The sequence below is a fragment of the Neopelma chrysocephalum genome, unplaced genomic scaffold (assembly GCF_003984885.1).
Source record: "Neopelma chrysocephalum unplaced genomic scaffold, ASM398488v2 Primary Assembly neopelma1_65, whole genome shotgun sequence".
Taxonomy (NCBI): domain Eukaryota; kingdom Metazoa; phylum Chordata; class Aves; order Passeriformes; family Pipridae; genus Neopelma; species Neopelma chrysocephalum.
Genome location: NW_020897722.1, coordinates 5461388 through 5579832, shown reverse-complemented (window position 1 = coordinate 5579832; position 118445 = coordinate 5461388). Strand labels below are relative to the sequence as shown.

The following is a 118445-nucleotide window of genomic DNA, read 5'->3' as shown; positions in this document are numbered from 1 at the left end:
CCCAGCAATGACTGGCCTATTGTAGCTTAATGAATTTTTTAATTGTTGCTGGGGGTCTTGACATTTTTTGCCCACTATCTTCTTGTGTTAGAGATGCTGTTCATGCAAACAGGGTAATGCCAAAGGCACGACACCACCAGCTCCACAGGACAGGCAGATTTGTTATTATAGAGGTCTGATTTTAAAAGGACGGGAAATTCTGCTGCTGTAGGGCCAAATTATCTAAATACAAGGAGAGACAACACAGAGATCAGTCCACCTTAGGCAAATGCTACCCCTGTAGCAGCTAGGCTATTTAGCTGGCGTGGGGCTGTCTTTGATGTTCCCAAAGCTAACAAAAGTCTTACCATTTTTAGCTTTTAGTGAACTACTCCATGAGTTAAGCGTGAATCATACTGTCCTGAATGGTGGCATGGCCAGAAAGAAGTTAATTGAGGGCAGGCAGGGGTGGGATTGTGTTTGTCACTGGTAGAGGTCACAGATGAGGCTGGCTGGAGGAAGAGGATGGCAGGGCCCTGGGGAGCAGTCCCGGGAATAGACTCCACAGCCCACATTTACTCACAGATGCCAGGTAATGGAGATAGTTTTCCTCTCCTTTTTTATTTTGCACAAGACTCCTTGCATGCTGTTCCTTGCAAAGTGAGGCATCTCTTTATCCTTTCATGTTTTCAATGGCTGGCCCAACGTTGGTGCCTTTAACTGTGAAATCCCAGTTGTTGGCTCTTACCTGGGCACCCCTCCCCGCTGTTGACGTAACAGGTTGGGCAGATTTTCCTCTGAGCTCTGTGTTGGGACTCTTCCAGCTCCCCAATCCTAAGCATGTCCCAGAGGCAGCGGCCACTGAGTCAGGAACATGCAGGCACCTCCCTGGTTCGTCATGCCCTGCTCATGGGCCAAACTCACATGATATCCCTCATGGTTCCTGGGATGCACAACCTTGCCTAGAGCTGGGTCAAACAGCCACAACCCTGCAGCAGGGCATCAGCACCTGCAAGGGGCCACAATTCCAGCCACAGGGGTCTGGGAGGAATGTGGTATGGCCAGGTTAGAGATGCCCACTTGTGCCCAGCCAAGCAGTGAAGGTCTGTCATGTGCATGCTGGACAAGTGTCCATCTCCCTTCAAGGCTGCGACATCTGGGTCAAAACACCATGTTTTTATGACCACGGGTCATAAAAACATTTATCTCTGCAGCAGAGAGAAATAATTCACAGCAGGAAACCATCACAGAAAGTGCCTGGTGTTTGCAGGGGATTTGTGATCCCCTGATGCTTGCAGGGTGTGGAGGTGGGAGCTGGTCACCTCTGTGGGGAAGCAGCTGGGCTTTGGGAGCACCCAACCATGGGGCGAGGAGGTGTCATGTCCCACTTCTCCCAATCCTCATCTCTCCTGCTGCACTCTGCCTACACCATGCCACCACCTCCACCCAGGCATGCTGAGGCCTCTTCCCAGACTTGATTCAGCTATTCCTGCCCCATCCCTGACAGGCAGTGCTCAGGGAAAGGGCTCTGCAGTCCCTCAGCTGCTCCAGGGCTGCCCAGCTCCTCCTGGGCTCCCTTCACTCCCCAGCCCTGTACCACCTCTACCCAGTGCCAGCCATGCAGGTACCCAAGCAGGGCCAGCTGATGCACAAGGGTTGTGCCAGCCCTGCCCTGAGCTGGGTGCAGCTACAGGCTGGAGAACAAACCTGTGGCCAGTTTTCCCTTCACTTCATGCCTCCCCTGCAGCTGGAATGGGATTCCCAGTGTATCTGAGTAGACAAAAAGCCTCCCCACGAGCCAGTGTTAAGCACATTCCCCAGCCCCAGATGCCAGCCCTGGCAGCCCAGTTCTGCTAAGGAAGCTTCTTGACTACAGGAGATCATGGCAGAAAAGTGTCTAAGCAGGGATTTTGCACCATTTTGGGATGTGCTGCCTGAAAGGCAGATGGGAGCAGTGACTTGCACTGGGTGAGTCATGGGGGCCCCCAGGTTTGGCCAGGAATGACTCTGCAAACATCCTCACCGCTCCTCTTCTCAGCAAGGCACCAGCTCAAGACAGGGGAGATGGCCCCAGCCCCCAGGAGGAGCCCAGCAGACCTGTGAAGGGTGACACTGTCAGCTCAGCCAGGATGAGAGGAGAAGGTGCTCAGCCAGGCAGAGATGAAAGTTACAGAGCGCAGATTAAAAGACGGGTGAGTGTCAGGCCATCAGTGCCGCTGTCACCAACCATTTGAGAGCTGTCACGGCTGCCTTCCCCGACAGCAGCGATGGGCTCCTGCCCTGAGCTGTCTTTGCACAGCCAGGCACCCCCTGACAGCCCTGTTCTCAGCCCTGATCTGGTTTTGGTGACGTGCTTCAAGCCAGGGCAACCTGCTTAGCTCCACTGGGTCAAAGCAGAGGGTGGCAGCAGAGCAAATGCATCGTGGGAACCTTCAATACAGCAAAAAAGCAGAGAGATCAACAAATCACAGATGATGCTTTTTGTACTGGGAGATCTATGGGAAGGTTTAGCTCTGCAGAGTAACTTCCACCCTTGTTCTCTCCCTCTGAATTTGTTTAGTGATCTCCCAAAAGATGATTGCTGCTAAAGAGATCCTTCCACCTTCACAGGCACATCTCTTTCCACACTGCTCTGCAAAACCTGGCCGTTCTGGTCCGAAGGCTCATGAAGTTGTTCTGCCAACATCCAAGAGTGCCCTGCTCTTCTGAAATAGGCATCCCAGAGCAGGTCTGCTCACCACAGGCATTGCCAAACAGACACAGTCGAATTTGGGTCCTACCATGCTGTTTGGTTTTGCCTGCAAATATTTCCAGCTGCAGCCCTGAAGCAGGATTTCTGGAAAGCCCCAGTAGCAGGGAGGATCTTCCCCAAAGCACCACCACTGCATTTGACTCACTGTCTCTGTGCAGTAACAGTCTTGAGATATTTTCCTTGCTCCTTGATTCAAAGTCCTGTGAAAAGCCCTTTTCCAGCCAGTCCCACAAGTTCCCAGCTGCTTTAGGCCCACAGCAGCACCAGCTACCTCCCTGCTCTGACAAACTGAGCAGTGCCTTAATGATGTCTGATAAGGGACTAAGGTAAGGGTTCCCAGTGAGATTACTGGCTCCCCTTGGACAGGCGTTAATCCTGCTGTCACTGAGCCCCTCAGGAAACCCATTCCACTGACTTGATCTCCTTCAGCTGTTCCTCCACATAATTTATATGTGGCTAATTGCCACAGTAGTGGCTCCGGATGCGAAGCAGATGCTGCTGAGGAAAAGAGCATGTTGCATCCATAACTGATGACTCTAATCTCTGTTTAAAGGCAAGGCTACTTACAGTTGATGGGAGGTTAAGATCTCCCCCTTTTCTTCTCCGTCTCTCTGCAAAGCCAGCTGGACATTCATTCATGTTTTGACACACCAACAAAAGTGCTCAGCTGTGGTATTCCTCATGTGCAAGAACAGACAATATTTCTCCACCCTGCCACCCATGAGGTCACAACTGTCCCTGCTACCAGCAAGGAGATACGGACTTATTTACAGCTACCTATAAAATTCCCCCAGGATCTTTGTCATGAGACAGAGTTTCTCTGCTAACAAGTGGAGTGCCAGAGGAATAGAGACAAATGATGTGAGAACAAACTGGTGACTAGAATTAAGCGAGGCTGGAGAACAAACGTTCTCCAGCAATTCGTCTGGAGCAGGGGGAAGGAAGACGCCTCCTTTTCTGTCCTCAAATGACAGCTGGCAAATAAGCCATCACCCTTATCAGCAGGCAAGGAGCAGACAGGAGCGGTCAGAAGAGTCACAGGGAGGAACTGGCAGATCCCAAAGAGGAAACCCAGCTGTTTGTTCAAAGACTCCACTGTGACAGTGGCCAGCTGCTGGGATGTTTGCAGATCTACCAAGAAGTTTGTTTTACTTGTTTTTAAACAAGTTTTCCAAGGAACCTCTTAAAAGTTGTCCTGTCAGCAGTTGGTGCTGACCAATCTCATCCATGATACTCCACTGACCCTTCCAAACCTCCTCCATTTCCTGCATATCCTATAAAAGGGCAAGACAGTTCCATTAGCTCTTGGCCATGGAGACAGGTCTTCCAGAGATCCCTTGTCTAGAATAACCAGACTGAAGAATAGGGAGAGAGGGATGTCAAGCTACACCCAAGAGAGCAGAAAAAGGCATAATGGAAACAAAGAGAATTTTAATTATAAAATAAAAAAGTCCCCGAACACCCACTCCCAGAAACCAAAGTGGTCTCTCCCCTTGCACAGATCTGCATGTTCCCTCTAACACAGAGGGTGCAGACATTTCAAATGCAAGGGCCATCACTCCCTTCTGCTCTCCCAGCAGCTCTGCCTTCTTGGAGAGTCAAGAAAACCCAAAAAAACAAACTGACACCCACTGCTCCAAGGCCCTATGAAGGAAGTGGTCCCTGTTTGGCACAATGTTCAGGATATTTTTCTCCCACAATAATGGCATCTTAGCCAGGCAGGTTGATTGTTGCCCTTTTCTGATCTTCAGTCAGCACACTCTCCTTTTCCAGCACAGTCTGGCTGGCCACATCTTCTCTTTGATCCTCCAGCAGGTGGATTCCAATACACTGTCTTCTTACAGGGCTTTAATGCAGCTGATGAGTCCATTAAATTAACTCCTCTGGAAGTGGAACTCTCAGAACCACATCTTCATATCGTGGCCTCCATGTGCAGAATCTTCAAAGCCTCTGAAATCTGAGAGCTGGTGTCGATCTGGCCGTACATGCCCACCAGGAAGGCCCTGTGCAGTAACACTGCTGCGTGCTCTGTGGAAGGGAAGGACAGTGTGAGACTGCAAAGCAAGAGCAACCTGCCAACAGACACTGGGGTGAACGTTTGCAGCTGCACAAGAAATTCTCTCCTTCCACGAGAACATGGCATAATCCACTCTCTAACAGATCTGTGGGTATGTGATCATGTGAGGGATCACAACTCAAGAGAAAATTTGTAAGGGAGCAAATCTGCTCCAAGGAAGCCTCCCTTGGCTCTATGTCCCTGTGATGCTCAGACCAAAGCTACTATTGGTATAGGTGTCTGTTTGATGGCCTGGTCTAGGCAACACTGACCCTTGGCAACTTCCCACGGATGCTGTTCCCAGCACAGGATCCCAGCTTTGACCCTTGTGAGGCCAACCATGCCCCAAAGGCAGCAGATCTCAACCTACCCTGGCAAAGGAGGGTGTATTCAGGCAGGTTCCTCAGCGCTGTCTGCACCACCTCGAAGTCTCGGCTGCCAAGGCAGTACATGTAGGTGGGAAGGAAATCTGCAGCAATGCTGGGAGTAAAACATGGTAGTGTCAGTACAGCCCAGATCACCAGTCAGGACAGCCTAAGTTCCAGGGGTCCTCACCTGGGGTTGTTCTGAATGGAGCGCAGAGCCAGGCTAAAGGCCAGGTTTCGGCAGGAATCCTCTGATGAACTCATCAGCTTCTGGAGGTTTGTCTGAAAAGTGGACAAATCTGGATCAAGAGGCCATCCAAGGAGCACAAACTTCTCAGACTGGCAATACTACTCCTCCACACCAATACAGCCCAACAAAATCCAGCAGGTACTGGCTGACCCTGGAAATCCCTCTTTGTAAGAAGGATTATCCCAGTTTTGAGCACTTTGAAGTACCCTTCTGTAATCTTATTCCATGTGGGACAGCTGAGCTTTCCCCAGGTTCCAGTTTTTTCAACAGAGCTGTTCTGTTCTCTACTTGTCCCAATACTGGGAAGAAAACAGAGCATTAATTCTTTCTCTGACATAAAATGGATGATGACAGACCCAATGTGCAATGGAGGGAAATGCTGCCTACTCTCAGAAGGCCTAACTGAAGATACATTTCTCCTAAGATTCTGCAACAACCACCCAAAAAGCAGAGGAAGGGCAGTGCTTAAGCTGGCTGTGCAACACAGACTGGTGAAAAAAAAATCTCTTCCTTCCAAAGGTAGTTTGAGACACCAACACTCACAGCAAAAAAGGAGAGAATTTCTGGCCTCCGTCTGGACATTTCATCGATGTCTGTCAGCACTTCCAGGATGTCTGGGGGAAGACACAGGTTGAAAGGGTGACTGAAATTCACTGATCCAGCAAAGGATCTTTTCCTTTTTCCCTACAAATCCAATCTCCCAAGCAGTCAAGTTTTCCCACCTGCACACAGAGTTAGTGTAATTAAGGCAGTTCTTCAAAAAAAGAGAACAGAGATGTGCCAGATCAGCACATCCCAACCTGCCCAGGCAGAGGTGACCAGCACTTCATGCCATAGGCAGGGGAAAGAGTGGAGTGGGGTGTGAGGTTTCCATTCCAGAACACCCTCTTCTGCAACTGAAAGATCTTCACAGAGTGTCTTTTAAAACCAGTGTCCAGGCAGGACTCTTCCCTCATATTCTTCCTTGGAAGGAAAACGGTCACCCCAATACCACAACTTGGTTTTGAACACAACTAGGTTTGAACACTGGACACTTCTAATTTCAGAAAACCTTTGGAGAACATTATTGTTCCCATATGCCAGGTTAACATGATTTTCTTCCATGAAGGGGATTCCTAACAAAATCCTGCTTCTCATCAGTTTGGTATTTTTTTATCATTAAAAACATGGCATTTCTTTCAGCACTCCAGACCTGGCTTGACATGAACTGCAGCACTCCTTGAATTACTCATACCATCTCCCAAAACACAGATCCTTGAAGAGCCCCAAAGCAGAGGCAGTTGAAGTACTGCAGAGCTAAGTAGGAAGCCTCTGTCACAGAATCACAGAAGGTAATGGACAAGTTAATCCAAAAGTGGAACAACATCCTAACTGCTGGAGACTTCCAAACACAAGACTGAAACAGAAAACTAGCCTGTAGCTGACAGATAAGTAACAGGGTTGGAAAATGTCTTCATTTGCCCTGTGTCTTGGCACAGCTCTGCAGGTCCTCACTTACCCTCCACTGTTTGGCCTCTGGAGAGCCTCTTCATATACGGGGCCATTTCAGCTGGTGTGAGAGGAGTGAAGAGAGACACACTGACAAGAGGGAGAGAGCCAGCTGCTGCTTCATCTGGGGGGGAGAGAGAGAGCACACAAGAAGAATGAGCACAGCACACAGCCCATTGTAAGGACTTAGCTCCAAAACATACTGCAGGTTCACCAGCTGGAATAACTCTTCCCCCACACAGACTCACCATCTTTCTCTTCATCAGAGCCCCTGTCCAAGGTGCCACTCTTACTAGGCAGACTCAGCCCAGCCAGGAGGGATTTTAGCATTGCTAGGTCACTGTTGTCTGATGACAGGTCACTGAGGGAGAGAGGTGGCACGTTTGGCTTTCAAGAGCAATGACATGAGGACAAGTAACAGTACAGATATGTACACTAAACCAAACAATTCTTCAGAAGCAGAAAAAAGGTTTTTCCTTTCATCATAACTAGAACTCAAATGCATTTTCCCCACATATCTGCAAGCGGGACCCTGCAGCCATCACTCCAGGGAAAGACCCTCCAACTGCCTCTCTGGAAAAGGTTGCAGGGCATTATAACACCTCAACAGGACATTTTGGCCATTACATAAGTTAGAATCACTACCTGACTTCCTTGGGTTCAGTTTTCACCTATAAAAATGGGATATGCTGCTCATCTCAACAGAGAATTAAGGGAGCTAAGGGTGAAAAAGTGCCATATTAACAGCTATTTTGTCACATCCTCCTGCTGTCTCCTGTCTGATTAGCTCCTGGCAGTCTGACTGTGCATGGGTTAACCAGCATACGGAAACTTACTGGAGTGGATCTGAGTGCTTCTGCAAGAAAGAGACAGCTGCCTGGGCATTGCAAGTGATGTACTTGTGGATAAACTGGACAAACTTGCTGATGAAGGCAGCCAGGTGCCGTGAGGATTTTCTGTAGTTCTGGGAAAAGACCAACAAGATGAGAGTTAACCGAAAAAAAATGCAGCAATGCACTGCCCCGTTCTGCACCTCTGGGTACCAGGGAGCAGTTTCTTGATCTCCTGCCTCCTCTTCAAGCTCTCCAAGGTACTTAATACACTTTTTTGTTCTTAGGCATAGGAAGGTTTTCCCTTCAAATGGGAGAGCTGGGCTGGCCCTGTGTTACACGAGCTTCCCCATCTAGTGGCCAGACGATGGCATACAGAGGGAATCAGGGATTTTCCTACCAGCAGCAGACGGATGAAGGACAGGAGACAGTCCCAGAGTGCCGCCTGGTGCTCGTTCTGGAAGACCTGCGGCTGGAGCAACTCCAGGATCCCCAGGACGTGGATGAAGAAGGTCAAGTGGTTCTGCTGCCTGAACTCCTGGAAATTGAGGTGAACGCGGCCGTGCAGCAGCGCTGCAATCATTGGCAAGTGCCTGAAACACCAAACAAGAAAACCCAGATCTAGCCCCTTCCTAGAAACAGTTACATGTTGCTACACCTCAGGTGCTGGAAGGAAGCATCCCTTATCCTCACTCAGGGTTCTGGACTTGATCTCTGTATCTATAGACTCAGCAAGCCCCATTTCCCACCCATATTCTGTTCTCTAGTCTCCAGTTCCAAGAATATCATTTCCTGACAGACATGGAACCATGCTGCCTCATTGTAAGAGAGAAGACTTTGCTGCCCTTTCTCTTGACCTCTGTACATGAAGGTGAATTCCCTCACCATCATCATGATTGCTGCAAGTTTGTTCCCCTTCCAGGACAAGGGTGGATGCTTTGCAATGAACCCCAGCCACACAGAGGGAGAAAGGGGAGAGAGGTACCTAAGGAGGAGGATGGGATGAGCTACAGCCAGCTTCCTGCAGGCCATATTGGCATCCCACACGCGGCTTTCAGATGACTTGGAGTCACTGGTGTCTGCGAGGAGGTTAATGAATCTGTGAACAAGGGCATCAAGCTAGAAGAAAAATAATGAGTAAGAAGTTTAAATTACAATCCAGCCCGTGGCTCTTCAGCAGCGTTTCCCAATTCCTTTCCAGCTACAGAGGGGGGTTAACAGAAATTATTTTCAGGTAGAATCTGCGAGAAAATGCAACGTTCCAGCTGGCACAGGATCTGAAGCCCACAGTCCCCACAGACATCAAAGCAGGATCAGACATCTGCACACTTGTGTTTTACAGAAGCCTCTGGCACACAGAAGCTTGTGGAGCTTATACTATTTTATAGAAGGACATTGCAAAATAAACCACACCAAAACTCTCTGCTCCTCAGAGTGCAGGCAGGGAAGGGGTGACAGAAGAGCAAGGTAAAGAAACCAAAGTCATCCAGGAAGCTTTTGCCCATCCTCACCTTCTAAACTGGGCATCAAGGTAGCATCTGCTCTGCATACACAATTGGAAGGGGGCTTTCCTATGCCTCTAACTTTACCTTGCAAGTGCTGCTGTCTCTGGCTCCTTCACTGGTAAGAAGCATCTCAGGCATAGGCACAAGGAGCTCAGGTAGCTGCAGGTATATCTGCAGCAGAAGGTCCTGGCAACATTTTCCCACAGAGCTAAAGGAAAAAGGGAGAGGTCAGCCACTGGTTACTACATTAGTTCAACCAGCAAACATCCCAGACCCATCAGATTAGTAACAGCCTTCCTGCACATGGCAAACAGACCCTGTAAAAAGGGCAGCCACCACTAATCTCAACGAGTGTTTTCAAGTCTTTGCCTCCTTTGAACTACTCAGATGATTCACTTTCTACAGGGATCCATCCACAGTCTAGGGGGATCCATCATTACCCAAGTTAGGCCATTTGGAGTTAGAAAACTGCAGTTACAAAGGAGCACAGGACAAGAAAGCTCTGCTTACATCTCCAGTGAAGAGTCCTTGCACGTGGTACTCATGGTCATCCCCATCCCAGTCCAAACCACAACTATTCAGACTAGCCAACATGTTCTCTACACACCTGAAATCCCTGTAGATTCCTGACATAGTCTGTACAGGGAGGCAGGTCAATGCAATAGCAACTGAGATTACTCAGTATCACCACAAGCGAGGTTGGAATTAGGTCAGTTCCTTTCACTGCCACAAAAACATCATCTTCCTGTTCTTTCCACAGCACTAAAATAGCTGTTAGGAAACAATCTGGTCTCCATTCATCTTTGAGAGCAATCATAACAGTCAGAAGCAGGAAGTATTATGGACAGTGACTCAAGGGATGAGTAGACAAGAAATCCCACGTTAGGAACTAGTAATTAAAAATAAGCATTGCCTTAAAGAAAGAAAGAAAAAAAAAAGCATGGCAAGCACTTAATTCTGAAGTCCTAAAAGCAGAAGGGCCCTTCACTTCACTTCTGAAGTCACCTTCCTGGTCCAAGGACCCCTTAAAATGACCTATTATTCCCCCAAATCTCTGGGAGGACAGCATGCACTTTTTAGTACGGGCTCTAGAACATGATATTCTTAATGAAGACATGCTGGCAAGTCTCACCATTACCTGACTGCCCGTGCCCTAGAACTACAATTACAGCAGACAGTGCTCCCCATTTGCAGCCTCACCTGCTTCCCCACTGCTGGATGCAGCTGGTCAGATACTCCGTCACTTTTTTGATGTTCTCAAGGTCCCCATGAGAACAACTGAGCAACAAAGGCAGTCGAGACTGGATGAGTGTGCAGGAGGCCTCGTCAGTGTTCTGGTACCTGGTCTCTGCTTCAGCCAGGATTAGCTCCACCATGCTGATCAATTCTGATGCCTTCAGGTGGAGCACAAATTCCTCACGGCGCTTCTGTAATGCAAGAGAACACTCCAAATGATTCCACACCAAATCCCAAGACCCTTAGTTCCTTCTAGACACACCTTCCCCAGCTGGAATGGAACACCTCTAGACTTAACTAGGCTTAAGAACTGCCCCATATCTCGAGCTCTGAAAGCATCACACCCCCAAATGAAACCTCTTTACCCCTCCTCCACTTTCTGAATTCATTTACTACTATCCCAGCATGTGTGATGGGTCAAAAATCATAGTTCAGTCATCATAACAAAGCAATTCTGTGGAGAAGAGACACGATCACCTTTTCTTTGTAAAACGGGAATTATCCCACGCTGGGTTTTAGGTTGCTCACCACTCTAGCTTGTGCCTTTAACAGATATTGTGGCAATTGCTGCAGGGGAAATGCCAAGTGGGCAAACTTTGTGTGTTCCTATCAGCTTTTTGGACTCCAGACTGCCACTGCAATATGTAACATAGCAGAGCAGCTAAGTAACCAGCTGAGGTACAGGCAGCAAACGTGGCACGCTGCACCTGAATCAATCCAGCCACCTCTTGGCCATGGAAAGATCAGGCACTGTGAAAACGTTGCCTCTCACTCCATCTAGAGAGGAATCTTGGAAGAACTGAACCAGTACCTGAGGAGTTCTCTGGTCCCTTCCCTGCCAGATCCGAGGAATGTGAATACAGGCCCACAAGAAATCCAAGGATGCAGTTGGGTCAAACCTGCCAGAAGACAAAAGAAGACAGATTTGTAATTAGAGTCAAGGCAGCCCTGGGGCAGCACACAAACACATGGAATCATCACTAAACATGATGAGTGCTGCGAAGAAAGAAACATCTGCAAATGTAAAAATAGGATCCATTAAGTCCCGAGAAGGGGTTTGGTTCTGTTCCCAGATTATGACTAAATATTTGTTGCAATAAGCACAGCACAGGGTAGGCAGCAGAACAAATGGCATTCAGCAAGTGGAGGGGCTACATGGAGCCTTGAACCACAAGGCCAGGAGTTGGTCATCAACACAGACAGTTGGTACAATCAGACCAGTGACCTTACTGTTCCAGTGTATGGAACATTCTATCACAGCTGTTATCTTGGATTGCAGAAATTCATGTAATTTTGAGCAAGAGGTCAACAGTACAATAAAAAGCAAACTGAAATACTACCAGCTTTAGAAGTATTGCTGTTATTAGGTGTCAGCATTTCCTGGTCCATAAGTGTAACGAGTTTAAGCACAATACTACTACAGTGGCTCTTCATTATTTGAGAGCTATGTATAGAAGCTGAGAGCCAGGGCTGCTCCAGAGATCAGAACCTGGAGCCTGACGTCAGGAAGGAGCTAGAGAAAGACTGACAGTGGAGTTTAGTACAACCAAAAGATCCAGCAGAGCCTGCCTGGGTCCAGAGATAGCCCTCAGTTCACTGTCCAAGCCAACTTGCAAACCCTGTGTTCATAAAGATTATCAACAAGGGCAATGCAAGATGGATTATTCACTATTAGCACTTCCTGTTTAGAACACAGCCAAATCTTTATGTGCTGCTTCCATCAAACAGCAGGTAATATTTATATCCAGGTACAGAAAGCAGCAGGATTGAAATCAGCATCTTTCTCACAAAGCCTGTTTTTGGCTGAGTTACATCTCCTTGCAGATTCACCGTGGAACGTGGCAGCTCTTGTTCTCTCTCAGACATAACGAGTGGCCCAACTCAAAGCCCTTTGCTAGGCCTGAAAAACAAGACCCACCTTTGCTCCCTGTTTCTGCCAAGCAGAAGCCTGATGCACTGGTGCAGCGTGGTCCAGCTGGACTGGTGGGTCAGCAGAGCCAAGAGGTAGGGGCGGAAGGAGGGCACCTGGGACCCTGCCTGAAAGGACCAAATGAGCAAGAGGTGTAATAAAACAGATCCTTGCAACGAGGTGGATGTAGGAGTTACCGCGTGTACTGCATAAGGATGATGATCCAGGGAGGCAGACAACGCAGCAAACATTATTTTTAGGGTTTAGGATTTGAACTGAAGTACATTCTAAGAGAACATGGCATCAGCCATGAAATTCAGTCGCTGTCTTAGCTTTGGCACAGCACTTCTGGGCAAGCTATTGATCTGTCTGCAAAAATACCAAGGAAAACACAGCCGGTTGGGCTGTTATGGGACCGCGTTGTGTCTGTAATACACTTAAGTACTGAAAAGAACACAGTTGAGAAGATAAAAGATGAAATATTAACCTTGCACTGAGAAGAATGCACCAGAACTCCTCTCCTAGTCAGCCTGTACTGCTTTGGAACTCATACAGTAACATGTAGCAAAACATAAAACTAGCCCTTGCCCCATTTCCAGGTACAAGTCAGTACCCCTGAAAGGTGGTTTCAAGCACAGCAGTCCCTCTACCCAACAACTCTTACTTTGTTCCAGGAGAACAGTAGCTTCTGCTGGAGATCAGGGCAGCTGCTGATCACCTCTGGGTCTAACATCTCCAGCCAGTCATTGAGAAGGCCAGAGGCAGGCCCTGGCCAGGCTGATTCCGCACTGCGGAGGAAACAAAGCCAGTGTCACTGGTGGTATCAGGCACCCAGATGTACCAGTGAATTCCCATCATTCCCTGGGCTCACCTGCAACTGTCCACTTCCTTCTTCACCGGTGTTTCTTCTTTGTCCTGGAGCAACAAGGAGCTCACCACAGCAATTGGTTTCATGGCAGGACACCTGGCAGTGGTCTCAACAGTAGCTGAGAAGAGGACAGTCAGGAGTTCCTCCAGGTATGGAGAGTGAGTTTCAATCAGACCTTGAAGGACTAGCAGAGGGAGAAAGATTCACTCATCAACTTCAGGATGTGGTGAGAGGTACAGAACCTTACGAGTATTATTGCTGATAGCATGGCTCAGTGAGGAAGAGGGAAGCCATTTTTAGCTGGGATAGGAGGCTTCCATTTCCCTTTTTGTTAGTGGAAACCAACAGTATGCTGAGAGACCAGCCCCAGATCACAGTTTATAAACCCACATGCAGTGCAGGGGGGAAGGAGGTAATACAACACAGGACCAAGCTTACATCAGTTCACATTGTCTGATTCACAGAGAAGGCATATTCCCACAGCCTGCACAGTAGGCACTCCCTTGCTGGGCTGGAATTTCAACCAGCTGCTGCAAGGGGGAAGGAGAGCAGAAGGACATCCATACCTTTGCTGATGAGCTCTGGCTCCACGTTGCACTTCTCTCCTGATTTCAGGGTGGCAATGATGGCACGTACTGTGGAGCTGACCATGTCAGCGTCGTGATGGAAAGTCAGAGCTTCTGTCAGGTGCAAGAAGCCACCTCGAACTGCAAAGAAATCACAGCATTGGCATCACAGGAACAAGCCAGTCCCCACATCAGACTTCTCTTCTACAGATGCCCCATGTGGCTCCAGGACACAAATGCTCAAACACTGGATTCTGCTGCCATTTACTCCCACCAAAATCCTTGACAGCTTTTCTGCACGTTACAGGGACATGTGGCTAAGAGAAAGCTCTGTGATCACAAACCCATTTCCATGTCTAACCTCTGGATTACAGACTCTTCCTCCCAACAGATGGCAGATGATAAACAATTCTACAAGTCATGATGTGACCTGGTTCCAGAGACATTCCTTCATGCTCACCTACCAGGACTACAGCTAACACAGAACTTCTGGCCTGAGAAATTGGAAGATTTTCCTGAGAGATCTGCTGTACTTGCTACCAGGTGTCTACTGCAAAACCCCAGTGCCAAGTCACTTGTTCTCATCCTCGTGGAGTTTCTATAGCACAGTATGCTACTTCCGCTATTCCTCAGGACACCTCTCTAAAAGGCTGCCCACCACACCACCTGCTCTGGGTGTAGTTTTGTTTCTGTCCTCTTCTCAGCCCACTTTATCCCCTCTGAGTTCCATAAGCTGCCCAATGCCAGTACCATCATTGATCCTGTGCCTTGAGGAGTACTGCACAGCAAAGGCCTTCAGCTGAGCACGCAGGGGACCCTCTTCCACTGCGGGGTTCTCCAACCACTGCAGCATCTGCATGAGCACTTTGAAGAAGAGCGAGGAGAAGGCAGTGTCCTGTGGCATGCAGCGCTGGGGAGTGCAGTAAAAGAGACTTGCTTGTACACACATCAGTGATACAACAAAGATGTCAGGAAAGATGCAGACAGTGGTACACTCTGCCAAGAATAGACAGAGCACACCTACACCTGCCAGCCTGCATCCAGATGCCTATGGCCAGGCAACTTGAGCCCCTGTGTGTCATGCTCAGCATGACACAGATAGAGAAGGTCTGCACACAGCAGAGCAGATGCACTGGAGGTTTTCTGTTTCTTCCTCACCCCTCTCTGTTAAACACTTCAAAGATCACTGACCTGGTACTGGTAGAGCTGTCGCATCAGCGGGCAGGAGATGAAGTGGTGGCGGTGCATGGCCATGACCAGGGCACCGCTGTGGGGGGAGTTCAGCAGCGCAGCCACCGCCTGCAGCAGCCGTGCCGTGATCCCGGGAACCTGCGTGTTCCCCTGGCGGATCCGAGCCAGCTCCTGCCCCAGGGCCTGCTGCAACGCCAGGGCCAGCGGGCGCAGGTTTGAATTCTGCCACCGTGGGTCTGGGTTTAGTGGGAAAAGCTGGTGGGATACAAAAGGGAGTAAACTTATGACAGCAAATGAAAGGACTTGCTGTACCATAAACATCCTGAGGCAGAGGACTGATTTACCTTGTACAATTATAGTGACTGTGGGTTAATGGAAACCTTCTGATACATCTGTCTCAGTATTTTAATGCCTGGTACATGAACATAAGCAGCATCTCTGCAGCCCCAACATGACTATCAACACTGACACTGCAGGGGAACCATACTACCCAAACACAGACAACCAACTTGGCCAATTAATTCCCTGTAGGCTCCTTCTGGAGTCAATGGAGAGAGGGAGGCTCTGTAAGCAGACATGCCAGAGTACAAATGCTGTTTGCACACAGCTTTGCTGCCAAGGCCCTGTGAGCATTTCACAAATCCTCCTTCCACTGCTGAGAGGAAAGGCACTATACACAGAACAAACAAGGTGCAGAGACAGTAACATGCTAGTAGGCACTGACAGTACCAGGCACTATCAAAAGCCACATCATGTTCCAACTACAACAAAAAAATCCTGCCACTGTCAATTCCACCAGGCTGTAATGGCACAGCCTCATTGCATCAGGGCTTTCATACTTATGGCCTGCAAACACTGCAGGAGGAAGGGGTCACAAGATCCAAGTATAAGAGAAATGGGTTTTGTAAAGCTGCTGCAGGGAAGCAGCTAATCAGCTGGAGGTTATAACAGTACCTGCAGAAAGATGCCTGCCAGATCATCTTCTGGGCCCAGAACACGGACCTGGCTCAAGGCCCGGATCCGGCTCTGACTTTGAGAGTTCTCAGGACTAGATTTTGACCTTGCAGTCTCAGCACTGTCTGCAAAAGAAATAAAAGGAAAGAAAGGAAAATGCTGTTATGGTAGCTAGCACCTGGAGCCCCAACACTGGATCACCTTCTGCTTTACAGTCTCCAACTACTGAGGAAATCAGCAGCTAGTCTCTTGAGTCCAAGCAAGACCTATTTATTTTTCCATATCGCTCAGAAAAACTCATTGTAGTACACTCCAAAAATATTGGAATTTCTCCCTTTGCCAGGAGCAAAAAACTCTAGCAAGGCCTGGTGTCTAACTGTAGCTTGCTGGTATATTGCAGCATAGCCATTTTTGAAGACAGTTCCCCCCATCCCTCTCAACAGTAAAAAAGGAGGGAAGTTTGGAAGATGACTTAGAAATTTAGGCAGTACCTCGGCGGGCTGGTAAGGAGGCAGTGAGCAGGGAATGGAAAGTCTGGCCTCCTGTTGCCCCTCTCTCATGTTGAACCTCCACAAGATGAGCCATGTAGTCTGAAAAAAAAAAAAAGAATACATCATCATCTCACTCTCTTTAGTAAAGAAGGACAGAATTGGCTGTTTGTACAGCTCCCACAGATAAGAGAATCTGCTCTTCCTATGGACTATGTACACACGATGCCTTGAAAAGTTTGTTTCTTTTACAAAGTACCTTCCAAAGTAATTTTTAGACTCTGCACACTTCAATCTACAAAATCTTATCTCTATTTGAGAAAATACAGCCAAGGGCCATTTAGACAAGCACTAGGGAGGTGTCTACAGTGACAAGCTGCCAAAGCAGCCTGTGCACAGAGTTTGCTGAACTAGCTTGGATTTTTCCAAGGTAGATACAGGAGACAGTTATAAAAACTGTTCAAGTAAAAAGCCTAGTCAGCCTCATCTGAAGCTCTTACTCTTGTCCATGATGTTCTGCTCCAGCGTCTGTGGGTCATGAGACACTGCCTGATCCAGGTACTGCAGAAGTTTGCTCATGCTGGAAACTGGGATTCCAAAGGACTGAACAAAGAGAAGCAGCTGCTGTGGCTCCAGGTCCTGCAGGGCTGAAATACACCAACACTGAGTCCTCAGACCTCCAAATTGCCCACGGAGGGTCATCTTTATTACCTGATCTTTGTGCTTCTGGCTGGTCCAGCAGTGACACATTAATGACAGGGCTGCAGAGAGCCTAAAGCTAGAAGTCAGACAGCTGCCTACTATGTTTTCTTCCCTCTGCAAATCATTGCCACCTTATTGCATCTTCCAGTTAATTCACTCACTGGCTAATTTGATCCTTTGTTTAATTTTATTAGAACCTCAGTAACACAATCATTTGTATTAAAAAATAACTTCCACCCTATCTGTTGATGGCTGCAGGCAGGAATTACTGAATAATTCAATCACTGGCTATAGACAGCTGTCATTTAATTAGTAAAATGGGACAAAAGCTCTGAATACCAAGAAGAGAGCACAGACAAGCAGGCAAGGACCAAAGCAACTACAGGTCTAGCTTATATCCTTTAGACATGGATTTCCACACTGCAAGCACTGTATGCCCTATGGAAGCAGTGCTGTGCCTCCTGTCTGGTGACTGCATAGCTTAGTTCCATCTGAATTGTTGTAAAAGAGATGGGGCTTCAATTCAGAGTCCCCCATCTCCTTTAAAATACACAGAAAGCACAATATCCATATAGACTCATTCCCCTACTTTAGAAGTAACAGTGATTGATGGTCCCACTGAAAGGCATCCAAGTAGGATGGGCTGGGCACACTTGAGCACTCTCCCTATCCTTTCAGGAGGGTCTGAAACACCAGCAAACAAACAGGCCACAGGCTCACCTGCATCCACAAGCCGCGGGACTTCAGAGCGGATCATGCGCAGCTTCAGCCAGTCAGGGAGCAGCAGAGCCTCCTCTGAGGTGTCAACCAGGAAAGCAGTAGGAAGAGGCTTTTTCTCCGGGAACCATATGTCCAGTAAGGTATAAAAATCACCATCCCCTGCTTAAGAGTGGATATAAAATTATTTCCTATGTTCACGTTTGTGAACACAGACCTAGACCACCCTGCCCTTCTCTAGCAAATCAATACACAGAACACACCATCGTTTTAATATTTCCTGCTGTCTGCAGAAGGCAAAAAAAAAAATCAGCCTGCAAATCCTTCACTCTCCGCAGCAATATTCTGATAAGTCTTACAGCTGCAAACAAGTACTGCAAGGCACAAGCCTGTGAGTAGAAGGATTAACATCAGTCTGACCTGTTAGGAGATGGCAGATAAAGAAAAGGCTCTCTATATTGCCCATAAGCCCCTGAAAAAATCTGAGCATACTTCACTAACCTTGAGGTGGCCCCAGTGTCAGAAGAATAACCATTGCATGAACCACAAGGATGTGCATAGTGGCTGTTTCCCCACTAGTCCAACGAAGGAACACCTGATCCTGGGACTCTGACTGGAAAAAGGCAGAAAAAAACAGGATGAGCAAAGGTGGGGAGAGAAAAAAGAATGAAATCTTTGAGTTACAGATGAAAGGAGAACATAAGGACATGTTAACATGCCCAGTTTCTGTTACTTGCTCTAAGAGGGGCAGGGGCACTCACCCAGCTGTACACCTCCTCGCCCTCCTTGCTCTGCCGCATGCGCTTGATGTAGCGAGAGAAGATGGAGAGAAGAGCCACGAGCACTGCATCTGATTCAGCACTGTAGGAGAGCTTGGAGAAGAGGTGGGACATGATGGTGGAGCGCTCCACTATCAGTCGGGCTACATCCTGCAAGGGAAAACAACCCACAAGGTCTTTACTCCTGTTTCGTTGCATCACATTCTCTGGTTTCCACCACCAGCCCAGTTAACACCACTCTGGAGATCAACATGTGGAGTCAAGAGTAGAACTGACACAACAGGGAAAAGGCCAGGGCTTTGCATGCACCTTACAGTGCCCCCAGTTGAGCACAGCTGCATTCTGATGCATCCCGTTAAAAAGTAAGCATTTACATAGTAAAATTCTGCATTTCTCTGAAGAAAAAAAATCTACTGACTCTTATAGTTTAACCTTCTCCACGTGTCTAAACAGATCTATGGAGGGAGGACCAGTATATGAGCCTTAAAAGCAATGGAAAAAAGCACCCAGAGATAGAACAATGAAAGAAAAATCATTAAAAAAACCCAAACAAACTACCAAAAGCTTTTTAAAAAAAATAAAAAAACAAACCCAGAAATCTAGCTTTGGTTATAGGCAAGTGCATGTCCCACCACTAACATTCCTGACTTCCCATTCTCTCCCTAGATACATGTGACTGCAGCTTTAGCATCTGCTTGCTTATGAAACATTGCCAGGTGGCGGGATTTCCTTGAAACCACTGTTCACCCTTGCATTTCCCATTCCACCTCATGGCCTGCTGGATTGGAGGTTATTGCTCTGCTATCATTTCATTATATGACCCAAAGACACAGGTTGCCTTTCAACACATACACAGAGACACAAACATGCAGTTATCAGAGTCACATGCTCCCAAAAAACTCATCCTGCTGGTATAGCAAGTCCCATGCCTACCACTGTCCTGGGACATGCCACGTGTCCCCCACACAATCCCTCCTCTCACCAGAGCAAGGTCGTTGTGCTGTCCCTGCTCCTCCACTGGGGCGTGCTGGGAGAGGTACACCAGGTAAGCACTGATGGTCTGGGGATCTGTCTCCATGTGGATGGCCTAGAATAAGACTTCCTTTCATCAGAAATCCAGATTTAATGAAAACAAGCATCAGCATAAGAAAAATTCTTCTGCCAAATATATAAACACATTGATGTCACACCCAGATGGTTTGTTCAGATTTGTTTTAGCATGAGTAGAAAAAGAATAAGCTGGATGCTCATGCCTTCAGCTGCCAGCACCCACCTGCTGCAAAGCCAAAGCTGTCGTTGCTCTCACACTGTCGAACAGTGGCAGCCTCGGGAGGTCTCTCAGCAGCCACTGATATCCCTGCAGCAGCTCGGAATCACCAGAGTCTTCTTCCATGGGGTGATCTTTCTCCTCTCCATCACGCATTCCTCCTTCTGACAGCACCAAGGACAGGCCCTGCAGAAGTCACACAGACCCAGCTGTTGCATTTGAAGCCACTGCTGGACTGCTAGTTTCATACTAGTGAATATAACAGAAACAAGCTTCAAACTCCATGGAACGATCCAGATGCAGCACACAACAGGTTTCATCTCTCATATAATATGTTCTCTTGACAGATACTCTGCTTGAAGTTTCAGTCTTCTCTGAGTACAACCTTTCTGAGCTCCCTGCAATTCTCTTTGTCTTGACTATGCTCTAGAGCACCAGACACTCACTCATTTACACTCCCCACAGACAACAGCCTCTGCCAATTACTCCCCATAGCACACGATCTGCTGAGTCTACACCTGAACTTCACAGGAAACAGAGCAAAATCCAGCTCTATCTTGAGAAGAAGTAAAACTTGGCTGTTGAAAAAAACTTGTGAGCAGCGGGGAGCAGAAGTGCATTTGATGGGGTTTGGAGATTGAGACAAGTCACTGAAGGAGGATGACATGAAACAATTTCACTTTGCTGGCTCTGAACTCAGGATAATCCAGGGCTCTGCCCTTGGCTTCTGACACACCCCAGTCAAGAAGATTTTCATTCTGCTCACCTTCATGGCCAGGACTCGTGAGGCCACTTGGGAGGAACTCAGGCGTCGCAGGAAGTAGTCAAGCACCTCGCAGGTTGTCTGTTCATCTGCTTTGGGACCCAACAGCAAGTCTTGCAAGCGTCCAAGCAACTGCCTCTGTTTCTGTTGTCTCTGCGGAGAAAGAAGTTGGCCTGTTCAGTGAAATCAAATCTGGGACGCACAGAAAGTAGGTAACAGAAGGGATTCCCAAGAGACTACTCACCTGGCGTTTCTTGGCACGCTGGTCCTTACTCTCACCCTCCTCTTCTTCTTCACCTGAGGTTGATTCATCAGCAGCATCGTGAAGCAGGAACTCACAAAGGCACTGCACGGGTAGGACGTCCAAGGAGCCCTCGCTGGACTGAACCAGATCTGCCAGCCATGGCATTGACTGCGAGGAGGCCTAGGGAGAAGAAGAGTAACAATATCAGAACATGGATGCATCACACTGATCATTTAATTCCTGAGCAATATACCACCTTCCCCTGCATCTCTTTTGCCCCTCACTCAAGTTTCAGAGGCAGGGGATCAGATCCCAACACGGCCCACCTGTCTTTGAATGATGTTGAGGAGAAAGTCAGGATGACGACTGCGACAGAGAAGGTGGCCCAAGCGAAGTGACTGGTTCAGGCTTTTCACCTGCTCCAGGACATGTGGTGGAGGTCTGCGAGGGGGGCCCCTGCCAGAGAAACAAGAAGTTATCCACAGGCTGACAGACATTCACTCTGGTATGATGAGGATCAGTCAGTTCAGTAGTGCACAAGGGACACGTGCAGGTAGCAACAGAAGGACAAGAACCAAGTGTGACACATATCAACGTGTGCAAGGCCAGGTTGGACAGGGCCCCAAGAAACCTGGTCTAGTGGAAGGTGTCCCTGCCCATGGCAGGGAGGTTGGAACTTGACAATCTTTAAGGTCCTTTCCAACACAAACCATTCTGTGATTTTATGATCCCAAGGGCTACCAAACCTCAGAGTTCTTCTTGCCCACATCAACTACTCTGTAGAGCAGTAGGGTTTCCTGACTAGTGCTAACTAGAATTTTGTGATGGCATCAGAATGCAAAAGGTTACTTACTGAGGGTCCAGACTTGTCAGCTGGGACAGCAAGAGGCTGCTGCTCTCTGTAATTGTTTGTTTTGTGGATGCAGCAGCCAGATGGCCCTCAAATGCAAGAATCTCCTGTTTTTCTCTCTGGGAGATTTGAAGTTCACGATTAATCATCTCTGTGCGCGTCTCCTCATCCGTCAAGGTACATTGAGGATAGGAATAATTACTGAGAAAATAAGTGAAAAAAAGGAAATAGTTATCTTGTTCTATGCAAAAGTCATGAACCACAGTCAGAAAGAATCCAGGACCTTGGCTCTGACAGACAACATAGAAAAAACAAGGCAGTTTTCCAGTGGAGCCAGGAGACTGAGACCTTTTCTGCTAAGCACATCACAGTCAACCTCCCCTTTTTCTCAGTTTTATTCCCTTACTTATAATATTTCTGTTGAAAGAAGGCACTTTTCCCACTCCAACTGCAGTGCTGCTGCTTATTTTAAGCTTATTAAGACAGCTTATTTTACACCAGTCCCACTGGAAAGGAAGGAGCCACATGGCACAAACGTAAATCAGAAATACGTGTTTTCAGTGGTCTATTTGATTCATGTAGGGATTTAACCATACTAACTTGGTCATGACCATTTCCATGAGCATCTTTAGAGAGGGGTACTCCTCCCATGCAGCCAGACCTGCAGCAGAGAAGAGAAGGACAATCAGGAATACAGGAAAAAAATCAGGGCTTTTATATATATTCTAATGCATTCCAAGGTGGGGAGACACAAACTCAATTGAGAACAGCTCATAACATTTAGAACACAAACAAGGTAATTCCAGCCACGTGCTAGTCCAAATCCCACCTCTGTGTATTTTTGCACCCACAGGTAATACACAGTTATTTAACTGCAGTTACCTCACCAACCCAGCACAGGCCTTGCACACCAGCAACCGGAGTCCAGCAGAAAGCACCTGGGCCAAGTTTTGCAGCAGAACTAGTATCCTGAGAAATGTCTACACTCACCAATGTTTTCAGGATTGAATGCAGCCACTACAAGCAGGAGAGGCCAGGCTTTCCAGTAGAGAGTAGAAATAGCTAGATTTGGAGGCTGGTACCTGCAAAAGCCATCAACAGATAGAAGTGGTCAAATTTCGTTCCTTAAGCCCATCTCAAGTCTGCTTTTCTCCTTAATCATGCACTGTTTAGATTCTGTCATTTCAGTGGTTTTCCCAACAAACAAACACAAAAAAAAGACCCCCTCAAGAGGGACAGCAAGGTTCAGCTGAAGATTTCTAGAGCAGAAAGGTCAGAGTGCTCGCAGAGCAAAGTTCATTCCATAACTCAGGTCTTGATTGCACTAGAGAAATTCCCACCTGAACATGACCCTGAAAAAAGTCTCCTTATCATTTTGTTATTACAAGTTGTTGTAGAGAAAAGCATCTTAAAATCTATGAGCAGGGAGTGCTAGTCAAGGTGAAAATGAGCCAGATCACAGCAAGATTATCTGTGTGATGTCTTACCCTGGGGGTAGCTGGATATTCTCTGGATGGTGATAAGTGCACAGATTTAAGACTGCATCGATCAGCTGGATTCTTTCTACCCTCAGGACCTCGACATCTGGAGGAGAAGAAAAGACTGAACAAGTTATTGACCTGTCTACTTACCTGAAAGTCCTTCAAGAAAAGCATCACAGTATAAGAAAAATTTTACTTCAAGCAACTATATTATTGTGGGCTTGCTCAAGATATTACAGAAACAAAAAAACAACAACATTTAGAGAGCAACAACACTTAAAAAAAGCTCCAAGTCAATATATAAGGATATCAAGCTTTTCAGCTGCAATTCAGTTTAAATTCTTTAGGGTAGTTTTTTCCCCAAATGTATCCAATATACTTGTAACTTTTTCAGAACTTGAATACACTCCTTCAGCTGAGGAGCCAATCTGCTCAGAACTTCTGGGGCTCAGAGGAACTAAAAATGCATTTCAACTTTGTTGCAAGTTTTCAGACTCTCTTTAACTTAACTCTGAGTCTTCCAGCATTTGAAATGGTGCAGCATTTCCCCTCAACTCTACCACAAACATGCACAGCTCAGCTGAATGGACGTATTCCCCAGTGATGCAGGAATTTAGACAAATGCTAAATGGATTCATAAAAGCGTAAGAGTAAAGACTGCTTTTGTAACTGCTATTCTGTGTTTGAATTATGGACTTGGGAAGAGTACACAATATATTGGTTAATTAGTTTGACTTCCAACCATTCCATTTTTGCATAGCCTTAACATTTCATTTTACAGTATGTATAAAGGATTAAATTGAATTTAAAAACGCTGACTCAAAACTCTGGGTGGTTGTTCACAGCCCTCCATCCTCAACACAACCAATAATTTCCCAAACACTCCACGATACAAAATTAGTAACAGTGAGAAACAGTAAGAGCAAATAAGAAGCTTCTCTAGTGAGAAAGCAACAGCAGTACATGTCTGGCTTTGAGCCAAATGCTTGGCCATCATGACTAAAATATGCTTTAAGTGACGCAAAGGCTCTTGTAGGCGGTAGGAGCTGTCTCAGCCCTGGGTGGCAATAAGAGGACAGAGAGAGAAGGAACCACTCGTTGGCTGGAGCTTTGTGCAGCCTCACCATCTGCCTGCACAGCTGCAGCCCGCTTCACCAAGTGGTCAGCGAGCTCCATGGCATCTGCGGGGCCCAGGGGCAGGTCCCGTGACAAACCGATCACCAGGATCCGCATCAGTGTGTCCTCCAGGATGGGCACCTCGGAGCACAGGCGAAGGAAGAAGCTGCAGGAGACACGAGACACCAGTCACACTTCCCTGGACAGTAGTGTGAGGGCTCCTGAACCCTTCACAAACCCTAGAACCCTTCTGAGCACAAGATACATCACAGCTTAGTTTACAATATCTTCCCCGGTCTCCAGCTCCAAATGCAACTATGTGAAACAAATTATTATTGGAATATCAGTTGCATTGCCTTGTACCTCCACACTTCAGCTTGCTTGAGTCTGAGCTCCATAACGTTACCCCAGTAACCCACACAGCGCAGGGCTGTCCTCCTTACAACTACAGCATCAAGATACAGAACAGCTTGGCACGGGGAACAGGAATAAAGGAGGAAGAAGAACAGATGGAGAATGGAACAACACCCCTCAATTTCACAGCAATGTGACAGATGAAGAAAATCTAAGCACAGTTCCAAGCCTTTCCAACACAGAGCTATATAAGGATCACCAGAAAACACCCATTCCTCTGCCTCCAGCTACAGCAGCTCCCCGCCTGCACCCGCTACGGGAGGGGCACTCACTTGCGGTCACTCTCCGGGGGCCAGTTGTCCCATTTGTAGTAGGTTTCTGGCTGTTCTGTGAAGAGCACCTTGTGCAGGCTGTAGAGACGAAGAGGACAGTAAACACCATCTAAGTGAGGCTCAAGAACACATACAACAGTTCAGTCTCCCCAGACTCCTGCTAATGTTCCCACCCCACACATGAAGGAGCCTCCTCAGATAAGCGAGTCTAGCAAAGGTAACAACATGAATCAGAACAGAGAGGACTATACAGTATGGGCCCTGGGCTTTTATACCTTCAGTAACATATCCTGCTTACTATTAATTCTGGCTTAACCTGCCTCAGTAATGTCTTGTACCAAGACTCCAGGACACCATCTGTCCTCCAAGAGGCAGGCAGGGAAGACAGAACTATCTGTGGAGCCCTCAACCCTACAGCCTAAAAAAGGATGTCAGACAAAAAAACAACAAGGGGTCCACAGGGATTGTGTTTGGTCAGGTAATTAGAAATCCCCTATTGAGTGGACACAAATAATACAAATTGGAAAGATTTTCCATTATCATGTATTTCTGGTAAGAGGATGCATCTGAAGGAATTTCAGAGAGGGAGACAGTCTCAGCCTGAACCCTGCTAAAACTGTTTCCACTACTTGTCTGATAAGGGCAGAGAAATCTAACCAAGCCCTGTCATATGCCTGATTTTTCCTAATATATCACACTGTTGGGGAAGGGACAGAGATGACCAGGCTGACTCTCACCAGTGCACATAGTCCTTTGGAGCCAGCTTGCTGATAGATGGAACAACTGTATGAAGCCACCAGACAGCATCACGTTGGATTGCAGCAATTTGGTTTTGGAAAGAGCGCAGCACTTCCAGGTCTGAAAAACAGTCAGGTCACAAAGTACACACGTACCAAGAGCCCCATCAGCAGCCAAGCAGGAGGGTGGCAGTTTCAAGAGCAGACAAGTACCAGGGCTCTGAGGCATCACAGAATCACAGAATGGTTTGGGTTGGAAGGAACCTTAAAGACCATCTCATTTCAAGCCCTGCAACATAGGCAGGGATACCTTCCACAGAGAAGGGGAACCAAAGAAGGGGAGTAGTATATCAGAGAGCCTTGAGCACCCCAGCACTGACAGCACACGTATTTTGCTTTTTGACACATGCTGCAGCAAAACCCCCAACGTGTAGCATAGGTGAATTAGCTTTGTGAGGAGAAGGCATTGGGCAGTCACTTCAGTGCCATCCCAAAGGCCTGTGTTCTCAACCCCCAGGTACTTGATAATCCTTACGGCTGCCCCTTCAAGCTTAAGGCTCCCCCATACAGAGCTCCCTTTCCCCAGCCTCTCAACCACTGCTTCCATAGATACAAGAAACACCCAGCCACACAAATGCCACATCTCCAATCTCTGTCAGTCTCAGGATGATAGCAGGCTCTCCCATGCCTCTATTCAGAATGGAGGCTTACACCCCTTCCCAGCCCCAGCTGCAATGTTCCCCCAACATCAGAGGCAGATATCTGCCAAGCTGCCCATCTTTAGAAGGAACCTAGGTTCTTCTGCTTACTCTTTTTCTCTCCTTTATCCCAAGCAATTCCAGCCTCCTTCACCTGGGCTGTGATACCAAGCATCATGGAGACAGCCAGCAGATCAGTTATGTGGATGACAAAACGCTCCTTAAAATAGAAAAAGAAAAGTGAGTTGAATCAGCAATACCCAAAGCTGCCTTCTGGAAGTGTTTTCTCATAAAAAATGATGATCGCGGATGTTTGGAAATGAAATACGGGAGTGCTGCTATGAGACACACAAATAGTGACTCACTCAGATACCAAAGAGCAAAAGAAAGAACGGCCAGAAAAGCAGATACAAGAACAGCCCAAAAGATCATTGGCACATGCAGAAGCACAAGAGTCAAAGAGTGGTACCTTGAATTCCATTTCTGCATACAGGGCCTCCTTGCGTTCCTGCATAAGGCCCAGACAGAAGGCCTGGAAGTTGATCTCATGCTTTGTCTGTTTGATGATCTCTCGCAGCAGAGCCCGTGAGGCCCGCAGGTAATCGTCCTTGGTGGTCAAGAGGTCCTGGAACACCATTGCCAGATACTGGGGCCACACAGAAAGAGAAAACCTTCAGTGCACTGTAATGAATCTGCATGACCAAAATGAAGACACAAGGAAACCATGCTGGTGGTGTCCTGTCCTCCAAACTGTAATAAGTTTCTCTCACGAAACTGTATTACCACAAGATTGGTCACCCAGAATGTGGGAGTTAGAAAATGCCCATGTATGTTTATTTCTACCAAAAGTAATAATAATATAATAGTATGGTACAGATCAGACAGCTGTCTGTGAAAAGACTCATCTGAGCCTCAACTCAACTAAATCTGTCAAGTGGGGTTCTGGGGTCACCATCAGTCACACAGGACACTGCACCTACCTTTGGAGCTTGCTCTGAGCTGTGCTGAAGCACAGTATACAGGATCTGCATGTTGTTGGGATTTCTTGCATTTGATAGTTCATTGAAAATCACAAACTTAATGGTGGTGCCCAGGTTATCCCTGTGTGCATTCAGCAGTTCTCTGCAAGGGAAGACCAGAGATACCTGAACTGACATTTCATTGCAGCTGGACACACTGTTCTTACTTCTCTTTGAACTATTTAGCACACAAAAGTGAAAAGGATGGAACAGCACGTATGTCCAACAATATCAAAGGACTATTGAAAGACTTCCAGGACAATGAAATTCATATAAATGAACACAGGACACCCCTTAGTCCAAGCTGGTATTTAAAACCAGTCAAGGCTGGACACATCTTCCACAGTGTTTTCTCTTCCGATCACAGACCCAGTCACTCACCTGACACACAGCATGTAGTGGTTGAGAAGGACTTTTGGTTTGAGACGAATCTTGATCAGGTTGGAGATAACTTCCATGTCCTCTGAGCTGTGGGTGTTGCAGTTCATACAGACTGACATCAACAAGTCCTGAGCTGGCTTGGTCAACTGCAGAGGAAGAGCAGAAAGGCTCCAGTCACTTGCCATTACAGATCAGAAACTTAAGTGGGGTACAGTATGCAGCCCTCCTGCCTGGATTCCACACCAGAGTTGTGCTTCAACAGCTCCTATCCTTACCTTTGGGTTCTGCAGCCACATCTCCAGCCTCTGCACAGCCATCTGACGCACCTCTTTGTAGCCACAGGTTGCTGTCAGCAGCCGAAGGAGGTTCCTGGAGACATTGTCCATGGGCTGGCGCCGGTTGAGCTGGTCCCGCAGCATATCTAGGACATATTCCTCCACACTCTCTGCAAGGTCTTCATACCTGGACCACACAAACTGCACTTTATCCATTTCCACACAAGCCAGTGCAAAGATCAGCATTCTTTCTTGTTTGTGGTATATGAACAAATAAAATCTACTCTTTTCTCCTGGAACCAGTTTTATCTGATGCTCAACATCCCCCAGCAGGTGCCACAGGACAGGTAGTGCAGAGAGGGAGCTCTCTGCCACAGCTCTGCAGGGTGGGTGAGTGCAGAAACTTCTGCCACACGGCTGTGTCAGGAGAGGACGAGGCACTGTACCTGGGCATGAGCTGGCCCGCCTGCTCTGGGCTCATCTTCTCCTCTGCAATCAGCAGCTCACTCTGGCTGTCTTCCTCCTCTGTCATGGAAGGGTGTGGGCTACTCCCTGAGAGAGACCAGGACACAGCACACTTCATGAGACAACTCCTCTTTCCAGAGATCAATCACACTGAAGGAGGCCACAGTCAGTCACGTCCTCACACCGCATCACACATACAGGCCCACTTTTCACTACCCTCAAACATCCCCTGGACGTGAAAGAGCCCCAAAGAGAGGAAGTGCAATGGCTGGAACTCAAAGTCTGTCTACATGACTCCATCCAATAAAAAACCATTCTCACAAGTCACTAAGTGCAGCAGGCTCCATCCTCTCCCTAAACCTTTGTTCCTGGTTCCCAAACATCTTCTTACCAGCACTAAGGTCCCCTCCGCTACGTCCAACTTCTCCATGCAAGAGCATGGTCTTAGGAGGCATCTTTGTGTTAAAAGCTGTTTGGATGTTATCCACAAATGTCTTGCAGTGAGGGCTGTCCACCCAGATGCGCTCCCCAAGGGAGTCCTCAATGTACACCTGCAGAAGGGAACACAAATTCATGTTCGTGCTTCTTTTTTAACTGATAAATCAAGGGAATATTTGTGAGTTTTTATGGATTTCCAATATACAAATGCAAAGTAGGAAACTAGTATGACCACTGATGAAAAACAGACCAGATAACTGCAGGCAAGTCACATAAGAGCAAAAACCCACAGGACACTGGCTACCCCCTTCCCTATAGCAGGAATAAATCCACTGCTGTTCTCCTACCCCAACACACCCACATCTCCCAACCATGGCTGATTTCACCCAGACTGCCCACCACACAGAAGCCTCCTTGGTTCAACAACCTTGACAAAGATCTCTGGCCAGTTCTCATCCTCTTCATAAGCTGCCATGAGAAGGTTGCAGGCCAAGACTGACACGAGGCTATTCCCTTTGGCTTTGAAGTTGATGGAGGCATCTCTCCGGAGTAGGCTGCACAGCGCCTGGAATGTCATCCACAAAAAATAAAATAAACAAGTCATCTGGCAAGAAGGCATACAGAGAAGCTGTAGAAAGAGAAATACAAATTGCAGCAGTTTGCAACAGAGCTCTGGCATTTACAAAGATATCAGAGGTCTAGTATTTACAAAGCCATGCTCTGGCCTGAGAGAAACTGCAACTCACAAGCTGGCAGCAGGGATGCATCAGTAAGTTCACGAGTCCTCACCTCAATAACCCCTTCGGTGGCAAATATGTTTGGTTTGATTTTTGCCAGGTACATGAGGCTCAGGTATAGCGTGGTGTCAGGTTTGGCTCTGTTCATCTTCAGCTGCTTCACAGCTCCACACAGCACCCCCTCAATACGGTCATCGTTGCCTTCTGCTTCTGCTGCCTCAATCTCATCCAACAGCACCGTGGGGACAACTGCAAGCACCAACACACAGGCATCAGCATTAGCCTCATGTGAAACAACCTGCCCTGAGATGCTGCAGGACAGCAAAGCATGGACCAGCTCACCTACAGCCCCTGCCACAGCTTTTTCCTACTCAACTGCCACTAAAAGTTCTGGTTTACACCTGACAATGCCCCTTGATTATTTTTTCATGCTAGCAGACTCCTCTGCAAATGTATCAAACACCAGAAATGGAATGACAATTCAGAAGGCAACGTTCAGACCCAGAATCTGCTAAAGAAATATGTGAATAAAATACCACAATCCAGACTCAGAGATTTCCTCAGGGATTATTTCAGATGCTGCTATTAAACAGTTCTCAGACAGAATGATCACAACCCAGCACAAACAGAGGAGAAAACTGTGATTTCAGCCCTACATCCAGCAGAAGAAATACAGCGTATGGGCTTCAAGAAAGGCTCCTGCGAGGGCAGGAGCACAGCGAGACCTCACCTTCGATGGGGATGACAGACGGCTCCTTGATGGAGGGCGAGATGGCTCTTTTCTCCGCCACGGCCGCCTCTGCCAGGCGGCCCAAGGCGCTGAGGGGCGGCGTGGAGGAGAGCTTGGGGCGCTTGGTGAGCCCGGGCAGCCCCGCCGGGCCCGCCAGGGCAGCGGCCGCGTCCCGCTTGCGCTCCGAGGGCAGCCCGGGCGGCGCCGGCTTCAGCAGCGCCACGGCCGCCTTGCCCTCGCCGCTCTGCCCCTTGGAGCCCAGCGCGATGAAGTCTCCGGGCGGCGGGTGCGCTGCGAGGGGAGACACGGGGACAGTGAGGGACAGCGACAGTGACAGGGAGAGCAGCCCCCCGCCCGGCCCCGCGGGACTCACCGGAGGGTTTGGGCACGGCGCTGGGCCGCCGCACGGCCGCCGCCTTCGGCCGGTTCATGGCGCCGCAGAGCACCGGCCCCGGGACAGACCGAGAGACGGACACCCGGGACCGAGCGACGGACGGACGGACCGACGGCCGCTACACGGAAGCGGAAGCGCCGCCCCACGGCGGCACCGCCCGCCCCGCCCCGCCGCGCAGCGCCGTCTGCCGGGCCGGAGGGAGAACTGTACCCCCGGCGGGCGCGGTTGGGAGGGTCTTGGGGGGGATTTGGGGATGCTGAGGCCAGGGAGGGGCTGGGACCGGGGGGACTGAGACTGCGGGCTGTTTGGTGGTGCTGATTGCGGGGGTCTGGGGATCAGAAAAGGGAGTCAAGAGGCTGGGATGGGGCGCTGGAGTTAGGGGTTGAAATTAGGGGCTGTTGGGTGATGCTGGGGTGGGCCCCCTCTCACAGGCAAGAGGACAGAGCCTCAAGCTGCACCTAGGAGGTTTAGATTGGACATTAGGGGGAATTTCTTCACAGAAAGGGTGATTAAACATTGGAATTGGCTGCCCAGGGAAGTGAGGGAGTCACCAAAGAAATGACTGGATGTGGCACTTGGTGCCATGGTCTGGTTGACAAGGTGGTGATGGGTCACAGGTTGGACTTGATGCTCTCGGAGGTCTTTTCAAACCTAATCAATTCTGTGAATCTCTCACTGTGGAGTCAGAGAGTCAAAGGAGTGGGGTGGGGGCTGGAGTCAAGGGCTGAAATTGGGGAGCTGACAGTAGTGGCTGAAATTTGGGGTCTGGGATGTGGCGCTGGCATTAGAGGGGTTGGATTTGGGCTGAAACTGAACAGCCAGAATCAGGGGGATCAAATCAGGAGAACCGAGGTCAGGGACGTAAAATTTGGGGTTTCCACAGCAGCTGGCTGCCCACCCCCTCTCCCCCCATGCCACCCCTTCTGTCCCCACAGCATACGCCCACAACAAGCTCTCCACGTGCCTTTATTGCAGTGGGGACTGTGGGTGCCCACACCATCCACATGGGGCCATGTAGGGGGCACTCAGTGGCCAAGCCCCCATCCCACACCCCCTGTCCTCAGCCGTGCTGGAGGAGGACACACAGCAGCAGGTGACAGTCCCCGACACCTCCTCCACAGCAGCATCCCAGCTTCAGGGGCTGGAGCATCAAGCATCTCCTGGACGGGTGGTCTTGGCAAGGGTGGGTGACCCCACGGCCCCCTGCTCACAGCCACTGCAGGGAGAAGCCCTGGCTGAGGCTGATGCCGAGGTCACTCACAGTGAGAACCTGGGGGTGGAGAGGAGACATTTTGGCTGGAGGGAAGTGGAGAATGCCTTCCCCTACCCAGCTTGGCTGAGCTTCACTGCCCCTGAACCCTGCTGTGGCAGAAGAGCCACACGATGTCCTCACCCACCTCTTTGGTCACCAACCTTGTGACCCTTAGGGCTAGAGGAGGCAGGGTGGAGCCCCTCAAGATGGAGACTTCCACCCAGGACAGGGCACCCCAAGATGGGGCTGTACCTGGTTGTCCAGGTAGGAGAAGGGCTTCTCCTGGCCATTCAGAAGGACCTTGCTGGGCGGCTTCTGCACCCCAAAGATGCTCAGTGTGCCAATGGTGACATTGGTGGCCTCAGTGCTGGCATGGAGGACGGTGGAGGTGAAGATGTTCTGCAGGAGGGGACAGCATGAGCTCATGGTGGCCAGATGCCACGGGACCCCCCACTCCTGCCCTCCCCACCACATCCCACCTGCGTGACATTGAACACCAGGTAGGAGTAGCTGCCCCGCTCGAAGGTGTCCAGGCTCTCGCCATCGTCCCAGAAAAGGTCCCCCCAGGCAGTGGCACTCGAGGACAAAGCCACGATGAGGCGCAGGGGGTTCCCTCGAGTCGCCTCGCTGGTGGTCCCTGGTTTCTGGGGTTCAAAGACATGGGTTCTGTAGGGCTGTGAGCACTGGGCATGGGGGTCTGGGAGCTGAGGTGCTGGGACACACACATGCTGTGGACACCACTCAGGAAGGTGATGGGTGAGCACTCACCTGGGTGGGCAGGATGGAACCCTCCCGGACATGCAGGTTGAGGTGCTCCAGGGGGGCTGACATCTTCAACATCTCCCCACTGCTGTTCACCGAGGAGCCCTGGGCAGGTGGTGAGAGACATAGGTGTGAGGGAGTCAGGGGTGCTCAGGCATGGGTCTGGGGAGCAGCCATCCCCACCCCTTCCTCCATCAGGCCTTGCTAGGCTCAGCCATGGTTTCCCACCCGCAGTCCCGAGATGGTTAAGCAGGGATCACCCAGTCCCTGGCCAAGTGCCATGGTGTTCCTCACCGTGTAGAAGTCGTACCACGTGCCTTGGGGGACGTAGCCTGTGACCGAGTCCACCCCGGGCTCCAGCACCGGCGTCACCAGCAGGCTCCGGCCCCACAGGAACTGCCTGTCCAGCCCCAGGGTGGCCACATCCTGGGGGAACCTGTGGCAGGATGGAGACACCGTTCGATCAGCCACTTCTCTGTGATTCAGTCCAAACGTCTCCCCAGCTACTGGTGGGGATGGTCTTACTCAAAGAACAAGGGCCGAGCAACAGTGTCCCCTTGCAGGTGGGCATGGTGGAAAAGGGTGTAGAGGAAGGGCAGGAGGGAGTATCGGGTCAGCAGCACGTCCTTCATGGCCGTCCTGGCCGCAGGGCTGAACACCGTTGGGTCCTGGGCCTGGGGGAGATGCAGGGAGTCAGCAGCTGTCCCACCCCAACCCCACCTCCCACACCCCGCATCCCCCATCCTGCATCCTCCATCCCACGTCTCATATCCCGTATCCCACCCCTAGGATGCCTCCCACCAGGCGCACTGCCCTTGACCTTCTCGTTCTGGGTGTTGTGGTTGCGAGCGAAGGGGTAGAAGGCACCGAGCTGCATCCAGCGGGTGCAGAGCTCCTCCGAGGTGCTGCCGGAGAAGCCGCAGATGTCCGCCCCCACCAGTGGGATGCCGAAGAGGCTGAAGCTCAGCAGCCCTGAGGGCAGGTACAGTCAACAGGGTGCGGGGAGTTTCGGAGGTGTCTCCGAACAAGCAGAAAGCTCAGTGGAGCTGGGAGCACTGGTAGGGCACCTGAGTGCGTTCTGTGCCACCCACCTGGGATGGAGTAATACATGTCCTTCCACTGGCTCCGGTTGTCTCCCAGCCAGTGCCCTGAGTAGCGGCCCTGGCTGGGGAAGGTGGAGCGGGAGATGACGAAGGGACGCTTCCCCCGGATCTGGATCAAGGCACTGGAAAACAAGAGGGAGAGGAAGGGGCAGGAGGTGAGAGCAGCCCCCCAGGCATTTGCCTTATCCCACAACAGTTGAGGGAGAGGTCCAGGTCCAGCCCTGTGGCAGCCCTGCAGTGCTGGAGAGTTGGCCTGAGCAAAGGCTTGGCACCACGATCAGCCTCACCCAGAGCAGTGTCAGCTCCCCTCTTTTCCTGGGTCATTCTCACCCTGAAGGCTGCGAGCAGTCAGACTATGTTCCCTTGAAGTCAGGCACTCAAGCCCCCATCCCCATCTGAGCAGGATTTTGTCCCACCCCATCCCCAGGCTGTCAGGAAGCAGGATGCTCAGGTACCTTGCTGTGGCTTTGGCCTCCATCAGCCCGTAGAGGTTGTGGAGGTTGTAGTGCACCGAGGCTTTCTGCTTTGCCGAGGCACACACTGTCTTGGAGGAGAGGGAATCGCCCAGCACAGCTGCCAGCAGAGAGAGCCCAGTTGGCACCTGGTGGTGGTGGGGTGCAGGGCATGTGGACCCCCCACACTTGCTGGCTCTGGGTCAGCCCTCTCACAGGAGCCATCACTGCCAGCCCAGTGCCAAAAGCTCACACAGATGGTCCCATCCTGCACCCTGACATGGCCCCAACAAGTGTGTAAGGCTTAGACACCAATACTGGCACATGCAAGTAGAGATGGAGACATTCAGGGTGTAAAACAGACAGAATGTCTCTTAGAAATCATTTTCCCCCATCACACTCGGTTGGCAGAGATCTCAAAGCACACAGCACATGCCAGCACAGCCTTGTATCTCATCTTCCTCCTTACCTGGAGTGTAGGGTGGGCTGTCGAGCTCTCCTGGGGGGCAGCCATATTCAGACCCATCCATGAAGTTGGATGGCTCATTCATGTCCTAAATAAAGAAAATTGTGGAGCAATTTCAAGCATGTGGTTTTGGGGATCAGTGGATAGACCTGGAAAAGCTGCAGACAGTCCTGCCAGGACACACACTGGGTGTGAGCTGAGGTGCTGGCAGGAGGCGACCCAGGGGCAAGGAGGGACTTACGATCCAGAGGCCATCGAAGGGCACATGGGCATGGAAGTGCTGCAAGTTCTCCAGCCACCACTGGTGTGTGTCTGGGTTGGAGAAGTCTGCAAAGGCAGTGTCACCAGGCCAGACCTGCAGGGACACCACAAAACCACGGGTTCATCAAGCAGGTGATTTTTGGGGAGCTGCCACCGGGAACAGGGTACCACAGCATGGTGAAGAAACAGGGGTGAAACAGGCAATAACCCAGAAATTAAACCCAGGCCAATGCTTTGAGTCCTGGATGCTACATACACAGCATACCCCTTCTTCCTCCATGGTACCAGGAGTATCGTGGTGCTGAGGACTCCCCACAGTCCGTGGGCAGTGACAGCTGAAGGAGCGGCTGCTCTCCCTCCACTTGCACGAGCCCTGACACCACCTTGCCCAGGGCATGTCAGGGAAAAGCCATGATTTCTCCATGCTTTGTCTCATTTCAGGAATTTTAGCCAATTCATTTTCCCACATGTTTTCAGGCTGCAATAAAACCCCCTCCTTGGAGATGGCGAGGGAGAGACGGTGGGAGCAAACAGTCATAGGGGTCAAACTGGGAGGGAACCACTGCAGAGCAGATCTGGAGATGCACTGTTCATCCCAGGCAACCTCCCCTCACACCAGAAACAGGAAGGGAGAGAAATCAGATGACCAGCCTTGGGCAGCACTGCTGACTCTGTTAAGCTCATATGACTTCCACAGGCTCCTCTGCTGGACAGGGGCTGGCTCCTGGGGTTGGTGAAGACACCAGAAGGTGACACATGATTACAAGGGCTGAGCCAGGCTCTGGCAATTATCCCGGAGAAGTCTCTTGGTCACTTGTCTTTCCCTCCACGGTAAGGGATGAAATCCCAACCCTGCTATTGCATAACCCACAGGACTGGGATTTCCCCTTGGAGCTCCTCACCTTCCCGATTAGCGGCTGCCCTTGGGTGGTGTTGAGGAACAAGCCCCGTCTCAAGCCTTCATCAAAAGGCCAGTAGGAGCCGTGAGGGTTGGTGCTGCTGATGCCAGGATCCTAGGGACAGAGCAGAAGGTTAGTGCCATTCCAGGCAGACTGTGGCTCCTTCCCCTGGCCAGACCGGAGTGATTCACAGAAGACAACCCAGACAGGGTCAGCCAGAGCCCAGACACGGAGGCTGTTTGCCCCAAGGGGAACAGAAACTTGCTTGGACGCTTCCAGGCAAGTTTTCTAAAATGCCACTTCTGTAAGTCCCCAGGACACATTAGGACGTTTTGGGGAGGGGGCGGACAAATACATGAAATCTTGCGCTTATGCAAGAAATGTCAGGTCATGGACGGGCTTGGCTACTAAGGGGAGTTCAAAGGGGAGGAATCCAACCTTCCCCTGCAAGGACCTGAGCATCCCCATTGACCCCAGCAAGCAGAACCCGTGCCCCCATTCTTTGTAGAGGGAAGAAGGGAGATCCCAGCCAGGTCACAAGATCCCAGCACTCATGGGGATGTGGGAGCACCCGAGCTGAGCACCCACGAGTTAAACTGCCTGACCTACAGTTCCTCCATTCCTCCACCCACAGAGGTCAGAGGCACCCTTGTACCCCTGCAGGAGACAGGAGCACATCATGAGAACCTGGCCTGTGTGTCCGTGGTCCCTGCATTAGGGGGATTTTCAGTGGCAGTTTACAGCTGCCCATCCAGCACTGGGGAACAGCCTCCCATAAAAATTCTTGGGGCTGGGGTTGATCAGTTGGAATTGTGAGCATCCCTTATGCCTCTGTCTTACATCCCAGCTCTGCAACAAAGACAGCACAGGGGGAGAGGAAGGGGAGTACCAAGATCATAACGTAGCGCTGCCCATGTTTGTGGAGGTCTTCCACCAGCGAGGGGAGGGAGGCAAATTTCTGGGAATCGAAGGTGAAGTCCCGGTACCCATCCATGTAATCGATGTCATTCCACTGTGCATCCTGTGGGACAGAGGCTCAGGGATGAAGGATGGAGCCTGGACCCCCCACTCCATGGGTCTGAGGGATTACCTGGGGGATCTGGTAGTTCCTCATGGCTCTCACGGTCTGCCAGGTCCCATTGCTGGATCCGTAGCCCCAGCGGCAGAGATGGAAGCCGAGAGCCCAGAGGGGTGGCATGGCTGGGAAACCTGCAGTGGGAGAATGGAAGCATGGCTGGTGTGTCCTGAGATGACAGCAGCATCTCAAAAGGATAGGATGATAAAGGAAGAGGTGGGAAAAGGACATGATAACTGACCACTGATGTGCTGGGAGGGCTGGGGGAGGCTGATCCCTCCCTAGCTGGGAGGGCTGGAGATGTGGTGAAGCTGGGGTGAGACGGGGATGTGGGCATGGGGAAGGTGCCTGCAGATAGCCATGGTGGGGTGCGGGCACTTACCTATCACCTGCTGATACTGTTGGATGACCATGTTGGGATCGGGCCCCAGGAAGATGTAAAAATCCAGCACCCCTCCAATGGTCCTCCAGGTCAGGCCCGGAGCAGGCTGCAGGGCCACCTCTTTGAGGGGGAAGGAGAAGGGAAAAAGACAGTGACAACTGGGGAGCAACTTCCAGACCTCAGCCCCCATGATGGGGACCAGGCAGCTCCACAGGCAACGCTCAGGGGAATAGACAAATCCCTGCCTTGCATTCAGTGGATGCTAAATGGAAGCTTAAATCATCACAGCCCATGGGAGATCAGTGGTTTATGCTATCTTAAAAATCTGCTCTTTAAGCTCAAAGCTGCGCCAGCTTCCGCTGCTGGACCAAGTGCACGTGCAGTGCAGTGCTTTCCTTCATGTTCTCCCCCAAAGCCCCCTCCTAAGTGAATCTAGAGCTACTCGTACAAGAGAGTGTGTGGGAGCAAGGCCTTTCCCAGGAAGGGCTTTCCACATGAATGACCCCTCGAACCTCAGCTCGGGTGGCTGCATCTCACATGAGCTCCTCTTCAGCAGCACGGCTGCAACAGACCCCAGCGCAGCTGGAGCTGCCAGAGACCCGGTGTGCGCAGTATTGCCCCAGCTGGCTGCAAGCAGCAGCTGCTGGGAGGGTTGGGTGGTCACTGGTGCCGTCCCCGACACGGCAGGAGCCCGCAGGAGCTGCTGTGTTATCAGCTGGCACACACGGGCAGATCCCATGGCCGCAGCTGGCGTGGCACAGCTGGGGAAACACAGGCAGCAGACGGCATCCTCAGCTGCACCCCAGCCATGCCACCCCACCGGGCCTGGGGGCAAGGATGTTTCAGTGGAGGGGGGAATAGATGTGGACCTGCATGCAAGGGACTTGCTTTCCTGATGGCAGCTCAGCAGCTGGGCGTGTGGTTAAACTGCTCGGCAGTTGCTAAAGAGCCTCGCTGTAGCCAGGAAACAGATGGCTGCGCTCAATAACGGAGCCATCAAACCACATCTTTCCCTTTTATGGCTTCCTCTTACCCCAGGTTCCCAAACTGGCCACTCCAGTAGTTCCCATCTGTCCCCACCTGCCAGGTCCTCCACCAGGGACCAGCTGGCCTGGGGTCCCCTAACACACCTACCCATTGCGTTGCTGTTGAGAAGGAAAACCCCATGAGCATCTCCGCCCTCCTCCATCAGCAGGTAGAAGGGGTGAGCGCCGTAGAGGTTGAACGATTCCTGCAAGGAAGAGGTGCCAGGTAAGACAGCAGAGAGGGTAAAGCAGGAGAGCCCCCTGTCACTGGGGGTGAATAAAAGGCCTCGAGCTGCATATGCTTCCACCACCTAACCAGGAACCTGTCACCCCTGCGGAGGACTAGGCAAGGGATAAGGATGGTTTCAGGGCTGGTGCTGAAGGCCATGGGAGGCTGCTTCTTCCTTGTAGTTCAGGGGCTACTGAGCTGGGCTGGGTGAGAGGGAAACCTCCTGCCTCACCACAACACATTGCATGAGCAGCAGGGTGGAGCGGAAAACACCCGGTGCCCTCGGAGTGCCAAGAGCATTTTGCAATTGCTCTGAAATTCTCCCTGGCACATACCTGCCCGTCAGCCTTGATCATCCCCGGCCCCTCCCAGTGCTGCTGCCCACCCCTGCCATGTTTTCCCAGGGCTTGTCCAAAGCATGGGAGAGCAGCACCCCTGTCCTCACCCCCTGTACCCCCACGGGGACAGGACAGACGTACCGTGGGAGCGACGTCGCGTGCCCACAGCGTGAGGGTATTCCAGTCCAGGCTGTGCAGGAGGCTGCCACGGTGCTCCCCCAGCCCATAGAGGAATGTGGATGGGAGCGATGTGGATATCTGGAGAAACTGGTCCGCGAAGATCAAGGGGGCCACAGTGGTGTTGAGCCTGCCAGGGTTACATCGAGGAGAAGAAGGGGTCAAGAGGGGATGCTGGGACTCTCTGGGATCCATTTGCCCATCAAAAACTGATCCCTTCGCTCTCGAAACATCCCAAGGGCCAGTGAAGCAGCACATGTCCCACCCCACATCCCGCCCTAACACCATGGACCAGGAGTAAATTTGGGTCTGGCTGGAGGCAAGACCTAAACCAGCCTGACCCAGTGCGGCACAGCCTTCCCTTTGATACCAGAAGTTTCCACCCAGGTTATTATTAACCACCGAGGCGATACGGCAGTGGGGCTTCTCAGCCTGCTGTCACTGATAAGCAGCTCCCAGATACAGGACAGACCACAGTCACCAGCAAATGGGAAGGAGGAGGAAAAGATGGGATCCCAAAACACCCTGACCATACATCGCCCAGCTGTCGGTGCTTGTCAACAGCTTAGTGTGGGCAAAGCCATGGAGGTGACAGAGAGCAGTACAGCAAAGTCACCAGCAGTCCTTTTCCACAAAAAGCCTGGAACTGTGAATGTTTCTATAGCTTCAACAGCCAGGGAAACCTGAAAGAAGTGTGAAATGGGCAAAGCCACAACCCTTTGTTGGCCCTTTTCCTGAGCCACCATGTCGCTCATTGGTGATGTGCCGGGGACCTGCACAATGTTTGGCTGGTGTAGGACCTTGGGAGGAATCAGGGCACTGGGAGGTTTTTGGAGAGGTGCTGATCCCACCCAGTCCTGCCATGGCCATAGCAAGCACATGGCCAGCCCGTGGGGCCAGGAAGCCACGTGCTGCTGCATCCCCACGTGAGGTCTGCTAAAAAGATGCAAGACAAAAAGCAATAACTGGCTGGAGATCTTGCAAGCATGGGTTTTCCCTCTGAAAAACTACTAGAAAGTGTGCTGGAGCCTGCCTAGGGTTGGATAAGTTTCTCCCCACTGCCACAGGATGAAGAGGTGTGATCTTACAGCACTGTCCCCGTTGCTGTGCGCCGCAGCAGCACCCCAAAGGGATCCCAGGAGAAGTTCAGGCTGTAGATGGGGTTTTCTGCCCTCTTCGTCACCCGGGGAACATCAAGGGGAACCTCGTACCGTGGGTTGGCCGCATCCGTTATCTGCAAAAGGGAGAAAAAGTGCTTTAAAGACCAGCAAAGCAAGAAGGCAAAGAGCTGGAGATACTCATTGGCCCCACACAGCCATGCCTGGAGCACAGCAGCTTCCACGCTCGGTCACAGCAGGGGACAGTTGCCTGTGGGATGACAGGTGCAAGGGTCAGGAGGGCAGCCAACAGGAACCTCACCTTGATGTGCAGCCTCGTGTCTGTCTCAAACTCCACGTCCAGTCTCAGCATCTCGATGTCCCGGGGGTAATAGGCCTTCTCCCTTCGCACCAGCAACCCCACCATGCCCAGTGCTGTCTGGTTGAGACTCTCCAACGTATAGCTGGGGAAGTCGGGGGGATAGAAGCACCAGGGCACCCCCTGCTTGCCCTCTGCTGGCAGAGGGCTCTGGATGAAGCAGCACCCTCGGCTTTCACAGAGCTCCTGGGTCACCACCACGTGCCGCTCTGGGTAGCAGTCGAAGCGATGGCTTTCAGGCACCAGGAGACATTTGGGGGGTGGGGTGGGTCCGAGCCAGCCCCCCGACACTTGCCGCAGCACCCAGACGGTGATGGTGCTCAGCAGCACGGCGGCCACCAGCAGCCCGCTGCCCACCCACCACCGGGCCATCCTCCCACGGGTGGGGGGCATCGGGGCAGCCCCTTCCTCCTCCACCTGGCATCCTGCCAGCTGCGGCGTTGTCAGCTTCTGGTACGACTTCATCGTCCTGGTGCTGGATAGAAGGGGAGATGGAGGCAGGTGTGAAAGAGACAGAGGGGGAGAGCTCACCCAGGCCTCAAGGACAGCTTCACTCTCTCCTGATGCCTCTGGTTCAGGCAGAGCCTGCCCACCTGAGCACCCTGCATCATCACATCTGCACCTTCGGCTAAGATGCACATGGCAAACTCGGCAACGGAAGGCTTTGCCAAGGTCAGGTGGTCCTGATCCTGCTAAGTGCGGGGAGATGCTGACAAACAACTCTCCATCAACCCCAAGGGACAAAGCACCATCCACCTGAACCCCACCTGCTCTCAGGGAGTGGCAGAGCAGACCTTCAAGGAGTTTTCCCAGGTCTGAATTTATGGACTGCAGCATTTCTGGAAGCTGCAAGGAAAATCGAGCTTGTTCTGCCTAGGGGAACAGAGGTGGGAGCCACGGCTCCAAGGTAGGGAGCTTCCTCTGCTCAGGGCATTTTCTGCTCTGAGCATCCTCTTTGAGCATCCTCTTATCATCGCCCAAAGCCCTGAGTCAGAGGTTTTAGCTGCGGGCAGGGCTGGGCAAGGGATGGCTGGGAGTATACCATCAGTCCTTGCCTCCCGCTGATAAAACCTGATTCTAACAACCTCTCAGACAAACATCTCCTGGACTGTAAGCGAAGGAGACTCTCACGCTCCGGGTGAGTGCAGGGAGCAATCTCTGCACCTTAAATAAGAGACACAATAAGAGACACAACTTTCTTCTCTCCATCTCCTATCACAGGCGCTCAGACGCTGCCTTCCTCACCCTACGACCTGCAACGGCTCAGCAAACGGCTCCATCCCCACCACAAACAGGTTTATTCCCCGGCAGCCCTCCCCAAGCTCGGCCACCACCGCGGCACAACCCGCCGGGGCCCGGCTGCGAAACCCCCGCGAGCGGCAGCGCCTCCGCCCTGTGCAACCGCCCGCCGCTTCCCCACGCCTGGGTGGCGGCCCCGGGGTGGCAGCGCCCACCCGCCGCGGCCACACGAACCCCAGAAGTGGCACCTCGGCGTGCCACCAGCCCATGCTCCCCAGGCTCCTGCCCGGTCGCCCCGCAGCGGGGACACTGCGGGGGGACACACAGCGCCCAGCCGGGCACGGGGAGCGCCGCGCCCCGGGAGCCCCTGCCCGCCTGCGGGCCCCGCTCCGGCCGTGCCGGCGCTTACATACACGTGTCTCCTCTTGACATTGTGGCTGCGGGCGGGCAGCGGGCGGGCAGCGGGCAGCGGGCGGGCAGCGGGCAGCGGGCGGGCAGCGCTCCCGGCGCTGCAGCTCTGCCTGCTCCGCCGTAAACACCCGAGAAGCCGCCCCGCTCCTACCGCGCCTCTCTAGTAGCAGCGCATCGGCACACATACGCCTCTCCGCCGACTGATCGTCCGCTCGCTCCTCTCCTTTGTGCGCTTTGACTGTTTTTTTATTTTATTTTATTTTCAATTTATTTTTAATATTTGTATCTAAACGCAACGCTGCTCAAAAGCGACAAGGTGGGGAATATGGGGGATCAGCGGTTTGTTTTAGATTTTCCCCAGCCTGGATGCACGCAGGGTCTCTAAAACTAGAGTACAAATGCCTCTGTCACCCTTGTAGGTTGAGAGCACCTTACCCAAAGCAGAGTGAAAGAGGTCCCTGTGCTGAATCGTGTGTCATGGCTTCAGGGAATCACTGTGGCTTCAGGATGTGTTTTGAGCACACAGCGGGTGGGCCAGACCCACGAAACACCCACATTCCAGCATGAAACCCTTTCTCCATCCAGGTTTTCACCAGAGTTCCTGTCTCCCATGCACTTCTCTTCATCTGCTTAACAAATGTATAGAACTGCACAGGCTTTCCCACTTTTTGAGGGACTGGAGAGCTGCTCCTTGTTTACTATTGAAGGCCACTACAGTCTAAAGGTCAGTAGCAAAGGACAACACACCTTTGGAGCAGAGTTGCTTTCCCCAGGGAATGAAAAGAGAAGGTAACCTGTTGTGAACAGGACGATTCACCCAGAAACAGAATTTCAGGTGCCAAGGCCGCTTCCCTCCTGCCATAAGCAGTCTGCCAAAACCATGTTGTTGCGAAGACAGGGGAAAATACCCCAATTCTGGCGAGCCCCATGCGTGGGGCTGTCACCACAGAGGATAAGACCCCCCCACCCAGGATGCAGCCAGTCCATCCCTCCTGCCTCCTGCCTCCACCCTCTCGTGGATGTCTCAGGGAAAAACCTTGGATAATACAGGATGGCTCTGGCCACTCTTGGTTATCATCACTCAGAGAGAGCACAGGGGCAGGTGGCTGTGTTGGGGCCATCAGAGGCCCCTAGGCTCCCACCACCAGCACCCCTCTCCTTGCTTGTCTTGGCTCTCTGAGCCACCAGAACCCTCCTGGATGTAAAGGAGATCTGGAGACAAACCTCAAGGCATCAGTGGGGACCACAGGGATGGCTGAAATCTGCCTTCCAACCCTGAGCTCAACCCATCCCAGCACCCAGGGCAAGATTTCAGAGTCTGCAAATCGCGGAGAGGTGAAAGCCAACACTTCATGCCGCTGCCCAGGAGCTTTAGCCAACCTCATTAGTCAGTTCCAATAGTAAACAGGGATTTCTTAACATCAGGGTGGTGCATTCACCTAAATCTCACTCCAGCTGCCCAGATCTGTGGGGCTGTGCCGGAAATGGGGCTCTCTGTGTTTTCCAGCTCGTGTTGTTCAAAGGGAGCAGCAAAAGATGGGATCTTATTCAAAGCCTCAACTATGACCCTTAGAGCTGCTCCAATAAGGATATCTGGCCCTGAGGCTGGAAAGCATAAATTGCACAGACTTTCTAATATAGTTACGGACACAAAAAAAATCAAAAGGAGCCCAGTTGTGATGGAGGCAGTTGGGTTTGATCAACCACCCGTGTTATTACATGTTTTGATGCATTACCATCAATGTTGGATGCTCCTGGTGTCTGAAATGCCTCTCACACCCCAGGGGTCAGGATGCTGTGTTAGCAACTCACACAACCACACAAGGAAAGTGCAAGGATTGTGTTCAGCATCCTTGGGGGGCTCCGGGACAGGTAGTGCTGGGCGAAGGCTGGTCCACAGCTGGTGAAAGCCCTGCCAGCAGCTGTCTCAAGGAGCCCGGGGACCAAACCAGCCCCTGAGCACCCCTGAGAGCCTCACAGTGCCCGAGACATATTTCTCCACCTCCGTCTGTCCCACATCAAGGCCAAGTGCAAAGTGCTGCACTTGGGTTGGGGTCAATATAGGCTGGGGGATGAACCGATCGAGAGCAGCCCTGCCAAGGACTTGGGGGTGCTGGTGGATGAGAGGCTGGACATGACCCAACAAAAGCATTGTGGCCAGCAGGTTGAGGGGGGTGATTCTGCCCCTCTGGTCTGTTCTGGTGAGAACCCACCTGGAGTGCTGCGTCCAGCTCTGGGGTCCTCAGCACAGGAAGGACAGCGACCTGTTGCAGTGAGTCCAGAGGAGGCCACCAAGTTGATTAGAGGGATGGAACAGCTCTCCTATGATGAAAGGCTGAGATAATTGGAATTATTCAGCCTGGAGAAGAGAAGACTCCGGGGAGAACTTATTGCTTCCTTTCCCAACCTGAAGGGAGCCTGCCAGAAAGACATGGAGGGACTTTTGAAAAGGGCATGTGGTGACAGGACAAGGGGTAATGGCTTCACACTGACAGAGGGCAGGTTTAGATTAGATGTTAGGGAGAAATTCTTCCTTATGAGGATACTGGGGCACTGGTACAGGTTGCCCAGAGAAGCTGTCCCATTCATGGAAGTGTTCAAGGTCAGGTTGGACAGGGCTTGGTACACTCTGCTCTAGTGGAAGGTGCCCCTGCCCATGGAATATGATGAGCTTTAAGGTCCCTTCCAACCCAATCCATTCTATGACTCTATGAAATGTGTGAGGGTGCAAAACTCCACGGCTACACCGTGCCCCCTCCCTCGGGAATGATCCAAACAGGCTGGAGCTGTTAGAGAAGGGTGAGCCCTGTGGTAGGGTGGCGGTGTGGTGTTGGGTACTGCACACTGTGGAGGAGCCAGGGATGAGGATGTGAGGATGTGGATTGGGATGTGGATCGGAATGAGGGGGGGATGAGGATGGGGGTGAAGATGGGGATGGAGATGAGGATGGAGATGTGCATCAGGATGGGGGTGGGGAACGAGGATGGGAATGGGAATGAGAATGGAAATGAGGATGGGGATGAGGATGGAGATGTGGTTAGGGATGAGGATGGAGATGGGGTTGAGGATGGGATGAGGATGGAGATGTGGATGGGGATGAGGATGGGGACTTGGATCGGGATGAGGGGAGGATGAGGATGGGATGGGAATGAGGATGGGAACGAGGATGGAGACAGGGATGAGGATGGCGATGTACATCGAGACGAGGGTAGGGACGGGGACCGGCTACGTGCCGAAGGCAGCGCCGCGCCCCGCCCCGCGCCCTTCCCCATGAATGAACGGCGCGGGCGGTGCCGGCGGTGACGCGGCCGCGGGGCCGGGCCGGGCGGTGACGCGGCCGTGACGCGCCATGCCGGAAGCGGCGGGGGCGCTGGTTGGTCGGCGGCGCGGCGGGGGGGAGGCGGCCGCCCCGCGCTTGTTGTTGTCCGCGGGACTCGCTGGCAGCGAGGGAGGAGGGAGCCGCGCAGCGCCCCCGCCGCCGCCCCCGCGCCCCCCTCGCCCCCGCCGCCGCCCCCGCCACGGGGCGCTCCCGCCGGCACGCAGGTGAGGAGCCGCCCGGGGCGCGGCGCGGCGGGGGCGAGGCGGGTGGGTCGGAGTCGGGAGCGGGGGGGGGCCGGGGGGTGCCCGCCGGTCGGGGGGGGGGGGGGGGGAAGGGGCGGCTCGGCCCGGTCTGTCCCGGTCCCCGCTCGGTCCGGTCGGGTCCGGTTGGGCGCGGGCGGGCGGGGCGGGCGAGGTAAAAGTGCTGAGTCACCACCGCGCCGGGCACGTGGTGCCGCCGCCCCTCGCACCGGGCCGGGCCGGGCGCGCACGTGGGGCCCGGCGGGGGGCGAGGGGCGGCGGCCCCGCCGGGGGGGGGGCGGGGGGGGGGGGGGGGGGGGGGAAGCGCTGCCCGCGCCCCCCGAGTGGCCCCCGAAACCCCCGGGGGGGCGGGGGCGCGGCGGCCCCGCGGTCACACCTTCCCCGTCCCCTCGCACCGGCGCGGGGCCGGCAGCGCTCAGCGCCCGCGGGACGGGGCCGGCGGCACCCCCGCACCCCCGGGGACGCGGGGCCGGGGGTCCCCCGGGTGTGCGCCGGGGTGATGCTTTCCCGTCTCTTGTTGTTGTTTTTCTCCCCCCGCCGCCCCCCGAGGATGAGCGCGCTGCCTGCTTCTGCCTTTGAATGGCTCTTAAAATACATGTGAGGAAACCTGTTGTGACGCCGCGCGCTCCGCTGACTAAAAATAGCAGCTTTTGTAGTACGGAGGGAGCCGGGGCGCAGCCGGGGACGGGCAGCGTGGCCGCGGCGGTGGCCGGGCGTGGTGGCAGCTTCGGGAGCCGCTCTCTGTCCCCGGGTTATCGGGCAGGAGCAGCCGCCGGCGGGAAACGCCAGGCGGGAGCCTCGCTGCCCGTCGGATGGGCTGGGGGTCAGGGCTTATCTCTGCTGAGCACAGCTGCTTTTTGGGTCGAAAGAGCGAGAGGTGCGTGGTGTGTTCAGGCTGGTCCCGGAGCCTGCGGGGAGGGATGCGTGTGCATGGGGCCGCCCCGAAAACGGGGCGCTCTGCGGCCGCCCAGGGACCGGCAGTGGGAGGAAAGGGGACGGTGACACTCTGGGAGGGGGCATGGCCGCGTGACTCTCTGGTGGGTGCGGGACGGTTTGGGGATATAATCAGAAGTGGGGTGGGTGGGGGAACCTCTTCAAGCTCCCCGTGACGGCAGTGGCATGAGGTGGGAAAACATCCAGGCCACGAGTGAGGGGAACCGAAATCTCCAAATTCTCAGTGTGCGCCAGGATCTGTTTGCTTCCTCCTCTTCCTCAGGCTGAGAGCCCGCTCCCTTCCCTCGTGGGCTGCTCCTTGGAGGATTTATTTTACGGATTCTGCTGAAAGCAGGCCATGAGGTCTCAAATTAGGAACGAGCCCCCTTTGGGCAAAGTTGTTACAAAAAAGGGAAAGGCCTCCATTTTCGCTTTCACCTGGCCGCCCCCTCCTTTGCCAGCGCACCTAAAGCTGAGCTGGGACTGCGGAGGGCGGAGAGAGCCAGTGAGAGCAAAGTGTTTCCCTGAAAAGCTGCACGCCCTTTTCTTGCACTTTCAGTTTTTATAAGCCCTGTGGCGGATAAGCTCAGCCCTGCGCCCCAGCCCAGCGTGTCGTGCCGTGGTGCTGTCGGGGTTTTTAGCAGCGAATGAGTTTTACCTTGTGATTTTTTTTTTTCCCACTGATGAAAGGCGCGCGCGTCCCTCCGCTTTTCCCCCCTCTCCTTCCGTGTGTCCTCCCGGTGCTGCCTGTGGAGAACCCTTCCTCGAGCCTTCCTCGTGCAGTCACTTCCTAGGGGTGATGGACGCCGCGGCTGCCCAATGGCAGCGCGCAGGGCTGCGCGGCACCGGAGTTAACTCTGCTCCTGCCCGGCCGAGGTGCCGGACGTCGGGCTGGCGGCGACGGGGCTGCTGCCGCAGGGTTGGGCACACCGTGACTCCCGCCGTCAGGACACTCTGCAGGCTCTGAGCCTGTCAGGGCTTGGAACCTGAGCCCTCTTAAATGTTCCCCGGCTGTATTACGCCAGGCTCGTGCCTTGCCTCACAAGTGTTTCCGAACCAGAGACAGAAATTTGTTGGCAATTTGTTTTTTTTTTTTTTTTTTTTTTGCTTGCCTGTCAAGGACAGCGTGCTTTGTCATGTTTTATGTCATTTCTGCGCCGTCGCCCGTCTCGGCAATCTGTTGCGGCACAGAGTTCAGTACTGCTGTGTGCCTCCTGAAAGGGAAAAATACAGATCAGCTTGATACACTCTGATTTCCATCAGCATTGGGAGATGATTAATGGCGTGGAATGTGCTGCAGGACTTGGTATTGAAAATCTCTAGCTGTGTGAGATGTTTGGGAAGCGAAGAAAGGACAGCTGGGAGCGCTGGCCCCTGCGGCAGTCGGGGTTTGTGGGATAAGCTTGCTCGCTGATCATTTTTGTAAACATCCAGCTGTGAAATACTTGAGCGGTGCAAGCACTTTCAATTATCAGGAAGTTTCAGGCTCAGCACCCTGTAGAGATGAACATGCAGTTTCCACTTCTGTCTCAGCCATTGTTTGAGGCTATCTTCAAACTTCGGCAGAGAGTCTTCCAAGCATGAAGCAAGCACAAGCAATGCAATGCTCTGTGACCATCAACACAAGGACTGGGGGGGGGAAGGCAGTAATGAGAGCGATTACTCTGCCACTGTGCTCCCAAGCAGAGGGACAGTTTGCATCGTGGATGCCACTGCTTTGCAATATTGCAGGACGCCAAATAGTGATGCCACTATGTTCCATTATTAGCAGTCGGTGAAGGTGTCTGACTTGATGGCTGGCACGTGGGGTCAGGAGAAGCAAAGTCAGGAACCCCAGTCCCAACTGTGCCCCAGGATCTGGCTGTGCATCCGAGCAAGTTATTTGTTGCTTGGTGGCTCATCTTGTGTGGCTGGGGGAGATGCATCTCTGGGCTAGTGATTGCTGAGGTGTAATTCCAGTATATCTCTGTCACCGCATTTTATAAGTGTGTGATGGAAAAAGTGCTGTAAGCTTGTCAGTACCAGGGCTGGCTGTCGCATACCTTTCCCCTTCAGCCACCTCCTCCATGAAGTTTCAGAGGTGACACACAGGCGTACCCGCCTGGTAATCCATATCCCTGCTCCCTAACCACAGGCTCTCTGCAGCATCTGACTAGGTTGTTTACCAAACCACTGAAGACTATCTGATCCGTGTCCAGGCCTCCCCAGAGAGTGCCTCAGAGAGCTGTGTCCTGGCAGCTCTTAAATGTGCTCTGAAGGTTCCTGAATCTCCTCTTTGCTGCTGGATGCTGGTTCCGATCCATAAGGGAAATGGAAAGCTGGCCAGCTGGGCGAGGGCTGCGTGGAGCTCCTCTAGAACAGTAAACAGTGACTCACCCCCTCCTTGTGTCTTCTCTCTCTTCATGTCAAATATATTGCCTCGCATATGCTTCTCTACTCTCTGATTCACACCACCAGCCTGTCCCTCCCCGCTCTCATTACAAATGAGTGACAAGCGTCAGTCTGCCTTACAGGATGTGTGAAGGTTGTCAGAGCAGGAGAATGGATTTTTGAATGATGGGGAGAAGGATGGTGCTCTGCCTACCATGCTGCAATGTGCTGGAAATCCATGTTGTGCCTCCGAGTGGCAGAGGCATGACGATGAAGATTGAAGCATCTGTAGTTCCCTTCACCTATCATCTCAGATATCCTTGGTAGGCACGTCCGTTTGGCTGGTGCTCTGGAGCTGGGAATAACTTGCGGATAAACGAGAAATTTAAACAGCTGCCTAGGAATTAAATGGCTGCATTTGGGAATGAGTAGAGTATTCCCTGCATAGCTGTCGGTGCTGTATTGAGACGTGATGGCAGAGATCCCCGTCGCTGCTTGAACCTTGTGCTGTTTTTCTGCCCTCGGGAAGTTGTCGCTGGCTTGGCAGAAGGTGAGGGTTGCATGTTTTCAGTTTGCTGTATGTGTGTGAGAATGGAAGCTAAACACCAGCAGGGCTGTCTGCCAGGTGCTCATGTTCTGGCCAGAGTTGTCTTTCAGCGTAGAAAGAGTTTTAAAATTCAAGTTCATCCCCAGTTGTTGGGTGTCGGCAGCGACTTTATAGTAATTCCTTAATGTGTAACGCTCTTGGAAAGCCCTGTAGCGTGGAAAGTCTGAAATCTCACTCTGGCATGTTTTCTTTCTTAATTGCAAGCCTTGTGTGGAAAGCTGTGTCCTGCTTCTGCCTGAGTCAGGCTTTCTGCTGTCTTTCCCTTTCAAAGCAAAGGAACTGCAGATCTCTCGATGGTCTAAGCTGAGACCGCCAGGCTTAGAATGTCAGCTGGAGACCTCCAGGTTTTTGGGAGGATGCTGCAAGAGGCATAGGAGTCGTCTGAGAGAGGGAGAGGGCGTTGGCAAGGCTGTCAATGGGTAACTTTATTGCAGAATTACAAGGGCTCTTTATGTAACAGTCAAAACACTTGCTGTAAATACGAGCGTGAAGCTGCTCTGGAAAAGCCTTTTCCCCTCACAGTTGGTGTATTACTACTCACTGCTTTATTGATGTAGCGTTCGAAGTGTGTCGTACTGCTTACAGAGCAGGATGTAACACGGTCCTTGTTCCAAAAAGCTGAGCTCCTAATTTTAGATGTGATGCAGCAAACGCAATTAAGGAAAGAAGGGCAGGAGTAGGGTAAAGACTAAAAGGGTTCTAATAATCAAATTGCAGCCAGGTTCCCAGAAGACCCCTGTGCAGCATGTTTAGGGAATGTTGCTGAGTATGACATGTTTGTGGAATGGTTTATGATTTTGTTGTGGATTTTGCTTCCTATCTGTGGGAGATGCCATGCTGATTTTAGTAGCTTGTTAGTAGCTGAATAGTCCCAAATAGTTCTAATGGGAAGGAGTTAGTAGATGGGGAGATGGAGCCTGAGGCCCTGGAGGGCTGCTGGTGAGGGTTGTGAGTGTAGTTGTATTGGTTTCGAGCAGAGCCTGGACCACACCTGTGCCTTCACCTAGTGCAGAGATAAGACTCTTCCTGGCACTGGAGTCTTGAGTGTGAGGCTTGAGCCTGTTTGAGTGTTTCTACTTGTGCTGTGGAACCCTGCCCTTTGGGTCGGGGCAGCCCCCAGTCTCCACCCTTCAAGAAGGTCTGGTATCACTATTCCTTATGGTGCCCTGAACCTTCTCATCCATCTCTGTGCCAGCAGTGGCTCTGGCCCATCACCCCTGGTGCAGTAGGATGGATCCCCGCCTATCTTGGGGGGGTGCCTTGGTGTGCAGGGAGAGACAGGTGTGCAGCAGAAGACCCTGTACTTGAGCATCTGTGCTGTCTGTCCTCTGAGGAATGTGCAGGGTAAGGAGCTGTTGCTTTGGTGACATAGAGCAACAGGTGACCAGAAGGGGTTTCATCATGCAGAGCTGGAGCATTGCTTGGGGTGGCAGGTGAGCCCGCATGCTGACCCCCTCTGGAGGAAACCTCCCCCCTCGGCTCGTGTTTTCCATGGTACTTTACATTTCTTTCCATCTCTGCGCAGCCAAGTGGCCCCGTTCAGTTTTTCCATCGGCTGGCGTAGAAAACGCTTTGAAGACGCGCTGGGTGAGGATCAAAAGGCTTTTTGTGCAGTTGGTGGGTGTGACACGGGGCTGTCGTTGGCCTCCCCCTCCTTTTTGCCTTTCCTTTTCCGGCGTTAGCAGCGCGGCGTGCGGCCAGCGCGCCCAGCGTGCCCCTTCCCTTGTAGGGATGGGGGTGGCGAGGGAGGGGGGATGCCGCTGAGGGAAGGAAGAGTTTCTGATGCTGTGGGAATGTGAGCGCTCAAACTCTGTAAACAGCTGGTGACTCACTGCATAACTATGGCACCAACTGCCTGCGGCCCGGCGCTGCGCCTCTGCAGGGAGGGGGCTGCCGGCCCTTTCCTCTACGCACTGGCAGCGCCTCTGCGCTCCTCAACTCCGAGACGAGTCCTCCTGGCCAAGACAAGGAGCTTTTTCCTTCCTCCTGACTGCTAGGGCCTACGTCTGCGCCTCTGGCCGGGAGGTAGGGGTGGGCAGCAAATGCCTGGTGCGGCGGGGAAGCAATGGATGGACGGCAAAAGGGCAGTGCTGGGATCTGAAGAAGTGCCTGTGCTCGCAGGGGATCCTGCCCTTCTGAAGAGCACAAAGTGTGGCAGGTGCTCCCCCATCCTTTGGAGGCAGCTGCAGGGAGCTGAGACTTGCCCCTGTGACCAGCCCACTCCTGTGACCCCAGCGAGGCAGGGGCTGCAGTTTGAGGTCTGCCCGGGGTGGGGTTCGGTGCTGGAGGAGAGCAGGGAAGGACTCGGTGATGCTCTAGAAAATGCAGTGCACACCAGTTGCTGTAAGTGGTCCATTCATCATGGAGCATCTTGGCTTGTGCGCTGTGCGGCTGTCCTTGTCCCTCCTCCAGACATGGAGAGCTGTGCTGTCTCGGGCTTAAAAATAGAGGAGGCGCCTAAATACACTCCCTAATATCTAGGATAGTATCTTGCAGCTCTGCACTTACAGGATTATTTTTTTCCTCTCCTGCTCTTCATCTTGATCTTTACGTAAGTCGTGTGATGATGAGGTGTCTTGACTGATAAAATTCAAGTGACAGCAGCACGGGCTGAGCCAGCACCTTCACCCACCCAGCTCCCACCAGTCCTCATGCCCCACCTTTGCACCCCCCAAATCCCGCCACCCCTGTTTGCAGATATGAATGAGTTTGTTTACTCTCCGACGACCTCGTGATGTCTTTGCACAGACATGACCTGAAGTCATTATTGCTTTTGGGCTTCTCTGTTTCCATGGTGACTGTCTCCGGGTTGGCTACTTTCCCAAGGTCACCATGGCAACTATCAGAAGGGAATCATGCTTGGGATGCTTTGGCTGGATTTTTCATGAATGATTAGGATGTGTGACACGATGCAGACGTGGAAATGGGGAGGGTTTGGGCTGGGCTGGAGAAGGTGGGGGGAGAGAGAGGACTCCCGCCAGACAGGCTGCACTCTGCGGTGCTGCGGGTGTGCAGCCCTCGAAGCCGCCCTGCGTCGGGGGGGCCCGGCGCTCGCCCCCTCCCCGCTGGGGAGCCATAGGCAGAGGCTGTGATGGTGGCGCGGTTGTGGTCGCCTCACTCGCGGTAGGTACCCGTCGGAGCGTCGTGCTGCCGTCACCGCAGGGTGAAGGGTTTGGGTGGAGGTGCGGGCAGGTGGATTTTTGGCAAGGCGCTGGTCGAAGGGGTGTAGTCACCGGCTAAGGTGAGAGTGAAGGGCAGCGTCGCGGCAGGGGACGGTCTGCCTGTTGATGGACATGCCTCCACGTCACTAGATATATCAAGCAGGTCTGCTCTCACAGCCTGGGGCTGGAGGATCGGGAAGCAACAGTCTTGGTGTGTTGGGAGAGGCAAAGTTCTGCCTGGCTTTGTTATCGGGGGCTTTTGTTTCTGTTGTTCGGGTTTTCTGGTGGCGTCTCCTTTGGGTGGGGACAGCGCTGGAAGCAGGTTACAAACCAGGCAGCTTCTTTCTGGGTTGCTGGTTCAATTTCGAGCTGGGTTAATAATCATCAAAATAAGAATGAAGGGAGTTGTTGTCTTGTGGCTTTTCAGTGCCTTTTATGAGCGGAGGTAACTCTTAATTCAGTCCCTAATAGGCCATTTGGAGCGTCTGGGATTCCTCCGGAGGGAGGTGGCAGGGCCTCAGAGGCCACGCTCTGTGCTCCCCTTAGGAAGGGGTGGCACATGGCGAGGCGGTGTGTGGTGCTCAGTGTGACTGTTGTTTATGGGTGTCCTTCCCCCTCCTCCCTGCCCTGTCTTCCCTGCTGGATCTTAGTGTAGTTAATAGCAAAATATGAGGTCTTAGTGTTGGAAAGCAATGCGCTTGTCAACACAAATGTCTGAATCTATCACAGTGCTTCAAACCACTGTGTGGTTATTTCTTTCAGTGGTGGTTGAGTTGGGAGTTTTGGGCCACCGTGTTTGGTATCTTCTTCCTGCCTTCATCTCTGAGATTAACCTATAAATCTTGTTTTGTTTTCCCAGTTGCAATTTCTGAGCAGTTTTGTCCGGAAGACTGTGCTCAGGTTATGACGACTAATCCCAAACCGAACAAGGCATTAAAGGTAGGCAAGAAGGCTGGGTGGGTGGGGCTGGGTGACCAGGGAGGCTGTTGTGGAACTGTGCAATGTTGGGTCGTACATGACTGTTCTTTTTCATTCTAAGAGAGTCTTACAAATGAGTGCTGATACAATTTCACACTGTCTAAAGGAAAGGTTAGGGTGGAAGAATACCAGCGATACCCAGAAAGAGGTCTGAAGTCTCTGGGATGGCGTGGAGGCTGGTCTATCCCAGTTGCCTATCCAAGAAACTTCTGAGTATAGCAGGTATTGGCAGCATCCTGAAACCAGTGCTCCCAGGCTTGAAGTACTTTTACTCTCAGGACTGGGAGGCACTGGGGAAGGGATGTGTTCAGCTGGTGTCTCCGTTATCTATGAGACAGTAAATGCCTCGGACATGCCAGCATGATGGTGGTCTGTGCATGGGCTGTGGATACATTGTTGAAATTTCTTTCCAGTGTTTTAACTCTTCATTCCATATGTACTTCAGTCTCTGAAAAGACAAAAGGATGGTGTCCTAAAAGTTCAGGATTCAGTGATGTTAAAGGTCTTCTCGATTCTATTATTCTGAAAATAATGGTGGTGGCAAACCTGCTTGACAAAAGGCACAAGGCCTTAGTGTGGTTTTCTCATGTAACTGCACTCTGGCCTGTGCCCCAGCATAACCAAATCAGGCTGTGTCCTTGAAGCCAAGCAGGGTTGATTTTGTTCACTGCTCAAATGAGCGATCTTCAACGAAAAGCCATAAAACGCTGAATTAAGCCCTGCACACAAGCAGCTATTCTGCTTTTGGGATGCTGCACTAGTATCCCAGCATAATGCTGCAAAAAGGTGTCATCTTTAGCGTTCAGTATGAATTCTGGGTCCTGACCAAGGGCTTCACAAACAAAAGGCTTCATCTGGCTTTATGTTTATCTCCTTGAAAATCTTGCTGTTGGGTTCACACTGCTTTCTCTGACCTAAGAGGGTTACCCAAACCCAGATGACAGCAGCGCTCAGATCTCTACAATGTTTAACCCAGATGTTTTAGTGGAGCTTGTGCTCTTTACAGCGCTGCGGGGGTGTTTTCCAGGTAGGGCTGTCACGTTGCCAAGGGGTGGCCTTGTCTCCTTCTGCTGTCCAGAACATCCATTCGCGTAGGGTTGCTGCTACCCCTGTGCTGTTGGTATTTGCAGGTAAAGGAGGAGTCAGGAGAGAATGCCCCAGTGCTGAGTGATGATGAACTCGTGTCAATGTCCGTACGGGAGCTGAACCAGCACCTGAGGGGTCTCACCAAAGAGGAGGTCATCCGTCTGAAGCAGCGGAGACGCACGCTGAAGAACCGGGGCTACGCTGCCAGCTGCCGCATCAAGCGCGTGACTCAGAAAGAGGAGCTCGAGAGGCAGCGGGTTGAGCTGCAGCAAGAGGTGGAGAAGCTGGCCAGAGAAAACAGCAGCATGAAGCTAGAGCTGGATGCCTTGCGCTCCAAGTACGAAGCACTCCAGACCTTTGCTCGTACCGTGGCGCGAGGGCCTATTACCCCGACCAAAGTTGCCACCACCAGTGTCATCACCATCGTGAAATCAGCCGAAATCTCATCCAGTTCTGTGCCGTTTTCAGCAGCGTCCTAGTGCCCTCGGTGGGGGGAACTAGCAGCCTTTCAGAGGGGAGGGGATAAGGCTCTTATGCATTGTTCCGGAGTCCTTGGTCATGTCAAGAATTGGCATTTTAAGAATTCTCTTCCAAAAGTGCAAAAAATAGAAGAAAAAAAAAGAAAACGAGGAAAACAAACAAACCCAAAGGGTTCCTACAAAGGGAACTTAACTGGCTGCTTCTGTCTGGACTCAGTGGCTCCATCAACCTCTCGTGTCCAGGATTTGAGCTCTGTATGCAGTACAAATTGCTAGATCTGCTTCCTCCTTCCCCTTGTGTCCACAAACCCCTCTCAGCCGTGGGGAACCTCCCAGCTGGGAGAAGATACCTGAGGAGCCTCCGGAGTCTTCGTGAATGATGCTCAAGAGCCAGGAAACAGATGGACCATAGAAATCATCATGTGAGATGAATGTATGGGAAAAAGAGTTTCCTTTAGTGGCCTCCTACTCCTTGTAAGAGGGTCTCCCCTACCTTCCCCACTTCCATCTGATATTACGAGGGCAGGGATATAGGCTTTTTGGATTTGATTTCATCGTGGTATGAGTGGATGGGAGTGGGAGGACAATGGAGATTAATACTTGGGTCTGACCACACCCATTAGGAATAACCTTTTGTTTTTGATCCATGCTGTTAAATTATGGAAAAATATATATTTTACATATTTTAATATGCCCCATTACCTGTGTGGCCTGTAAAAGCTACATCGCAGCCTCCTTTATTCCAAGCCCAAGTTTCCCAATAGCTCCTTCCCAAAGGTGTGCCTGTGAATTGGGTATATTTATGCAGTTTATTTCTTCCAAATGATCCACAGTCTTGAAGTAGCAGCTTTTTTTTCCTGGATTCCCTGAAGCTTAGGGGAGGGAGGCACAGTAAATGCTGTGAATGAAGAGCAGTGTGATGGGGAGGAGAAGGGGAGATGAGGAGGAAAAATGCTGCAAGAATTACTGGTGGAGGCAGAACTGGCTGTGAGAGAAGGTGGGACAGTTCTGCTGGGATCAGCACTATGAGAAGGGGTTTGTGCAGCACATTTCGGAAGGATGTTTTTAAAGCACTGAAGTGTAACTAGAGGGCAATAGTGTTCAGACAGGAGGAGAGAAGTTTTAGAGTCTCCTCTTTGACAAAAGCGTTGGTAGGTTAGCAACGAGCATCCCAGCTGGAGAGCTGCGCTCGCCAGTCCTTGATGACCAGAGAAGGGCTATGGGGAGGTCAGATGGGAGCTGGAAGGGTCTTTTCCTCTCCATAGCACATCGGATGCTGAATTTGGGATCCAAAGAGTACAGTGAACAACCCTCAGTGTTCAGACAACCTGTGTGAATGTGACCCTGAAACTTGACGCTTTCTCTTGCCAATGGGTGAATTATCCCGAGAGGTGCGCAGAAGGCAGGATGGAAAATCGGTGTGTGTGTAGGGGACGGAAGAATTGGGATCGAGAAGTCGTTCGTATGGCTCTGAGCAGTGGTTTGGGAGAGGGATTTCTGGCTCGGCAATGGGCAGGAGGTGGGAAGCTGAAAGGAGAGATTCTGCTGTTGCGCAGCAGCGCTAAAAAGATGAACGTTTCCAGGTCACTGTAAAAAAAAAATAGCTATGTTGGTGTTTGTGTGTTTTGTTGTTGTTTTTATTTTCTTTTTAAAGTAGGAAAGAAAAGGGACTGTGAGTTTTGTAGGGCAGGTCAGAGACTTGTGGAATGGACGATGCCTGTTGTCACGCAGGTGAGAAGAGAATGAGATTGCTGAAGTTCAAGATGAGGAGAAGAGCTTAGAGAATTTGGGCTCCAGAACAGAAAACAAAGATCACGAAGAATTCATGAGTGTTTTGGACTGAAAGAGAATAAGCAAGTGCCACCGTTGTTGCAAAGGGGACAGTGAGCTGGCATCTGACACCCATATAATTTGTTGTTTGAGGCTTTGTCTTGCCTTGGATGGCAGTAAGTTAGTGAAGCCCTACTTGTCTTTGGAAGAAGTCGTTAGCTTGCTTTTTCTTTTTTTTTCACCTTGTCATCAGAGTCTCTGGATTTCCCAGGAGGATCCCTTGTGAAATAGGTTAATGAAAAGAGAAACCTCAGACTTGGTTCTCATTCAGTCCTCAACATCGACATCCGTGACCTTACTGAGCCAGAAAGGGTGTCAGTGAAATGCTTCCTGAAGGCTCATTCCCCCTGCCAGATCCACGTGTTATGGAGGGGAGCAGGGAGTTTCCTTCAAGTGATTTTCCAACACGTAGAGTTTGGATGACACTTAGTGTTACCTCATTTCTCCTCCACTCCCTCCCTATCTCCAAACAGGCAGATCAATGTCCTGTGTATCAGTACCAGTTATTGACTCCCACAGCAGAAGCTGAGGAAGAGAAAGATGTTACTGTCATTTCCTGGTCCTCTCATGTTCTCCAGCTCACAGACATTGGAAACTTTCCCAGACCTTACAGGTGCCTCCAAAAACAGGCAAATGGAGACTCCTGGCACTGTTGGGGCTTTAAATGAAAACTTTATTGAAAAAGGCCAGTTGACTTGAAAATGCCCAAATGCTTCCAGTCTTTAAAACAGCTCCAGAGCTCCATAACATTCCTGGCTAGATAGGAACACCCTCTGGCTGCCCTTGACACCCCTCCGGGGAAGTCAGACCAGTCTCACCAAGGGAGACGGAGGTCCAACTTTGTTCCGTGGGGTCTTCTTGCTGTTGGAATGAGTTGAGAAACATATCTTTACGTGGCACTTCCCTTGTGGCCAAGTATTTCTTTTTTTTCCAGTTCTTGGAAGGGTGCCAAAGGCTTGTCCAAGTGATTGCTAGTTTAGTGCTGGTAGGCACTTAAATCTCTGGTCACTCGATAAAGAACAAGAGGCCTGGGTGTTGTTAAAGCTGTTGATACCATAGCCATGGTAGGTAATCCATATTGGATATCCATAAGGACCACGTGGAAATATTTAAAGAGAGAGAAATATATATATAAATATATAATTATATACATTTTATCGTACAGATTTTTCGTAAAAAAGAAAAAAAATAATTTTTTTTCCAAGTTTGATACTGTAAATCTTTATTAAAAGAAATTGCCAGTCCAGGGCTCCCTGGGTGGTGACCTGGAGGGGAATGAAATGTCCTGGCTAAACTTCCACAGAGGGATCAGAATTGCAAGGTAACGTGGAGGGAGGAATGACCCGAAAGCTGTTGACCGCGTTGGAGACCCAGCTCCTCCACCCTCCTCCCTGGAGGGCCCTCCAGCTTGGGGTTGTCGCGTTGCATTCCTCTGGGGTTCGGTTTGTTTCTGTTGTGTTTTATTTTTTTGTTTTGTTTTGTTTGTTTTTTTTTTTCCCTCTCCGTCCTGCACTTGCCAACCTGACACCCAGGGCGAGTGCGGCGTGTGGCGCTGGTGGCGTTGGGGCGCGTTCCCCCGCAGCCGCGCCTCTCGCTTGTCTCTTTGCTGCAGTAGTTTGGATGCCGGGGCTCCCTTCTCTGCCCCTCTTAGTTTGTCCCCCCGACCCTGCTGAGGAGCGGGGGCTCTGATTTTTGAGTGCTGGGATCCTCCCACCCTGGGCCTGGCCTTTCTTTGGTTGCTCCCCATCCGCAGCGTGACGTGGGAACCGAGGGCTGGGCGGGAGGCAGGAGAAGACGAAAAGCATCGTGCAGGGACCGGGAGGGGCATCTCTGTTCTCGTAGACGTGTTTGCTGTGCTCTCTGTTGGGAGTGGGGAACCTTTCCCTCCAGGGCAGCTCCAGATCCCTTAGAAACAAGTCAGTTTCTCTGCTCTTGCCCAACTCTACCACAAAGTGCAGAGACCTGGGTGACACGGCAGCGCCGGGACGGCCCGGGTGGGATGAGGCGCTGGTGGTGAGCCGGCGGGGAGGCGAGCTGTGGCAGGACCAGGCGCGATGCCACGGGAGCACGAGGGACAGCTCAGACCCCGGGGAGGAGGAGAAGGTGGCAGTTTTTTCTCTCTCGAATCATTTAAACTTCATTGTCATGATTGTTTTTATTTAAAAAGTAAAAAAAAAAAAAAAAAGGACAAAAAAAAGAAAAAAAAAGGAAACAAAACAAAACCGAAAAACTTTTGTAATGTGGATTTGTTTTCCTTCGTCTGTATTTCAGTCTGCTGGGGTGTTTCCGTAGATGGTGGATACTTGCTTTCATTTTTTTAATGATAGAAGTCTTCTGTTTTAAGTTGTTTTTTATCACCAGCTCATTCTATCCTCTGTGGTTACTCAGTAATTTCATTTCAATATTTATTTTTGTGCTGCTTTTTTATTATAAAATAAATTATTGATATACCAAGCAATGTGGATTCCTGTTTGTAAGGCGAATAGCCCTGTGTATGTGTCCATTACTTCTCTTGACAGCCACGACGTAATTTATTGCTGTAAATTTAGCTGCAGTGACTGGTTTTTTTGTACCTTTCCAATAAAGCATTTTCTGGTTTCAGACTTGCCCTGGTCTATGGTCAGCGTTTTGGAGCCTGAATTGATCTTCAGTGGAGTGTTTTCCTTGGTTTTTTTGCTGCCTGTCCCCAGTGCAGCACACAGCTGGTTGCTGGCTGTGGCGCTGCGGTGAGCAGTGTGTTTTTCGGAGGCAGGCTGGGCTAAGGCAAGTGGGATGGCAGCTTGGGCTGTTGCAATTGTCTGACCCAGGCAGGCGGAGCCCATCTCAGCCTTTCTGTGGTGCTTTCTTGGGCTATTTGGAATGTGCTTAAGGGATAGCTCTTGTCCGAGCTGTTTGTCGGGTCGATCCCATGCTCAGACCACGTGTACCTGTTCCTAACCCTGGCTGTGCCTTTGTGCACAATGAGTGGGTGTCTGTGTTAGCACAAGCAGGACTGACAGCTCAGCAGGCACCTGCCTGCAGTCGTGATGCTGAACAAGGCCACTTGTGGCTTGGAGACACTGTGACCTGTCTCGCAGTGCTGCAGAGAGACACTCCTCTTTCTTTCTTTGGGTTGTGAAATATCCCTTCACTGTTTCCCCATGCAACTGCCTGTGAATAAACCCTTACATCAACACTTCATCTTTTTGCTTGTCCCTGTTGGGGCTTTAAAGGGGTGGTACCTTGTGCCAGTGAGCTCCAAGGGGTTGTGTTGGCTTTGAACTCCTATTCCAAGCGGTTGTTTTTCTTTAGGGGGAACCTGAAGGGGGAAAACACTTGGCCATATTGACGCAGTAGGTTGGAGGCAGATGGGTGTGTTGGCCAAAGCTGGAATTAAGAGGTAGGGCAAAGTGGAGTGGAGCAGGGCTGAAAGGCTTTGTGTGTCAGCAGGTAATGGATGGTCATTAGGTGGGGCCAGGCAGGCTTGGCTGAGCCGGCAGTGGGTGAAGCCTGGGGGCTGATTGCAGTCTCCCTACTGAGCAAAAAAAGCATCATCAGCTGCTCCAGCTCCTGCCTGGAGAGATGGCAGCAAGGAGCCAGTGACAAGGGAGAGGAGAGGGAGGTGAGCCAGTCGTGACTGTTGGAGGCATGGAGGAGCATTATTTCAGGAGGAAAAGGGCATCAGGAATGGTCCAGGTGGAGGTTCAGCAGTGAAAGGAAACTCAACCTTCACCATGCTTAGGGGAGAAGTCTTAGGGAAGGGTCTTTGTGAACAGGGTGGCAAAAGCACAAATCCTGCTCTCTGGTGCAGGTCTGGCAGCCTGTTGCCTGCCAGCAGCTGGGCCCAGGGACTCACTGGTAGGTGTTAGCACCCAAAAAAAGAAGTGTCTGTCTCTGACTGGGTGCTGCAGGGTGAGCAGCCATGTGTGAGAGCTGGCTCTGCTGTGGTGCCTCCGGCCACCTTCCTTCCCCTCTGCTTGTAGGGTGGTCAGCCCTAGCTCCTGCAGGTGCAGTGGCAGGGCGTGCCCTGTCAGGATCATCCCTGGTATGAGTGGGGTGTAAACCTGCCTGACCCAAGCCCGAAAAGCACCAGGAGATCCAATAGCTGCAGCTCAGCCTTGCCCTTGGGGAAAGCCCGAGGACAAGTGACAACTGGAAAACAAATCTGCCGACCACCAGAGCCTGCTGCTGGCAGTGAGAGACGCCTGTTCCTCCCGGGCTGCCTGCTGGCGTGGCTCCAGGCTCAGCAGGCTCCTGTGTAGGTCACCCGGGTGCTCGCCGCCAGCCTTCCCCGCGTCCTTGTTGAGGAGGTGGAGGAGACGCATTAGCAGAGGAGCGCGGGACCACATCCAGCCCACACCACCGCTGGCATTTCTGTTCCCTGTGGATGCGCTTTGACAGTGTAAGGGTTTGAGGGCCGTGACAGTGCCCAGCCTGAGCCGTCAGCTCTTGCCTCTCTCCCCTCTCCAAGAAGAAGGACGAGCAGGAGGCCCAGCTCGCGCCGGCTGGAGCAGGGAGGGTGCCTGCTGCTGCCGTCGCGGCAGCCAGCTGGTGTCCAGCCCAGCACGGCTCCTTCAGGCTGGTATCACACTGCTGACTCGCATGAGTCACAGCTGACTTTTTTTTCTTCCCCCCCTTGTTTGGCTTGCAAGAAAGATCTGTTTTACATATAATACAGTAATCAGGGCTTGACATAAATAGGCAAATGTTATTGTCTGCGGTGGGAATTGCACCTGCTGGCAGAGCAATGGAGGCAGCCCATTATGCACCGGAGTCGATCATTTGTGCAGTGAAGTACAACCACAGTTCTTGCTGTGTTCTTGTGCAAGTCTTTATCTCAGCGGCTGCGAGCGGGTTGACAGATGTGCCATCATCACCTTTGCAGTCTGTCCTCACCCCGGGAGCCGGAGCAGCCTCTGCTCCTGCAGCTGTGGCCGTCCTCTCCCAGAGGGGTGCAGATCAAGATGCTCAGCTGAGATGTCCCTATTTCGGTGCTGGCTGTGTTACAAAGCCAAGCAGCCTTGTCCCTGAGCACGGAGGCTGCACTTTGTGGGCAGGACAGTCCTGCTCCCAGGATGCACAAGTTCCTGGATGAGTGCCTGGATGCGCAGAGCATATGGCTCTTGTTTATGGACCTACTTGCAGGATAAGTGGCAGCTGTCTCACCTGCTGAGCACGTACGAGCAGCTTTGGACCACAGGGACTCGTGAGACTGGCTGAGCTATAGGATGCTTGTGTGGAATCTGGGCTTCAGCATGGTAAGATTTCTCCAAAAATCAACTGGTTGTCTTGTTGGTGCTGGAGTCTGGGCTTAGCTTAGCTAAACCAGATCTAGCACCTCTGAACTGCTGCATCCACATCTTGGGCGAGGGTTGGAGGAGGTGCTGCGCAAGGAGAGGAAGCAGGGGACATGCACATTCTTTGTGGAGTGAAAAAGATGAGCACAAATCCCATAGGAATGCCAAAATGTGCAGGATGCTGCGTGTGCAGGTATTTCTGCTGGGCCAGCATTGAGGGGCAGGGAGGACGTTAAGCTTAAGAGCATCAGCATTATAGCAGGAACAAGCAGATCGAGGGCTCTGCTTGCTGAGCTCAGTGAAAATGCTTGCTCCGCGCTAGAAATTGCTGTTTATTAGAAAAAAAAATAAATAAAATAATTTCATGTTGTGATTTACATTTTGCAGTTTAAGAGCAGGGGGGAAAAAAGGACCCAAATGCTTGGAGTTGTGTGTAACAGGGCTCCAAGCCTTACCCATCAGTTTGTTTGCCACATGACTGCAAATCTGAGGCTGTAAACTTGCCCTCGTCCTTCCACTACCCAGCTCCCATCCCCAACAACAGCCCAACCAGTGCCTAGGTAAGTTCACAGAGATCATCTGATTACAAGGGAATAGAAATCAGACTAAAAATTGGGGGGGGGGGAAACAGAGAGGAAATTTAACAGAAGGATGTGCACTCTCCATCACTGATACAGGGAGAATCCCTCCATTCAGGCTCTTCCCCTACCAGTGGTCCTGCCCTGAGTGGTGACATCCCCCAGCACCTCTCTATCCCCACCATGGTCACCCAACTGGGCTCAGCTCCCACCTGCCTTCCCACAGGTCAGGCAATGTCCAGGGACCAGGAATAGTGAAGGGTTAGGAGGAACAGACAGTTCCCAGTAAGTGAATTCCTACCACCACCAGTCACAGTCCAGTTCCCTAATAAAGACTCTGATAAGGAAGCTGGAATCCCTTTTAACTTCTGATCCATTCAGAGATAAGCTGCTTTAGACATAAACAAGCGCTTCTGTCACCGGCAGCTCTCAGAAATGCAGCTGCAGACCTCTGATTAGCCCCAGTGAGGTCCTGCCGAGCTCCCGGGGGAGTTACTCAGACAGCTGCATCCACATCTGGAGGGAGAAGAAGATGACTTGCTCTTCTTCCATGGTAAAGGTCTTTTGCACAACTCTGTAGGCTTTTCTGGGAGAAGGAGAGGGGAAAAGATGTAAAAATAAGGAATGACGTCTTTCAACCATTACCGGGTTTTGAGGTGAAGCGAAGTCACCTTCCTGGGCTAGTTTTCTCCACGGGGCCCTTGGAGATCATTTTTTACTCAAATTGGGAGAAACTAGAACAGAACTGTGCTGAGAAAAGCATTTCTCTCAGGCCTCAGCACTGCTTAGAGGTAAGATGAGAGCGAGGGCAGCTGGTCTGTCCTGCACCCTGGCTCCCCTGCCTGCCTGGCATCCCCCAGTGTTGGCATGGGGCTGGCAGAGAGGCACCAGCAGTGGGGCAGCAATGCAGGGTCAAACACAGCCTCATCCGTAACAGCAGGAGAGATGGGACAGCAGAAGCTGGCACTATTTGATTTAACCTTTCCCTGGGTTATTGCATCTTCCCTTCGAGAGACTGGCTTTTTGGGTAGAGTTCCTGGCTTCCCAGTGCTCTGATTAGACCAGGTTGTCTCAGCCTCGAGACACCTCCCATTTGCATGGGTTTAAATCTTTCCAGTGTCACTGTTCCTTCTGATATCTCCTACAGCTCCTCATCTGACAAGATGAGCACTCTCTTCTCAATGTTTTTGCTCTTCCTGCTGCTCTGGCCATCCATTTTGGAGGCCATGTGCCCGTTCTGCCCTGGTGCCTTGCGCTCTGCTTCGTGCATTGACTGCTGAGTGTACTGCTGGTACGTGGGCGAGAAGTTGTGGATGGCATCCTGCACGATGTCCTGGGGGCTGATGGTCTCCTTCAGCCCACTCGAGATGCTCTGCATCGGGGCGAGGTTTGCTGCAAAAGAGGGAGAGCAGGAGGGTGATGGGACATCAGTCAGTCAATGAGCCCAAGCACTTCAAGACTGGGATGAGACTTTTCCTTAGAAATTCAAGATCAGAGGCTCATTGTGGGCCACGTCAGCTTGCAGTGGCAAGTTCCAAGAAGGAAGGCAACTCCACCTCCATGTTTCAAAGAGGATGGATCCTTTCCTACAGCATGTGGGTAGCACATATCCCCTAATTCTGCCCATTCACACCAAGGTCTCTCTTCCCATCCCCTTGCTATGGTTTGTGGTATCATGAGGGAAGAGGGAGAAGGAACTCACTGAGCATAGGATAAGGAAACTTCTCTTGTAGTTTTTAGCATCCCATTGGTAATGGGATACTAATAAAATAAGGGGGGGGTTCCGCTTTACTAAGTCATTGATGAAGGAAGGAAGAAGTGAGGAAGGATTACCTGTTGAGTTCTCTTTCTTCTCCCTGTACACCTGGCAGGTGAATGCGTAGCGCAGGGCAATGGAAGCAAACAGCATCTCAATGCAGATGATGAAGTTCTGGTAGCCAGCAGCCACTGTCCCAGCTCCCACCTCCTTCCCATCGATGATCTGAACTTCAGGGATCGCCCCACATTTCTCCAGGATTGCCAGCAGCGTCCCTGTGCAGGGGAAGGGAGAGAGATCAGCTCTGCTCCTGCATCCCTGAGCCAGGTGGGGCTATGGGAGGAGAAGCACTGGGCATCCATGGTGGGACCCACCTTGCCAGAAGGAGAGGAAGATGACTGCCTTGATGGTGATGAACTTGAGGACCGGGTCAAACGGGCGCAGCAGGTCCATGGTGGCGAAGTAGAAGAGGAAGAGTGCGTAAAGTGCCAGGCTGACGGAGAAGTTGTAGATGATGGTGATGTAGAGGTATCCACTATGGACACTGCGGGGAGAGAGAGAGAGCTGCTGCCCTGGGCTGTGGGGATCGAAGCAAGCTGGGGGCAAAGAGGGATTAAATGGGGAGGGGGAAATGCAGGCTTTGCCATAAGGGAGAACACAGCCCAGGTGGGGAAGAAGGGGCAGAGGAAGCAGGGGGCCACTCTCAGCTTTTCCTCTGTTGGTGGGACCTCTTTTACTATGGCTCACAGGAGTTTTGTCCCTTTATTGTTTGAGGATAGTGAGTCTCCATTCTTGGCACTTTGGGCTCGCAGTGCTCTCACCACCCACAGAGCAGCTCCCTGGGGAGACTGACAGGAGACACTTGTGATGGAGCAGGGATCCCTCCTCTCCCATTCACCCTCCCCAGCCCAACCCACATCCTCACTTGAAGTCTCCATCGTGGTACTTCCCGAATGCCTGCAGGATGATGGTGATGATTGCCATGAGGGGTTTCACGATGCAGAACTGCAGCGTGGCCTGCACAGGGGAGAGACATGGTGTGTCCTGGGCCGCAGGGACATCCCACACCCTACATCCCACCCCAGCCCCTCCACCAGGAGCCAACCCCTCTGCTCCTAGGACAAAGGCACAGAGGAGAGAGCAGTTCTCATCACAGGAGTGACTGAGGGGTGAAATAAAAACCAGCACAAGGTCTGCAGATGAGAGGGAGCAGGGCTTCCAGAAGGCATCTCCTGAAAGGCAGCATAGGCACTCTGAGGTGGGGGACTAGGTAGCTTGGGGACAGATGGGTGGCAGGATTCAGCCCACAGCACAGCACTGGAGAGTTAAGAGTGTCCAGGCTAACCTGGGACTGGACAGAGATGGCAATCTGAGTTCTGCAGTGGGAGGAGACCCTGACTCAGCAGTGAGTCAGAGGCAAGGACAGCGAGTGTGCAGCCCTGCTGCTGGCCAGATGCCGGCGAGCTGGGTGAGCTGCCTCCCTTAGAGGAAAAAAAACCCCAAACCAGCATTTTGGGAGAATGATGAAGCACAGCCCCCTTGGCAGGGCAGGGGGGAAGAGACCTGCCACCCAGAGAGTCCTTGTCCAAGGGGAGTGGAGCTGATGCTCCCCATCGGGTACCCACCTGCTTGCAGAAGCGCAGGAACCCGATGGAGTAGGACATACCCTGAAGGCAGCAGGTCCCATAAAAGCAGCTGGACCTGGAAGCAGAAGCCGAGGAGATGCCATTGGGGCTGCTGGATGGGGAAAGTGGGTGAAGGGCTGAGGAACTCATGGGATGCTGGGACTTACGCAATGGGCTTCCCTCGGATCTCTGTCATGATGTTGCTCTCCCCTCCAAGATACTCAAAGCACAGGCTCAGGAAGCTGTAAATCACAAAAGCTGCCAAGGCAAGGGCAGACACAATCAGCAGGATTGATGGAAATTCAGGATGAATTCCCATTCCTTCCTGCTCAGGTGTTTTCTCATCCAACCTGGCACTGCACCAGGATTTGGGATACTGGCGGGTGGGGTCCCAGCAAGAGGAGCAGCAGGTCAAATCCATCTGACTTCCCAGCAGAGTCAGACACACTGCACTATGTGCACAGAGTTCATTGCAGGTGCAGCAGCTCCTCTGGGCACACACAGTCCACTCAGGGACCCTCTGCATGGAAGGACCTCAAAATTGCCAAGGGACAGCACAAATGGCTGGTGGCCAACAAGAAGCAGGTCCTGAACACTTTTTCTGGACATCCCTATCACTTATGTTTCATATGCTCCAAACCTGAAGTAATAAAAATGCCCACACCACTTAGTTCCCCAGGAGTAGAGCAACAAGACAAAAAAGCAAAATTAATTTTGCACCTCAAAACACCCCAACTCCCCAGTGTCTTGGGTAAGTCTGCTTTCTGCTTTGGAGAAGCTGCATTTCTACCCCACAGGGAGCCAGAAAACCTCTTTCCCCAGGAGCATGGTGCTGGGGTCCCTCTGAGCCTGCAGCCAGGTGTCTGAAAGGCACCAGCTCATTGTCTGTGGGGCACCCTCTCCCTGCTGCTGACGGAGAAGGAAGGGGAAAACCTCTACAGGGAGGAGAGTGGGAAGTGAAAGTGATGGATATTTGCCACTTTGTGCAATCAGGATGCTCCAGAGTTTGGTCAGCAGGATGAGAGCCCTGCTTTGCCTTCAGCTTCCCTGCTGAGGAGAGGCTGTGCTCACCTTCATAGCAGTCACGAACCGAGTCGAAGTAGACGTAGTACTGGTGGCTGCCGAGGAGGAGGAGGCTGAGCCAGGAGTCGAAGGCATAGATGGGCACGATGAAGAGGATGCGGATGATGTAGCGCTGCTCCTTGGGCATGGTGTAATTCCTCAGGTGTGTGTAGATCTGCAAAGTGCCCAGAATGCAGAGTTGTGGCTACCAAAGGTCAGGATGGGAACCAAAGATACCCCCAGCCCACAGGGGTGCCCTGTCAGCCTTCCTCCCAGGGATGAGAGTTCTGCCAGCTTCCCACCACAGACCCACCGCGGTGAACAGACATGAGACAGGCTCCATCCCGGTCCCTGGGGCAATCCCTTGCATGAAAACATGTGGAGATCGGGTTCCTTCCATGGGGCTGTGCAAGGAGTGTGCCTTCTCCTGGGCAGCCCCATCCCAGCGCTTGGAGGCACCAACTTGCCCCAGGGCTGCCTTCAGCAGTGGAGATCTGCTCAGTACCCTAAACCATGCCCACTGGCAGTATGGCTCAGGGCAGCTGGTGCTGTGCACCCCGAACACCCCGCTGGGTGTTGTCTCCAGGCAGTATCAATGCCCTGCAGCCTCTCCTGGCTCTGGCAACCACTCGGGGAGAGTGTGGACAAAGTCCATCCTCCCGAGCTGCCAGCACCAGGCTCCTGACAGCGGAGATATCTCCTCTGGGCAGCAGCAGGAAGAAATACTTATCCAGAGCTGAGTGATTTGCAACGAACTTGGGGGAAATCAATAGTTTTGCCCTCGTGTCACCCCCAGCACTGAGCCCCGTCTCCGCTCCAGCCCGTACCTGGTGGAAGGTGACAATGAGTGCCGACCACACGAAGATGCCAGAGATGGCCTGCGCCGTTGTCGTGGTCAGGAAGAGCTGCTGGCCATCCTGGGAGTCGTTGTGGGCAGCCATCAGCAGGGAAAAGGCCGGGGACTGGGGGGCTGAGGCCAGCTGGGCCACAGTGCCAGGCCCCAGGGTGCCAGGTGCCACGGGAGAGGGCACAACACGTGTGGCATTACTCATCTGCAGGGAGGGAGAGGGAAAGGGAGTGGTGCAGGAAGGCAGGAGCAAGGTAAGGTGGTGACAGGGAAGGTCCCAGCAGGTTTCCCAGCCCACACAGAGTGTACAAATCTCCTGTGAGGTTTATCTCCTCCCCAGGGTTTTTCCAGGGTGTCCCACAGCCAAACCAACCCATTTGCCATGGTTGGGTCTGCTTCTCTGCTCCTCTCAGAAGGAAAATGCAAATGTCCTTCAAGAGTAGACCCTCTTTTCCCTGAGAAGGTTATGCAGTCCCCATGTCTCCCAAAACACATGCTTTTCCTTCCCAGCCTTGCTCCTTGTTTTCTCAGGAATAACTATCCAGCTTGAAAAGGAAGGACCTGCTTACATTTGTGCCCACATGAGTTCACACCTGTGGCTCAGGACCCTTTTCCATCATAAACCAGAGACTTAAAGGTTAAACCCATCCCTCACCCAAGATAATGAGTCCCTTACCAACAAGCCATCAGGACACCCATGTCCTCCTCCTTGGGAGCCCAGAAAACACCGGGATCCCTGTGGTCCCCCCCAAATTTGGCTCCATTCGTCATGTGTGGCCTGCTGTGGGCAAAGCCCGGAGCTGCCCAAGGAGCCAGATGTTTGGCATCACCCACGTTCTTAATCCAGCTATTTCAGGACTGTGGGAGTGTCACTGTGCCAAGCAGTGCCAACCCCAAGATCTGAAGGGCAGCCAGTGGTCCCTCCTGCACCCAAATTAGGCACAAGGGAGCAAGCCTGTCACGCCACAGGCAAACCTGCTGCCCCTTAGGGATGCTGGAGCACTCCAGCATCTCCCTGGTCAGTCTGTGCTCCTGGAAGCTGGTTGCCCCAAGGCACTGAGCATTCCTGGTGCCGAGGGTGGCCAGGGCATATGAGCACCGTGTACCCTGCGGCTCCAGTCAGCAAGGACCAATCTAATAATAAGCAATTATTTATAGGGCAGCTTCATATCTCAAGGCCAACAGATGCATAAACTGCCATGTTTGGGTTCTCTTTCTGCTAGTCTATGGAAAGCTGCTTTTTTCAAGCATAACAATAGCAGTTTTAAATAAACAACAACAATCTGTGAGCAGAGCTCCAACAATATAGATGCTTTTCAGTGCATTGTTAATAAACAAATATTTTAGCTGCTGGGTAACTATTGCCTGGGGTAAAACTGTAAGCATGAACTGGAGAGGAGCATGAAAATATCTGCCACAGATAAGAGTGGTAGGGAATGACCTCGGTCCAATTAAAAACTGAAAACAAACCAAAGCAAGAGCTCACCCTGCGGCTTCCTCTTCTGCCCTCTCCCCAAACCCCAACCTCACAGGCGAGGAGACTCAGCTGGTGTCAGATCAACAGCCCTAAAAATACCTTTTCCCCCGCCTCCTCCTGGCAGGAGTTGCCTGTAAGCGGAGATGCCGGGGCGGCAGAGTGCTGGCCAGGCCCCAGGAGCTCACCCAGCGTACCTGTGCCCACAAGTGGGGATGGCTGGATATGGGGCCAGTAGTGTTATGGAGACAGCAGGGAGCCGGGCTTTTCCTCCCCGCAGCTGTCCTGTGGCCCTGCCCCAGCCGGCAGGAAGAAGGATCCCAGGAAAGCTGAGGAGGGATCTGGTCTTTGGACAGACCACAATGACACCAGACCTGCCTTGTAAACATTAACAGGAGGACGGAGATAGCTCATGGTACAGGGAGGGAGACAAGAGCCTGGTTGTGCCCTGTTTCCCAGTCACTCCTCACTCTTTTTGGGGGCTACCCTGCTGCTGGCTGGGGCTATATGGCTGGATTTGGCCACTTTTTCCCTCTACCAGAGCATCGTGATATAGCTGTATGAAAGCTCATTGTTTCTAGCTGTGTTTTTCTAGTCACTTTTCCAGTGATCCAGCCCACTCCCCAAGACATGGCAGAGAGCTGCACTCATCGCTAGACCCATTTATTCTGTTTTCAACCCAGCACTGTGCCACAGATGCTTGGCCCCAGACATCCCAACTCTTATTAGCTTTCCCAGCCATCTCGGTACGAGCACAGTGGCACCAGCAGCTGGTCCTGGCAGCCTCCCCGACATTGTCACACTCTGAACGTGGCAGAGCAAGTCATTAAAAGCAAAAGCCTCGGTGCCGCTTGGAGATAGGGCTCCCAGCTTCAGAGGTAATTAGATCCCGGCCATGCAAGGTAGTCGGGCAATTCAATGCAGTTAGAGAGCCATTTACTTCCAAAACAAAGGCAGCAAGGAGACACCAGGAATAATATCAGCTGCAAAACTCAGCTCCTGGACGGGACTGTGACAGTGCCACATCCAATCTGTCTGTTTTCAGACACCTTGCAGGTACCTGCCATGCAGCATCCACCTGTTACACTCGCTCCCTGGGATATTAGAGATGCCAGGTGAGCAACGAGAAGATAAACTGAGCAGTGAAGCCTGTGTTCAGGCAGGCCACCTGCAAACAGGCTTTTCACCTCACCAGGGATTCCCCTCTATCCGCAGGTTGCCAGAGCCTGGACTCCCAACTCACATCCTTCCCTGTGTCCTGAAACACCTGGGACAAATCCCCATCTCGGCAGCAGCCTCTGTGAGGTGGAGCAGCCAGAAAGGAAAGATGAGCCCTCACAGCCCCCTACCAGTGCCTCTCAGATCCCTGACCCACATCCCGGGAAGGGGAGCATCCAGGCTTAACCCCACCAGCACAGGAGACATGCCTTTTATCCTGACTGCTTTCAGATAAAGCCAAGACACCGGGTTATTTACCCTACCAGGCTGTCCACACCACTCCCAGGCCACCCAGGAGGAAGGACCTACAGCAAGCACACAGCAATGAATCGAGGCAGGGCAGCATGGAGCCCTCCTTAAAGCCCGTCTGGAGGACTGGATGACGCAGGCATGGAGCTCTTACAGCAAGCTCTGCCGCCCCAGCAGCTCCTACAGGTGCTCAAAACCAGTGGCTGGGCCAACCTCTAGTCTGTGGGGGGTGTCCCCAGCCGCCGCGCACCCCCCAGGGCCCCACTCACCCCGTGGGGCTCCTCCGGGAGCGGGTCTGGCTGCCGCGCCCCTGCCTCTGCATCCCCCGTGCCCTCCTCCACCTGCACCCGCGGGAGACTCCTCCTCCGGACACCCTCCCAGCCCTGCCCGCCTGCTGGCAGCGGGCCCTGCCAGTGCCCCAGTTACCTTTGCAGCTCCCCGGGTCCTGCCAGCGCCCCACTCATCCCACCAGCACCCCACTCTCCCTGCCAGCACCCCAACTGCCCTTGTTGTGCCCCGGGCCCTGCCAGCACCCCACTTACCTTACCAGCACACCCCTCGCCCTCGCTGCGCCCTGCTCACCCTGCCAACTCCCCACTTGCCCTCGCTGTGCCCCAGGCCCCCCGGGAGCTGGAGCAGCAGGTTGGGCTTTGTCTCCTGCAGAAAAGCCACCCAACTTACCTTTCCAGTCTGCCGCACTCGGCACCCACGCCCGGAAAGCAAACACGGATGGAAAGCCACGGTGCAGCCCAACGCCGCTGCCCGGCACACGTCCTGCGGCCGCGGGCAGGAGCTCTGCCTGGCCGGCAGAGGCAGCTCTCCTTGAAATTGGAATTAATCCCTACTCGGAGGAGAGCGATGACTGGAAGACAGGCAGCTGGTGGCACCTTGTGCCTGTTGTTTGGGGCAGGCCTTCCCCCTGGTGTGCTGCTGAGCAGAGAGGAGCAAAGTCGAAGGACCAATTGCTTGTGCTCCAATTTATAGCCCACGGAAAGGCACCAAGGTAAGTCTGTCCTGGCTCCAAGCATCACATCGGAGAGATTCCCATGTCCTTTTCTCACCCACCACCCTGTGCAGACCTGGTGGCACACACAGCCAGGAAATGAAGGTGGTTAACTTGTGCTTGGCTTTTAGGTAGTGACACTCGGGTCTTGGGGGCTCAGTGCTGGTATGCCACCATATCACCACAGTGGAAGATGCAATTTCCATCCAATTTGCTAATTAATGTATGCTTTCCAAAAGTTGCAGGACATATGGACAGACTAAGAGCACCAGGATTTGGAATAGACATTGAATTTTGTGTTGGAAAAGAATCCCTACTAGCAAACCAGATCGACAATAACAAATTCCACATGCCTCTCTCAGTCTTCCTAGACAAAAAAAGGAGAAGTGTAGAAGAGGGAAAATTTATAGTTGTGACAGATGCAAATCTCTGATTCTTGGAAGCACAGTTTGGAAAATTATTTTTAGATGAAGTTTCTTGTCAAGGGCAGCCGGAAGCCTGCAGTGTTTGAATGTATTTTTAAAAAAAGTTTCATTTCTCATAATCCCTTAAATGCTGTAAATAACCCTTGTTTCAGAGAAGAGTCCTTTCGAAATCCATTTTCTGCTTTTCTACTTCTAGGGGATTTTTTAGCAACAGAAATGACCCAGCAGCTGGATCAACACGGGGCAGGCACAGGCTCTGTGCTGATTCTGCTGTACCAACAGGTCTTAGCACAGCTCCTCCCTTCCCAGAATCCAAGACCTGGCCTCCGACTGTGCTGTCAGGTTCATAAGTGACAATAGTGTGTAACAGCTCACTTAAAAATTTACTACTTCTTCTTGTAGGAGAGGTAAAAACAAATGTGCTTTCCAAACAAATGGCAAAAGTTTGGCTATTAATCTTTGCATCAACTCATACAACTTCATCTGACGCTTTTTGTCAATGACTCAGCAGAAACACCTTTGTGTAACCCTTCCCCAAACCCTCTGTCCCCAAGTCTCCCGTGACAGCTGCTCATTGCAGGTGGTCCAACCTATGGGTGTTCTGCCTCTTTGATGTGCTGATGCCATGTAATCCATTGGCAGAGATTATTTTGTCTTCTTCTCACCACTATTTTGGGTTCCTGTCTTCCACTCTCACATCAGCTTTCATGAAATTTGCAGAGCATAATTATCTGCCTCTCTTTAAAATCAGAGTGAAAGTGGAAAATGGATTCAGACTACATCAGGAACTGACATAAGGACAAAAGCAGTCATATAGGACTCATTTCCTTAAAAACAGGCAAGAAAATCTTTCCCATTATGCAATTTTTGACTTTTTACCAAAGCTTGTATTTCAATTGAAGTGATTTTCACAGAGAAAAAAGAAAACAGGTAAAATTAGATTTGTCAGTGTTTCTTTTATTCCCTCTGCACTGGGTGTTCCCCCTTTGTGGTACAGTGCAGCTACAGAGCTTGGCATCTACAGCTCCTGAGGACACAAGTGCAGAGCTGAGCCCTTTCCCAAATATATGACCCACCCAACATAGTAAAAATAACACTTCTCTTGTATATTGAGACAATTGTTCTTGTCCCATCACTGACTGTATGGACTGCAAACCTGTCCCAGTAACAAACTCACAAATGTTCTACACAGTAGAGAAAAATTCATCAAATTCCTCAGTACGTCCAGAACCACCACAAAGACATTCCATCATTTTCATTTCTTGTCCTTTTAAATAGGTGGTGATGAGTCATGGACTCGAGATCGTTTCCTTGAATCCAGATGGCACAACTTCACCACACTTGGCAACTTCGGATCACTTCCCGTAGAGCCTGTATTCCTTCCATGGTCTTGTCCTTTAAAGCCATGGCGAGAAGAACAGGTTTGTTCCCAGCTTCCTGTGACACGAACGCCACCAGGTTTTTGGCACAAACATGAACGAGGGGCTGAAAAGCAAAGGGGATAGAGATGTGCACTCCTACAGATGGGAGAGCCCTCCCACACGAGCTAGGAGAGGAAGAGTCAAGGAATGATGTCAAGAACCTGTTGATCCTGGACTTGGACTGAGCATGGCATTTGCTGTGTGGTTCCAACACGGTCAGCAAAGCCAAGCCACAGGACAGGGAACTTTAGAAACTCAACCAGCTTAAAAGGGAAGAGTTTGGACCCATGAATGACAGCCACCCAAACCACCCTGAAGCAACTTAACTGGAGCTGCACTGGAATTGAGTTTTAGCACTGTCAGGAAAAACTGGAAAGTCAGTGTGGAGAATTTTTCCTTCCATAATCCTCCCACGCAAACTATGACACCAATATCCAATTATATGAAATGCTGTGGATCCAAATATCTTTATTTCCATCAGAGCCAGACTTCTAAAGAGGTCTGCAAGTACAACCTTTTGTTTAAAAACTTGTTCTGAAGAGGGGATGTTCCGCTGACAAACTCTGGAAAAAACCCTGCTATTTTTGCAATTCCTAGAGAATTCCTGTGTAACAGGCATGTTGCTTATTTTACTAGAATAATGAAAACCAGAAATAAGTAGCGAGACTGAAGAAGGGAAGAAAAGAGATATAACAATCCTTGTAAGGTTTCCTTAACAAGAATAGACTAGAACAGCATTGACTATTTCAGTTGGAAGGGACCTACAAGGATATCTAGTCCAACTGCCTGACCAACTCAAGTTAAAACATTATTCAGGGCATTGTCCAAATGGCTCTTGAACACTGACAGGCTCAGAGCATCAACCCCCTCAAGCCTGTTTCAGTCTGACCACCTTCTCAGTAAAGAAATGCTTCCGAAGGTCCAGTCTGAACCTCATCCAGCACAGCTTTGAACCGCTCAACTTGTCTACGTTTCATTGACACCCACAGTTGTGTATCTGTCAGAAGGATGAGTCTGATTGATTTTAACTACCAGTCTTGTTTGGAAGTGTGCACCATCCCAAACAGGGATGTTAACAGTGACAAGCAGGAAAGGAGCAAACTAGTGAAAGCCTTTTCTTAAAGTTTAGCTCGGTTTAGTTGGTTTAAATGATTTAAAAATAGAATTTAATGAAGTAAACATAGCACTTCCCATTTCCAAATAAAACACAGAAGCAGCTTGGGGGTGGAGGTGGTCAGAATTAGCACATATCATACCAACGAAAGAAAAACAAAACATCTATTCAGAAAGGGAAGGCTATTACTGAAGAAAAAGAACTCCACGAAGGGAAGCTGTGGATAGAATCAGGAACTTGTGTTGCTACAGTTTTTCTAGTTAAAGCTAGCAAGTAATATTTAATAGCTTCAACCCTGATGGAAAGCCTCATAAGCATGTAGCTCTGTAACTTTCTGTTTTAATGCTTGACCAGTTGACGCTTTGCGAAACACATTTTCTCCTGCTTTCTCACCAGCCTTGTGAAATGGTTGATAAAAACTCATTTTGCTGAAGCAAAACAAATTAAACTTTATCAAGGGAAGGTGCTGGCAGGCACACTTAAGTGAGGGTAACTAAAGTCCATTATGGGGCTGGCATACACTGGGCAGGGGGATGGGGGTGACAAAACAGACCTGAAAAGAAAAACAAACTCACTGGAACAGAAACCCAAAAGGTTATCAATGGCTGCACATTTGATCTTGCAACCCTTAAATCAACAGAGCTTTATCAAACCTTGCATAAACACAGAGAAGCAATCCATATCCTGCAGGACACAAAACAACAGATTCCCAAACCACTGACGGCTAGTTAAAGTTTTATGTCAAACAGCAGACGAGCGCACATACTTTTGTGATGAACCCCTCTTGCCTCAGAAGATATTTTAAAATTAATCTTATCACTGTTCAAACACTGCTCTAACTGCTGTGATTCATCAACTCCCTGGCAACTCGCACAGCCCCACCTACTACATTTCCCCTTTATCCTTGCTGCACATCCGCTCGCTCTCACCTCATCCTTGCCCAGCAGCACCTTGGTGGTGAGCGAGGGCCTGCCCACGTTGTCGCCGATGGTGTTGGGGTCCACGTAGACGATGGTGCCCATCTTGCCGTACTGGGTGACCACCACGAGCACGGAGTTGGAGAAGGCCGTGCACACCACCTCGGTGGGGACGCCGTGCACCACCTCCTCCCGCTGCTTGGACGTCACGATGGGACCTGCTTCCATCGCTGCCGGAAGAGAACGGAGCGGCAAGAACAGCAAAACAACGTTAGATTACAAACGTGGTCTCTAGGGGCTGTAAAAAGCCCAAATCCTTCCCCATCATTTGAAACACCCTGGGTTAAGTTCGTTTCAGAGCACAGGAGCATCCGGAGGTGCGTGTTAGTGCGGGACAGCGCGCCCCTGATTGGGGGGGGGGATATTTGGCAGCCTCGCAGCGATGGCATCACTCCCCCGGCATGGCCGAGCTGGCTCTGACAGGCTCCGTCCTAACAATGACCAGGAAGGGGACCCTGAGCCCCGCTTTCCACCCCAGGCCCCGCAGGGCCGGACTCTTATTGAGGGAAACAGAGACACAGCCACCATCAGCCCTCCCGCCGGGCCGCGGCCCCGCCGCCCCTACCCGTGCCGCCGTTCTCCGCCCAGGCCCGCCCCGCCGCGGCGGAAGCGGCGCCTTTCCCTTCCCTCCTTTCCCTCCTCCCTCCCTCAGCCGGCGCGGGGCGATGGCGCAGGGCGGCCGCTGCCCTCACGGCCCGTCCCCTCCCCTCAACGCCACCGCCGCCATTACCCGCCGCGCTCGCGCGCGGGAAGGCGCCATCTCCAGCCCCCCACAGTCTCCTCATGGCCGTGGTCCCTCAACGGCCCTGGGCTGAGCTCCTGCCCCGGATCCGGGGAGGAGCCCCTTTCCCCGACGCCGTCTCCTCCTCCGTTTTCTCCTCGTTCCATGCCGCTTCCCAGCGCGGGTGGGGCAGTCCCGGGGCAGGACCCCGCAGCGCCGTGAGGGGGTGGCGTGTCCCCTTCCTCAGGCCCGTGAGGGGACAGGTGACCCTGAGGGCCGCAGCGGGACTGCAAATGTTTGCATGTTTTGATTTTTCCGCAGGGGATGTGGCTGCACCCACCCACTGGGCATTGTTGGGTCACACTTTAATCCCCTGAGCGTGCTTTCCCATCTAAATAAAAAAAAAAAAGTGGGTTGTAAAGCAGGCTGATAAAAATAGAGGGAGAGCGACTTTTTACACGGGAAGGCAGGGATAGGACAAAGGAGAATGTTTTTAAACTAAATGCGGAGAAATTTGGATTAGGTATTAGGAAGAACTTCACTATGAGGGTTGTGAGGTCCTGGCACAGGTTGCCCAGAGAAGCTGTGGATTCCCCACCCCTGGAAGTGCTCAAGGCCAGATTGGACGGGGCTTGGAGCAACCTGAGATAGTGGAAGGTGTCCCTGGCCATGGCAGGGGGTTGGAACGAGATGAGCTTTAAGGTCCCTTCCAACCCAAACTGTTCTGTGATTCTGTGAAAATAAGGCTGGTTTTGGGCTATGGGAGCAGCTTTGCCCTTGGCTGAGTGAGTGATGGCAGCTGTACAGTGGAGCTGTTCTGGGGGATAAAATAAGGACACTTGTGTGAAGAGAGCAAAACCAAACGTGACTGTCCCGGGTGCAGACATTAGTTTCTGTTAATTACACACAATCAATCCAGTGCTAACGTTTTTCTTTGTAATACTAGTACTCGTGAATAATAATTTTGTATTCTAATTTATACAAAGCCCTGAAAATTGGGATTTCTCAGAGGTTTGCAACCTTTCAGACTCTTGCAATCGCTGCATCTAATGTATGCTCGAAGCTTTCATTGCTATGTTTTAGCTCTCCTCTACTGGCATTCCCATCACACGCTAAATATCCCAGCTGTGGCTGCAGCACTAGCTGCCTGAGTTGTGGGTTGTCAGTTGAGGTAACATATCTTAAGGACCTCATGAATATTCCTTTTGTTTTGCATTACAAGTTTACCAAAACTTGACTACAGGAAGAGCACATAGACTTTGTGGAGAGAATCCTGGAAGGCACCGTTAGAGAGCAGCAGAGGTCCACGGAAAAGCTTTTAATTCAGCAGGTTATTTTTGTGGTTAATTCAAACAGAGGCTCGATACCTTTTCGGTACTCTTTGCAGTCTGGCAAACAGTCTGTTTTCCAGCACTGCGAATAAACAGCATTCCTCTTTCTTGCTTACCACAATCACTCGAGGCTTTGCCTGTCTGACAGAGATAATAGCAGCTATTGTCAGTAAAACCTCCTGACTCATAAAGAAGTTTATTCCTGCTCTGCCTTTTCCAGAGAGTAACTTTACTTCAGGAAACACAAAGGACCCAGTTCTTCCTGCCATCCTCGCCAGACTCCATTTTATTTTTTACATGTCAGGAGGACAAAGAGCTGTTGTTCAGATTTACAGGGATTCACCATTCTTTGCTGTTTTGCATTAGTTTGGGATGAAAAAGTTGTCTCTTAACAGTTTCTTTGAATTGGATGTCTCATTTTGGCATGTAGCTGATGTGGGATATAGTAAACTGAAGTAACTAAGCACTGAATCTTCATCACTGACAGTAAATACATTAAAAAAATGAACTAAAGAGAAGAGTCCTATTGTTGTGTGACTGATATAGGGGATGGAGATTTGAGAATACACACTGTGGCAGGTAATGGGACCTTTCCTGAGGGATCTGTCTGCCTGCCGTCTGCTTCCCAGCATTTTGTGGCTGAGAGAGAGCTGGATCCACACTTACACTCCTGGTTTCTACAGCACTATTTCTCCAAAGATCCTTAATCACATTGCAAACATTATTACACTTAGCTTCATAAGCTGTCTTTTGACATAACACATTATTAATATACCCCATTTTACAGTTGGGGGAAAATAAAGAATCAAGACAGCAGGTCAGAGCCATCAAATCCTCAGCTGGAGATTCTGCAGAATTTCAGGATCCCTTCTTCCATTCCCATGCACTTACTGTTGAAGAAACATAAGTTGTGCATGTCACTATCTCAATTATGAGACAAAATCAATGACTGTGCAGCCCCATACGTTGACAAGAAAAACTATTCATAATGTTGCCACTTTATACCTTTATTATTATTTATTTGAGCAGTTTTGTATTACTCTTCTTTTTAAACTGCTTCAGTGCCTCTGTGTGTGTAGACTGGAAGGAGGCTGCTTTTATATTAGTCTTTGCATTTATCAGAACTGATTTTATAAGAACAAATGCATAAGATCCTCAGAGCATCAGAAATGTTTCCCACTTCTCTCGAAAACTAGACACACAGTGTTTCAGGACATCCATTAATAATCCCTGCTCTGGGGAGGGCCTCACTATCAAAGTGCTCGGTTGGTTTATTAGTTTACAGGTTATTACTTCTCTAGTTTAGATTTCTCTCTTGTATCTTTTATGATGCAGAATATAGACTGTGAGCTGGAACCTCAGGTGCAGCTGGGCCCTGGGCTGCGCAGCCAAGGAGAGAGGAAACGAATTAGTTTGCTCCCTGATGCAGGAACTGCTTGGGAATTATTCTGACCCTTGTTATAAATCAGGTACGTGAAGCAGAGCTGCCTGCGAGTACATTCCTCAGGCCAGATGATATCAGAGTGTTCCTGCTCCCCTTATTGCTGTCACAGCAAGGTCGGGGGTGTGGGTGGTGCAGGGTTGTGTGAGCACTCTCTCCATGGAGCTGTTTTGTCAAAGGAGTAGGAGGGACGGCAGAAATCCACACCCTGGATTTCTCCTTTCAAGCCTTCCTCACTGCATTTTGATAGAGTCTGGCAGAGTGATGTTCAGAAAATACTAATGGATCGAGGCCCTGGGGGAGGCAGGGAGAGGAGCACACCTGGGGCTGTTCTCAGAGACCAGCCTTAGCCCCAACAAGTGTGTCTCCCTGCCCAGCTCTCTCTGCACTCACTGGAAACATGGCTTAGAACCTGGCTCTCCTCAGTCAGGAGTCACACGTGCTGTGGCTGACGTTGGTTGGCTTATCTCCTGCTTTCTAGAGCTCAGCCTGACATAGGTATGGGCCTGCCAAACATGACCACACCCCAGCTGCCTCTGCACATGAGTAGAAATGGGACATCACATGTGCAGGGAAGCCTAAAGTTGGAGTGTGAGCAGATGAGGAGTTCAGGCATGTCCAGGATTAGGTGATACCTGGACAGCATTCTCGGGGTTAAAGCTCTAAGGCTCTGTTTGTGCTCATATTTTGAAGGGAGGTGAGGGGATTCTGGCTGTTTTGTGCATTGGTCCCTTTTCTGTGCTCCCTGGGATAACGAGAGTATCAATTCTTATTCTGAGAGACAAGTCTAAGGGTCTGGCTTGTTTTGAAGTTGTCCACACAGCTCTTACTGTGTGGGACTTCTCTTATTTCATTGATTGTGTGAGTAAGGGGAAGGCTCACCCAATCCATTAGGCGTTGCAGAACAGCTCCAAGCTATTTTGTTTTTGATTAAACCTTTCTTTTTTTCCAGTTGTAGAATTCAGCCAGCAAAACAACAGTCTTAATAAAAAACCCCACACATAACCCGTCCAGTTGTTCCATTTCTGTGTGAGCTGCACTCGGCTGCCCATCTGAAATAGAAATGCTGGATGTCTTTACATGCCTGAGAATGTCAGGTCATGCTGTTGTTTTCGTTTCTTGCACTTGCAACTTAGTAAGGAAACAATATGGGAATGTTCATTAATATTTGTGTCAATAGTAAGTGCCCACATATGAGCACTAACAGATTTTCCTGCGAAAGCTCAGTGTACGGGGTAGGATTTAAAAACATGGCAGTAAGCCAGCACGCTCTGGCTGGGCCTGGAAACATCTAGGTAGCAATGTGACTGGAGCTCTGGAAGTTTTTTTTAGTCAGATTTAGCGACCTATAAATAGAGGAGTACTCTAGCCCTTGTAGGACTTTGTTATGCTGTGTCATTGGTGTTTTCTGAGCTGCTGTGCAGGCTGGGAAAGGAGGATTACAGATCCATGGGGCAGAGAGGAGAAAGGAGAAAGGAGCAACCTTGGTGCTGGGGGAGAGTTTTGGGAGGGGGCTACTGCTGAGATTGCAGAGCCTGGCAAGATGAGGCAAGTCACACCTGCAGAAGGACATTGCTGAAAGCAGTTTCTTGGGTGCTTGATCTCAAACAGCAGTAGTTTTCATATATTCAGTGCCTTTCAAACCAGCACATCCTACATTTCTTTGCAAAAATTATCCAGAAATTACTTTCAAGAACGACTGAAATTAAAATGACATTCTGGAAATGTGTGAAATACATCTCCAGCATCACTCCAGACTACCTAAGAGAGCTAAAAGAGCTCCAGCCACCTAAAAGAGTCAGGATTACATCATGCAGCCAACCTGGTGCTGTCTGATGATAATTTTATCTCCGGTATTTATCATGAGATAACAGCTGGCTGTACTGGGCACTATAGGCAGGGGGTATGGAACAGACAGAGTCATCATGAGGCAAGATTGAGTTTGAGTACTGTTTACATAATTTTCATTTGTCAAGTAACAGCCCTACATAGATCACGACCATGACAGCGCCTGTGGATGGTATCATCCATCAGCAGATCTACCCTGCAAACAGCAGAAGCTTTGTACTGCTGCAGTGGCTGAAGGAATTATTTCCATGGATCAGTAAAGACAGCAGTAATTACCATAAAGCTCACTATAGTTTATGTAGGAGTTTTTTAGGTGCTTGTGGGGGTCTGTCAGAAGAAAGACAACGTGCAAATGGAGTGGATTGTAAAAATAATTGTGGCATAGCTTCTAAGAACAAAACTCATACCCCTCTGTTCCCGAGAAGTGCGAAAGCACAGCAAATAACACCATGGCTCTTGCAGAAGCAACAAGAGAATGTGAGAGTATTAGTATGATACTAATAGTATAGTCAGTTCTATAAATCACTTAATTGTGACAGCAAATTAAATAGTGTTGTTGTCTAGAATTCACCCATAGTTAGAATTATATATCTTGATGAGACAAATGCCTTCTGCGCTGCCAGTAATAAATTAGCTCCTCTTTCAAGTGAGAAAACAATTAAAAACTTGGTTGAAAAGGGCATATTTTCTCTGTGGCCACTGATCCTTCAAACTCTGGAAATAATAAAGTGGTTCTAATAGTTGTTCATTGTTACACTGTTGAAAGAGGAAAAATCCATTGCCTCATTATGTTCAAGACAGTTATGAAATTGCATTGGGAATATTTGAAAATGTAAGAGGCATCTAACCAAATGGTTTCAACTTTGACAATGTGTCATCATTTGCAGTTCATAATGCTGCTGTTAACTTTGGGAGATATCAGTCAGTGCACACAGTGGCAAATGAGAATAAATATTTACCTTGCATTTATATACTGCATAAATAATAGCAAAGTACACAGTAGATAGGTCATGATTCCATTTCGAGGGTTGTGTAACAAAAGTTTCAGAATTACAGGAGGTATTCATTTTGCAAAAGTTAAATATGTGGAAGCATTCAGGCATTTCCCAACAAAGTGGACAACTCTGTGCCTTGCCAATGAAACAATACCAAAATGATTCCTGGGTATAATGAATTACTCTTGAATATTAGATGAAGGTTGGCTCTATCTGATTTTTAAGTTCTTTATAGATGTTGAAGATGGAGATAGTGAAAATACCTGATGTCTGAATGCTTCCTCTTTCCTGGTACATTAAATTTGTTTGCCATCTAGTCAAAATGAACATCCTATCTGGTGCTGAAGTTTAGCACATAAAACTACAGTTATGCTGTAGATCACAATAAAGAATCCAAGCCAGACCTGCATAAAGACATTCCATGGCAAGGCAAAAGAATGCAAGCAGGTGCTCTTCTGTGGGCTGTAGAGAGAGAGATTTCTGTACATATACTAACCAGACTCACTGAAAAAGTGTGAGATTATAGGAAGCTGGGAGCTGTATTGAAGGACTTACCTATGACAGAAGATTGGAAATACATGTATGAGGAATTTTTTGATTGGAAAGATTTTGTGAGGCACATGCATATACTGCAGGAACTTGTATTTAGAAGAGTTTCAAATCCTGGTTATCTCCATTTCAGAAAACTTGTAGAGTTTACTACATTCTCTCCTGTGTCTAGAAATTAATCAAATAAATAGTTTCTCTCAGAAGCAGGTTTAACATTTCAAAACCCTGCAAAATATTGAGTCTATTAAAGTTGAAGTTTAAAGTTAATTTTAACTGACCACATAAATTCTTTTATGAATCAACATAGAAAAAAACAAGTACTTTGTTTCTTTGTTAGTGCCATTCTAAGTAATGAACTGAAGTTTGTGATAATTGAATTGTGCTTTTGATGGACAGTACAAATGTACTCTTAGGAGAAAAATACAATTATATACTGGAGAAAATGGCATTAAAATGAAGCATTGTCCCTTATTTCATAGGTGCTTATCTTCTATTTCTGCACAAGAAATATGAAAATCAAGAAAAGCAGATGTGCTATCAACCTTTTAAGTTTCATCCTGGAAATGAGGTTGGAATATTCCATAAGGAAATCAATGTCATTTTCCTACCCTCTTCTGTCTCTGTAAGAAATGCTCTGCCTAAGTCCTCTGCTCTGCACTGGCAATTCCTCTTCTGTTTCTTTAGGTGACTCCAGGCTGAGATCATGTTTTTTCTCTCAACTTCATGCGAGCCTCCTTTTCTAACCCTTCCAAGAGCATTTTAGAACCAGTTTGCCCTGAAACCCTGAAATCAGAGAACACTGAGGGATTAGGTTTAAACTTGTTAAACTGAATTAACACTCCTGCCACATGATTCTGGCCTGTGCCAGTCCTTTTAATCTTGTTCAGAGTTTAGGATAATTTGTTTAGTAGGGCTGATCAGCTGGAGGTTAATTCAATTGGACTTTGGTTATTTATTCATGCCCGGATTTGCTAAGTGTCACAGCAGATACACGAGGTCTCTGTTACAGTTATGAGATGGCTTCATTAGTGTGACGGAGAGTCCATCTGGATGACTTCCTTTCCTCAGTGCAATAACTGGCTGTCAGGGCTCTCTCCAGTGGAAAAAACTCCTTATATAACATCTCCCTTTCATTTGTGTCACAAGTGTATTGATTACACTTAAAACGCACTCCTCTGTTCCAATTGCTGGGATTGCCAATAAACTTTCTCAGGGATCTCAATAGTATTCCAGCTCTACATTTTCCATTGATACCAGAACTTAAAAGAAAAGTAGAAATGTGTTGTAAAAGCCATTTATTATTAATAATGTGCTTTCATGCAACATTTTGGTCCTTCTCACTTCAAGGTCCACTTTTCTCACAAGTGAAGTGCTACCAGTGCTGGGTTGGAACATGGTCAGTCTTTTGCACTGTCCAGAATTAACTATCCAGAAATGGAAGACAAAAAAGAGGAAAAAAATTGCATCCTACTGAAACCTCTGGAGCAATTTAAGTTGGCAGAACGTTGTTACTCAAACTGGAATGTGGCCAGGACACCAGGATTAATGTTAGCACAAAATGCCATTTGATTGCAAGTGTTCAGATAACCTTGGATGAAAGTCTTATCTGAAAAGAGGCTCTTCTAACAGAAAGGGCTCCCTGATGTTGGCTGGGACTTTGCTTCAGGGTTGACTCAGAGAATTTTTACTCTTTGCTTCAGCAGTTTTTGAATGGGACAGCTCCTGAATGGTAACAGATCTCCCCTTCACAGCCTGCAGCACAGCAGATAATTTCTCAGAGAGAATTCCATGCCATAGACTGATGTCTCTTTTTAGAGATGTTTCCTGATATATCATGCAAACATTACAAATAGGAGCCTGAAGGGAAGCTTGCTGGGGAAGGTCCTAAAAATTAGAAGGAAGGAAAAATGTTCAATGTTGAGAAGGCACTGGGACAAGCTGAGTTTCCACATCTGCATAAATGTGAAGTAGCTATTTATGTCATGGAGTTACTCCTGAGTAAGTGAGACTGTCCTTTGCCTCATTCTTGTTTTATTCTCCTCTCTGGATGTTTCTACTGTAGTCCTCTAATACATGTTGTGACTTGGGCTGGCAAAACTAGGAGATGCCCAGCCAAAGCTCTGATGATTAAGAGCAGTGTTAATCGAAATTTCTTCTCTTTCTCTCATTTTTTTTCAATTAAATTGTAAATCTGTGCTGAGGACAAACCACTAGCTTCCAGGGAGTGAGAAATGTTCCCACATGCTTGGCCTTCTTCAGAAAATCCTGTCACAGTTAAACACCGTGAAATATGGTTTCCAACAGAACAGTGTTCCCAAAACCAGCTGGGACCAGCCTTACAACTCAGCATTCTTTGCAGAAGTTTATTTCCTGTTGACTTGGAAGGCACGTTAGAGCTTTGGAGAGGAGTTTCTACTTATCTACATAACAATGCAAGATGAGTCCTGCAGCATCAGCTCCCACAGAGAAGCTGGAGACAGCAGGACTACAGAAAAATGTGCCAGTACCCATCCTTGCCATCAGACGAGTGAGCTGCTGTGGGACTTGATGTTTCTTGCACTGGTCCTGGGTCCTACATGTCTGCATGGGGAAAAGGAAAGCATGCAGGGAGGGTTTTGAGGCATAAATTATGAAGGAGGCTGTACCTTCAAAAATCCAGTACCTGTTCCCAAGAGACTTGATTCCCGCCTGAAGGAGAAAGCAGTGTGCAAGCTCCATCTCTGTGGATGCTCTCCTGTTACTACAGCTCCTTCTTTACAATAAGGTAGGAGCTTCATGCAATGGGAACAACCCTTACAGGGCTGTGTGTCAGCTGCGTGTGTGGATAAACTATATTTGACCATGGGACTTGCTTTGCTATTTGGTTTTGAGGGCAAAACCCATCACTGTTTTTATGTAGTGTTAACGTGACCTAAACTGTTTTATAAGTGGAGCTATTTTCCATTCTATGGAAGCTGAAGGTTTTCCCTTGCTTTCCATGGGAAGACACCAATTGTTGCATTTCCTCCAGCCCAGTCTTCCCATTTCTTTCCTGCAGCAGCTTAGACTTGTATATGAGCCAAGGTATGATTCCCATAAGCATTTACATAATTTAATATTCCTTTTCCTTGTCTTCCTTATTTTTCATTTATACGTTAACCAGCACCTGAGATGCTCAGTGCTCTCCCTAACTTTGCTTTGACTAGTTAAACTTTTACATTAAACATATTTATTCTCCCTCCTTCTGTTTGAAGGTTACTATATAATTATGTATTTAAAAAAAAACCAGTAAATGGAGAAGTAATCACGGATGAATTTTACTGAGGAGAGAGAGATGACCTGACATAAAGGATTGAACATACTATTCCACAGATATCTCTGCATCTGACAAAATAGGCCAAACTCGTTTTTTATGTGGCTCCACCAGGGATGAACGAGACCTGGGGGCTATAAAGAAGACCATGTGCTGACTTTTTGTTTCATGGAGTCCCTGGAACATTGAATATGCTCTTGATATGCAAGAGTAGGCTGAAATCTGCAATCAGCTCCACAAGTGTAACTGAATCTGAGTCAGGAGAAGTGGCACCTGCATGATGAAGAAGGGCATTCATTATGCTCTGTTCAGGTCTGCACCAGCCCACTCGTGTGGACGGAGTTCAGCACGTATTGTTTCGAGCTGAGGAACCACCCAATCATGCTCCAGCGATTGTTTCTTGTATGTATTTCTCCTACATGCTGGACATCTCAATGCTACACTGGCAAGTGCATAAGCACACACCATCCTATCTAGATACCTGCTCTGCACATGCTCAGCAGCCAACAGATGCATGTTGGACTTACAAATATGAGTGGGGTGAAACGTGTCATGTGACCTTCACATCGGGCTCACTTTCCTTCTGATATCACTGCTGTCCTGGGGACATCTGTGTCAGTTCTGACCAATCCCCCATTGCTGAATGCAAACATGGTGCAGCTGTGAAGGGTCTGTGGTGCTGTGCATCTCACACATGTGCTCCCTGTGGCCAACATTAATAACAAGGCTTTGTACAAAAGACTAGAAGTATCAAAGGCAGCACATGAAGAGAGAAGAGGAGACTGATGCCACTGCCTTAAAAGGAAGTATAAGAGGAGAAGATTCCTGGGTGATCTCTTCATGCTATCACCAGGAATTGTCCTTTTGGGAACGATGCAATGAAGAGCTTTTGAGAAAAATGTTGTTAAAGCAATTTTTGTTGGAAATGTTATTTTGACACATCAGGCCATATTGTTTTGATCATTCCCTTTTCAAAAGTAACTTTTAGGTTACAGTGTTCTGCTTTGATGATTTTTCAAACGAAGTTGCAGTCATTTCACTTTTTGTCAATTTTTCATCCACATTTTATATTACATGGGAAAAGTGAACAAAAGAAAATATTTGATTGACCCAAACTACCCGCGGGATGTGCTGTTTTTGTGAAAACCTTCAAAATACTTCTTCCTTTTTCCCTGTTTGGGTGAAAATCTTAGGACATCTCATCTTTTGGAGAAAGGAGAATGCACTCTGATGAGGGCATCTGGTACTGAGGCCAAAGTCAAAGTGCTAAACCAGGACTGGTACTGAATCACCCTGTTTTACATCTGATTGCAGGTGGGTTTTGTCCTTAGCTACACAGTGGCCCCACATTTCAGTCGTACCACCATATGAGCACTGTTCCTGGGGGAAGCCTGGCAGGCAGGTTTTTGGGACTATGTGCTGAAGACTTTACACTCTCTGAAACACAACCCAGGGCTCCCTGGCAGGGATCACTGGAGGGATTAGCCCTCAGGGAGGGCACTCAGGTGCCCTTGACAGGTGAGTTAAATGGAGAAAGCAGCACATCTTGAAGGGGAGCCAGAAGAAAAAGCAGCCTTGGCAGGTGGCCTTTGTGCGGGCTAGTGCATGGCAATTGTCCTTTAAAGGAGGGAAGTGTGATTGTGGTAAGAAGTAGAAGGGTCAGACCTACTCCAGTCCCTTTGGACTTACAGTCAAGGTTGGAGTTCCATGTTCCCTCCCTATGTCAAGTGGGAAACAATCACTGTTTCTCCATACTTTGAGGAATTCTTACCCAAATCCCCTCTGTGTACATACATGTATAAAATCGGTTACTGAAAGCAAGAGAACAAAAATACTGTGAAAGTCCTCCAGAGAGAGGGATGCAAAATATGTATCCAATAAAACTTTTCTGATGATATCCATAAATACAGAACTGAAGTGCTGGCCCTGCTGTCCTCTCCAGTACCATTCTACCAGAAATGTGTAACTCACATCCTGAGTCATCCCCAAGGAGAGCAATAGATGTTATACACTGGAAATGGTTTAATTTCTAACTGGCCCAAGCACAGTTCATACCTCTTTCATCAGGCAAGAGGAAGATGAAGAATTTTAATATCTTCTGGTGAGATCATGGGACCTCTGAGTCCCTGGGCTTATTCAACGCAGTCAGTGCATTTTGCCAGTTCCATGCAAGAAACTGCAGGTGTGGGATAAGTTGGGCTCCCAAATGGTGCTACAAGGGCAGGAGAGTGATGATGCTTGCGTAGGAAGTTCAACCTTTCTGTTTGCTCTGACCGAGTGCAGGACCATGAGATCTCCATTTTCAGACGCAGGAGACCCTTTTTTAGGCTCATGAGTTTATAGCAACATGTTCCAATGGCTTTATTTCCAGAGGCAGGGATGATGGATTCCCACCTGAAGAAACAGGTCTGTAGGCAGATGCATTTGGTAAGATCTAACACTTCATTTATCCTGGCAGACCGTAGCTTGCTACATCCATTCCCTGCTTAGTGCCAACCTGTAAGCTGAGGCAGGAAGCTCACAGGCTCTACTGCCCCCTCCAAAACAGTTGTCCCAGCATACAGAGAGGGGTTGGCATAAATTTCCCTGGGGATAAGTGACTGATGGCTGCGATTACAGGAGAAGACCTTTGGAACAGATCCAGCCTCCTCTATAGTAGAGTTGAAGGGCAAGAAAAATCTTTCAGACATCCTATGGCTGTGAGGTGGCTTTGCTTTGAATGTAAAAAAGAAATACGTTTTCAGAGAGCAAAAAGGAAAAAAATATGAGGAAATCAGATGTCTGAATTACTAACTCATCAGAGGCCAGTAGGGACTGTGGTAATACAAGCTATATTATATTGTCAATTTGTATTGTACATTGGGAACAACAACAATTGTGTTATTTTGAAATTAAGAATAACCTGGAGGAGGAAAATAAACTAACAGTACCACAGAGTTGAGAGGGAGAGAGAATTTGTACTTGGCAATAATCAATACTCGTGTACGTCTCCTAATTGAGTCAGCCCAGTCTTCCTCCGGGATGTGACAGTGACAACTGAACTCCTCTTCCTGCTTGATGGATTTGGTTGTGCTGCAGCTGTAAATAGAGAGTGCACCAAAAATGGCTTTGGTTTGTCCTCAGTGCCTGACCACCAACCCTGCTGGGTCCCAAATATCAGTCAGCCAGGCAGGACAGGGGCACTGGTGCTGTCTTGCCTGGGTCAGTTGGAGGTCACAGCCAAGGACCTATCACCCATCTACCTCTCCATGTCCCCAGCATTCAGCTCCCTTACAAACAGATAGAACTAGCATCTTCTAAAGAATCAAATTACCAGTTCTGGTGGCTTTCTCAATAATTTGATCCTTTTCCTGTCTCCTAAAATATTTTAAAAATATTTCTCTGCCAGAGGCACTGAGTGGGTTGATTGATTAGCATGACCCAGTGCTTGGGGGTCCACAGCTGAAGTGTGTATTGTTCCTTTCTACTCTGAGGTCCTTGCTCGTGTGTGCAAGTTTGCAATGGTTATTGAATTCACAATGGAAATAATTGCATGGACCTGGGGCTGTGCTCTGGTGCGTGGCGAAGGCAGACCACAGGCACCCTCAGGTCACATCTCCGTGTCTTGGCATTTCCTAACTTGCATGACTTCCTCTGTCCCTCTGCTATGGCTGGAGGCACATCCAGATAGAATGAAAGGCTTTCCTTTTCCCTCTTCAAATTGCTACTTGTGTTGCCAACTCAAACTCTTCACTTGGTTTGTACTGGGGGATGAGTCAAAGCCCTGGCCTATTCATATTTCACATCATGTGCACGTTAATTGGTGCTTTACATCCCAGGAACTTCCTAAGGAGGCACCGATTTGGTCTCTTAACAATTTTACTACAAATACATTTCGCCCCCTTCCTTTTCCCTCTTTGTCGTAGATAAGATTCATTTTTTTTCTGGACATGAATCCATTGCCTGAGGTTTCTCAAATCTCTGCTCTGGGACACTGAATTCTTATCTCTGAGGCAGAGTGGGAAAGGAAAAGTAGTACATGAGGGGAACTGTGACTCATGCAGAAATTGAAATGATGAAGCAAATGCTGCTATTACAAAGACCCAGAGGTGTTCAAAGACCTACTGGTGGAAAGGCAAAAGCCTGGGCTTTTCAGCCTTGAAAGCTTCTGCATATTGAAGCTTTGAGCACTGGATGAGGGTTGCAGGCTGGTGAGCTCTCCGCTTGCCTGCTAAGTCCTTTCCATGTCAGCAGCAGTGCAGCGGAGCTCAACTGCAGGCAGCACGCAGCCAATTTAAGCCTGATCAATAGAAGATCTGTTAAAACTTGAAATGGTGCTGCCTTCTTCTCCACAACAGAAACTTTAATTTATTTTTTTTTCCTCCGGAGGGGCTGAGTCTGTGTGAAAGGAAATAAGGAGAAAACGTGCCTGATTTTTTTATTTCAATGAATGAGATGAAGAAGGCACCTATGTGTCTGTCATTCTGAAAAGCGCCTTGTTTTGATGGAGCCTTAATGGATTTTTCAAAAGACTCTTTGAGTGCCTCACCCAGCTTTATTGGAAACAGTTCTGGTTTGAAGCTGGCACCTTGCCATGTCTATTTATGTTCAATATTGCCTTCAAAAATAGCATCGCTTCTATCTTTTCCCAATATTCAGAGTAGTGTTAGTACATAGGACAATGAACCGGCCTTGCATCCCCTGTGCTAGGGAAAATGCTTCAGGGGAACCCAGACCACCTCCTCTCCTTGAGGATGTGTAAAATTCCCAAATTCCTCTTGCCACACAGATGGCATTTTAGACTCATACGCTAACAGGAGAGAAAAGTTTACAGCTGTTGGCATGGAGACTCCCCAGCATGCCAAAGTTATCTGCTCCAGACCCTGTAAACAGTCCTCCATGTCTAACCTGATTTGCTCTCACTGCAATTTAAACCTATGTCATCTTGTCCTGTCTGCTGCAGCTGCAGAGGACAGACCATTCCCTTCCTCATGGAGGTTATCTTTTAAGGGCCTTAAGGACTGAGTAGTTGAGCTGAGGGAGAGATGAGACTAAAATCCTCCTCTGCCGCTTGTTAGGCTACACAACGAGAGGGACCATTCCTCATTTGGAACAGAGCTGCAGGACAGACCCTTGCCCTGTGACTGCTGTTATCCCAGCTCCTTTCTGGAATAAAGAGCACTCCTTCAGTCATTCGCACCCTGGATATGAGCAGTCTGTGCCTCCTGCTGAAATGCAGGGCTTGCTGTTGTCCCCAGTTTGCATTTCACCTCGGTATTTGGGGCCATTTCATCCAACTTGTCTAAATCATTTTGAATTCTAACCTTGTCCCCAAAGTGTCCTTGCCATCCCTCCCTGATCACTCTTGTCTGCATGCATAATAACCCTGCTCCTTCCTCCCTCACCGTGTCTTCAATGCAAACACAAGATGGAACACAGGAGAACGTGCAGCCCAGCTGCCCATACAGTCTGGGAACCATTGGATGCAGCAGATCCACAGGGATCTGCTATCCCGTTGTGTGTGTGCCTGGGGCCACGGCCCTTTCACTGCATGCTCTGTGGTTTCAGGAGCACTGAAACAAAGGGACAGAGTTTTGTAACCCTAAAATTATAGTTATGATGCAGCACCATTACAGCACATGGCTGTGGAAGTGGCAATGTGAGCAGAGGGCCCTTTCCAGGAAGACCTCCCCTCCTCTGTGAGCAGTTGGCTGTAGGATGAGTAGGGTGCCCAGTCATGTCCCGACTCCTGAGAAATCCATTATCAAAAGCCTTTTCTCCCTTTGAAGTATCCTGAACTTGGTGAGCGCACAGCCTTATCTCTCCCTGTGCCAAATTCTCCTTAATGAGGTTTATCCAGCTTTTCCAGCGTGGCTTAACATTGTCCATCCAGTCCGGCCAGAAAGGATCCTTTATTTTACTAACATAATTAGAGGCAATAAGCGGCCCATGGTGTGCAGCGATAATGGTATTGATGCTGTAATGCCCCACAGACAGAGCTTGGGATTTAGAGAAAGTTTCATTCTGTTGCAGTGTTAGCAATTTCCCCAGCTCCCTTCCTGAACAATTTCTCTTTCTCTTTCACATCCTATGCTGGAATTTTGCCTCATGCTGTTTACATTAAAAATGCATTATACATGTGTTGAAAACATTGAGTTCTATGTTGCTGGCAAGGAAGGAAGCTGTTACGTTTAAGAAGCACTCTTTTATATTATTATCACTTTTGTTTAATTTAGTAGGATTATTTTCTCTAATTCCAAAGCTGAGAAAAGACTCCTGTAAATATTCTTCCCACTAGCCAATTTCTGTATCATCCAAACCCACATAAGCTGACTTGCTTATGAACTGCCACATCACCAAGCTAAAGTGCTGATTTCCCTCTGTTAGCTTTCTTCTGTGCTTTGGATCAAAAATATACAAGGAAAAGGTAATGTCATTTAAAAGAGCTCTAAAAGGCTTGCTGCAGCACAGGGGAGCTGGGATTTATGCTAGCAACAGAGCAATGCCAGGCTGGGGAGATATTGAGGTTTCTAAACTCCACAGAAGAGTCACATGGACTAGGAAAATGTGGGATTGAACAACTCTGCACCTGTAGGGACTAGATGTTCAAATGCACTGTACCATCCTCCATAAATAAGCCTCAGAGGGATTTTCTGTGGGTATCACAGCTCTCATATATAAGCACCCTACTGTACAAACAGAGTGTGGCAGGACTGGGAGTTAAACCCATATCTCTCAGCCCCAGAGCTTTAACTACATGGACATTTCTATTCTTTATAATATAACTCAATCCTGGTAAATTAGAGGCCTAAAATGAAATGGGGGGCGGGGGGCAATAGGACACAGATGGTGACTCTGGGTTGAAATCAGAGTGTTCAAAGGCAATGAAGTATGAAAGAAAGAGAGAAGAAGAAAGGGAAGAGGAAGAGGAAGAGGAAAAGGAGGAGAAGAGAAGAGAAAAGAGAAGAGAAGAGAAGAGAAGAGAAGAGAAGAGAAGAGAAGAGAAGAGAAGAGAAGAGAAGAGAAGAGAAGAGAAGAAACACAAAAGAGGAAAAAAAACACAAAAGAGGAAAAAAAACACAAAAGAGAAAAAAACACAAAAGAGAAAAAACACAAAAGAGAAAAAGCACAAAAGAAAACAATTAAAGGGGAAGGAAGGAGGGAAGGGAGGGAGGGAGAAAGGGAGGGAGGGAGAGAGGCACGAGCATGGGAAGTTGCAGGGAGGAGTAACAGGACAAAAGATGAAGGAAATTAAATCTGTGGAGGAAAGTAGGGAATATTGAGGCTAAGATATAAGGGTGTAAGGAGCCCTGCCTGAAGGAAGGAAATACAGGATTTTGCTTAATTAGTGACTGACAAAATTGTACCTTGTAGGCATGAGCTGGAAGAGGAAAAAAAAATCCATTTCCATAACTGAAACCCACTTTTTAGCAGTGAGACTGGCTGTGGTTTGGGACCCACAGTGGAACTGGGCAGCAGATCACTCAGTGCACAGCACAGGGGTCCCCAGTGTGGGCAGGAGGGGTTGCAGCAGTAACGTGTTGGTACAACATGTATTTGTTCCCACAGCATTTTGAGAAATGATGGAGGATTTGATGCTGGCATTAGGAAACAGCCCTCTCAGGAGGCCAAATGGCAGCTGTTCAATGGCAGCTGGCAACTGCACATTGGGAAGCCCAGCAGAGCCACTTGTCTGCACAGGTGAACTGAGAGAGAATTGCCAAATGTCTGCGGCTGGCCAGGGAATGGGGTCCTTTCCTCCCAGGACAAAGGCAGAGCTTGGTGTGAGGTCCCTCAGCTGAGACCTCTGGTTTGTCTCATTCCAAACCCAGCATGCCCAGCAGCAGGAGGCCATTAGAGACCAGCATGAGCTTTTGGTGATCCCTCAGCCTTCATGAACACAATAACGTCTGTTAGATCTCCTTAAGCATTCGCCAAGTCACCACTCTAACCTAGAGGGAAATAACCTTGTGCTGAACAGTTTGATTGTCTAGTGCTAATATAACAGGAGAAAACCTATTAAATGTTGGGCTGGAAGGGTCCTTTGGGTCTGCAATAGCTTTTCTCTTTTTCTTTCCTTTTTCCATTTCCCCTTCCTTTTTCTTTCTTTTCTTTCTTTCTTTTTTCTTTCTCCCTTTTCCCCCTTCCTTTTCTTTTCTTTCTCCTTTCTTCCTTTCCCTACAGACCAGAAATGAGCAATGGCAATGAAATGAAGGTGAGGGAGACAGCATCTGTATGAAAGGAGGTTGCAAACCACTGGCAGCATTGCCTGTGGCCATGCATCCACTTACTGCTGGGGTCAGACCTGCTTGCCTTCTCTCGAGGTCTGGCTGTCCCTCATGCCTCCCCCAGGAAAAATCCCTACCAAGTGTTTGAGGAGCTTTTCCTGCACTTGTGCAACAGTCTCTTTCTTCTGCTCCTCGCTTGAGAAACCTCCACAGCAGGACTGGTCCTGGATTGCTTCCTGCTCTCTGTGATCTTGGCTCTGTGCACCAGCAGCTGGCCAAGAAGAGCTGGTTGAAACCACCAGGCTCCTGGCATCAGGCAGGGTCTTGCCAAGGCTCTGTGAAGATGAAAGTGTCCCATCCAGATGATGTGTTGGCCAGGGTTACACCTGGACCAGCTGTGGCTGATCTCTCCCTCACTTCAGCAGAGACTTCCTTGTAAAGGCAGCACATGGCACTTCAAGGGGAGAGCCTCAGGGCTTCTCCTCTCCTGGCACTGCTGAAGCACTGGTGACCTGTCAGGAACAGCAGGAGAGAGGCACAGTGGACTCTAGAGTGCCTCTCCCATGCAGATGTGACTGAGCACTTGCTATTAATTTCAAGAGCAGAAAAGAACAAGAAGCCTGTTCGTTCATCACCTGGGTGAAACATCCTGTGGAGAAGCACCGTGTTGGCAGAAACCCTTTCCCCTGTGAGCTGGAGACAGGCAGTTCTGAGGCCCATACAGCTGTGAAACCATGCACTTGCCCTTTAACAGCAATGCCAGGAGACACTTTCCCCCTGCGGTTGTGTTTGGGTGCTGGGAACACACAGCAATCCTCTCTGAGGAGTGAGGAGTGTGAGCAAGGCCATCACAGCAGCTGCCTCACTGAAATGAAGGTGTATATGTGCTTACAGGCTGTGATAGAAACTGCTGTGATCAGTGCTGGGAAAATGTAAGTCACTTGGGATCATTCAACAAGGTGATGACCTTACTGTTAAAGTGGCTTTTTAAAGAGGTGATTCCTTAAATCAGCTCATCTTCTGTGTCCCTGACTGTTCATGGGTCTTTGCACATCTTCCAGGGCAGCGAGAGATGCCTGTTGACTCTCTGCAATTAGTACCCCTGGCTTAATTGACTTTAACATTCTCCCAGGTTCCTTAGAGATGAATTTCCATCTGCTCGTCCTGGACAAAGGTGTCTCTTCCTGAGATTCAGCTACAGCTGAGATGAGAAGCAGACATGAGTCAAACCTCACACTCCTAGCACAGCACATGTGAGGGAGAAATTCATGGCTGCTGTCAAAGGGTGAGAGGCTCCTGAATCCGTGCCATGGCCATGGCCTGCTCCACACCGATCCCAGTTATCCAGTCCACTCTGGCAGCGATGTGAGGTGCCAGATGTGGAGTGCCATAGACTGCATGGTGAGTGCAGCCCCCGTGTGATGCTCGGCTGTGTCCAGCAGTGCCAGCAGCCCGGGCTGTGCCAGCCCCTCTGCCAGCTCAGTGAGCTGCGGGGGCAGAGGCACTGGTGCTCTCTCCGCTTGCGTAACTGCATCCTTTACGTCTCAGTGGCTTGGTTGGGGTCTGGGCAGGCACACGTGAGCTGATCTGCATTTGCTGCTGGGGCCTTGAGGGGAACTGGGAACATCCATGCATGTAAAGCCATCAGCTCCGGAGTGAAACCTCTGCCTGACCCAGTAATCATTGGCAGGGATGAGTAGAGGAACCTCTCCTGACAGGCTTTGCCAACCTGCCTTTTTGCAAGGGATGCATTCAGAGACCTTAAAACCCCAACAGCTGGGCTACGGCTTCAAATAAATCATTCTCCTGCCTTTGCTGTCATTAGGGGATGTGACGAAGCCACTGTGGTGGCTGAAGCCCAGATACTGAGTCTTGTTTCATGCCACATAAATCTGCTGATATTCTGTGCCTCAGACCCCCAGATGGTGCTGTCCTGGTCCCTGTCTTGGGCAAAAGGGACACAACTCTGCTTCTTGCCAAAGGCCCAGAGATGCTGCTTGGTTTTTTTTAGGTTGGCTTTGTGCCTGCTTGGGAGCCTGACCTTGCAGGAGGAGGTCTGCCAAGAGGATCTCCAGCCACTGCTTCTCCAAATGGCGCACATACAGCCTGTCTGGGACTGAAGGAGGGACAGCATGGCTGGGGGGAGATACTGAATCCAGACCATCCCTCTGACACCACAGAGATGTGCTTCTGCCTACCATGCAGACAAAAGTGCCTCTCCTATGCTGAGGTTGCGATGTGCCCCAGGCCTTGGCCCCTTCCCCATAATGTAAGTGCCTGGGGACCCCTTTCAGGGCAATTACTGTGAAAGCTGTGGGACACAGGAGTCAGTGTCACCCTTGGCATGGGCACAGCAACATCCAATGATGTTGCTCTGTTTCGGCAACCTGTGGCCCATGTATGTGGCACATGGTGTCCCAGTGATTCAGGATTCCCTGGTTTCCCAGAGCACAGAAAGAACTGAGCCTGGGCTCAGGTATCTCTGCTTTTGTCACTCTGTGCCACAAATTGTGTCAGCGTACAGTGCCCACACTGCCTGACTGGCTCCTGGAGGTTGGTGTTCACCATATGTGCTTCTCCAACAAGCCTGGGGTATGCCTGGAGCAGCCAGAAGTAGAGTTCTTGGCTCTCATTCCGCTCCCTCCCTGAAATCAAGAGACTTTTAACTTCAAAAGAAGCAGGCTTGGAGCGTGCTGGGGAGGATTCAGCAGAAGCATGTCCTGGGAGCAGGTTCTTGAGCTGGCAGAGGAGCCATAGGGCTCATCCTAGTGCTGTTTTTTCCAGGTGTGAGAGGAGCATGGAGTGACCTGCAAACAGGTCTGTCTGCTCCAGCCTGTCCCACTTTAACACCCTTCAGCAGCAACAGGATGGGGGATGCTTGTGCATGATTCCCCTTGAGAACTAAGCTAACCAGCCACTGGATGTCATTATTGCTCCAAACCAATACATTGAAGAATCTATTCCAGACCTCCAAAAATATGTGAGTTTTCAGTATGGAAAGCTTAAAATACGCTTCCTGAGGACACAAATCCTTTCACCTCTTGTCCTGCAGCTCTTGTCTTCCCCGGCACACCTTTGCATGCTCGGGGACAGGGTGCCTGGGGTTTGGCACAGGGAGGACTCAATCCTGTGTGACCTTTCTGCCCTTCCCGGGAGCTCCTGCGCTACCTCCTCATCTGTGGGGATGACATCATGGCTGTTTCTGTAGCAACAGAAAGGGGCACTGCAATTCCTGAGTGGGATTGAGCAGGAGGGAGATGTTCCCCCACCCCAGCAGTGCCCCTGGCACAGCCCTGGGCTGGAGAGCAGAGCTGGCAAGTCAGAGGGCTTTTGGCTGGTAGCTGACCCAAGAAATCAGGAGGAAAAAATTGGTTCAGTTTCCCCCCACTTTGTCTTTCAGCTGGGGACTCCATCTGTCTCACTAGACCTGAACTGAAATATTTTGCTTTAGGTTGTTTGACCCGACAAACACTTTTTCTGCCTTCTCCCTGCTTCACTTTAAAAATGAGATCTGGTCTTAAAGAAAACTGCGCTTTGAAACCATAGTGGGAAGTTTCATTTACAGAGGGCAACATCCTCCCTCTGCCTCCTTCCCCCAGGGATTTTCATTGCAGTTTTCTCAAATTCAGCCTGATTTCACCAACGATTTTGGATTCTCGGATTGTCCATTTATTGGCTGGTTTGATATTTACTGAAAACATTGTGCCTGGTTCGATGGGAGAGCTGATCAGGGGTTCAGCTGGGGCTGGGGCCTGACTCTCCTCCCCCTGAGCTGCTTGCAGGTCCTCTCCCAGCACTCCCAGCATAGCTGTGCCATCACAGCTGCCCGTAAACTCTGGGACAGACTTTTCCCAATATACTGGGAAGTCTTGGGCATCCCATTTGCTGCTTGTATGGTCAGGACTTTATGGGGGAGTGGAGAACAACTGCAGAGGAGGACTGTGTTTGCACCACAGTGCAGCACGGAAAGGAATTGATGATCCCCGGGGAAATCCAGGCACAGTGCTTGCTGGGGAGAGCTTCCATGTAGCCTCACTGATCTGTACTCTTTCATCTTTATGTGCTTACTTCTAACTTGCCCTATTTCACTTATATCCCTTTCATTGGCTTTTCTTCTTCCAACACAGCCATAAAATAAGCCAGGAAAACACCAACTGCTGCAAGTTTGATATAAAGAAATAATCCTGAAACAGCAGATCAGGATGTTCGTGGGCTGTGCCTCATCTCTAGCACTACCTTGGGTCCCACAAACACCTCTGGCCAGCAGCAGCATCTTCAGCTCTCATTGCAAACCACTGCAAGGAGCCACAGGCCAAGGGAAGAAAATCATTCTGCTTAGCCTTGCTCTTACACTCTTGCAGAGAAGAGCTTGGGATAGGCCTTGGGTGCATGTTGGCAGAAGGGAAGCCGTCTCACAGCCTGGTAATAGCTCTCAGCATATGCCTGCACTCCCTGCTTGTTTTGACTTGCGTGGGAATCTTTGCAATCAAAATGATACGACAATTCCAATCATTGTTGATCGCTTTAGGCAGGTGTAATTCAAGCTCTGGCTGCAGACGGCTGTCATTTAATTAACAAGGAAAGAGCCAAAATTCTGTGTAAGACTGGGGAAGGCAAAGAGAGGAGCCTAAGGGGGACTTGGGATAATAGAAAGTGGAGGATGCCTGCGGACTTAGAGTTTAGCTGTTCCCCAAATCAGGTAATGCCGACATTATTCCGTGTGTCACAGGCAGTGACATGTGCTCAGCAAGCTGTGGTAGGCAACACAATTATGCACTTATTTCAGTCCAAATCATGGGGAATTACTTGAGGACAACACAGAGGGAAGCCCTGCACAAGTCACTTCTCGATACAGTTACCAGCTCTAGGAACTCACAGTCTCTTTTGCTGTTTCGCCACTGATTTCCTCCCTGGCCCAGGCAGCACTCCAGGGCCCAGCTCAGCTGGGTACAAGTGGCTGCAGCTCTCTTTGGTCGGTGGAGCAGTGCTGGCCCTCCAACAGTGCAGAATTTGTCCCTGTCCTGCTCCCTTTGCAGCTGCTGACTTACCAGGGGTGGTATTTCTTTGCAGTGGGCTGTGTGTGCCTCTGCTTTCCACACTTCTGACCCAGATTTCGATTTTCTGCACCTAAAATGAAATTAATAGGTCCTGTTACTGCAGTAGGGAAAGTGGTGGGCAGCAAAGGAAACAGTTCAGTTCTGCTTATCTTGGGCAAAATGAGCATGTTTTGAAACCCTTTTCAGTTACACATGTCCAGATAGTGCAATGCCTCACCTTCTGCAGCACCTGTTGTGCTCTCTCTCCCTCTTCTTGGTCACCTGGTGATGAGACATGTCCAGAGCTCACCTTCATCCAAGGGAAACTGAGGCACACTCATGGCAAATACAATGTCACTGTGTGGAGATGAGGTCTGAGCTGGAGATGAGGTTTCAGCCCTTGGACCTTCCCATTATGGAATAACTAAGCCAAGGGGAAAAGTCAATCTGTAAATACGTGGGCGAGCCGAGTCATCCAGAGAGATGTCAGAGGAGTTTTGTGTCCCTGCTCCAGCAGCTGTGGCAACATCCCTTCGCTCACACAGCCCCTCTACCCGGGATCCTGCTGGCAGCTGCAGCAGCCCACACTGCTGCACACAAATGCTGCCATGCTCAGGTGAGGGACCAAGGGAAAGAAAGACCTCCTGTGCTGGGAGCTGTTGAGCTGATGAAGGGATTTCCAGTTGCAGAGATGGCAGGAAGTGTCACTCTGTTGTCCCTCGGCCCATGGGAATGCCTGTGTGCGTTGGTACAACCTTGCACTTGCATGACCCAGAGCGTGCAGCATGTGGGACCTAATCTAGCTCAACAAAACAACCCTTGGTGTCTCACTCGGTGTTCTGGCTTCTGGTTTGACACCTCTGAGCTACCAGGATAGCAGGGCCTTGTACACTTTTAATTTACTCCTGTCTCAGCAAATGGCTGTGGTACTAAGAACCAAATTTTGGAGAGAAGGGAGATGAAAATCCAGAGGAAATTGCTGGCTTCCCGCAGTGCTGACTCTGAGCTGTTTGATATTCTCTCTTTTTTAAGGTTTGCTTGTTTTAAAGCAACATTAATTGGAAAGATGCTGGAGTGTCAAATAGAAACCACTCCCTGAATAACCTCACTAATGAGCATGTTATTAAAGCAGGGTTAGGAGCTCCCTAGAGGGCTCTCACTGGATAGGATTAAATTAAAAAAAAAATCATCTAAACTAGACAGAAAATCTCTGTTAGTCTGCAGTGATGAATATAGAAAAGTCCAATGAAAAGTGGCTTTGAAAGGTTTAAGGTATGTCTTCCTATCTGGGACTAGACTTCTCCCTCCCTCAGGGCTCACTAAGGCAGGGAAGAAGTTTTTAATGAAGCAGAGGATGGAGGACTTGCAGCTCAGAGCCTGGCAAGCCCACTCTCCAAGTGGTCACATCCCCATGCTCTTGGCACTTGCCCATGTAGGTCAGCAAGGGCAGTCCAGGGTGGACAGTGTCTCTGCCCAAGCAACGTGGCTTGTGGGAGGCAAGGGCCAGCAGAGATGGGGATGCTGAGAACCTGTGTCAGGAGATGAAAGGCTTTGCTTTAATCTGACTCCATTGGAGCAGTTTCCCAGTAAAGCCCTGTGCTGCTCTACCTTTGAGGTGGTGGCATCTCATAACTCCCTGTTCATCTGCCTTTCCCTTAGGTCTGGAGGCACCTACAAGAGCAAGGACACAGCAGTAGTGTGTCTAGAGCAGAGGGGGCTGTGGGATGTGGTCACACATCCATCCTCTGACAGCAGCGTGGGGATGCTGGTCCCCACCCCATCTCCGCATTCAGCCAGCCCAGGAGCACTGGCCACTGGAGCAGCTTTGGACAGGGATAGCGAAGGAGAGGTTTTGTGATTCCTGGTCCCTTCTCTCTTGCTGGAAAGGATGTGGGAGGATTTAGGGCAGAAAAACTGTTCTCATACCATCTGAAGGCAGGCATGAAATGCTTTAGCAAAGCTTCCCTGCAGTCAACAGCTACTTCCAGAGCAATTCCAGCTTTTTTGTGGCTTGCCCTCGCTTCCTGTGAATGGTGGGCAGGTCAGCCCTGCCCCAGCCGCAGCAGGGGGCTGGCTGGGGAGCTGATTTACTGCACCTGCAGATGAGGAGCTTCATAGCTTAAGGCCATTCTTTGCCTGCATTACCATGGAGCACATTTTCAGGGAATCTTGGCTGCCTGGGCTGCTCCTGCCCAGATATTTGGACTATGCAGGCATGAGCACCTTTTCAGGGAGGATTTTGTCCATGTTCAGAAGGAGATGTATTGCCTGCCTTTGCAAAGCACTGTCTGACAGCCTGATGCAAAACATGCCAGCACCAAGCTGTGACTCTAAACAAAGAGAGGGAAAGCACGGTATTTTTATTTTCTCTGCTGCTGCGGAGAGTTGTTTTTTTTCTTTCTTCTTGTTTTTTATTGTTTATTTTTCTTTTCTTTTCTTTGCCTGAGACAGGAATTTGGATTCTCTGTGCTCCCCAAACTCTTCCCTGGGCTGTCTCCAGCAATCAGACAGAGTGACAGCTCTGAAACTCTCCAAGTTAACAAGTTCAAGTGCTGATGATTAACTAGATTCACAAAGTTGATTGGAAAAAAATAGGGATATAAATAAATATTCCTGGAGATATTCCACCCCCTGTAGTCATGAACTTTGAATAATTGGAGGGAATTATGCTGAGTACTAATCAAAAGGGTTTTTTTTTTTTAATTTGCTAATTACTGCTGGGTTTCATCAGTGTCAGACTCTAATCATCTCAAGACATGTTAATTGACCCTTGGGAGTTGTTTATCTGATGCAGAAAGTTTTAGATGGGGTCACACAAAGAAATGCAATCACTGAGGTTACTTCTTGCCTGCCACTCAGACAGAGAGAAGAGTTAAAAAGACTTTGGGCCATGAGGATGTGGGCATTGTCTGAGCTCCAGAATGGCTCCTCGTGGGCACTGTGGCTTCCTCTGTCCATTGGGGACCTTCTCTTCCTTGTGCCTTGCACTTCAGCGTCCTCTCTGCCAGTCTCCTTTTTGTTATACACACAGACGGTAACTTTGGTGATCCACATGCAGTGAGTGCTAACAGTGACATCCCTCTGGGATGTGGCAATGCTGTAAGGCTGTGTTCCTTTCATGGTGCTCCAGGATTGGGATGAGGGTCCTGCTGTGGAGCTTCCTGGGCAGTTTCACAGCCTGGCTACCTCACCTGTCTCGTGTCCTGTTAATTAAACCAGAGGAGGTGGGAATTAGTGGGATAAAAGGTAGGGCAGTGGGGAGTAGGGAAGCACTGAGCAAAGGGCTGACAGTTCAGCAAGTTTCTCAAGGGCAGGTCTCAGGAATACCAATGTTTTCATCATATAATGTTTTAATTAATGACCTTGGTATAAAAATTAGTCTTATGCTAATGAAATGCTCTGGAGATGCAATGCTGCGAAATATCCTCAATAAGAGGCACGTAATGTCATACCAGAAGACCTGGGTGATCTCGACATGAGTAGAAGTGATTAAATCTAAGAGTGCCAGCAGTGCAAGGTCGCAGACATAAGGGCAAATGAGGAGAACTTCTGCTACCAACTGGGAGCTGAGCAGCAGCTCAGGAAAAATGCCTGAGTCACATAGTTAATGGTGGGTGACCACACTGCAGAGATGCAACCCAGCCCCAGGATGGGTCTGTTGTGTCCATCTCAGTGTCACAGCAAGAAGTGGATGTAAGTCAAATACAGGAGAAGAGGAGCATTCCTAGGTGGTGTGTTACCCCCGTGGCATGTGGGGGCACCACCAGGAGCTGTACCAGGCTCTGCACATCTGCTGGAGCCACAACTTCCCTCTGACAGTGATGGAACGACCGGTGTTCCCATTGCTGACTGATAATATTTCACCACCTCTTTTGCACCCGTTTTCATTTTGATTCCAGGATAATTTGTATCAGTTTATGAAATGAGGCCTTTCCTTCATTGCAGGAAAACACAAACCCAACTGCAACATCTAGGTATTATTGACTTAAGGCATATATAGGCGTGAGTTTTTATTTGATCACCTACATTTTTCTAATTTTCCCCTTCCCGTCTTCTTTTTCCTCTTTATTATATTGCTTGCTGTGGGAGGCCCTAGAATAGAAATAAACCTTCTAGGTAATATTTCTTAATAAAACCCATCATTTATTATTCTCTACCAGTAAATGCCCAGCTCCTTCTCTCATTTGTTGTAAGTCTAGATTAGCATCTTTTCTGGCAAGGTTGGGATAGATACCTGAATATGACAGCACTTGTGTCCCATCCTGGCTGTGCCCAGCTGTAGGTGCGCTAACAGAGGTCAGGTCTCAGTCACCAGCAGCATGTCACGTGCTGCCACAGCAAGACACAAAGTATGGAAGAGATTTTTTTCAGGCTCCTGCATTTACCATGTAGTGGTGAGAGGTAAGAGGCTCCTGACAGTGACATCTGATCCTGCACCCCTTGTTATCCTCAAGTCAAGCTGTTACTTGTTTAATCTCAGCTCAGATCCTTCCCCTCCCATTTGCTTCAACAGTTCACCCAAAAGTAGAGGTAGAGATTTCTCTGGAAGACACCTGAGCCGTTGTTTACTGTATTGCCATTTCAAAGAAAAGCCTTTTGTGTAAAAGACACAAAAATAACTAATAACGTTAATATAAACATATACTTTAACTACTGTTTAAGGCTGTCACTGGGTTAAAATAATCCCTGGTGCTGCATCCCAAATGCACAGTAATTATGTGGCGAATCTCTTTATTACAGGGTGTCAATCAAGCAACGATGTGGCTGTGAGTGAAATCGCTTTGCGTCTCCACTGATATTCCCAGCACGGAGCTGCAGGCTCCACGATGCTTCTGAAGGTCTGTGTGCCTGTGCCCAGTTTGTCTCATTAAAAGGTGGCCATAGGAAGGAGAATGGGGCACAGCAACTGCGCTTGGCTTTTGGGGAAGGAAATAGTTCTGCAAAGTATCTGTCCATCTTCCTGTATCAAAGGAAAACACACAGAAATACTTGTCCTAATTATGCAGCTGGCTGGTGGCTCCTGGCACCCCCATGCCAAGGGCCAGAGGGGAGGTCAGGGCAGCCAGGTTAATTCTGCAGCTGGGGTCTCTAAACCCCAGCGGGTGGAGCAGATTATTTGGGTTTTGGCCTGGAGGCTGCAGAGTTTGGGCTCTTCCAACAGTTACTTTGGGAAAAAACTGCTCAATTTTATGCCTAAACACAGTAGTGAGATTCTGCTTTCTGTTGGAGTTCATAACCCCATCGATCCTCCCTTTTCTAGGCTGGGAGCTGGAGAACAGATGCCAACCCCTGAACCTCTTGGAGTCAATGGGAGGGTGAGAAATGCAGCCATTTCCTCACCTGAAAAAGGTTTTTGCTTCATTTTCTTCTGCTGCCACTCTCAGCTGCTGGGATCTCATCTGCAACTTCTGCAGGGAGAGAAATCCTCAGAGAGAGACACAGCATGCATCCTCTGGGACTGCACAGCAGCAGGGACTGCTTGGCTGCAACAAATCTCTCCTTCTCCCACCCTTCCTGGCTGTTGCCAGGGAAATCTTCCCTCTGCTTTTCCTCTCATAGTTTCACTCCTTCTCTCCTTCCATTCCTTTGCCCCTCCACCTTTCATTTAATTTTCCCTCTAACACCACCTTCCCCCTGTCCATGCTCTAATATTGATGGGTCAGGCAATTTTTGAGCAGAGGTTACAGAAATAACCCCAGGTTTTGCTGTGTGACTGTCTTTCCACAAGGAGGGTTGGAGAAATGCATTTCCATGTGTTCTTGAGCGAGGCCCAGGGATGGTGGCTCAAGCCTGGCAGTTGGGGTGAACACAGGCTGTGTTCTCTGAGGGGAATGTGGGTCCAGTGCAGAGCAGTGAGGGATGGGTTGGCCTTGAGGCTGGAGATAATGCTTTTCCCAGAAGCATCTGGTCCCAACCTGGCCAACGTCAGAATTTTCTCTGTCATCCCACCTGTCTATCATCAGATAGACAGAGTGGCCTCTCTTGTACACAGATCTTTTGGGTAGGACCAAAAATCCCACATCCTTGCTGGTTTGTGAGAGTCTGAGGAACTGAGGATGTGGGTTTTTTGGTCCAAATTCCCCCTTCCTCTCCCTTGTAAGTGGGGTGGTGGCTGCTGGGCTACCGCTTCCCACCAGGGCCTGTGTTTCAGCAGCTCTCAGAGGACATGATAGCAAATCACTTTGGGAACTGTTTATGATAAAAAGTGCAATACAAACAGATAATATCATCATACTCCACTATTTAACAGGCTTAAATCCCAAGGATGGGGAGAAGCTCCTGTGGAGAGCAGAGCTATCTCTCAAACACTTCTGCTGCAATTTAAAAGCACTCCCTAGCCTGGCAAGGCTAATTTCACATCTTTTTTCTCCAGGGAATATATCTGGGTTTCTCCCTGCTTGAGGCCAGAGCCCTCCATGCTGATTAGATTCAGGCAGGGGTTTTGATTATCGCTCTTCTTGAGTCCTGATGGAACATGACAGAGGTGCCCAGCTGGGCTGCATCCCACAGCCCACCTGCTGGTGCAACCCCTTGGTGAGGACAGACCCTGGGGTGGTAAATTGTTTTCTCTCATCAGACCCCACTCACCTCCAGACACAGGGTACTCCCCACAGGAAAACAGTTCCAGTCTCCCACTCTCCCACCCAGGATTAATCCTGGGCTATGGCCAAGAATCACTTTACAAGAAGAACATGTGGGATGGTTGCAACAATCCCAATGTGGCCAAATCAGCTGTGAGCTGGGCAGGACATGCTTGCTGAGTGGTGTCCCCACGAATGTGCCCCGTCTGGGGAGTCTGGCTGCTATCTGGCTCATCCTTCCTCCTTCCCCAGAGCCCCACCTCCCTCTGCCCTCTCTTCCCCATGGGATTTTCTCCCGATCCATCAGGATGCAAACTTGAATTAACACTGCTCTTTGGTTTATGCCTTGCTGACCTGCCTCCCAGTCTCCTCTCCCATCTTTTTGAGGGTCTCTTCACCTTCTGGTGGGATGATTTAAGATTCCTCTTGTGATGTGGTGGGTGAGGCCACCTCTAATGCCCGCAGTGGCACAGGGGAGGGATAACTCATGGGAGCACTGGGCTGCACCTACCAGGGCAGGCACTGAGGACAGCTGTGACATCATTGCCCCTTTATATTTGTTGCTGCCACTGCATTCCCTCACTGGTCTGTACAGGAGAGTCTCATTGGTGACGCAGGAGAGTCAGTAAAAATAAAATAGAAAAGGAGAAAAGCATGAAAGGCAAAAATCCTTTTCCTAATTAAGCCAGATGTCCCACCCTTTCAGTTTGCATTGAGGGATGGAAATTGCTCTCTCAGATTATTTCTCTGGCTGGAAAGGTATTTATATCCAAATGTTGCTGGTGTGGTTGGTGTCTTGACTGGGCTTTTTCATTTCAATGGCCCTTCTGGAAGAGCCAAGTTTTCAAGCGTTAGGTTTGGTTTCTGCTTTGAACAGTGACTCACTGAGCCTTAACCTGGGTCCTCCCTGGTGGTGCACAGGAAGGCAGTGGGGACGCCAGGGATGAAGAGTGGGTGAAGGGATGTTCTTAGCAGAAGGAATAGTAAGGGCTGAGGAGTTGTGTTACAGCTACAGCCCCACAGTGCCTTCAGGAGAGCATCTCCAGTTCTTGCCACTCACTCTCCTGCCAACACCAGCTCAATGCACGACTGGGCCCCAGCTCAGACACCTCTTAGTTCTGACTGGGTTTAAATCACTGCGTTTGCCTTCCTCATTTCTTTTGCAGTGGGGGCTTTACCCCACTCAGCATCATTTCCCTGCTCATCTCCGGCTCAGACAAGGCAGGAAACGTATTTTCAATGTATTAATTAAAGTGTCTTTGCAGCAGAACATCTGCATGGAGAGCGATAGATCACCGAAGTGTGCGTGTGCGCGTGTGCCTGCGCGTTGCAGGCTCCCAGATAACGCATTGCTTTGCATAATTTATTCCAACCAGCACAGCAATAATTTTCATAGCCTGTGATCTTCAAGTGTGCGATTATCAATCTGCAACCCGGCTCCACGTGACCCAAGCGTTAGATTATTCCCAGATAAAGGAGAAGCAGGATGTCTGGCTCTCCATCAGCTCTGGCCAAATGGGTTGTATGGGATAAGACCAAATACTGTTTTGTTAGATCCCACCATGCCCAAGCAATGGGTCGGTCTTCTCGGGTATTCATCACTGTCAGCTATTTTGGGAGAGGATTGTCTTTGCCAATGATGCTATTCAATTTCCTGATTGTTCAGCTCATATCGGTTTAGTTTGAAAGATAATAAGATAGAAACCAGAGACTTTCCAGTCGATAAAAGGAAACCTCGGAGGCTTTTTTGGTCTTGCATCTGTCATACTTTGTTGATATTTTAGCTGCTGAGCATTTGACAGCTGGTTGTAAAACTCTTATTTCTCCTTTGAGAGAATTAAATGAAGAGCATTTAATTTATTCCATGGAGGATTCCCCAAGTGACCCATGAAACAGGTCACTTTCTGGCAGCTGGACCAAAACTGGAGAGATTTGGAACTTTCTCCACCCAGGGGAGAAAAAAACCCCAGTGATTTCATTACCTCTTCCCTTTATTTTTTTCATCATCAAACCAATTCTGTGTTTTCCAGCATTGATCCTACCTCTCATGAGTACCACAAACCACCGCTGGCATCTGTGTGGCCAACATGGCCCTGCCAGTGACAACCAGTATCTCCTGAGTGGAGATCTTGATGCAGGATTGCACTGGGTTCCATCCATCTCCAGGCACTGGTGCAACTGGGAATGGCAGCTGGGAGCATTTCTCCTGCAACAGGCATGTGGTGCTCCTCCATCAGCATGGGCAGACAGGTAGGTGGGTGCCCAGCACCATCATTGGAGACATTCCAGCCTGTTTAGCAGGTCAGGACATTAAGGGGCTAATGGTTAATGTCATTAACCAATATCAGGCAAAAGCTCCCTTAACTGTGCCAAGGGCAGGCAGCTGCTCAAAGCAGCACAATAATTATGTATAGACCAAGTAATTATTTTTGTCACATCTTCCTGGCAGGAGAAGACCGTTTGTGGGATGGGTTTAGCTACCTTCTGCAACACGCCTGTGTCTTATTTATCCAGAACAATACGCTCAGTGTGATTTTTCTGTCATCTTTTTCCTTTTAACGTCGTTTCCAGCCCACACTGCTTTTAATTCGGTGAGGTAAATTGAGACTGGGAGGGGAAGCTGCAGAAATCCTCCGAACTCCCATTCTCTGAGCAAAACGTTCCCCCCGGGATCTGACGGCGTTGCTGAATAGCTGGTCCTTCCCTTCCCAAGGGGTTTGTGAGTCTCGGCGGAGACAAATGTTATTTTGGATGGCTGTAGTCACTGCACGGCTGGGTCTCGTCGCAGGATCTGCTTGCAGCTTTGGAGCCTCCCTGGCGGCTCCTTCCTTACCTGGGGACCTGTGAGTCAGCAGCCCCGGTGCTGTGCTGTTTTGAGTGTCGTGCCAATGAAAGGGACATTACCAGAGCGCTGCCTTCGGAGTCCTGGCGCTGGGCTGGTGTGGATGGAGGAGAGTTGCTCCCTACACTCTTATTTCAAGGACGCACTCAGCCTGCCTGGAGCCAGCTAAGGAAGATGAAGGACTTGGAGGTCATTGCTCACGGGATCCTAGGGAAAAGGAGATGTTTTGAACCCATTTCCATTCTCTTCCTGAATGCATTTTTGTTCTGGATTTCTGGTCAGCCTTAAAATAAGAGAAGAAGCTGAGCTGGTGTCATTAATCCCAGATTTGGTGGATTGAATAGTTGGATTCCCATCTGAATTTCTGATTTGTTCACCACTTTCACCCATCTTCAGTTTTTTCTTCTTTTCAGAGCTGAAGACTTAAGATGTCCACAGTCCTGTCTTGTAGCTTCACCTACACATCTCGGCTGTTTGTCCTTTCTCTCCTTCTCCGTTTGGCCCAAAACACAAATGACCCTTTAACCAGGTGGCCACACACAGGAACCAGTAGCCAGTCTCCATGGTGGCAGTCGGACATGGTACTGCCACTTCCCCTTGTCGTGGACATCTTGAAAATGCAGCTTGAAGGTCCTGATAAAGCTTCCCTGTTTGGATTTCTCACCCCTCACCTGTGGAGTTGCACAGCCTTGAAAGGCACACTCTGTTTTGCATGAGGACAACGTCCAAATCTGCTTAATACATGAGTGCTCACTCAGAGGTGTCCTTTCAGTTACTACTTTCACCATCAGCAATCCATAAAAGTGTAGGGTGCCTTAGGGAGTTGCTTGCTTTAACTCCTTTGCCTTGGTAACAGTGCGGCTGCTCCCGGTGCAAACAGGCATCTCCTGGCCCCCTCCCTGCCATGTCAGAGCATCGCCCATCCTCTGTCTTGGCTTTCTCCCTCCTCCTTCCTCTTCCTCTGGGTCTACTTCCTATAACTATTGAAATGGATATAGTGCCAATTTGGGGAGAAGATGCTGTTTAAAGCTCTTTAATTTAAAGAATGCTAATTCACTCCATCCTCGGGCGAGTTATCCAGATATGTGGAAGCCTCCTTTTCTCTAGGTGTCAAATAGGAGGGTGATTTTTCTCAGTCTATATTTAGAGACTTTACTGAGCCCATGGCCCACAGGGCATCCTGCAAGGAGGCTCACAGGAGGCATAGACACTTTGGGACACTGTCCCCACAGAGCTGGGATGCTGCCATGGATGCTGCAGTCCTGGCCGGGATCTGTCTGGTGCCAGCCCCTTTTCCTGAAAACTGCCTTGTCTCTCCTGCTTGGAATCACAGAACAGTGGGAACCTGAGGTGGGCTGTGTTCAGCAGCCAGGGATCAGTGTGAAGGCAATTTCTGGGAATAGTAATAAGAAACTTGGCTACAGATCTCCATCCCAGGTCGGGTGCTCCAAGCACTGTAGCTAACTCATGTGAAAAATTGGCTGGAGACCTTCCTGTAAACCAGGTGCTGCTTCCAAGACAACTGGATAAAGAGTCCTTCAAGCCAGGGGGGCAGCTCCAGAGAGAAGCCACAGGGTAATTCCCTGTGTTATAAAGACCCCTGCAGTCACCATCCCAAATGACTCCTGTCCTGTGCCCGTGTGTGCTCCATTATCTCTCAGGCTGGTCCACCTGTCCCCATCCAATTGCTCTGCAATCTTCCCCCGTGTGATATTGTGGGATATTCCACCACATTAGCAAGTTGAACATGTTTTTACTGCCCAATGTCTCTCCATACAATATTTCACTGTCTCGCTGGCTATTATCCTGGCGGCACAAAGTCCCATTGAAATTCATGGTGCAAGTCGCCCATTTGTTTCCTTTGAGCTTTGCAGGGTTGTTCTATGCAGCTTTATGCATATCATTTTTTGCTATGCAAAGTGAGGGTAATGACTTTACCTGCTCTCTTTCAAAGCACTGAACAAAGCCTGTCCCCATGCTGTAGACTGATTTCAGAATATTTGTTCTAGGGTTTGAGAGGGATGAATCAGAGCTCTTAGGGAATGTGCAATCTGATGCTCTGTAAATAAAAAGTAAGTCATGCTGCATCTACATGTCTCCAAGGCAGGCATGTGCTCCCTGTCAACCTTTCTTGCTGGGATCAGCTTCAGGGATGGCTTTGGCAAAGCAGAATAGCTTCATTTTAATGACAGCCCTGGAATAGTGTCGCTTGTTTTGGCCAGTGCCACCGACAAGCCTTGGACTAGCTCTGCCTTTTGAGGGACAGATGATGTCCCTCATGAGTGACAAGGTGAGACTCACCAAGCAAAGGGTCACTGGAGATATCCTCTTGGACATCAGGGGTGTAGGAGAATTGAAGGCACAGCAGCAAAGGAAAAGTTTTGCTCTGAAGACCTTTAGATCCAGACTGACTTGCCTCTGTCACCACCCCAAAAGAGACTAAACCTCGGGTACCCACGGCACAGCTTTGGTGTCTGAAATGAGGCCCCCACATCAGTGACCACTTGTAAATATGGGGATCATGATGTCCCTGCTTGGATCTGTGCAGTGACAAGGAGAACAGAGACAAGACTTTCCATCCACTGGTGTTTGGACGTGGCTAAGCAAGCAGGGCGGATTTTGCCCTGCATGCATGGTTTGAACTGTGTGTTTTGCAAATTGTGATTTGAAGATCTGGTGGCAGACTCTTTGGTTTGAAAGCATGCACAAGCCAAGAGTTATTCCTCAAAGAGTTTTGTGAATAACACCAAAAAACTGCACTGAAGAATTTCATTTTCTTCACGGACAATGTGCATACGAGAGGGGGAAAAAAAAAGACAAAAATCTTTAAAGAAATAGCTCATTTTGAATTATTCACTCTGTTTACTTTCTTGGAGGTCCCAAGAGGAAGGTGCTATGTAATCTGCACTACAGTAGCATGCCAAGGTATCCAGAGGGGCCAAAAGAAACCATCAACGGTGGGATATGTCCCCTGGGGCCTTGGGAAAGGATATCCAGCCTGTGCTGTACTGAATTCAAAGTCATAGATGTAGGATCCCTTACACTCCACAGGGATGCAAGCACAGTAGGGAGACAGTGATCAGCATCAACAAGGATGAATAGGACCAAATGAAGCCCATTTTGAGACTTCAGTGGTCAATACAATGACATGACAACTCTACCATCCTCGTGGACATCCTCTTATCTGCCAGGCCCAGCAAGTAGAGGTAGAACTAAAGACCAAACCAGTCCTGGATGTCTCCACCAGCTCCAGGTGGTGAGCAGAGTGATTAATGATGCACAACCACCCTGCACCTGGGCTATGGGTTGGCAGGAGTCCCCTGTTCCCACTCCTGTCACCTTTCACTGACTTTCATTGACTTCTTCAGAGTTTCAAAGTCAAAAATGAGAAAGAAACTCAGAACAAATGGGAACCTATAAAAACTCATCCAAGCTGCCAAGTCTACAGCAGATACAATTTGCAATGGATGAGGTATTAACACCCTGAAAAATTGGGGTAATGATGTGCAGTAATATTTGTCATCACCAAGGCTGAATATGTTAAACAAAAATGTTCTGAAATGAAGCTTCTGCCTGGTAACTTTCCCAGATGTAAATATCGCTGTTGTTTTCCAAACATTCTTTAAATACCATAAGGCCTTAGTCCACTTACAGCACTAACAGCCCGTAAAATGTCATTTTTTGTTTTCTAATTAGTCTGATGATTTTTAGATTGGATTTGACAACAACAGTGAAGAAGCATCTCAGGCTGAAAAAAATTATCCCTTGGATGGCGAGTCACCCACAGCCATTCTGGTGCATCACTGGGAACCGCACAGCAGCATCCCCTCGTCCTGCTGGATGGGGACTCATGGTGGGGCAGATCTACTCCTGCACTGAGCAAGGGGACACTAGCCAGCCTTGTAGGGATGTGAAGGGGGAGATCATGCCCTTCCCGCAAGGATCATTCTCCCTTTTTGCTGGTGAGAGCTCCCTGTCACGGTGCATTTTGCACATGCCCACGGCAGAGAGGGGAGCTGGAGGCAGAGCCCTGGTGGGAGCCCTGGGTGGAGCGAGGCTGGGAGGATGTTCACCCTCTGTGCATGGTTGGTTGTTGCTGTTATGGGTCTCATTGAAAGGGTTCAGGTGCTTGTGATTTTTAAGACAGTTGAAGCCGTTGCTTTTGGGGGGAGAGGAATAGTATAACTAAGAAAAGGATGCCAGACCTCCATTCCTTGCCCACATGGGGTCCCATGCAGGCAGGGTGGAAACCTCTGACTCTCCCCCAGGCTCTGGACAGAGGCAGTCACATGGCTGTCACATTGCCACCTTTTCCTCTGAACTCCCCTATTTTAGTGAGTGCTTTCCTCTCTCAGAGGACACCAGGTTATCCCAGTCAGTGCAACAGAAGGAGAATCCAGAGTCAATCTCTGCTGCTGTGGGCACCACACAGGAACAACTAAGTCCCTTCCCTGAGCAGGAAGAAGACATATCACTCACCCAAGGTCACACTGTGTTTTCTAATCTAACTCAATGCCTCCCTGTTCTGCATGGGCAAATGGACCAGTGCCCAGCCAATGCTCTGTCCCTTGGCCAGCATTTTCCTTCTAGGTGATGCTCCAAAAGGCAGCAGGAGAGCTCTCATTCCCGTACCCCCTCCACATCACTGAGGGAAGCAGCCAATGTTTTATTAACCACCTCTCCCTCCTGTACCACTTGTTAAACTGGGTTAGGGCTGCTTAAACCTGCTGTGTCAGATGTCTTCTTCTGCTGGTGGAGGGGAAGGGCCCGCAGAGGCTCTCCTGACCTGAGACACCTTTCTCACAGCACTCCTCCCACCATCTCACATAAATAGATCACTCATCCCAGCATGGCTACGTCTTCTTTTACTCCTTCCTGTCTTTAATAATATTATCAATGTCTGGTTTAGATTTTTACTAAATATAGGGGCCAGAGCCTGGACTGGCGTCACTTCCTCCCAGAACTGGAACAGCTTGCTCAGAAGTACTTACTCCTCTTATTAATTTATCTCAGTTTACAAAGTTGTTTGATAGCACCAAGCCTCCCCCTCCCGCCCCCCCTTCCCCCACGGTGACCTGGCAGCTGGTAGGAATGATGCTGCTTAAAGCCTGTCCTTGATCCATGGGTGAGGCTTGAGGTTTGGGGGGCTGCCTCTCCCAAAGCAGCCCTGAGGAGCTGGGCACTGCGTGCCAACGGGCAGCAAATTTGCAAGGAGCCTTTGGCAAATCTTTTTTCTCCTCACTGCTGATCTCCACGGGTAAAGACCTGCAACAGAGTGCCAGTGGCATCCATGTCCCTTCTGGGTGAGTCTTCTTCCAGCTGCCAGGGGCCAGATCCAGCTCCAAGGCTGGCATGAACCCCCAGTACTTCTGCCTGCCCCAGGGTCTGTGTGGCACCGATGAGGGGGCTGAACCCTTCGACATCCTGCTCCTGGCACCAGCAGGGACCTGGCAGTGTCTGTTCCCTGCCTCGGGAAGCCAGTCTGTTCCTTCTCCAGCAAAGGCAGAGGAGGAATGGGACCTTTTATCTCCAGCCTCCTCAGGAAGACATTTGACCCCATAGCCACTGTCATGGTGGTCCCCACTATTTCATGTTATTGCCTATAGATTTATTAGTCCAAAGCAATTTCAATAGGTACTCCTTGACTTTGGGGCATCCCATAGGACATGGCAGAATGGGATATCCCTGCTCCTGGGAGAAAGGGGTCTTCTGTACTTTGAGGGCATGAGACATGGGGATGGGGATGAGGAATGGAAGAACCCCAGGGCAACCAGATAGCACAGAGACCAAGCCCCACAGCCTTCCCACTGGGCTGGGAACCAGATCATGGCCATGGAACAGGGAATGCTGGATCCCTTCTCCATGCCCATCCTCTCCATCATGCAGGGATGTCTCCTGCATTTCCATGGGTGCTTTCCCTGGGCTGTGTGTCTAATGCAGCCAAGCACAGTGCCAGGTTGCCAGCTGCTGTTTGGAGAGGGGCCATGGCTTGCCTGTTCCCAGGCTGTCTCCCAGCTCTATTATTCCACGCTTCAGGTTTTTTGGCTGTGGTGGTGTTGGTGTTGTTGCTATTAAACTGAAAGGAGTAAAATTTCTCTCCTGCACCCACCCTTCTCCGTCTGCCCTGCCACCTCCTTGCAGGGCTGCAAAAGGAACTTGCAGGCTTGGAGGTGGTTTTGCAGATGACTTGAGACACCTCGAGCCATCACAAGAAATGCACGGGCCAGTCTTTACCTCAAATGACAGTGCTTGGGGAGAGAGAAGAGCACTTCTGTTCCAAGGGTTGGCTCAGTGCCAGCCACACTTTAATCATCCTGATTAGAGGTGTGTTGTGTTGCTAAAACAGCATAAAAAAACCTGCCCAAAATGGGGAGGCAGGATGGCGGTCTCTGGTACAGGCAAGGGGTGGTCTGAGGTAGGAGGATGCCTGGGAAGCGCTGAGCACAGGGTCTGGGGACCTCTGGGAGCCGTGGGTGGTGGTCCTGGTCCAGCCCCGTCACTGTCACAGTTCTCCCAGCCAGCCATACTCCCAGAGTCCCCTGGCACTGCCTAGCTGGCACCAGTTTGGCCCTCAAAGGTTCAGATTTGGTGTGAGGGGTGGGGTGGCTGTCATGCATATATGGGGACACACAGAGATGTTCACACGGGCCCAGAGAGACAGACACGTGTGTGTAAATACAGACACACAGACACACTCTGGCCCCTGCGCTCCCCTCATTTCCTGTCACACACACATGCTCAGGTACAACCCAACACACAGACACACACCCTGACACACTCATCCCTGCACCCCCTCAGGGTGTCACCACACACATGCACAAGCACAGGCACACCCACACAGAGAGGCCAATGTCCCCAACATGCACACTCACACCTCACAAACCCTGCACACACACAACCCCACTCTCACAAGGTGTCACACACATAGTGCTGCACACAGTGCTGCACACGGTGTCACAGTGTCACACAGTGTCACACACATGCAAGTGTCACCAATACAGTGTCAATGTTGCAGTGCCGCACAGTGTCATGCAGTGTCACACGTGCACACAGTGTCACACACACAGTGTCACAGTGCCACACACTCTGTGTCACACACACACACAGCCCCCTCCCCCGCCGCCCCTCCGGTGCCAGCCCGACTCTCCCGGCCAAGCCGCTTATCGCTCCGGGCCGTGACAGCGAGGTCGGACCCAGCCGGGTCCCACCGAGCCGTGGCGAGCCACGCTCCTCCAAACCGGGCCGTGCCGTGCCGAACCGAACTGAGCCGTAACCGAGCCGAACCGGCCGTGCCAAGCCGTACCGAGCCGAACTGGACCGTGCTAGGCCGAGCCGAGTCGAGCCGAGCCGAGCAGTGCCCCACCGCACCCCTCCGCCCGGCCCGCACCGAGCTGAATCGCGCCGTGCCCATCCCACCCGAACCGCGTCGAGCCGAGCCGTGCCGAGCGGTGCCGGTGGAGCCCCCCGGGCCTGGCAGCGCTGCCCGGCGCCGCCTGCACGGGCAGGGCTCTCCGCCTGACGCAGTGAGGAGCTGCAGCCCTTCTCTTCTCGGAGGCCGGGCTCCAGCGCTGGGATTTGCTCGGCTCCGGCTGCGTTTCCCTGCCCGCCTCCTGCCCCCGGCCCGCCCGCCTGGAAGGGCGCGGGGAGCCGCAGCCGCGGGTGCGTCCGCCGCCCATCACCGCGCCTCGGGGCTGGGCGCGCCGCCGAGCGCCGGGAGCTGCCGCCGGAGCAGGTAGGTGCGCCCGCAACCCCCGCCGCAGCCCGCGCGGTCCTCCCGCGCCGTCCCCGACCCCGGGCGGAGCCCCCCGCCCTGCTCCGCACCGGCCCCGCGCCCAGTGTCGCCCCGCCGCGGCGCCCCGCGCTGCCCGGGAGCCCGGCGAGCCCCGCGCAGCCCCCGGTGGCCGCTCCGTGTCGCCAAACTTTTGGCGGCTGCAGCCCAGCTTGGGGCTCCGGCGGGAGGGGACCGCGGGGCCGGCGGCGGGGTAGCGGGGCGCCCTCCCATCCGCGGGCGAGGGGTCCCCAGGGTCCCCCGGGACAGCTCCCGATGCCCTTCTCCTCCGGGCGAGGGGGAGATCGGGCCCGGAGCAGCTCCCCACGGCCGGGCCGGGGACGCGGAGCCGGGAACCTCGCCGGCCGGTGTCCCCCCCCCCCCGCCCATGGGGGATCCCCTCTTCGGGGTCTTCCCCCCGTCTGCGGGGCGCGCCCGAGCCGGTGCATCCCTGGGAAGCCCCTGCGGCCGCCGCTGCAACTGTTGCCTGCGGGAAGCCCCGGTGCTCCGGAGGAAAAGCCGGTGCCGCGGGCAGCAGTGTCCCCCCGGGGGTAGGGGGCTTCCGCCCGGGTCGCCACATCGCCGCGCGGAGCGCTCGGGGCGGGGGGGCCTCTCACCCACCACCCCAAATAACCCCAGAGGCTCCGAGTCTTGGGCTGTGGGCTGTGGTACACCCGGTCCCCGAATCTGCTGCCCTCGCCCCCCCAATCCCTTCTGGATTCCCACGCCGGCAGTTGGGACCTGCCTCCCCCCACACGCGCTCCTTCAGCGGCTATTTCTGTCCTCGCCAAACGCGCCTCACATAGAGCTTTAATTAAAGAAAATTAGTGGAGGAGGGTGAGGGGGGTGTCCGTGCTCCGGGAAAGGAGGGGGCCGGTCCCCGGGACCTCGCCGGGTGCGGCTGCCGTCGCGCTGATGGCTCGGGGGAGTCGGGGGCAGGTGCCCGCCTGCGAGTTTGAGCCGCTTTCGCTTGTTTGTTTTTTTTTAAGAGAAGGCGGGGGACGGGGAGTGAGGGGAACGGACACACGACGACGCGGGAACGTGTTCCTGCCCGGAGGGTGTGTTGCGGTTTTAATTATAATGACAGATGTTGCTGTAAAGTTCCCGAATGCAGGCAGAGCACGGAGCACCGGGACACCCGCCCGTCGGACTGGGGCACTCGCTTGTCGGCGCAGCCGGTGTAGAACCGCCGCCGGAGTTGCCAAAGAATTTTCTTGGTTGCGTTTTGAATGAGGCTCAGCCGGGCCTGGGGGTCCTCGGGGCCGCGGGGGGTTGGTGCGTGGTACCCAGGGATGCCAGGGCAGCCGAGGGCAGCCCCCCCTC

The 118445-nt window shown here is 50.4% G+C and overlaps 6 protein-coding genes and 2 long non-coding RNA genes across 20 annotated transcripts in view; 3 read left to right on the top strand and 5 right to left on the bottom strand.

Moving 5' to 3' along the window:
* Nucleotides 1-4142: 4142 nt before the first annotated feature.
* On the bottom strand, nucleotides 4143-30998 carry INTS1 (integrator complex subunit 1). 2 transcript variants are annotated; one of them, XM_027683647.1, is made up of 47 exons: nucleotides 30896-30998; nucleotides 30523-30813; nucleotides 29845-30041; nucleotides 29483-29620; nucleotides 29009-29168; nucleotides 28599-28704; nucleotides 28153-28339; nucleotides 27878-28023; nucleotides 27458-27599; nucleotides 26947-27123; nucleotides 26589-26697; nucleotides 25780-25900; nucleotides 25043-25120; nucleotides 24365-24522; nucleotides 23247-23343; nucleotides 22750-22841; nucleotides 22360-22420; nucleotides 21763-21960; nucleotides 21236-21365; nucleotides 20910-21089; nucleotides 20669-20818; nucleotides 19909-20088; nucleotides 19618-19722; nucleotides 18618-18785; nucleotides 18358-18469; nucleotides 17860-18021; nucleotides 16938-17084; nucleotides 16441-16539; nucleotides 15950-16074; nucleotides 14996-15250; nucleotides 14555-14714; nucleotides 13805-13945; nucleotides 13242-13422; nucleotides 13035-13158; nucleotides 12380-12498; nucleotides 11273-11360; nucleotides 10426-10652; nucleotides 9310-9433; nucleotides 8706-8839; nucleotides 8121-8313; nucleotides 7727-7854; nucleotides 7139-7251; nucleotides 6901-7014; nucleotides 5946-6016; nucleotides 5343-5434; nucleotides 5158-5267; nucleotides 4143-4759 (listed from the first exon to the last, which is right to left on the bottom strand). In XM_027683647.1, exons 1-47 carry the CDS (start codon nucleotides 30951-30953, stop codon nucleotides 4644-4646), a joined length of 6564 nt encoding a protein of 2187 aa, XP_027539448.1. In that variant the 5' UTR covers nucleotides 30954-30998; the 3' UTR covers nucleotides 4143-4643. The 2 variants fall into 2 exon arrangements, with proteins under 2 accessions (XP_027539448.1, XP_027539449.1); XM_027683648.1 differs by having other exon boundaries at nucleotides 17860-18018.
* A 939-nt stretch (nucleotides 30999-31937) lies between these two features.
* LOC113967765 (lysosomal alpha-glucosidase-like) lies at nucleotides 31938-47769 on the bottom strand. Of its 3 annotated transcripts, none has more exons than XM_027683650.1 (20): nucleotides 47634-47769; nucleotides 40757-41288; nucleotides 40426-40571; nucleotides 39302-39467; nucleotides 38703-38799; nucleotides 37569-37688; nucleotides 37202-37320; nucleotides 37001-37132; nucleotides 36115-36225; nucleotides 35193-35306; nucleotides 34955-35039; nucleotides 34489-34606; nucleotides 34022-34155; nucleotides 33751-33902; nucleotides 33456-33604; nucleotides 33225-33366; nucleotides 32937-33035; nucleotides 32648-32812; nucleotides 32421-32567; nucleotides 31938-32186 (listed from the first exon to the last, which is right to left on the bottom strand). In XM_027683650.1, the coding sequence occupies exons 2-20, from the start codon at nucleotides 41276-41278 to the stop codon at nucleotides 32124-32126; spliced, it is 2781 nt and encodes a 926-aa protein (XP_027539451.1). In that variant the 5' UTR covers nucleotides 41279-41288; nucleotides 47634-47769; the 3' UTR covers nucleotides 31938-32123. The 3 variants fall into 3 exon arrangements, with proteins under 3 accessions (XP_027539451.1, XP_027539450.1, XP_027539452.1); XM_027683649.1 differs by lacking the exon at nucleotides 47634-47769 and adding an exon at nucleotides 42466-42545; XM_027683651.1 differs by lacking the exon at nucleotides 47634-47769 and adding an exon at nucleotides 42462-42468.
* MAFK (MAF bZIP transcription factor K) lies at nucleotides 45861-59706 on the top strand. Its single transcript, XM_027683659.1, has 3 exons — nucleotides 45861-46006; nucleotides 53973-54052; nucleotides 55222-59706. The coding sequence occupies exons 2-3, from the start codon at nucleotides 54017-54019 to the stop codon at nucleotides 55654-55656; spliced, it is 471 nt and encodes a 156-aa protein (XP_027539460.1). The 5' UTR covers nucleotides 45861-46006; nucleotides 53973-54016; the 3' UTR covers nucleotides 55657-59706.
* A 3368-nt stretch (nucleotides 59707-63074) lies between these two features.
* TMEM184A (transmembrane protein 184A) lies at nucleotides 63075-72472 on the bottom strand. Of its 5 annotated transcripts, none has more exons than XM_027683655.1 (10): nucleotides 71841-71901; nucleotides 71297-71402; nucleotides 68611-68835; nucleotides 67793-67958; nucleotides 66889-66979; nucleotides 66722-66797; nucleotides 66022-66113; nucleotides 65471-65640; nucleotides 65174-65371; nucleotides 63075-64732 (listed from the first exon to the last, which is right to left on the bottom strand). In XM_027683655.1, the coding sequence occupies exons 1-10, from the start codon at nucleotides 71891-71893 to the stop codon at nucleotides 64482-64484; spliced, it is 1428 nt and encodes a 475-aa protein (XP_027539456.1). In that variant the 5' UTR covers nucleotides 71894-71901; the 3' UTR covers nucleotides 63075-64481. The 5 variants fall into 5 exon arrangements, with proteins under 5 accessions (XP_027539456.1, XP_027539454.1, XP_027539459.1 ...); XM_027683653.1 differs by lacking the exon at nucleotides 71841-71901 and adding an exon at nucleotides 70302-71198 and having other exon boundaries at nucleotides 71297-71401; XM_027683658.1 differs by lacking the exons at nucleotides 71297-71402; nucleotides 71841-71901 and adding an exon at nucleotides 72253-72472.
* Nucleotides 72473-73935: 1463 nt separating this feature from the next.
* PSMG3 (proteasome assembly chaperone 3) lies at nucleotides 73936-77485 on the bottom strand. 4 transcript variants are annotated; one of them, XM_027683715.1, is made up of 3 exons: nucleotides 77381-77485; nucleotides 76464-76681; nucleotides 73936-74484 (listed from the first exon to the last, which is right to left on the bottom strand). In XM_027683715.1, exons 1-3 carry the CDS (start codon nucleotides 77397-77399, stop codon nucleotides 74332-74334), a joined length of 390 nt encoding a protein of 129 aa, XP_027539516.1. In that variant the 5' UTR covers nucleotides 77400-77485; the 3' UTR covers nucleotides 73936-74331. The 4 variants fall into 4 exon arrangements, with proteins under 4 accessions (XP_027539516.1, XP_027539515.1, XP_027539517.1 ...); XM_027683714.1 differs by lacking the exon at nucleotides 77381-77485 and adding an exon at nucleotides 77242-77263; XM_027683716.1 differs by lacking the exon at nucleotides 77381-77485 and adding an exon at nucleotides 77077-77184.
* On the top strand, nucleotides 76680-86558 carry LOC113967794. Of its 3 annotated transcripts, none has more exons than XR_003534286.1 (3): nucleotides 76680-76828; nucleotides 79899-80032; nucleotides 83876-86558. It is a non-coding gene; the product is annotated as an uncharacterized LOC113967794 (long non-coding RNA). The 3 variants fall into 3 exon arrangements; XR_003534288.1 differs by lacking the exon at nucleotides 76680-76828 and adding an exon at nucleotides 77409-77495; XR_003534287.1 differs by lacking the exon at nucleotides 76680-76828 and adding an exon at nucleotides 78455-78562.
* Nucleotides 86559-102343: 15785 nt separating this feature from the next.
* LOC113967795 lies at nucleotides 102344-107957 on the bottom strand. Its single transcript, XR_003534289.1, has 3 exons — nucleotides 106911-107957; nucleotides 105272-105339; nucleotides 102344-103134 (listed from the first exon to the last, which is right to left on the bottom strand). It is a non-coding gene; the product is annotated as an uncharacterized LOC113967795 (long non-coding RNA).
* A 9040-nt stretch (nucleotides 107958-116997) lies between these two features.
* The window catches only part of ELFN1 (extracellular leucine rich repeat and fibronectin type III domain containing 1), a 105371-nt gene continuing 103923 nt past the window's right edge, over nucleotides 116998-118445 (top strand). Inside the window, exon 1 of the mRNA XM_027683661.1 lies at nucleotides 116998-117086. The gene's annotated coding sequence lies outside the window, so the exon portion shown is untranslated. The remainder of the gene's footprint in view (nucleotides 117087-118445) is intronic.

Excerpts from the sequence above, each read along its gene's own strand:
- PSMG3 (XM_027683715.1), bottom strand. Across the intron at positions 74,485-76,463 it reads TGCTGCTGGGCAAGGATGAG|CCCCTCGTTCATGTTTGTGC; the intron begins GTGAGAGCGAGC and ends TTTGCTTTTCAG.
- TMEM184A (XM_027683653.1), bottom strand. The coding sequence starts at position 70,493 with ATGTTTACAAGGCAGGTCTGGTGTCATTGTGGTCTGTCCAAAGACCAG. Across the intron at positions 66,980-67,792 it reads GGTTCGTGACTGCTATGAAG|CTTTTGTGATTTACAGCTTC; the intron begins GTGAGCACAGCC and ends TTGCCTTGGCAG. Across the intron at positions 64,733-65,173 it reads GAAGAAAGAGAACTCAACAG|CAAACCTCGCCCCGATGCAG; the intron begins GTAATCCTTCCT and ends CCTCTTTTGCAG.
- INTS1 (XM_027683647.1), bottom strand. The coding sequence starts at position 30,953 with ATGAACCGGCCGAAGGCGGCGGCCGTGCGGCGGCCCAGCGCCGTGCCC. Across the intron at positions 17,085-17,859 it reads CCCGCGGCTTGTGGATGCAG|CCCTGCAGGACCTGGAGCCA; the intron begins GTGAGCCTGTGG and ends GGTGTATTTCAG. Across the intron at positions 8,314-8,705 it reads CATCCCATCCTCCTCCTTAG|GCACTTGCCAATGATTGCAG; the intron begins GTACCTCTCTCC and ends TTGGTGTTTCAG.
- LOC113967765 (XM_027683650.1), bottom strand. The coding sequence starts at position 41,278 with ATGAAGTCGTACCAGAAGCTGACAACGCCGCAGCTGGCAGGATGCCAG. Across the intron at positions 39,468-40,425 it reads ACAGCAACGGGGACAGTGCT|GCTCAACACCACTGTGGCCC; the intron begins GTAAGATCACAC and ends TAACCCTGGCAG. Across the intron at positions 35,307-36,114 it reads GGCAGCCGCTAATCGGGAAG|GTCTGGCCTGGTGACACTGC; the intron begins GTGAGGAGCTCC and ends GTGTCCCTGCAG.
- MAFK (XM_027683659.1), top strand. The coding sequence starts at position 54,017 with ATGACGACTAATCCCAAACCGAACAAGGCATTAAAG. Across the intron at positions 54,053-55,221 it reads AACCGAACAAGGCATTAAAG|GTAAAGGAGGAGTCAGGAGA; the intron begins GTAGGCAAGAAG and ends TGGTATTTGCAG.